The sequence below is a fragment of the Falco punctatus genome, assembly GCF_963210335.1.
Source record: "Falco punctatus genome assembly, chromosome: 5".
NCBI classification, from domain to species: domain Eukaryota; kingdom Metazoa; phylum Chordata; class Aves; order Falconiformes; family Falconidae; genus Falco; species Falco punctatus.
This window is the reverse complement of record NC_137584.1, coordinates 9,419,940-9,564,118: the sequence shown is the minus strand read 5'-3', so window position 1 is coordinate 9,564,118 and position 144,179 is coordinate 9,419,940. Positions and strand designations below refer to the sequence as shown.

The 144,179-nt window shown below is 41.7% G+C and overlaps 2 protein-coding genes across 3 annotated transcripts; one reads left to right on the top strand and one right to left on the bottom strand.

The window, feature by feature from the left end:
• Positions 1–33,943: 33,943 nt before the first annotated feature.
• Positions 33,944–70,284, bottom strand: LCA5 (lebercilin LCA5). 2 transcript variants are annotated; one of them, XM_080388128.1, is made up of 10 exons: positions 60,412–70,284; positions 59,519–59,728; positions 54,617–55,003; positions 51,607–52,136; positions 49,960–50,097; positions 48,585–48,681; positions 47,301–47,437; positions 45,310–45,448; positions 42,744–43,516; positions 33,944–34,259 (listed from the first exon to the last, which is right to left on the bottom strand). In XM_080388128.1, exons 3-10 carry the CDS (start codon positions 54,813–54,815, stop codon positions 34,068–34,070), a joined length of 2,205 nt encoding a protein of 734 aa, XP_080244254.1. In that variant the 5' UTR covers positions 54,816–55,003; positions 59,519–59,728; positions 60,412–70,284; the 3' UTR covers positions 33,944–34,067. The 2 variants fall into 2 exon arrangements, with proteins under 2 accessions (XP_080244254.1, XP_080244255.1); XM_080388129.1 differs by lacking the exons at positions 33,944–34,259; positions 60,412–70,284 and adding an exon at positions 59,827–60,252 and having other exon boundaries at positions 41,484–43,516.
• A 14,515-nt stretch (positions 70,285–84,799) lies between these two features.
• Positions 84,800–133,239, top strand: SH3BGRL2 (SH3 domain binding glutamate rich protein like 2). Its single transcript, XM_080388143.1, has 4 exons — positions 84,800–85,276; positions 108,840–109,025; positions 126,933–127,013; positions 128,153–133,239. Exons 1-4 carry the CDS (start codon positions 85,232–85,234, stop codon positions 128,165–128,167), a joined length of 327 nt encoding a protein of 108 aa, XP_080244269.1. The 5' UTR covers positions 84,800–85,231; the 3' UTR covers positions 128,168–133,239.
• Positions 133,240–144,179: the final 10,940 nt, after the last annotated feature.

Here is a 144,179-nt window from a genome sequence, read left to right as displayed (position 1 = left end):
TCCACCCAGCGGAAAAGAGGATGTGATCCCAGGCTTCTCAGCCTTAGGGCCTTTACCCACGAGGGGAGAGATCTATTTTTTTAGGTTTTGCTCCAAGAACTGTTAATGAATTTTCTTCACTGACTGTTTCTTATAAAATGCAGAGATTGTCAAAGCAGAGCTCAGATCCCAGATGTTCTTTTGAGGCCAACCAGGCTTCCTGAATATATTCCCTCTTTCTTCTCAGGGAGATAGAGGAATGTCATGGTTTTGCTACCTCAGGTGGTGCAGGTGTGAGGTAGCTGCTGAGGTGATTCACAAACACATTCAGAAGAAAGTTGAGAGATTTGTTCAGAATGTCCAGATATTTTCAGCTTGTAATTGATAATTTTTTTAATGTGCATATCAGTATTTGATTTGATGCCTATCAGCTGGATTTAGCCAATGTTGCAAAATAGGGGAGAGATGGCAGAGAACAGAAAAATGAGACAAACACCATCTCAGAGCTGAAAGCTGAAGTCAGCAAAACTTTTAATAGCAATAAGAATTAGCACGCTTACAGAGCAGGTAACTGGAGAGTGTCCTCCAGTTTCAAAATTAAGAACAGAAGTTTTGCCAGAAAGTATGTGTAGCCCAGTGCTAAATTACTGGGTTGGATCACAAGGACTGCAAGACGAATTCCCACAGCTCAGTGCTAATATTAATTTAGACTTTTATGGGGAGCGCCCTGCTGCAAATCTAAGACCTAGACACTTTTCTGAGGAGACGCAACTTGCTTATTCTGCCTGTGCCTGGAATTGTTTTTCTGGTCTCTTCTGTTTTTAACTGCGCAGTTGTGAGCCTTTACTCTGGATGGGCATGAGTCAGCTCCAAACCATAAACAGTGTAGCCATGGTTAGTAAGCCTGTGCTACTAAACCTTTGCTGATAGCGTGGGCACAAGTTGTGTCTGCTTGGAGCATAACCAAAGCAAGCTTACATCTGCTTGGGGGGGGGGGGGGGGGGGGGGGGGCGTGTAAACATACTCTCTGTTCTTTTCCTGCTTCCTCCCCCTGCCTTTCTACTCCCCTCTCACTTTTGCTTTTTCCCTGTCCCACCCACACACATCCACAAGAGCATTCACAGAAACCCCACCTATCTAAGCCCTCCGCCCAGATACTTGAAATTCCTGAGTGGGATCTCACAGGGCACACATTTGTTTGCAGTGGTAACAAGTGGCTGTGTTTTGGTATGAGGCCCCTCGTGCAGTTCCTTGCAATGAATTTGAACAAAGAGCAGTTGTTACGTTCATGTGTTTCAACAAGGTTTTACTCAACCTAAGAAGCGTTCATTTTTGCCTGCTACAGCTGACTGACCCCAGCAAATGGTAACAGAGATCATGGGTGGGAAGCCACTACGCTGAGCTCCAAACGCTTTGTGGGGAGTTCCCCGTTCCGAGGGGGCAGACTCACCATAAATTTCACTAAACCCAGTACGGCCGGGTGTCGGTGCCCTGCAGCTCACAGCACAGATGCTGGCTGCAGAAATATCAACAGCAGCCTTGCTTTGTTGTTGACAGTGGCAGCTGATGACATATGAATTTTGAGTGATTTTTCACGTGGCTGCAAGATCCAGGTTCCATGGGGTTTTCTCATGCACAGGATAAGAAACGGGTTATTCTTTCCCTAAATTTTCTTTTAATCTGTCTTTTCTTCTGCTAGCTAGACACTAATTACGTTGTATATCATCTTCTGCCATTTTTCTGGCTTGAGCAGCATGCTGGCACAAGTCAGTGGAAATTCAACAGTCATTAAGGTTAGACTGTTATTTCCTGTGCATCTCCTCTGTCATCCATCCGTACCCCACCCCACCCCCCAGATGATCACTTACAAGAATGAGACTAACAATTTCACTGCAGAAAGCTCTCCATTTTAGACAGCAAAGCTGCATCTTGACTATCATTGCCTCAATGCCTGACATTTAGTTTTTCTGAGATTTGGGAATTTTTACCGGTAGGTTTTGGAAATCATCAACCACCCTAGTCACCTACATGCTTGCACAAGGACTGTGTCCTCAAAGAAGCATTACTTTGACTGAACAGCTATGAAAAATTCTGAGAAGTAAAAGGATCATCACAGAACACATTCCTTTCTCTTTTTAAAATGTATAATCCTTACAGGAGATTACTGATGGATGAATATTAGAGTTGGTTTGCCTTTTACCTTGAAAGCTTGTTTCTGAGGGAAAGCTATTTTCTGGCAAATTAAAGGAAATGGAATTTCTTAGGATCCCATTTCCCCCTGCACAAGAGAAACTCATATAAAAGAAAGGAAGCTCACTTATTCCTGTGAATTCTTCCTCTGTGTGTGTATGTTTGTGTGTAATACTTTTATCCCAGTGGCAAAACCCAAATACCTCAGGAGCAGACCCTGGCATTTGCTTTTCTTATATTATCTACATCTCAAGGAAACATCAGGAAGCTAGAGAAATATGGCTGTCCCTCTGTCACTTGTGCTTGATACCTGCTGGATGCCACAGGACCTGCAGGTTCATCCACATGCTCTATACCTTGGTTAAATACGGGAGGAATATTAGCATCACTGTTCTAGTTGGAAGATGCTTACATAGTTCCACTATTATAGCGTAGTCATAAGCTTTAACATATATATCTTCCATAAATCCATTGCAATCAGAGTAGTACTGGTTTACCCACTTAAAAAAGGGAACAGAGAAAGAAAGTGTAAATGACTTGCCCAGCATTATATATATCCATGGTCACACAAAATCACATTTTTTCCCTGGCAGAGCAAGGCTTGATTTGTTTCACAAGTCAGAATAGTGCATTAATCTGTTTAACAAATTCAAAATAGTGCCTTAACCCTTTCATTTCTAGATTGGTACCTTGTTATGGTGGAATGAGGCATTGTATTGTACCTCAGACAGATTTCTCACATCTGCCAAGTATATACAGAATTTTCAAATTATTTGGGCTAAGTGGGACAGTCAGGGATAGCAGATGGAGTACAGAGCTCTGCACTTTCAAAACAGGTTTTGGGGCTTGGAAAGGCCGGTCAAAAAAACCATCAAGTCCCACGTGATCTTACCTGCTGGAGAAGGTGAGAATTCCATTCCTATATCTTCTGCAAGTTAATTTCCTGTTCCTGTGTGAGATCCTAAACTTTCACAGCCTGCTCTAGGGCTATGCTATGCTATGGGGAGGGAGAATCCAATTAATTATGTCCTACCTTGCATTTAGCTTTCAGCAAGCACTTACTAGACAAAACCTGGTTGAGGCCCTTATTTGATTTAGGAGGCTTGTGTGTCTTGGCATTCATCAGGATTTACTGATGTTGATAAATTGCTCTTCTCTGTCATGGCTCTAAATAGATATATATCAGGTTTGTCCAAGACTCGTTGCTGAGCCTTGATCTAAATGGTTTTTCATCTAAGAGTATGGAGCAGTTGTTCTTTTATCTGGAACTGCGATGTGGAAGTCAGAAGTAATGAAACTGGCATTTGTCTAATTACAAATTCCATTATTATTTTCTATCCTCAAACAGCTGGAGGTAAATCCACATGAGTCTGCTTCAGTAAAGCTTTCCTGAGCTAGCATGGTGAGATAAATTAAAAGTAGCCCGAGCCAACTATGTCCTAGGATATCTTTACAGGCAGTATCTAAGAGAGCCCAGGTTGCATTCTGCAGACACGCAGTTGCTAAATCCAGTGTGACAGAACTGGATGAAGACTCTGGGATGCTGCCTCCTTCCCCCATCCAGCACCTGTGTGTGTTAGCTGCTCTTTGAAGAGTGGCTGGAGGACTAAGATGCAGACAGATGAATATAAGGCAGTATGCATGGAGCTGCCTGGTGGTACAGCATGAACTAATTGTACTAAGTTTGGTTTAGTTAAATTTCAAGATAATCGATAGGGTGCTCAGAGCTCTGGGGCATTTCTACTATATTTTAAGCCAAAGGAAAACCACAGAAAGAGGAAAATAATGATAATAAAATAATTTATTTTTCCTTCCGCTCAGCCTCATGTGTTCTTAACCGGGAGCTCTGTAAAGTACTTTAACTTGTTTTTCAGATTAGTTCGTGAGATCAGAGCCTCAATGGGCAGGAGTCTGCTCTTTCTCACACATGTACTAAACTGGAATTACTTGGGGTTTTTTTCCTCCTAAATTCATTCTGAGTCCTTGTGAGTCACTATATTACTTGACAGCTGAATTTAATGCATCTGATTGTTAAGTTCCCTAGCTGCTAATGTTCAGAGATCACTTATTGGCAAATACCATGTAATGTCTGTAATAGAAATGCTGCATGTGTATGTTCAATAGCTTCTGAGTTTTGTTTATTAATGACAGGTAATTCAAGCTAGGATCCTTTTTCATATAACCAAATATAAAATCTAATCTGTTCCGACTACCTCCATCCTATGTAACAGAGTTTGTGCCAGTTTTACAGCAAAAGCTACAGAAAGGGACATTTATGAACTTTCAAATTCCAAAGGACTGCCTAGTACAACTGTGCTTGTTCCCCAACTCTCTTTTTTATGTAGTGGGCTTTAAATGCTCACCACGATCATTAGATTATTCCTCATTGATGTAGCTGTGTGTTTATGAAAAAAAGAAGTCTGTTTTTCTACAAATAGTATTTGCTATCCATTATTTACTACCTGTCTTAAAAGTTTGCTGTCTGATCAATAAGCAGAAAAGATGTGAAGAGTTATCCATCAGAAGTGAAAACCAGAGAACAGCTGCGTTTATAATATTGTGGAAAAACCGAGATACAGTTTTGATTAAAAAAAAATAATCAGTAAATATTTTAAAATAAGTACGCTCTGCAAATATTGCAACCTAAATACTGTCCTGAATATTGCTGAAATATTCACAAGGACAAAAAGGGCTTTCTACTGATGAAATGTGATTACCTGGAAAATGCCATGACTGTACAGCTCAATAGTCTGTGAGCAACTTTCCTGATGCAGAAATTCCTATTCCTGAAATGGCAGTGGTACTGTTTGCTTCCATCACCGCACACCTTCTAGGGGAAATTCACCTCCACCTCACCAGGCTATCACCTCAGCTGAGCTTGTGGAAATTAGGTAATCTTTTGGCACTGAGTATCTGTATATCACCTTAAGCTTTCCTATGTCAAAATGTCAGTAGTACTAGATAATTTTATACTGCTTAATATTGGTATTATTATTCTTTTATATGTCAGCCTGAAGTATAATGGTATCATAAAGTGGTCTAGATGTCAAGGTATTTCATTATTATATAATAGTGCACTTTGCTCTCCTTAAAGTAAAAGCTGACACATTTCTTTAGGAATCATTCATTACTTTACATATCTGATTAAAATAATAACAAAACAAGACATAGCTTTACAGAAAAGGTATGCTGGACCTAAAAATTAAATAACTAAACAAAAGTAAATACCTAATTGCATTATTTGCCGTTAGAATAATATTTTCAGTAGTAAATTTTTGTACGGACAACCAGAGGAAAAGCCATTCCTGTCTTGAAGGAAGACATGTTAAATTTCTAACCTTTTATTTACTGCTTAACTAAGAATATAGGAAAGCAAGACTAGTCAGGATGACTTAGTGTGAAGAAAACAATCGTGTGGGGGGTTTTTTAGGCCATGCAAATTTAAGCGAACGATACAATTTTTTACAAATACATGTATGTTTATTAGCACATCATTTTTGCAGTGTGTGACAACTGAGTAACTATCTTTAGCAGATAACCTTGCAGGAATGTACACCGGCTTACATGCCCCCACCCCACCACCAATGTAGAGGTCTCCAGAAACTATCATATTCTGTACAAAACCAAATATATAATTTAAGGCAGATATTCAGACCAGCACTTCATTTTGAGCAAGCATTGTCTTTTGTACTTACTATATACAAGACTATTGAGGGATAATACTAATTATTACCTAGCAAGTGAATCTCACTGTTATTAATTATCAGTGAACTAAAATCTAAGTGACATAATTATCTTGAAAAATGTCTGCAATAAGAACATGCCACACTGTATCGTATCAAATGTCCCAGTAACCCAGTATCCTGTCTCCAGCAGTGGTAATAGTGGAAAGGATCCACTATTAGCACTGAAACGGGTACAACAGTTTGTTTCAGAAAAAAACTGGTTAAAGCACAGCAGGAGTTTGATTCATCTCCTTTAACAGCAGTTATCTGCGGCGTAGATGCCTACATCTGAACTGTCTAGCTTCCCCATCCAAAATTAGTCACTGGAAGGACTAGAATTATTAATTTCTGATTTGCAACCTTAAAATGTCTGCTTCTTTTCAGGGACTCTGAGAGGAACCTGCAGTGACTATCTCAGACATACACATTTACGTGACTTCCTCCACAGGACCTGATATTTTAAAACACTCAAATGTTTATACACGCAGGTAGGACAGGAAAGACAGGGACACTGCATTCTTCTCCTCTGCAAACAAATGCAAGGGAGAGATGCCTCAGGTAAAACAGCTTCATTTGAACTCATTCATCTGGACATGTAAACCACAGCCAAAATTAACAGAGCTCATAATCTTTTGGACTAAGAGAATTCACCAAGGAGCTCGTTGTTGTCTGGCAAAGAATGGTGATGAAATGGAAGGATTAATACAAGTGATCTGTACCTGTGGTGAGTATTTTAAATGGGCAAACTTTGATGATCTGGGAAAACTATATAGTGAAGCAGACTGGACTGAAGTATTTAGGGAAAGGGATACTTGCACTGGATTTTTCTTAGTCAAAACTACAAAAAAGTAATATGGAATTTATATGCAAAAACTGGTATGAAAAGGTTCAGCACCAAGTGGGACAATTAACCACCTCGAAAAGATACTAGAAATAAGTAGACACCCTTAGTGAAATACAGAAAGAGACTGAACAGTTTCCTGAAGGGCAAAAAGTGTAGACCTAAATTAAGAATTGCTGAAAGTTAAGATTAATTAGATCTTGTAAAGGCTATTAAAATAGTAGATTTTCATTTTAGTTGTATAAAAAAAAAAGAAAACCAGAAAAGAAGGGGGTGTGTGTCTTAATATGCCAAAGCTGAGCTTGCTTTTTTGCCAGTATGTCTGGGATAAATGAAAGAAAATCTGTTTTGTGTTCACCAAAAGTAGATTATATGGTAACAACAGGTGTTTTTTTTTTAAGACAGTGTTGTGGTTTTAACCTCAGCTGGCAACTCAGTACCACTCAGCTGCTCCCTCAGTCCCCCCTTCCCACCCCAGTGGGATGGGGAGGAAGAACTGGAAAAAGGTAAAACCCATGAGTTGAGATAAGAACAGTTTAATAATTGAAATAAAGTGAAAATAATAACAAGAATAATAATTTTAATGAAAAGGAGAGGGAGAGAGAGGAATAGAATCCAAGGGGGGACGACCCACAAGCAGATAAACCCCAAGTGATGCACAATGCAACTGCTCACCACCCACGGACCGATGCCCAGCCAGTCCCCAAGCAGCAATCAGCAGCCCTCAGCCAAGTCCCCCCAGTTTGTATACTGAGCATGACGTTCTGTGGTATGGGACATCCCTTTGGCCAGTTTGGGTCAGCTGTCCTGGCTCTGCTCCCTCCTGGCTTCTTGTGTACCTGCTCACTGGCAGAGCATGGGAAACTTGAAAAGTCCTTGACTTAGAGCAAGCACTACTTAGCAACAACTAAAACATCGTGTGTTATCAACATTATTCTCATACTAAATCCAAAGCACAGTACTGTAGCCAGCTACTGAGAAGAAAATTAACCCTATCCCAGCCAAAACCAGGACAGATAAAAGTGTTTTCTCTGTGTTATCTTTCCCTTGAAATGCAATAGCTTTAATCAACTTGTACATTGCTGACTCACTTTCTGTTCCACAGAGAGAATCATCAGTCTATGAAGAAAAGAATATATATAAGAACTGAAAAGAGGATAGTTAGAACAGAGATGACAGGAATTTGTGCTGAAAACACAGTCATAATACTAGAAGGAAGTATGTAGCAAAAATCCTCCAGGAGCAGTTTTGATCTGTCTTGATCACTAATTTAATATTTTCATGTAGTATATATTGTCATGGGAAAATGTGCATACCCTAATGAAATCTGATGATGATGCAAAATTGAGAGGCAACAACAGAGAGAAAGATTTGAGTATCAAGGGTATAAAACAGAACCAGAGGGTATAAAACAGGATTGGGGAAAAGTTTGAGGATGGTATGGCATTTAACAACGCCAAGTGCAAAGCAATAGACATGGAGACAAAGAATGGGAATCTCTGCTATTACACAGGTTGTCATCAGAGGACCACAGGAGATCTACGTGGTCCCTAGGTGATATGACCACGGAAGAGGCAAACATGATTCCAGGACATGTCAGGAAGTGTCAGTACTATACACAAAGCTGTCCCTGGACACTTTTGAATAGACCACCATTCTCTGGTGCAGTTCTGGCTATAATTTTTCCCAGGGAAAATTTCTCTGCAGACAGAGGTGGCTTCTAGTTGCCAGGTTTTGCTTCCTTGGGCCTTCACATTCCTCCAATACTAGCCCAGAAGGCTTAAGACACCTTTAAACTCCACTGGGCTGATGGCAGGCCCCAGACTAAGCAACACATACTTTTACTGTCATGCTATAAAAACAGCACTCTGGTGGGCTCCATCCAGCACTGGCCTTACATTTACTTTGAACTGAAACTTCAACCCACCGCAGGCACACAGGCACAGAGTTGTTGTTGTTGCTATTATTATTCTTATTATTACGCTTTAGACACGCAAAGTCCCTGTGCTGCCCCCATGGAGACCCATGTCAAGCACTGTGCAGGTTGTACATGAGCAGTCTGTGCTTGAGGAGGTTTATTTTTGGTCAGTGTGGATGGTCTGCTACACTGGGTCTGAAGGTCATCTGGGAGGATGCCTGCAGACACATGCAGGGACACAAACTGCCTTGGATGTTCAGGACCAGCATCTACTACCTTGCTACAGTCTAGACAGCTTTTCTGCCTGTCACTGGAACACACTAATTCTTTTCCTGATTTTTGTGATGGAAACACTTAAAGCAGCTCTTGCAGCTACCATGGGTATACAATCTTTTTTCCTTTGGCTATCCTAGGAAAGGTGGGCGGTTGCTAAAATCCCAGTTTAATAATTCATTGCCCCTTGGCCAATCTACAGGAACGTCTTGCTAAATATGTCTTGCTACATGTGGGGCCAATGCCTCTTAGCCAGTTAACCTGATACCATACTTCAGTCAAAAGAAAGAGATAAAATATTAATTTCAAAAGTAAAGCAGATGTCACAATTGCAAAAGTTTATAGGAAAAAAAAAAGAAATTGCTTAATCTGCTGGTACCAAGATCAACATCTAGAAAAAAAGTAATCTCTTCTACAGTCAGTGTTTTGTAGAGACACTGGGTTCCTCTGCTCTGGTAAACACACAAGGCCAGGGAGTGGGTTTAGCATGAGACCCCATAGTTGTCCTATTAAAGGTTTTAAGAAAACTAAGCAGCTCTGGCATCAGGGGGAAGTGCCTGTATGGATATATATTTGTTTAATTGTCAGCTTACCCCTGGCTCTGCATTTGACCACTCTAACTTATTCCCTGCAAGATAAAAAGCAGATACAGTTTTGGGAGTAGCTCAATCCAGAAAGCAATCCTTGCAGACAGTTAGAAAGAGGTTGTGAGGTTCAACTCCCTACACAATCCTCCCGAAAAACCTCCTGATAGGTTTTGTACCATTTTTCTTCCTAGAGAACACAACGTAAACCCTCCATTGTCAGACTCCAATTATATGACAGTGATAGGCTGTCATGTAGTCCTGAAGTTATTCAGGAGTTGTGATTAAAAAAAAGACACATGATAATAATTATGTCTTAAGATCTTGGGGACAATACATAGGATCCAGAAAAGACTCTGCAGTGTAGACATGGTTGATTTCTCTAGAGGGGACTAGCCGTAAGCAGTGGGGACCTTTGCTAATCCATGCCATCTGGCCTCAGGGTCAAGCATTGTTCCCTGTCCTCTCTTATTTACCAGCATAGATGTACTCACCTCTTTGCTGATTCTGTCTCCTTGTCTGCCCTCCTCACGTATTGCGTCCCACAGCGGAAGCCACCTCCAAGTATAGCATCCTAACTCCACAGCCAATACTGTTTCTTGAGAGGTTTCCAGGGAATCCATTCAGATTCAGTCATCCTACCCCCAAAAATACTTGCACTTAGTTATTTGGGAGGTGATTCTCCTCCTGTTGGTTTAGGAATAGGCTCACCTTTTCAAGGATGGAAATGTCACACTGCCAGAGCAGAAGTCATCTGTACTTGGCTGACCTTGACTTGGCATGGAGTAAAACATCTTCTTTTGTTGTGACTCCATGTGAAGTGTCTCCATCTACTGAGCTTCTATTTTATATCAGCCTGTAACTAGGATAATGTACTTCTTAGAAATATTTACATGAGTTTAGTATAATAGATTCTTGACTGACACAGGAAGAGATGATAATCTACTTTGGATGAATTTGAGGTTCTCCTTTTTCATGAGAGGAGACAAAAAAAGTTTGGCTTGGGTAGCTTAGCAAAATGAAAATTGAGACGAACAGAACTGTAGGGTAATTCAAGTTGGAAGGGATCTCTGGAGGTCACACAGTTCCACCTCCTTCTCAAAGGCAGACCTAAAGTCAAAGTTAGATTAGGTTTTTGTCCAGTTGAATTTAGAGTCTCCAGGGACTGAGATTCCACAGTCACGCCAGGCAACCTGGTCCAGTGCTTGGCCATTCTCCTGTGATTTTTTTTTTTCTTCTTTATCGAGTCAGAATTTCTTTGCAGCAATTGTGCCTGTTGCCTCTCATCTTTATTTCTGACTACTTTGAAGAACACTGTGATTCTGTCCCTCAATGGTCCCCTAAGCCTTCCTTTCTGGCTTAACCAACCCACATCTCTCAGCCTGTCCTCATCTATCATGTGCTCCATGTTGAATTTGAAGATAGAGGATGTCCCTTTCTGTCCTCTGTTTTGACATTTGTAGAATCAACTTTAGCATTTTTGGCTAGGGCAAAATTTTCCAATACTATCTTAACTAGTTCCTGTCTGCAGTGACCCCGCCACTGTGGACAGGAGAGGTCTGAAAATTTAGGGAACTTTTGTGAAATCATTATTTGGAACAAGAATCATATACTTTAGCTGCAATTAACTCTAACCAAACACATGTAAAAGTTCCCCAATTTGTGGGAGACAATTTTTTTAAAAATAAATATTATGGCTTCTAAGACTTCTGGATGCATTCAGATTTTGCTTTCAAGACTTCTCTGTACAAACATGACTATAAGAAACGTATATTACAAAAAAAATTTAAACGACAATTGCGATATCTCAGTTCAGTTCTAGAAGCTGATGCCTCACAGAAAGTCTCCAGTTTTGGCAATGCTGTACACATAAACCTGAGAAGAGAGGAGAAAAGATTGCCGAGTGCTTCCTCCTGTCCCCTTGCAGAAATGAAGTGGTTTATTCTGTTTACTCCTAGGATCACTTTATTTTTTCACTGGTAATTATGAAAGGAAAAGAGAGAAATGAAACTGATGTGGGCCTCTAAGACCATGTATTATGCCTGGGCTCCAGAATGAGCCACGTGCAGCCCATCATTAGACAGACTGTGAGGAAAAAATACTACATTTCCTGCATTAATTCTATAGCCTGAAAAAATAGTATGTAAAATAGAGACCGAGAAATTAAAATTCAAAAGCTCTTGCTGAAGTGGTGACATACAGACAAAAAGAGTTCACTGGGATGGATTTCTAGCTGTCAGCTGTTGCTATCCTCCTTTCTTGGGGAGCTCAGCCTTTGCCAAGCAAAGAGTTAATGCAGTGCTCTGTGTTACTGTGTTGAACGTTCTCTAACAGCACATTTGGTTTGACATTAAAAGGAAAATAATTCAGCTAGTGAGCTGTAGAATGCTATTGCTTGCTCTAAAATTGTGGCTATGCTTACTGTGTTCTCCTGACATTAGTGATCAGATCATAGAGACTCTACTTTTGTTTACAAATAATTCTTTTTGAACTAACAGCATCAGTGGTACTAATGTTTTCTGTCTGACTGCAAATATAACCATGTCTCTTTTCCATGCCTAAGCTAATCAACTAGAAATGAACCTTGGTGATCAGGTCCTCTAAGGTGACCAGCACAATAGACCCCTGTCAGGAGCATGGATTTCAGGAGCATTTTTCATTCATATAACACTCTGTTCATATGGGTCAGGTTATACAGTTGTGGTCTATGATTTTTAGGGACTCAGACACTGTCAGTAGGAAAAAAGCATTGATCTTTTCAAGCAAAAAGAATTCTGCTGGCATGTTCTGAATAAAGCCCACCAAACAACCTTGTCAGCATCTCTTAATGACTTTCCTGCTTCTTTTGACTCTCACCACGAATACTTTTCTTCCTAAAGGAAAAATGAGTAGTATTATTTCACATCAGATACCTGCTTTACATTGGGAAGAGAAAGATTAATTACACAATAGAACCCCAGTATTTGAAAACCTGTGACCCAAACTTCTCCCTCTAGCAGGCTGCTACTTCCACTATTACCTTCTGCTTTTGTATTGATTTGCAATTAGCTGCAAATCCTTTATGTCACCCAACAGATTCAGACAACCAGGATTTCATTGCAAAGCAATGATGCCCTAGTAGTCTATAACATGTTAGAGTATTCTTTCTAGAGCTGCATTAACAAAAAACCCCATGAACTAGCATCTCTAGTTATGGCACTCTTATACGGTGCATACTCTTACGTTATATTGCATTAATTGACTTAGGAAAGTTAAGAAAAATACAACCTATGAACAAATTTGTGAAATAAATATTTAGAGTTATTCAGAAAGACAAGAAGAACTCACAAAACATAATTATATTTTCATAGCTTGTTCAGCTTAAGCAGCAATTTGTGTTTAGTGGGAGTTTAATTTATTCCTGAATTGTTTGCTCATCATTTGATATTAGATTGCCTAGTAATACATTATTCTCTACTGTTTTCAAAATGTGAGGTTAGAGCTGAATAGATACTGAATGAAAAGGCTCTATCAAATTGTATGTTCCCTTGTCACTAGGACCAGCAAAAAAAGGAAGACATCCACAACACAACTAATCATGCCAGGCAGTAAGACAGTAAATCATCTTCCCTCTGTTCTTGGGAGCAGTGCCTTTTTCCAGCACTGTACCTACATTTTAAATCCTGATAACTCTTTAATTCATTGTTTTCCTTCAAGTACCAGTTGCTGGCCTCTTCCTCATTGTTGTTTTGTATTCTTGACTTCTTGTCTTACAGGATTCCTGAAGACAAGGCAGGAATAGAAACACAGCATTTGAGTTCACCACTGGCTAAAGCAACCTGCTAGACACTCATTAATTAGAATAATTAAGGAAACCATTAAAGAAACATTTGTAAGACTCTTGCTTTTGTAAATGATGTACTACAGATTCATTGACAAATACAGGCAGATTATTTTGCCTATATTATTTCTCCTGTATTAGAGGAGAGGACTCTCCTCTATTTTCTATGTGCATATATTTCAGCTGTGAACTTGGACCAGCCTCCGTCCAGCATTTCACCCACTTAAACTGTTCTTTATTTTACAAAGAACTAACCAAAAAAATTACAAGTGTTATGTTGCCCATTGCTCAGGAGTGTCAGCCCTCTGGCCACACCCTTGATGCTGTGCATCCCTCCCAACAGCATTGTTGATATTTAGTAAGTATTACAGGATGATAGAGGATGCTCACCCACTCATTTTCATAATGCTTTTGGGAATAATGTGCTCCGCTTGACAGGGTATTCCTGCTGAATGAAGCCTGAAGGAAATAATGTCAGCTTATGCTTTTTGCCTTTGTTAACAGTCCCGTGTTTGCCCTTAACATTAGTTGTGTACAAAGCTCTATACTGAAAGATGGCTCTACACTGATTTTCCAGACTGGCAAGCAGAAAATTGGTGAAATATATATTACTAAGCGCATGCTAGACAGTGTTAAGCACTAGCAGTTTAAAAAATTGTAAAGACAAAGAGGCACATCCATCTTCAACCGATGGACTTTCAAAAGATGATCTATTGCTGAGGAGTCTCACTAGCACTCAGTGTCACCGTAGAAGAACCTGCTTTACACCAGCACCATCACGAGTCACTTCCAGCCCCGGCAGTCAGAATGTGGATGGGGAAAAAGTGCACTGAGCCTCTCACTTATGCGTATGTCAACATTACGGGTTTAATGAACTGCCTTGTCACAAATCCTGTGAGAATAGCAGCCTTGTGGGGATAGCTGTTTGCAGGGCTTATGTACAGAGCTTGGGATGTATGGAAAAGCCTTGTCAACAACAGGGCTGTCCCACAACCATTGGCAAAGACAAACCTCTTCATCAACCCTTGCCTCCCTCCCCTCCAGCAGCATCAGTGCTGTCTGTGCTTCCATCACACTTGGAATGAGAGGAAAGGAGATGGCCGTTCTGGAGTGGGAAATGGGACGAAACAGACAGTGAAAGGCTTAAAACCTTCTGTTCTTCCCTTTGCAGAGGCTGGAGATACTGCAAGAACACAGAACTCTTCAGTCTGGAGAGGAGAATTCTAAGGGGGATGTAAAAAAATCTTGCAGATGGTAGTTAAACTGAACTGTTATTCACTGAAACCTGCAACACTGGAGCTAGGAAAATTCACCGAAACAAGTCATAGAGCATTTTAAAGCACATATAAGAAAGTACTTCTTTATACAGTGGACAGTGAACATCTGGAATCTGTTACCGCAGGGGGCTGTGGGGGCAGATGATATCGGTAGCTTCAAAGGGGGCTGGGCAAATCCATGGCCGACTGGTTGATAGCCAGATACTAAAGAAAATGAGCAGGGAGGTATTCTGTGGTACGATGAGTGTGGCTTATGGTGATGTGTTAGGGAAAGAACTAAGAAGGTGGCAAGGCTGCTGTGTGCTCTCTAAACAACCTCTCCTGCTACTGCACTCAGCCACAGAGTACGGAGCTGGGTGGACCACTGCTGTGATCCATTTCTTGTGTTCATTCCTAGAAGGACAGTAGCAGTGGAAGAACCTGAAAGTCATGTCCCACACTAACAAAGTACTAGTATGAGATACAGTTTTCAGGATATATCTCACACCACATTGTTGAGGTTCAACAAGGCTCAGTGACGGGTCTTGGACTCGGGTCATAACAACCCCATGCAACGCCACAAGGAAGAGCAGCTGGAAAACTGCCCAGCCGACAATGACCTCGAGGTGCTGGTCAACAGTCAGCTGAACACGAGCCCAGGTGGCCAAGAAGGCCAACAGCATCCTGGCTTGTGTCAGACACAGTGTGGCCAGCAGGACCAGGGCAGTGACTGTCCCCCTGTACTGGGCACTGGTGAGGCCCCACCTCGAACCCTGGGTTCAGGTTTGGTCCCTCACTGCCAGACAGACACTGAGGTGCTGGAGCGTGTCCAGAGCAGGGCAACGGGGCTGGGGAAGGGTCTGGAGCACAAGTTCTATGGGGAGCAGCTGAGGGAACTGGGGGTGTTTAGTCTGGAGAAAAGGAGGCTCAGGGGAGACCTTATTGCTCTCTACAACTAGTTGGAAAGGAGGCTGTAGTGAGGTGGGTGTCGGTCTCTTCTCCCAAGTAACAAGCGATAGGACAAGAGGAAACAGCCTCAAGTTGTGCCGGGGAGGTTTAGATTGGATGTTAGGAAAAATTTCTTCTCCAGAAGGTTTGTCAAGTGTTAGAACAGGCTGCTCAGGGAAGTGGTTGAGTCGCCATCCCTGGAGGTACTTCAAACATGTGCAGACGTGGCGCTTAGGGTTTAGCGACAGTGGTGGGCTGGGCAGTGCTGGGTTAATGACTGGACTTGATGATCTGAAGGGTCTTTTCCAACCCAAATGATCCAATGGTATTGTAAGCAGTATTCTTTCAAGACCAGGAGTCAGAGATAACTTCTGCTTTCTGCTTGGCAGCCAAGCATGGCTGTGGCAGCAGCTGGATTGCAGTTTGGAAATGCGCCTGTGGGGACTGGCCCTACTCTCGTTAGATCGAGGAGACAAGTCTCTGTGCTTGATGAGGTTGCTTTAACAGCCGCACAAACAGCTACAAATTATTATGTTTACAAAGGCTGTGAAGGGAAGCTACAGCCAAGCCCTTGTCAGTCTGAGCATGGAGAACATCCTTGCTGAATGCTTCCCTTGGCTGCAAGAAAACTGTGAGTTAATGTGATACTTTAATACTGTACAGCTGCACTTTGTAAGATTGCTTTGAAGCAATTCTGATTTACAGCAAGTAATCACATAGCTAATGAATTTTTTTTAAATTAAGAGAATGAGCATAATCTAGCTATAACAACTTTAGAAGAGTGCGACCAGTTTTTACACTAAAGCCAAATGGGATGACCCAGCTTATTATAGTTCTGACAGCCTGGTATCAATCCTAGGCGAATTAATGGAATGACTGATACAGGACTTTATTCATCAAGAACTAAAATAACGGAATATAATTAACACCATCTAACAGGGGTTTACTGGAAATAGATTGAATCCTACTATATTTTTTATTTTTTAAAAAACTGAGATGTCATGTCTAAAGGTAATAGAATAAATAAAAAATACATTACCTGGTATGTCACAACACTTTGACTGAGGGATTGTGCACATCTAAAGTGTACCGAAATTACATGGTATGTAATTAAAGAAGGATAAACTGTTTAATTGTCAGTGTCCAAATGTGGTCATAAATTTGGAATCATCAATGAAGTGGTGCTTCTTGCAGGTGCCACAGGGTTCAGCCGGGGGGGCCAGACTCGCAACAAAATTTAGATGCTAATGATGTTTGAGGATCACACAAGAAGGTGTGAAAGCAATAAATACAAAGAGGCTAAGGCAGACAGCAGCATGGATTGTTCTTCAAGTGTGTTGAACGTGCGCTTCAGGACAGCCTGAGGGAAACTGTACACCTGTGGGACAAGAAAATGTTGGCAGCGGTTGAAAACAGGGTAAACTGTCCTGTTGGGCAGCGGCTGTGAAAAGAAGTGGTGGCTCGGAGTTGCAAAGGTGTGACTATGAAGTCTGACTGTGGCCTGTCATAACATGTGGTGCAAGCTGGTGAGAAAGCTCAAGTGGCACTGCTGTACTGCTTAATCTCCCTTTCTGGATTTCTTGATTTTGCTCTTCGATACTGTGCTTTCTTCTGCTTGCTCTCGGTGGGGTACCTCTCTTCTACCCTTCGCAGCCTCATCAGTGCTGGACCCCTTCTGGAGGACACAGCGCAAGTTTCCAGGGCAGATAAAACACATTCTGGAGGAGCCCATCTCTCTTCAACGAGAGAAGGTGAAATCTAGAAACGGGCTCAGACTAAGCCCTTTCCTTTTAGAGAGCTAAAATTTTACAAAATAGATCCTGCCTGATAACTAGAATTTTAGACGTACTTACAGACCACAAATCCATTTGAGTGTGGTTGGTGATCAGACTATCTGGCACTGAAGTTGATTAAGCTTTCTTTCTCGTCAAGATAAAATGACAATACCTGTTAAAATGGTTTGAAGTGGTTGCCTGTGTCCCCTGGAGCTTTCTATGGTCCTTCAGGCCAAGAGGACTTAACAATATTGAAATTAATATACTTTGTGCCACAAGCACCAGCCATGTGACATGAAGGGCGAAGATAATGTGTTACAGAAGCTAATACGCTGCAAATTATTATCAAGGGCTCAAGCGACTTCAGCAGCAGAAACAGGTAAATTAGAACATTTTTAGAAATGCTTTAAAGGAGTGTTGAATTGAGAAGCCAAGAGAACGTTTAGACAGAATTCAGTGAGACAAACATTGCTTACAATCAAAGCTACGTATTGTAAAAGATGAATTGCCAATACAATGCAAAAATCTGTGTGATCCTGTTTATTGTTCTAATTGGCTACATCTCGGTTAAATACTATGAAATGACTGATCTCTCATCACACAGATGCTTTGTGTGTTTCATTTTGGTGCATCATAAGCAATTTTAACAGCTGGGTATAGTTATTACAATTCACTAACTGAAACAGCAATTGTATTTAAATATTTCTGATTACATATATTAGCTTTATGCTTAGAGTATTGCTTTTCTTCAGATATATCACAGATGTTTAGACCATACAGTAAAAAAAACATCTTTCTTGCACTTTGAGTGAAATCCTGTCTCACTGAAGTTGATACATTATCTTCAGTGGAGGTGGTTTTTCATCCACTCTCTCTACTATTTCTGATTTTTATGAACATTGAATAATTACACTGAACACAGTAGTAATACTTGCCTGTGCTTGCAGGGTGGGACCTATGTGTAAAGAAACTGGAGATCTCTCACAAGGGAATATTTATAGAGCTTGCTCAGGGCTGTCAAAAACCCTGCGTTAGAACACTTTTAAAACTCTTTTAGCAGGAATAGTTTGACTGAACACTTTTAAAACTCTTTTAGCAGGAATAGTTTGACTTCCTACAGTTCCAAATGTACTGAGAGGATAGCTGAAATTTTAAATTCCATTCCTTCCTCCTGAATATTCATTAACTTCAGAAGAAAAATTCATAACAAGATTAATGCCATAACTTTAGGACATCCATAGCTTGGAATGACTGACTCGTAAAATGGCAAATCTTAACATACATACAGTGATAAATAATTGTGAATTTCTGCTCATTTTGGCCTCAAAGTTGGCTGAGTTAATGCACCCTCCATGTACTGGCTACACTACAATGATACTGATAAATGTCAAGTAACTACAGTGACATATATTTCAATGGTATCTTTAGATACAGCCTCCTGCCATTCAGGGATCAGAAAAGTAATGGCTAACTTAAAAAAATGTATACAATCAGAGTTCATTTAACATATTGAACTGCTTGCACCACGAAGTGAAGCGGCGAGTAAATTAATGGCAAATTTAGTAATAAAAGTGATCATTGGTAATAGGAAATACCTATGGCAATCTGAATTCAAAACAAATGTATACTGAAAAAAAAACCAAATCCCAGCAAGCAGAATGATGTGTTTATCAGGAGGCCTTCAGAATATGTTTGGAAAATTTTGTAGGCACAAGTAAAACTAGCCTATACCATCTTCCTTGGACACAAGATATGGAACTGAAGAGGACAGAGAATACTAAAGAAAACCTTTTTTTTTTCCCCCTAAAGAAGGTTGCTAGATGTAGAGATAAGAGGCCATGCAGCAGCATTTAGATTTTAAAATATTTTGTAAATAGTTGTATCAGTTTGTTGCCCTGTGATCAGCTTAAAGGATGTTGGACCGTTGAAGAACATGTATCTTGGATGTATGGAGGCAACGCTATTGGAAGACCGTGAGTCTGAGGCGGCTATAAATACAAATACGAGGAATGTCAATGCTGGTATGTGTGTCGAAAGCATGTTCAGGAGTATGTATCTTTTCATAGTTCATGAGAAGGAAGCAGGTGAGGATTTTTTTCTTCAAAATAAAGCGACATTGCATGCAAAATAAAAACTCCGAGTCTTTTCCGTATTTATCCCAGCTGGAGAAGAAACTAGTATGGGAAGTTCAGTTACACTGTGCGCCTCCATGAAAACAGCTGACTGAAACTTCTTGGTAGCATGGAAGGAAACTTGCTACAGCCATTCCTCCATGCTCCCATTCCTTAAAGTAATTCATCACATTTAATGTAATTAATTTGGAAGGAAGGAAGAGCAGTTTTCCCAATGGAATTTCATGACTGACAGCTGTTTTACATAATCAGTGCAGAAATAGTGCTGGTGGAGCATACTCCAGCTATTACCTCAAAATGGACATTTACTTTGCTTTACTACTGTTTTCCTCAGCAAGATAGCTAGGGAGACACAATTTAGATTCCTTCCCCTATACATTTAATTATTTAGCTAAGCACGTTTTATGTTACAGAACCTTTTGCTTTGGGGCAGCAATGAGCGCCCAGTGCCTGGTCAGTCTGCAGGTCACCCAGGTGTTCCCCAGAAATATCAGCCTCACAATCCCAGTTACCAGTTCAAAAATCCTCCTTTCCAATAAGAAAATGGCAACATCTTAGATACTATTAGCTTTGTGTAACTGTGAAGTAAAGAAAATGCAAGGATGCCAATCATGCTGTAAAATGATTTGTCGGTGCTTAATAAGGGTAACTATATTAATTTTTACAATTATTCAAGCCTATTTGACTGAATTTGTGAAAATAAATGGAAAAGCACTATAAAGAAAAAAGCAAATAATCATTTTCTGCAGCAAAATGTAGCGAAGAAGGGGTGGAGAGTAGTAAATATGTAATAAATCCAATACTTGATTCCTCCAGAATAATGTTTGCCTAATTTGTGGGAGGAAAAGAATCACATCTTTCCCTCCTGGCTCATATAATATACAGGTGTTTTGTGGAATGTGTCTCTGATTTTCCATGTTTATTTTAAATGAAAAGCTGTATATATTTCTCATGTACATTTGGAAAGAACCATCAACTTGGTAATTCCACCTGCACACTGTACATGTAGATGTTCAACAGTAGGTGGTGCTCCCAGGGTAGAAATGTACCTCGTCTAAAATGCAAATTAAACAAGGTTTGCTGAGGAAGGAGAGCTCTTTGGGGTTTTTAATATGGTAACTGAAGAGTATTTAAAGTGCAAAATCGCTGAAAAGATATTAAATATTATACTAACTGATTTTTAAATCCTGTGCAACTACATGACCACTCACACAAACATGGAAGATGCACATTTTTCAGTCTGCTCTTTTTCTTCCAAATCGTTCACTCAACTTGCACCCTGACTATGGAATTTCTGTCCATGTGCCATTCACATTTGCGGATAATGGAATTATCAAATCCAAATTACCTAGAAGTTTTTCTCAGTTGTTAAATGTTTAATCTGTTTTATTAGCAATTGTGCACTTTAAATATTCTTTTTGAATTACATCCTAGATATACAGTACATACCATGGGATTCTTAAAATCCTAGAATCTTTTCAAAGTTCTGAAAAGCAACAGAAGCTAACAGTTTCTGTTGGGTTTCTTTGCTGTAGGCATTCTTCATGCAATATATGTTTGCTTTTCAGTTTTGTTGCTTGAATTTTGTGATACAAATATGATCTCACACATTCTTTATGTGACCAGAGAGCATCACACGGGGGACATAACTCAGTACACTCAAATTCCAGCTTGAATGGCATTGGCAGAGTATCCTACAAATTCTTAATGAAATATAAAACTGAAGTTAAAATTACAGTTGAAAACAAACAAGTAACAAATGTCCCTAACAGCTTCCAAAGAGGGGAGTGTTGGTTTGGGTTTTTTTTTAGGGAATATTGGACTTCCTTTGCCTGTTTATACTTCTGTAGGAGTTCAACAACATTTGCACAAGATACTATTTGTTTATACACAATCTGACAAACCTGGTAATTTGCAAACAGTGTATTTTTAATTATAGTAGGTGCTTTGGCTATTTATGTATTTGAGCAGCTTGAGCTAAATTGAGAGTATAAAACCAACGAGGCAGGAAAGTCCAATTAAAAGTACATTAATCAAATGCCCCCCAAATGCCTTTTCTCTCTCATATGTATTGTTACACTTTATGTAGAGTGCCTGTTTGATGTCAATTGTCCTTCTGCATCTAATGCAGTATCTTGTTCAGTCAGTGTGTGTGGTAATAAATGTAATTGTCAAGTGCCTGGTTTTGGATACTGCGTTTTATATTTTTGTAGGTTTTATAGTTCATTTAAGTTTTAAGCCATTCTTCTTGTTAAGATTAATTATAACCAAGAAAAAAAAGGTAAATGGGAATTTGACCACCATGTTAGGAAATTGATGTTTAAAACACAGGCTGCTTTTGATCTACCATAGTTGCAGTAGACTATCTTCTCATCTTCACTGGAATGAGTATGAGTTAGACTCTGTTGGTTTTCACATAAAATTCAAAATGGAAAAGTGCTTCAACAGAACACTTAGAATTTGTACCCTTGATATCTGATGAACAATATTAGCTTGACTCAGCTTCTAGTATAATGCCACAAATCAAGAATAGGTCTGTGGGAGCTCATATGAAAAGTTTATTTTCCTGCACTGATGCACCTCTCAATACAGAAATGAGGACTTGCAGTTCTTCTGAAACACAGATTAGTAGCCACGAAGTCTGAGGGTTGGACACAGAATTCCACTTTGCTTCATTGCAGCATCTTTATATGGTGCCAGGCAAGACTTTTAGGACCAGACCTCAAAAAGGAAAGAAAAGGGCAATTAAAACAGGACTCACACAGAATTTAGGATCTGAATCTGTTCTGTCTAATCCTGGGAGTGCTTCAGTCCTGTTAGGCTTTTCATGTTCTTTACATGCCCCGCTGTGCTCACTATCAGAGCATAAAGCCTGCAGGAGGGTACTCAGGTGTTGCTATAGAGAAAGAAATAGAAGACTCTCAGAAAATTGTACATCAAGTTAAAATATTTCTTTCTCCATACAGGGCTGGAAGCTCCTGAGAGGAGTGATGGGAGTTTAAGTTGTCTCAAGCTGGAGAGAGATCTGGAACCAGTGCTTGGGTTAGGTTGCTCACTGTTAGGCAGATGTAAAAGGTGAGTGCCACAGCCTTCTCTTTGGGTGAGAAAGAGGGAGAGAGACGTCCTTTGAGTGAAAGGGGTGTAGGAGTCTGCCTGCAGAGGCTGAGCTGTGGGTGCCACCGTCTCTGTGAGGCTGGGAACCAGCGGAAGGGTGGGATTGCAGCCACACATGCTGTACTCATCACCTCCTGTGTGCTCCGCTGCCTGGTGCTGCACTGTAGGTGACAGCTTTAGACAGGTGCCTGAAAGCAGGTTCCACCAAGTTCATCCTTTGGATCCCTTCCTGAGCTACACCGCCGTGGACACATCTGCCTCCAGTTCCAGCTGAGCCAACCGGAGACACTTCACTCCCTAGCTAGCTTCTCCCACCCTCATTCCCCTTTGCACACCCCTTCAACACAGACATACCTCCCTTTCTCTCCCTTTCCCTCCCTCTTTGCACCAGAGGCTTCCATCCTCCCCAGCCTCCCAGCTGAGCTGCCTGTAAGACATTCCTGACAACAAGAGCCAAGTTAACGAAGGCCTAAATTAATTCCGCCCATGTCATCCCGGATAACTGCACTTACGACAACCTGAGGAGGGTTCATACGAGCAGGTCACATAGATGGCCCTGTAGGCAGCCCTGCCAGTGACGAAAAAGTCCTCATGGACAGAAGAAGGAACATTCAAATAAATTTTGGGATGAGACTTAAAGGTATTGCTTCACACAGGTGTCAAACCCAGGCTCGTCTTTAATGTTCTTCTAGCAATAACCATTTTGCTGCACAGGAGAAAAAGAAAAAGCAGTCTGTTCATTATTTCTATTCAAATGACTTACACAACTGTTTGCAAGAGCTGAGTATTCAATAGCATGCAATAATATTAACTACTGATTTTCCCTTCAGTGAGAGGATTTTCAGGAGGTAACTTCTGACTTCTGAATTAAGTTAAAGGGGCTTCATCATAAAATTTTATATAACTAGTGATGCAATTACCTTTGGTGGTTGCATTGCCATAGAATATTTATAACTGGAGAAATAGCATCCCATGTTAAGCTGAGCCTGCTGTGCAAGAAAGAGGGTTTACTGGAGTACGTGTTCAATATACATAATAGATACCATTTCACAGGATTAAAAATGTAGACTCCTCAACAGTAAATTTAAGCTTTCTGACTGGCTTTTCCTAGTTATCTTTAGCATCTTATAAGTAGTTCAGAGATCATGGTGTCTATGTTCCCTGGTTACAGAGCACGGAAACTGGACAAGTTTAAGGACAATAGCCCTGAATAACAAAGCTTGAATGGCACTGTCAATTCAAAAAGCCCTTAAAGCAATGACTACAAAAATCTGTGAAGAAATAACAAGGCAAGATCATTATCAAAGAACTTTCTTTCACTATAGGAAATTCTAAATCAAAAAGACAGGTCAATTGTGTCCTTAATGAAGAGTAAATAAAATATGTTCAGGTATATGATTGCCTTTTTCATTAGTAATGCTTCTGTACAATCTGATGTGTATTAAAAACAAGAAAAAAAAGAGCTTGATAGCACTTTATGCCTTGGGTTAATTTGTTTAAATTTGAAATATTGTACTGAACTAAAATTAAAAACATATGCTCTGTGCATATGTTATGCAGACATGAAATATTTTATACATGAAGTATGGCAGATAGATATTCTTCTTATAAGTAAATGAAGATGTTTTTAAAAATGTATATCTGATTTCTTTCTAGGGATATGCAGGCTAAGCAAATGTGCCTTGCCTTAGTGCTGCTTTAGAAGCAAGCTCATAGAGAACCTTGAATCAAATATTTCATAAAAACCTCTGACACTCAATAAGATATGTCAGAGTAGCTTTTAAGTTTATTTTCTTATTGCTATGTCTTGAAAAAATACCAAGAACACTGGCAAATGTTACACACACACACATATATATATAAACACATTCTGCCTCCTAGCAGAAAATAGAGTTTGTTGCGTATTTATAAAGCACTACATCCATTCCTCCAGCCTTCCAGCAAGGCAGTTTGATTTGTGTTTTGCAGAAAGGGAAGACTGAGGGACCAAGAAGTTAGGAGGACTTGCCCAAAGACACGGAGCGGGTAAAATAATAGAAGCAGAAAGAAAACAGAAAAAACCTGACTGCTTAACTCCCACAGCAAATGAATAATTCTCTCCAGTGCTATTATTGAATTATAACAGAGAGTCTTATATTCTCAATTTTCTTACCTCCAGTAGGATTCCCTTATTGTCCAGTGCTGTTTCACTGCTTAATTACCTCAACAGTAATTAGAGGCAGGAACCCATTCCTCAGCCTATAAAATCCTCCTGTCTTTAAATTGAAGTAAGAAAGAAACACTTAAATGAGAGAAAACCAAAAATCAAGATTTCTGTGACCAGGAAAATAAACACTGTATGAGGCAATTACTGAGCAACACGCGCCACACATGGCTGTAGGCTTCAGCTGAGGGTTGGTTTTCCTTGTCCAGACATAAAAAATGATACCTAAACCCAACATGAATTAAAGAAGTCAAAATAAAATTATCATCTCACAGAATAATTCACTTCCCACAGGATTTTCTGAACCTTGCACCGTAAATCAATGTTCTCAGTGTGCCTGGAAACTTTATTCTCTCAAGAGGCTCCTTGGCCATCACACTACTTTATTGAGCTTGGCTATCCTGGTAATAACATGCCCTCCCACAATACATGCACTGTTTTATTTGGCCTGTAGACCTGTGGGACTCATTCCTTTTCCAAAATCCTAAGTTATGGGGTCGTGTACTGATTATAGAGCATAGCCAAGGGTCTAAATACTAAATTTAGTGTTTAGATTAAATAAGAGGAACTAAAATTACAGTTTCTGAGAACATATCAATAGGATCTAATCCCGTTGCTTGGTTCTTGATTGCCAGGTGACTCCAGTCTATATTTAAAAACAAAACCCTAAAAGTTTCAAAGTGGACTAAGTGCAGTCTTCACGGTCAAGCCGGTCTTCAAACCTTGGCCTGTGCAGGGCTGTATGTCCATGTCGGGACCCTGGCTATCTCTGCCACTGGCTGTGTCCACCTTGTTCCTTGGCAGAACTTTCCTGGCAGCGTTTTGAGCTCCAGGCTATGACCCAGCACTAGGCATCCGTTCCTCTAGGCAGACTTGATTCAGCTGAAGCCCTAGATGCCTACTGCTGTGTCTGTTCCTGAGGCAAGCAATACGAGGACTTTTTAAAGGGGGTCCCACTCTTGTCTTCTCTCCCCATCTCAGGCCATGTTTTCTCCCCCTCTTCTGGACCACGGCGATTGGGACAGCTGGAAAAACTGTGGAGAAAGCTCTGCCTGATCACGTGGCAGACAACTGCTCACTGGAGAACATGAAACGTAAACACTATTGAGACTTCTTCTGGAAGTAACAAGCACACTGGGCGTTTCTGCAAGTAACTAATGTATTGTAGCTTTGACCACATCCTAGGAACTTCTGTGCAGCAGTGCGAGGGCAATCACTGACAACTAGAGGTCCATATGTTCTATCCCTACAGAAACGGGGATCTGATTTTTTAAAATCTTAATCAGGTCTTTAAAGACAAATATCTGCTCTGTAAATTAATGGGAAGTATGTTATTTTTGGCCTAAGCTTGCATTAACTCAAAAGTTGGGCAAAAATCGTTCTATTCTTTTTTTTTTGTTTGTTTCCCTATTCAAATTAGCAGATGCACTTCCCATCATTTGGTACTTTTTCTGTCAATAACACACAAATCCCATGGAAACATGCCAAATATTTTCTTAGCAACCAAGCCTCTTGCCTGATATACATGATTAACTACAACAGTCTGTTAAAAGCTTAAAATAAACCTGCCTTTTTTTATTTAGAATTTCATATAGTGAAAGAGGATTCACTGGTAATGAATTTAGCACAGCTTCAGAAGAATTTATTCATTTTTATGGAGGCTGAGCACTCAAGGGATGTCATGGTAAAAGCGAGAGTTGCTGTAAAGGTAAATCTGATGGGATCAGTCCAATGACTGGGAGTTCAGGTAAAGTAAAAGCACTCTCACCAGTTGATGGCATTGGCACCCCTGTCATTAAAATGTAAATTGATCCACGCCTCGTTAGTGCATAATACTGCTGCAGAAAGCATCCTTCTCCACCAAGAAGTAAATTCCATTATGAAAGACGGGATTTTGACAAGTTTTTTCTAGTTCCAAGAGGGTAAATATTTTGGAGAAGAGTATGCGAACTCTGGGCACTGCTTTCTAAGTCTCTGGAAGGTGAAGACTAATCACATTTTCAGAAAACAGAAGTTGTAGTTTTTATGTCTTTGCATTTGGGTAAAGTAAAGTAGAAAAACATATCACAAATTTTATCCTATTTCTAAAGAATCTTTTTCATCTTTGTTTAGAATAATCTCCATTGACTTTACAGTCTTTGAATTAGACCTGGGGTGCAGGCTGATGGTATATGGGAAATAATTATTTTTAGAAGCAGTGTACATAACTGCTCTGAAAAGAAATAAAACAACAGTATCTGAAGTAGACTGACACTCACTTGAACTCAGCTTCTTCAGGGCTCGTGTGGCATCCTAGTCACAAGCTAACCGTCCATTTGCGTGGCAGCCATCACAAACTTAGAGACCAGAGACCTTTAGGTACCTCTGTAGTTATTAGACAGAGCTAGTACTTAAATATCTTATTTCTCCAACGATTCTGAAAGTAGGTGTCCATGAACAGAAATTTTTCTGGCACTGGGAAAAAAATAACTGTTAAGTAGGAGAACAAGAAACAAAGGGAAAGAAAACACAGCATGAAGATTTACCAGCTGATGACCTTAAGTAGCCCTTTATTCAGGTCTTTTAAATAGTATATGGACAATGGCAGCTTTAGTGATCTCATAGGAAGAAAGATTTCTCCAGTAAACCTGTTGAAATTTAATGATATGCCTCCAAGTACAGTTCTCCTCATTTGTGCCTGCTGTTGGCAAGTACAATGCATCATAAACTTCTCTTCTTCTCTTCACAAGTGATCCACAAGATGTGACACAAACAGCTGCAGTATAGTAACATGGAATGATCTAAACGGCTGTGCTAAAGGTTGCAGCAAGTTAGACGTTCTTAAAGCTCTGCAAACTAATAAAGAAAAAATAAAAGAAAGATCAATCCTTGTTTTAGCAGCTTTTATAGCAAAAGGTTGTTGGAAAAGTAAATATCACATGTAACTTTGAAGACAAGGAATATTTCAGTTACCTGGAGCTGAGTGGCTTGAGCTGTGCCCCACTGCAATCATTAGGGACCTATGAAATCATACCGGTGCCCAGTGTCGGCATGGAGAATCATATTTGCTAGTGTTACGGCACGGTAACAAAATGCAATGAGCAGCACCAACCTCCTCTGTTACTCACTTCTCCTGCCAGGAGGTGGGAAAAGGGCTTCCACAGCCGCTTTGACAGACACACCGCTATGCCTCAGTGCACTGCGCTTTTGCCTGATGCCCTTTCGGACCTTCATACCTCTGTCACAGAGGAATAATATCACCTTGAAATAAGAGTCTTTTTTGTTAAGATTTGGTCTATGCATAAATTTCTGAAGTAGTATTGTAGAAAATGGTCTTGTAGGTAAGGAATGTATTTTCAGCTCCTAGTCTCCCAAAATAGAGATGTCCATCATTTCTTACAGATCTGATACATATAGAGGGAAACACTTCTGCAGGAATTGAGAAAAAAGTCTAACTTTTTACTCCATGTGATATTTCCTGGCTGTCTTTAATAAGACTAGTTTTGTGCAATGAAAACATTGTTCGAGGTAGAAAAAGAAGATAATTCAAACTGAGCCATGCCACCCCTGGAGCCAACTGCTTTTAAGGCTGGGGAGGAAGACTCTTCTTTTATGCACAGTGCAGTAGTTCAGTTCTCATTAATATCAATTAGAAGTTGATGAAGTTCTTTGGTTTATTACGCTGTCATTTGCACTACATTTTCAAATTGCAGCAAGACATCAAATATTCTCACAGGCGGTAACAACTCACAGGGGATTTTATGCAGTGCAAGACACTTAATGAAACCCAAGACATTATTATTATTAATTATTTGTATTAATTTCTTCCTTAGGAGTTGTAGTCATGGATCAAGTCATCATTGCACGATGTACAAAGTCAGAACAAAAAGGCCGTTACTACCTTAACAGTTACAGATCTGAGGTCATGAGTGGCATTGCTTGGCTTGAGAGCCTGAATTTGAATTTTCACCTTTCCAATTTCCACCTGGGCAATGCTACCTGATGAGTCAGTTGGTTTGTTTGATAAGTGTTCGAACTGCCCTAGCATCACCTGTTAGGAATCAGTGCTGTCTGAGCAGCCATCCTCCTTCGCTGACCTCAGTGGGAATCCTCAGGCTGAGGAAGTCCCATTACTTCCAGCAGTGTCAGTCTCCTGGTGCTCCTCTGCCTGGCCCCTACAGCTTCGACAGTCCTGAAGAGCAATGAGCATCTCCCAGCCCTGCCTGGTCCATGCTAGTTCCTCACACAGAACTGGCACTAAGATTTTTTTCTAGGAGGGAAGAAAATGCCAAGATACCTTGTATCTAACAGCCTCAGGAAGCAAGGGCAGTCACACGTGGCATCTGCTTGTGACTTCTCTCCCAGCCTCACCGTGAAGGGTCTGAGACCTCTTCATATGAGGTGGCTTCCCTGGGACAAAAGGACGCTACTGGCCCTCTGTGGTCTGGAGCAGATGCTAGGAAGCAGGATTACTAGAAAAGCCGCTCGCCAAGTAGCATTGCTAGGGCACAGCTAATTTGAGGCCAGAGAAAAGGATGCTGCAGGGGTCAGCATGAGCCTGGGCAGGAGTTCTGGGTAACTCGTAGGTAGAAAACCTGCATCTCCTAGAAGAGTTAAGCCACAAAGTCGTCTCATTTTTGTGCTGCAGCTGCTAAATCAGCTCCCCGGTATTTGTGCCTGACCCCAGTATACAGCTCTCCCTTTTCCCAGTGGATCGGGAGGGGTGCTGGTTTGTCCTTGTCCTTATTGGAGTGGCTCTGCCAGCAGAGCACGTTCCAGATGGTAACTGCCCTTGGGACAAAGCATATATGGAACAGGGTCAGGGAAGAACGAAACAGTGGGGAAAAAATCAACTAATTTCAATACAGAGGTTATGCCCTTAGGCTATATATAGATAGAATACTTCTTAAATGAGAGGGGGGAAAAAAGGTGTGCAGAAAACAGTAGCCAAAACCACAGTACCTTGCTGTTAGCCACCCGCAACCCAAAGGAGAATATCTTCCTGGAGTCATTTTAACAAGCAGCGTGTGTGCACAAAAGACGTGCATACTTCTGTTAGAAACACTGACCAACAGCTCCTAAATTACTCGTTTCCTAAGGCTACCAATTACTCTGGATACTGGGTGACCTGGACCACGTGCAATCTTCCAAGTCCCTGTATTAAAGAGGAACCTGAGCAGCGGGCCTCAGAAAAGACACGGAATTCTGAAAACGTTCCCCGTTAATAGAATCGGGAGTTAAGCAGTTTTCTGAGCTGAGACCTCTCAGAACTATTTCTGCAAGTGGAAACTCCAGATTTTCTGGGGTATAGATGTAGGAAGACGGTGAATTTATTCAACCCTCAAAACAAGGGAAACAAAGCTGTCGTGATGGTTAACGGAGAACTGTAGCCAAGTACTAATACTGACAGGACTTGCACTGGGGCAGGTGGATATCTAAGAGTAGCGTATTTGGGCTGATAGCTTCCTAGACAATTTTATCCAGAGCTTGTCATCCTTGACAGCGAGGAAGCGGAGGGTAAAAGGAAAAAAAAAAACCAAAAAAAAAGGATGTACCCTAACCTGCAGCACCAAGGTAATTTTGGATTCTAGGAACCTCAAAAGTGCAGTAGTTTCAACAGGGGATGAAGAATCATGCTGAACTTGAGGAATCACCCAGAAATCACCGCTTAATTAATACAGATTCACAACAGCTAAGTCAGGACATCACCACATAGGGAATCTGAGATCATTTGAATGTTCCATCAATCCAAGCAAAGGAGTTGCATTCCCTCCGTGCCTATTAGAAAAAAAACAAAACAAAAAAAAAAAAAAAAAAAAGGCTTGGGTAAGAAGTGATGTCAGGAGAAGAGGTTTTGTGGTTTTGCTCATTTCACAGTGGAATTAAGCCAGAGAAAAAAGCCAACAGTTCTATGGATGATAATACATAAAGTGGGGTTTTGGAAGTACAGACACCTCCAGAACTGCATCTTAAGTGGAGACAGAAAACAGGGAAAGGCTTCAAATGAGCCGTTTTGCTCTCTGCAAAGGTGCCGGCCACGGGGAGCCTTCCTCGGCCCCTCGGCAGCCCGCCCGTGTGCCGCGGCAGCCTCGCCTGGCGCATCCTCCGCTGGCCGCATGTGCTGCTTCCCCGGAGAGGCGACGCGCTGCCCGGCGGGAGAGCTCACCCCTCCCTCAGACCCCTGGGCCAGCTGCAGGGAGACGGCCTGGAAGGGCCGCGGCTCAGCCGTTGCCCCAGAGGGAGCGCTGCCAGCGCGGGCAGGCGGAGAAGGCAAGCCCAGCTCCCCGGCCTCGCGTGCCACGAAGGCAGGTCGGTGGCCGGGAGGAAACTGGACCCTCAGCACTGCTCCGAGCATGAACTGTGGTCCAGCTGCGTTGATTAAGAACGTCAGGGCTATGTTTAGATCACGAATTTTCCGTGGGGATTTTTGTTGGAAGGCGTCAGCTATCAAAGATTTGGTGTTAAGTTTTTTTTTCAGAAATATTCTAGTTTTAATGACAATTTTGTCCTGAAGTTCTTCTCAAAAATCAGCAATGTCTCTGCTAATATTCAACAGCTTTCAGGGTGCAGGATTTGCTCAGTCTGATCCTTCTTCTTCCACACTCTAAACCAGGGGTCCTCAAACTACGGCCCCCCAGGGTCCTCAATCCGGCCCCCGGTATTTACAGACCCCCCCGCCGGGGGTTGGGGGGGAACCAAGCAGCCGCAGACGGCCTGCTGCCACTTCATTCGCGCCGGCCCCCTGGTTAAAGAAGTTTAAGGACCCCCGGTCTAAACAATTCTCCTCAGCTGTCCATGCTGTTCCACATCGTATAAATGACGTGCCTACCAGCCAGAGAAAGAAACACGTTCTTGGCTTGGGAGGTAACGGGTTCAGGTCAGAGTCCCAGCACAACGCCGCCTGGGGCTGTTTGTTTAACGCAAGGGCTACACAGGGCTGGTAGACGGGACACGGGAGGTACGAGAGATGTGCGGCCTTGCAAAGCTGGGTGGCTGGGCAGGCAACACACGGCATTTCAAAGCCCCGTGTATAGGTGACGGTATCAAGCACCCGATTAACACAGTTCAGCTGACTTGGCATGAGGCACCTACCTCAGGGTGAGTTGAACTGGCTCCTTTGATATCCATCAACTGAAGAAGTTCAGACACCTGATGTGTTACTATCACCTACAGCCAGACAGCTAAACTTAGGTTTCTTAACCTGTACCTGTCCTCTGCTCCTTCTCCACGGGGCTGCCACATAGGCATTGCAGAGGACTGAACAAATTCCCATCCTGGATGAGGGTCGCAGTCTGAATACATGCCATACATTGAACAACCTCCAGCTCTCTCAGCCTGTGCGTGAACATAAAATACCTGGGAAAATCTTAGGGTTGCCCCAGAACATGATACGAAAGCTTTTGAGATCTGAAATAATTTTGCAGCAAGGGGAAAATTTCCTGTTGTCCTGGTTTCAGCTGGGATAGAGTTCATTTTCTTCTTAGTAGCTGGTGCAGCGCTGTGTTGTGGATTTGCTGTGACTGCAATGCTGACAGCACACGGATGGGTTTGGCTGTTGCAGGGTCACGTTTATACTAAGTCAAGGGCTTTTCAGTTTCTCAGGCCCTGCCAGTGAGAGCACTGGAGGGGCACAGGAATCTGGGAGGGGACACAGCCAGGACAGGTGACCCAAGCTAGCCCAAGGGATAATCCATACCGTGGGACGTCACGCTCAGTATATAAACTAGGTGGGGTTGGCCAGGGCCAGCTGATCACTGCTCAGGACCTGGCTGGGCATCAGTCAGCAGGTGATGAGCAACTGTATTGTGCATCACTTGTTTTCTTTTCTCCCTTCCCTTTGGATTTCATTCCTGCCCCCTTCTCCCTCCTTTTCATTATAATTGTTGTGTTTTTTTAAAATTATTTTATTTCAATTATTAAATTGTTCTTATCTGAACCCTCGAGTTTTACATTCCTTTCTGATCCTCCTCCCCATCCCTCTGGGTGAGGGGAGAGGGAGCGAGCGGCTGCATGGCGCTTGGTTACTGGCTGGGTTAAACCACGACACTACCCATCCCTAGCTCCAGTCTTATCAGGTGTCTGAGACATTTATACATGAAAGGAAAAACCTCACTATGGGTTGATGAGAAAAGCAACAGACCCCAGCCGTTTTCTCAGATAAACAAATGAGGTTTTGTCAGGATTAACAAAGAGAGTCTCAAGAGGGCAAACCGACCTTCCTACTCTGTAAATATCAGCAAAGGATGCTGAGAACAGAGACAAGAGCAGGAGACACCTGAAATTAACGAAGAAAGAAGAGTATGTCACAGTGGAGAAGCATCAGTGTAAAAGCACAGCATCAGTGATCGTACCCACAAGATGAAAAGAAGCAAAGGGAATTAACTGAGTATAAGGTTTGAGGACAGTACAGGGGCTACAGAAGGTGTTTGCAGAAGAGATAAGGGGAACCTGACTTGTTTAGCATCACAAAGCAAAGCAAGAGTAGCTGCTTTCAGAAATACCTTAGAGCCAGTGGACAACCAGAAAAGTACCGTCAGCTACTCATTCTCCTCCTGCAAGACAGAGATACTGATAATATATATTTAATTGGATTGGACTTAATTGGATAATTCCCCTCTTATTTAGGAAGAATAAAGATTTGAGTGTAATGGCACAAACCAGGCTGAATGTCATGGTCATCTTAATGGAGACTTGGAAGAACAGTTTTTCTGAGCAAATCTAAAATCATGAACTGTTGCCTTCTGTCATGAAAATGAAGATACTTAAAAAGAGAAAGCACAAGATGAAATATGCATTTGGAAGTTCTATTAGTTTATCATGTACTTTTATTTCTTAGATGCACTTTCTTCGAGGAGTCTGGCTTCCATCTTTCAAGGATTTCTCCACAACCATAGGAAAAAAAGTTTGGTTTTTTTTTTTTTTTTAAATCAAAGCTAAAAACCTTATGGGATTTTCAGAGCCTCAGCAGTCCTGAAACGAAATGCAATTCCCTGAGGTTTAGGATCACAGAGATGTAAACATGCCTGCCATAGAAGACTCCCCAAACAAAGCAGTTTGGTAGAATTAAATTTTCTTCCAACTTGCTTCTGCTGACTTAACTAGGGGAAAAAAGACCTAACATTCTAGAAGAGATTTCACATTTTCAGTGTGTTTCAGGAGTGAGGTTGCAAAGCTTTTGGGGATCAAGGCTTATCAGTGAGTCCCTACGCACATCTGCTGGGCTGCTTTCCAGTGATTGCTGCTGCCCTATGGGTGCTTCATGGTGCTTGCAAAAACCCTTTGCAAGCCATGAAAGGATGGATTTTCCACCCTCATCTGAGCTTTTCTTCTTCAACCCGGTCTTCCCACTCTGTGCCAGTCAGCCTGCTCCCACCGTAGGCTACAGGTACCGTTTAAGCCAATGAAGAAGGTAACATCATGAGCATGATCAAAGATTTGGCTCAGAGGTTGCCAATATGCTGAACAGTCCCCGGTCACCTGCAATGTTAGAGATGGGCTTGCTGCAGCTCTGCAGTTCATTAACTGCAGAAGTATAAAATACAAATGCACGTTATTAGGACCGCATTGATACAATTGCACAGAAGAGTGTATAAGCAATCATAACAACGAGGGAGAGATAAGGTAAGCATCTGAAAGACCATTTTGTTGGATGTTCCTTCATCTCCATGAAATTACAATAATTATCTGGACAAATCAGATACATCCTTTTGAGGGTTCAATTCCAAAATCAAGCTCATTTTTTGTTGCAGAGAAGACATTTATTTACACAATTATCCTGCTTACATCATTGTGGACTTCCCTTGAACTGTGCATTGCCTCAAGCCGGGAGACTACAGTAGGCACTTTCTATACTTCCCTGATCTCTGTGCTTCTTCATTAAAAAATTAAATAGGTTAAGAAATCTAAAATCAACTTTCTTCATTCTAGAAAGTAACTCTTATCACCCACTGACCTCCTAAAGCTGCACCCTTTTGGCATCACTTTATCAAGCAAGATGACCACAGAGCTGCATTCTGCCCAGCCTGCATACAGCACACAAAAAAAGAAAGTGAGAGGCAGAGAGAGATGGAGTGATGCATCTGGCTGCAGAGACATCACTTCTGCTGGAAAAGAGGTAAAGTCGTAGGGAAGGAGGATCCAGTAAATCTGTAGGTTCAGTGACCAGTCACACAGGATGGAAGAACCTGTACCTCTAAGACCACACAGTGGGCGTGAAGGCTCACTTGTTGCTGGCCTCTATGGCTTGAAGCTGAGACTTCCAGTTCTCCTAAACCTTTATTAGGAGACACAGTTCAGCATCCTGGAGTGTATGTTCCTTCCAGCATTTTGCTTGCCGACTAAGAAAAGCATCATAGCCAAGGCCTACGAAGTCTAATGCAAGGTGTATTTTATGTCAACTATTTGCGTACAGTAGATAACGTGCACTAGCCCACAGCATTCAAAACATTTAGAGCAAAAAATACTCCGATGGACCTCAGCTGTCCAGATGTGGGTAACAAGCCTCATGACCAGCAGGTACAGACAGCACTGACTTCAGGGAAGTCAATGGTGCCCTCTAAGGGAAACACGATACACAGGAGCTCCTGGCAGCTGCTGCACCCACCGCCCGTACAGCCACTGACTAATCCATGAACTGTTTCTGAGTAATAACTTAAATAATCAATAAACTGACAAAATACAGAGTCCTTAATATCTCTTCTCAACTTGGGAAAGACAGCCTGTGCAAAGTTCATCTTTTTTCAAACATTTATTGCCTAGGGTAAGAGGGCATTCTTGTCCCAAAACGCGGGTAAATTTTTTGGGAGCAAGACCTCAGATCACGGCTCAGAAAAGAAAGCTACATCGCACTAGCAGGACCGTCTGCACAAGTGAAAGTGGGCCATGATGCATTTCATGAAACTTTATTCTGAGCTAAATAACACCAAACAGCAGCAGGTACATGGAGGGCAATTACAAGAGGTACTCAGGAATGAAGTGTGTGAATGAACAAGCACCAGAGAGGATCCACAGCTCTGTAAGCAGTTTTGCCTCGGCCTTAGCCAACAGGAGTCTGCAATTACTCTGCAATTTACTTATAAAATTAAACATATTCTCTTTCAAGAAATATGAAGTACCTTGAACAATAACACATGCTTTTTTTTTTCCCCAAACTTCCAGGTGAGGTCTGGCTGATAGCACCAGCCAAAGAACATCATTTGGCCAAATCAGGAAGAGCCTGACTGACCTCCAATGTACTGATGTGCAGATCTAATGTATGGGTATACATTATTTCAGGACAACAGCCTGTTACCCAGGAAGATTAATCTTGCATTGAATTTCACGGGCACTGCAATGCTTTGCTGCTCAGAGAGTCAGGACAATTATTCCCAGGTTTTGTGATCACCACTCATTAAAATGAGGATTTCCTTGATTAGGTTTTAGAGGAACTCTAGATCTCAGAGTGTAATTTATTACTGAGAAGAACACAAAAATATTAATACCGCTTAGAGTTAAATATTCCTAGTGAGTGTTTTAAGTGTTGCTCATGCTTTAACTGTGCTTTTTTCTCTGGACTGCAGGTATAGTATGAGGATACTGTGATTTATCAATTAAAGCAAAGTTACATCCTTTGTTTACAAAAGTTACATCCATGTGCCAGCATATGTGGTGTATTTACTAGAAACAAACAAACAAAAATCAGAAACACAGGATTTTCAGAAGAATTCAGAATATCCTTGGCAACATTTTCATCCTAGACTTACGCATTTCTTCAACAGAAGAAATTATACACTACAGCTCATTCCATGACTGATGATGGGTTGAATATGTCTTTTTCATTAGAATACCTGAGATGTGGATAAAGGATGCCTACACACACATGAAAATGGGGGTGGTGCCTTTTAATTTCTACGCTAGCTTCCACCACTGACCAGTGTGACTTGGAGAAGGCCTTTTGTACCTCTCATTTCCTCGGGGTTTCCACATGGGTGGTGTGAGGCCAACAGGTTTAGATAGCACGTTCAAACAAGAATGTCTCTGCAGCCTAAGTGCTGGTGCTGTTACTCTGGATGATGGTTTATGAGGCAAGGAAAACCATGGACCATGCAAACCAATACTTGCTAGTTAAATGGGAATCATTCCCCAGGGCTCGGGTGCTTGGTTCACACAGGCATTTTAAAGCTTAGTTTTGAGCTTGTTTCAACTAAGAATTCAAAACCAGAGCTAGTTTTACAGCAAGAGGAAGGTCAGGATGGGAGTTCAGTTTGTGCCCTTTGCCAACCCAAACACGATTTCTTCACGCCGAGTACTAGCAATTAACCGATCTCTAGCGAGTTACAGCACCTGGGTTATCCATTCTTGCTACCACAAGGATTATTAAGCAGCAAACTGTGAAGCTAACAGCTTGTTAGCTGCTTTGCAAAACAGCAGCACATGGCAATGTGCAGCTTCTCAGGTTGCTCGGGATAGGGCTGCCCTATACGCAGGCTAAAACAAAGACTTAAGCCACTGCCAGGAGATGGTGGGAAGATGAAGAACAGGCTGGAGCCCTTGGCAGCTCAGAGGAGGTGACAAAGGACAGTGAGAAAATCCTAATGGCTCACAGAGGCGGGACAGGACAGATACAAAAATCATGGGCAGCTCCCAAAGGCCACAAAGGGCACTTCCAAAGCCACCTTCCCCAGCCAAAGCAGCTGACCAGGAGATATGAAGAGGACTTCAGAGCAGGTAAACCTTGTTCTCCGGTTGCTGTAAGGACCCCTGTCCAGGTCAACTGTGCCAAAGCATCTTGGTGCCTGGCCACTGGACAGACAGCTTGAGTACATCCACCTTGGTGCTCGTGTGTGTGTGAGTACAAGCAAAATCAGTTTCAAAACACAATCACTCCCCTTCCTACAAGGCCTTTCCTATCTTCTTACAACATTACTTCCACCCACAGGTGAGAAGAAACACATCACAACATAGCTGGCAGGGAGCTCCAGCGTGAGGAGAGAAGATAAAGGGAACTTCGGGAGAAGACAACTGTGTTGCTTAGGGGACTGGAAAAAGCAGGAGACTGGTCAGACAGAATGAATGAATGATGGTCCATCAAGAGGAAAGAGTTGAAGCAGCAAGAGGAGTTTATGAAAGTTAGAGGGAAAGAGAAGAGGGTTGTGGGTCTAAGGGAGATTCACAGAAACAACAGCAAAAGGTCCTGAAGACAAAGTTTGAACAAAATATTTCCTGAAACAGGAAGATGCAGAAAAATGGGTATCGGAATGATGAACCTGAAAAGCTGCTATTGTGGAGAGAGAGTTGAGTTAGGATTTGCATCTTGAATACAATGGTGTCATATTCAAGACCAGATGGACACACAGGAGGTATCTGAGACAATTTTGTGCAAATAGCACGAAGGAGCTTTGTGCAAAGGATTTCTGCTGGAAGGCAGCATTAATACTAGTGGGACGTGGCAAGTATGGCAGAATCATCGAACAGCTTTGGCTGGGACCTTGGCAAGTCATCTGGTCCAACCCCTGCTCAGAGCAAAAAAATGAAAGGAATACTCAGGAGACAAAAAATTCCTTGCATCTTCACAGACATAAAGTTAAGTCTCAGCTATAGACCAGAAATGTATATCCAGCGTCAAACCTTCCCTTGGTTCTCTGTGGTTGATGTTCCCTTCTGGAAGCAATGCTCATTTTACAGATCACTGGAGTCACTACTGTAATTGCTCTGGATTCTCTGCAACAGAGCACAGAGGATTTTTGCATATCAAAAGCAGGGAAAAGACACACATGGCAACCTGTAACTTGCTCTGAACACACATGCACATCTGATGCACAGTTGATGACTGCACAAAACAAAGACAGGAAAAATATTTCTCATGCAAACTGGGTTGGTGGCTAATCAAGTGAATCATACCTTTTAGAGAGGTATCCTAGCAACTCCCCAGCAGCCACAAGTCCCAGCTGACAGTGCACACTGATGCAATTGTTCTCCTCCTGCAGACATCAAAACTTTGCAGCTAATCAAAGAGATAATTCAAAATAGGAGACCATGTTAAATTTGATCCAACAAAAGGGAATTCTATAAATGAGCGATTTCACCGGGGCATCTCTTATGCTTAAAGCTGTCATCTCACAACGAGAGTAGGTCAGGCTTAGCAAAACCATGCAACTCTGGGAACAAAACCTCCCTTCCTGCAATTGGCAGGCACTTGCTTCTGCCGTGTTGATTTTTACTGGTCTCCGCTTTGGAGCACTGTGCGGAATTTATTACTATGTTCCTGAACAGCAAATGCTCACCCAACCTAGCGTACAATTATCAGCAAAAGCCCTGCTGATCCTCTTGTAGCCATTCGCCCCAAGATGTTTCCCTGAACAAATTCCTGCTCCCAACATGCCAGATTAGATATTCTTTCACATCTCCTGACAGTGCAAATAGGCTCTGGGCTGGCTAGATTGGACCCCCTGTCTCAGGATCAGCAATGAACCTGAGGCTACCAAGTAGCCTAAGCACATCCCTCTCCAAGCATCTCCATTTTGAAAGCATTATAGATTTGCAATTCACCTCTTTAGGCATGTATGCAACAGGTGAAGCAGAATCAGCAGCACAGGATTTATTAGAGTTCTGAAAAATCTTTTTTTTTTTTTCTTTTTACTCTTTAGCCAGCCCAAAGATGCCACAGATCAGAGAAAAATACTCAACATGTCTAAGCAGTTCCCAGTTCACTTTTCTTCCGACTGTAGTATTCTTTAGGCTTCAATTCAGAGTTGTGATGGGCATCCAAGTTCTCCTCCTACAAGCTTACATCTATCTCTTCTCCTGTATTACAGATGATTTACTATACTTCCCTATTCCTCCCCCCCCATCTTTCATCTCCTCTCTCAAAGGGAAAAACCTTTATTCTTAACACTTCCTGTTTTCTGTCAGGTGAGCCCTGACACCTGACCACCTTCATCAGATGCTCCTCAGATACTTTTGTTTCATGACCACTCTCCTGGGGATCAGAACTGGAAGACCAGTTTTCCCAGGGCAGTAACAATGTCCCTGAATATTCCACTGAAATAGCTCATCAAACTTTAATGATCTTTTCTGGTTGGAATGGAGGAATTTCTCCCATCGCCTTTGGTGGTTCAGAAGAAAAGCAAAACACAACAGATGTAACAGCCATATAGTCTGAACATCTAAAAAACAGAATCTACGGCTGGACATAAACATCAAACCATACAAAAACCATCAAGCCATTTGTGACCTATGTTTTACCACAAAATGGGGACTCTCTTAAAGTCAATCAAGTGTTATTAAACACTGCCACCACTAAAAGCAACATGCAGACTATCCAGATACAGCAGTTGAGACCAGGGGTCAAGAGGACTACAGAGCACCAACATGCCCAACCGTGAGGGCCATAGACCCTTTTAAGACCTTGCAAAAGTTGCTTCCAGTCAGTAGAAAACTGTTAGTCCACAGTAGAAACAGTGCTTACAGAAGTTAGAAGGACCCAAAGGTTTCCCCCCACCCTAAAAAGAAGATGCCCTCTCAAACTGCTGGCTTTACACATTTTAACTGCAATGTTGCTTGCATATAAGTAAGTAAAACCACGAAGTGCAGCAAGAAAACAGAATAAGCTGCAGAGACAGACAACAATGAGGGGAAAATGGAAACTATACCTGTGATACTGTTCCCAGAACAGAAGATTAATTTATTTTTGTCCTCCTAACACAGATCCACCTTTTTTTTTTTGTGTGTGTGTGTGCGCAAGTCACTGCAGTGTTTGCTTTAGAAAGAGTCTGGTTACAGGATGTGAACATTTGTCAACTTAAGAAGGGGCTGATAATATGAAAAACAGCTTAGAAATTATACATTTGTAATTGAAACAGCAGGGCACATCAGTTCAGCACAATAGTTAGAATTTGCCAGATGCTAATGGCTTGACTTGCAAAGAAACAAAACACAACCCTCTATATGCTACATGATCCTTAATAACTGCAGCAGCTACATCATTGTTTTACGCCTTAGAATCCTCAACCACAGGAAAGAAAAATAAACAACCCACCCCAGCAGTATCTTCAGGAGCAATGTGCCTTCTTCTAGTCTCCCACAAATAGGACAAGAAAGTTAAGACAAATAACTAACCCCTCACTAACACCTGCAGACTTCTCCTACCTCTTACACCACAGTATTCCCCCAAAGAAGTCATTGCGGAAGAGTAATGCCAACAGTTTTACTCACAGATAGTTACCATTGTTGCTGGTCAGAATCGTCCTGACATTCTGACCATCTGCAAGCAAAATGAACCAGTTAATTCTGTAATACTGTTATGAATATCATCAGGATTGTAAGCGAGCAGGTGAACACGAACTGCTCTTCATTACAGGGTGCGTAGTGAGAACAGTCCCGTGCACTGGGTCTGGATCTGTGACTAATTTTCTTTCTGAAAGGGGAGCAAACAAAGTTATTGCATGATGCAGACACCAGCCTTTCTTTCCAGAAGAGCCATTGTATTCAGAGAAATCCTGACTCTAAGCATTCTGAAATCATAAGAATTCTTTTCTGTATTTTAGCATGTTTTGAATCGGGCTCAGGGGACCATACCAGAGGGGCATTTCAAAATCTGCTGTCCTACTAAGGAATGACCTTCAACTTATTTTCTGGAATGCCTCTGCTAAATCCTCCATTGGTTACCTTTTTAATGTGTGTACATGACACCATCCAGTGAGTAGCATCACTAGCAATGTTGCTACCAACTCCCCCCCAGTATCAATAACATATATAAAAAGCCAGAACTTTGTGTTAAAGATGATCTAGACACAAAAATTGTACTCATTTAATAAAACCATTTTGTTAAAAAATTTACTTAGTAATGACTGTAATTTTACATAGATGTTACCAAAAATGGCATTATATAATAAATATAATCAATATATGAGAAGAGTTAGACAAATTTGTTAGTAATGTCTACAGAAAACCTATGCAGAAGAGAGATCAGCTGTTCCTGAGTTAATTGTTCTTCTGTTGATGTTCTTCTGAGATAACACGATGGCAGTGTAGAATATTTTCTCTCTACTTGACCCTTTGTGCTAGGTACATCTCTATCCTTTTCATGACACTGATGTTTCAATGCCTTCTCCTGACACAGTTAAGAGGCTCTCCAAATGCCTGAAAAAGAAGATGTCTGAGGCCCAGAAGTACTCCAAATGAAAGAGAGTTTACTGTGAGCAGCCAACAGGTTAAAACACCACACTTCCTATGCTGGCTAGCCAGAGATGCCCATCTAGTAGCTGCGCCGAGTGCCAGGGCTGCCACATAAAAGCTTGCTTCCTTTCTTAGGCAACTCATTCTATAATAAAAAATAATGCTCCCCTGTGAGAAGTATAATTTTACTTAACATACCATTACACATCATTAAGTCACAAAAATTAAGAGCTACGGCAAGAGAAGGCAGAAAGCAAGCAAAGGGCAAAAGTGAGAGGAGGGGGAAAGAGAGCAAGCACACAGGGGACCAAGAGCCAGAGGGAGCCATGAAGGCTGCGAGAGAGAGTGTGAGCAAAGGATTCAGCTGAGCGTAAGCCTTTGCAAGTCCTTCCATTCCTATGGCATCCCTACCAGCTCTGCGCTACCAAGCCTCTGGGAGCTCAAGACACCGCAGCACGAGTCAGATGGTGCTACATGCCAACGTCAACAGTTTGTCTGGAGCCCAAACTGGGGCAAGTGTCTTCTCGGATTGACTGAAGCAGCCAGCCAGCACCTACCTCATCTACCAAAGTCCCTTAGGACACCTTCCCTATCATTCTGCCAAGAAACTCACTGCCACACCTCCAAGGTCTGTATTTGGGTATTATATTTTAGAAGAAACATCCTGCATATAAGTTAGGCTGTTCTATCAAAGTGCATCTTTCCTCTACACATATACCCATTTATGTAAATTACTCCTTCATAAGGCTTTACAGTATATCTGAAATGTTTCAAATCTAATAAATATTACATGAAAATATTTTCCAGTATTTACATATGAAACATATAAAAATATGATTATTGTAAGATTACTTCTTCAATTTCGTCTTCTAAAGAACCGAGGGTCTTAACTCCCAGCTTGCTTGTAGTGTGTTGCAAACGGTGTCTGTTTAGGTTTCTTCCTTTGCCAAAAAGCTCATTGTCTTCTTTTACCTTCACTTTACTGTTTTTATTGACTGGAGGAGTATTACCAAAGTTCCAATCTACGTCAAAAGGTGTTGTAACGTCATTTTTAGAAAGGTCGGTAGTGCTTCCAAAGAGTTGTTCCATTAAATTGGACTTCTTTATCTTCTTAGTATTGAAATCTGCATTTTCTTTAACATTTTCTTCTAAGTTGTCATTTTTTTGAGTAAGCCAACTCGGTCTCCCTGATCCTTTCCCAAAGGAAGGTACGTAACTACCAAATGTTAACTCACCGCGTAAATCTACAGTCCTTAGATTTCGTTGCTTCTGCCCTTGTGCTCCTGTGGCATCATCCTGGCTGCCACCTACAGGAAATCCATTATTAACCTTCCCAGGAATCTCAAAGAATTGGTTTGGTTTTTCTTTTTTCTCCAGGGAATCAAGTTTTCTTGCTGTATTTATGAGTGATGCTTGGGAATCAGGTTTCACGTTTTGTGTTTCTCTATCAATTTCTTGCATTTTAGCAAGTAGGAACTCTCTTTTTTGCCGCTCTTCCAGCATTTCAGTGCTTTCTCTCTCTACTTTAGGTTTGTGGTTTTCTGATTCCAGCTTTGTTTTCTCTCCTTCATCCAATAAGAAGCTGCTTTCTTTTTTCATTTTGTCATATTCTTCCCTTTCCCACTCTGCATAAAATGTTTAAACATTATTTAAAATGTTTTAGTTTTAAAATACCTTTAGAAGATTATTTTGAAAATAATGCAAGCAAAAACCACTGAGTTTCCAATATGGTCTTCTATGCATAACATGGTTTTCCTACTGCAACAATAAATTCTTCAGAACTTACAACTACATTCACACCAGGTTCTCTGCTTAGATATAGAAGTTTACTGTCACCTTCCAAAGGGATTAGGACATGATCCACATTTTAGAATTTTCAGAGGAATTTCATTTCTGCCAATTGCCTTTCCATTTCCTGGGTTTGAACAAAAATGATACAACATCACTGATTTTAATAGCTCTGACTTGCACAGTACTGTATTTTTCTTGTCAGCACCACTGACATTAGGACAGTTCTGGGATGTATGTTTGGGGTTTTTTTTTTCCATAAAGGGAACTACTCCTGTGAAGTTACCAGGCCAAAGCCATAGGAGTCATTACTGGTTGCAAGAAGTGAATGATTTAAAATATACTGCAACTGCTGCATACAGAAAACACCTTTACACGAGTGTCTGTGCATCACCACATGAACTCAATGAGAGCATGTGTCTGTGCAAATGCAAATGCCAGTTTCCAGCGCTATAAAGCAACACCAAAGGTGCAAAATAGTAAGAACTTGCAGATAGAACCTGCAAATGTTTATTCATACAAGAAAAAGGAAGCTTCTCAAATATTTATCTCTTCAAAATATTTTTCTATCACGACAACAGACGTGCATTTGGCCAAAAGTTGAATATGACTACTTGGCACTTCCAACATACTGGCATTGCACTGTGAACACTTCATTGAAATTACTGACTGACGTTTCACAAAGTTCCATGTTATCTATTGTACTTCAGATCAAGCTTACAGAAATAACTGCAACAGTTCAGTTAATATATTTAAAAAAATTTTTTGTAGCATATCATTATAAGTAAGGAGCTACCTTTCTATACATAAGGTGGGGAAAATACCAGCTTATACTGTAAGATGGGTAAGGTGGTCAAATCATCTTATTTAAAGGACATAAGCCAAGAATCTGCTCTGTTATGTGAGTTATGCACTGATGCCAGTGAAGGTAGAGGATTTACTGCTGAAAGCAGCTATAGATTTTTTAGAATTCTTCCTTGTCATCTATAATAAGTGTTACTGTTCATTAACTATAATCACTGAAAGAGTATTTTATCACGACAAGATGCAGTCCATCTTTAAGAGACTTAAAATTCAGGTCATTAAGATATTGTGAAAACCAAATGAATAAAAATACAGTATTAGAATATAACAATAGAAACTGACATTTCTCAAATAGCCACACCAAATAATTCAGATAACCACAAGTGAAAGGAGAAACTACAATTTCAAATGATGCAAGTGAGGTAGATATGCACTGAAAACCCAGGCCATATTAAGGAATGCAGATTTGTTCTGCAGTAATAAAAATCTACTGCCTACCTCAGTAACACCTAGCAAGTCAGAAATAACATCAGCATTTACCTGCTATGTCATCCTTGCTTTGTAAAGCAAAATCTCTCAGGCTTCAATAATTTTTCATGGACAGCATTTTTTGCTGCTGCATACTTAATCACAGCTGAGTACAGGGCATAGATTATTCTAGATTCCGTATTTTTTTCTGATTTTCTTTGCATAATATAACTGAAAATCATTTTCCACTGTAGTGATCTCTGTAAAATCATTTTGCCCTTCTCATAAGAAACTAGCAATCTCACTTAATTAGTATTCTGTGGTGTATTTTTCAGCCTTCAGCTGCCTAGTTCCTTACCACCATGAAGTTTTTGAGCCTTCTCCTCTACAGCCTGTATTTCTTGAAAATGTTTCAGTTTCTCTTCCCTTTCCATGTCTTGGTCTTGTCTTAGGAGGTCTGCTTGCTCTTTCCATCCTTTATCTTGAGTTTCTTTTTCCTGAAATAAATTAATACAAAACTGAAACTCATGGGGGAAAACAGTTAGTAAAATAAATAAATAATAATAAAAAAAAATACAAACAAACTTCCTATGTCATTGTCAAATTCCATTCTTACTGCTAAACAAAAACCGGAGCAAGTCATCTGAACCAAACCAGCTTTGACAACCCAGGGGTCTGGCCCTAAAAATGTTATCTCTAGCACAGTTTTATGCAGCTGAAACAAATAATAGACAATCAACCCTATTCTGTATTACATGTTTCAGGAAAGTTGCAGGCCCGATGTTGTAAGGCAAAATTATCACTGTGTTAGGATAGCTCTCTCCTGAAGTCAGAAGTTGTCTTTTTCAAGGACATTAATGGAAGACCAGACCCCATCACCTTATTTTCTTCTTACTCAAGATTATAATCTTCTTACTCAAGTGAATGGGTTGTAGATTCAGATTGTTTCATGGTGGTACTTAAATTTATGGAGTATTAAGTAACAAACAATGAAAAAGAAAAGTTTAATCCTGGCTGAAAAATTCAGGTAGTGACTATACATAAACATTTAAAAGGAAAGAACCTGCAGAAAAGATATTAATGTCAGCATTAAAAAAATCACTAATACAGAAAAGTAGTGGAAGAGAAAGCCAGCATAATCCAACATGTGGATGCTAACTTTGTAGTATTCCTTTAGAACAAAATAAGTTTCTAGATTAATAAACACTTCTAAGAAAAATAAGAGAAACAGATACTACTAAGAAAGAGAAAATATGACTATCAGCCAAAACAGCTTCAAGTATTCTCCCTTCATGTACATGATTATCATTATTATATTTTTTAAAAAATTAACTTCATAAAGAGATGGTGGTCAAGTATTTCAAATGCTTGACTTAGAAAAATGATGAAAGCACAGGCTACCCAAATTTCATGTATGTTACTTACAGCAATAGCCATACATGAACTAGAGAGGTTTATAAGAGACATTAGTTGGACCCCATGAGCTGCACTTGTACCAGCTGCATGGTTCTATAACTCACACCCCAAAAGTATACACTGGAAGAATGCATACATTAAATTACATCCACACCTACAGAACAGATTTTGGAAGAGAGAACATATGAATGAAACAGCCACAAAAAAGCTTTAGTCCTACTTCCTGGAGGAAGCCAGTCAAGACCATCCTCAGAGCATTATTTCTGACAAATAGTCCTAGCCTTATGTAATCGGAATTTGTACAATTTTTGCCAGAATCTGTGTCGCTCTGCTTTGTAATACCACCTTACAAATCTCTTTGATTTTAGCTTGAGGTCACAGAAGCATTAGTAATACTTGTAATGGTACTACTTGATAATAAAAAGGGAAATTGAAAAAGAAAAATATGCAACCATATTCACGAAGCTGGAAAAACGACAGAAGAAATACCAGCACTATAACAATAAGAAGTGTTAGATTTATGCATTGTGAAATAAATCTGCAAAGTAAAAGAAACCATCATTAAGACCAAAGCAAAAAGAGAGACAAGGCAGCCAGCACTGTTACAACAGATTGTTCAAATAAGTGTTAGAAATAAAAGGGGAGAAAACCAAAATGAAGTCTTAAAAACTTCAAAGAAATTACAATGGCAGAAAAATAAATAGAGGTAATCGTTATCAGTAAGACATAGAATGTGATAAACTAAGTGTCACAAAAATGGAGTACAGTATTTCTGGACAGGAAGATTCTCCTAGAGATCAGAATGTTTTCTAAGTCAAATTTTCTAAATATTTGTATATTTACACATATTTTCTAAAATACAAGCTCTGCATTTAAAATTCAGCCCAATAGGTGAGTTATATGGAGCAAGTCTCAGATTTTTATAGAACTCACTATTTTAGGAAGAGTCCCTTCTTTCTTGTCACCACAGGCAAGTTCTGATTCTGGAAGAAATTCTACTGGTGAGAAGTATCCACTGGTCTGTACACCTTTTGTGAGCTGTGCTCCTTTTTTAATATTTTGGTTGCTGGCTGTAGAAAATGCAAACTAATTAAATCATGTTTTCACCTGAAAATATCCCACTATATACCTACCTCTCATTTTTAATGATTTGTAGCAAACATAAAAGACAGTAATCAGAGCCAATGGGAGTGGAAAGTATTGACAAGTTTTACATACTTGTTTTCAGCATCTGTAAACGCTAATTTAAAAAAATGGCATGCAAAACATCTGCTGAAAAAATAATTAAAAATACCACCTTAAAGCTACTTATAAAGTCATTACAGCGTACTGGGTGTCTGTTAAAAAATCCCCACTCGTCTTACTGCTTGTCACAGAAGCTACATGTAGCAAAGCAAACACATAAAATTAAAATTCACGTGTTTGCATCTTTGAAACATATATACTTATCCCTATGGAATGACATTTCGAAATATTTGAACCTAAAATAGAGTAATTAAATAAAGAATCTATAATAAAATGAGCAGCAGACAAACTGTTTGAAATGCTGGCATTAAATATTTAAAACAGTCCCATAAATTCCTGCTTCTTCTGACAAGTAGATTTTACTGATCCAGTGAAAACAGTCTGAGTATACACACAGAGACACACATACATACAACATATTTATGTGGATGGCAGAAGGCTTGAGGCTGCCTTGTCACACCAGAAGAAATCACTGCACTGATACTTTTAGAATTATGCTTTGGGACATATGTACTCTGATGAAAAAACAAGAGTGCAGCTCATCTGACAGACACTAAATCTGAATTAGTAAAAAATAAATAAAAAACATCCCCAAAATATTCACAGCAATCAAGTTACATATTTTAAAGCCTCTGTAATTTATTGTCATGTAGACATGATCTATGATCTGTTAGAGAATTTACTAAACAATATTCCCCTCCTCCTACACCCATGAACATCTGATATGAAAGGAATTCAGAAGGCTGTTTGATGAAGTTCTGGGGTTTGGTTCTGCTGCACATACAGGACAGTCAAACAAATAATGCACCCTTCTTTGTAACCAGTGCTGTGCCGAAAGCTGTGCAAAAAAGTAAACATTCTTGAACAAGCAGTGGCAGGGTCAAACACTGAATGGCTTGAACGACATAACCTAGCAGAGTAATTTAAAAGTGTCACTATTAATTTTTCTGCTTTTATTGCTTTATACGTTACCTCTTTTTCTCTGTATAACATCCATGTCTTTTCTTGGTGACAGTTTCAACATACGATTAGCATATATATTTTTTGCTTCAAGTTCTCGTTCTTTTTCCTGTGAATGAGACAGGCAAGTATAACAATGAGTTACTAAATTTCATTTACTAGTCATTAACTCAAGATGCAAATTGACTTCAAAATATATGTTGTAAATAGCAACAAAGTAATCTAATCAATAGTTACACACACTGGTTTAAGGAAAAAAATCACATTCCTAACTTTGTTTATGCTATAAGAAAGCACATAGAGCCTTCCCCCAAAAAAACTCACTAGCAAACTGTTTGGTAAGGGGAGGCGGGGAAGCATCTCTGCAGTGAAAATAAAACTAAATGCCAATGCTTCCATATACATGAATAAGACTTACAGTGTATGTATAGATCGCACAACTGAATTTTCAGAATTGTAAATAGTTAAACATTTCAATGCCAGCGATGCTACTTGTCATAACGCATGTCAGTACCATGGAGCAGAGGCCCACTGCATCATGAGGTAGAGACTTACTCTTCTTTCACAACATTTATTGAATAAATAATAAATAAATTTTAAAAAAAGAGCAGTGAGTTGTCAGAAATCATCTAATAATGAAAATATTTTCAAAATATTAAAATCTTCACTAACAAATGAGGCTTAAAACACTGTAAACAAGTAAGTTTTAGAGTTAATGCTACTGCTACTTGCTGATAGCTAGTAAGGTGGTAAACTGGTGCACCTCCATTATAGAAGTATGTTTGAGACTTGGGGTTTTGAAGGAAATTCACCTAGAAATTAAGTGTTTTAGCTCAAGTCTTATATAATTTTTTTTCCTAAAGATAAACTGACTAGGCAGAACAAAATATTTTCAGTCCTCAAATGAACAAATCTAGGCAATGATGGGGTGGTGGGATGCAGAGAAACCTTTGCTCAAATTTAGCAACAGGCATCGATATCACAAATACATGAAATTAATCTTTACATAAACCTACTGTAATTCAAGTACATCAGTAACATAAAGCACTGTATATACCTGCAGATTTTATTTTAAATTCAAGCCTTCCAAACCTAATTTTCCAATAGATCTTGTGGCTTAATTTCAACGCTTGGCTATGTACTTGACCTTGTTTTCTTAACTAGTCTAACAATAATGATTAACATAGAGACATTCCTGTTATAAACACTGTAGGGTCAGAGCACAGAACATTTTAATTTAAAGCAGGAAAAGAACTTAGATGTGGTATGTAATTAAGTACATATCAGAGAGTGCGGTCACTGGTAAACTACTCAAACCTCATTACAGATACTTCCAAAGATAAAATGCCAGAACACAGCTAGTAACCCGTATTGCTTCACATTTTACCTTCAGCTTCTGATTTAGTTGCTGAAGCTCTTCTTGGAGCGCTCTGTTTTCTTCTTGAGCCTCAAACATCTTTTTTTTCTTTGACTGTAACTCTCGCTGAAAACTGCTACCAGTTAATTCAAGATTTTTTTCCAGATCCTTCAATTAAAACAAAACAATTTTTTTTAACAACTGAAGTAATTTTTTTATAGTCAAATTACTTAAATAAAATTACAGAAAACCAGCATCTTTGATTCAGATATTGGCTCCAGCATTGCTGTAACACTGAATACATTTAAACCCTTAATCTTAACTTTGAGGGGGCAGACAGAGCACCTGCAGATGCTGCAGCTCATCCTTCCGGAGTATCGAGAGGTGATTTGAGGACGTAATAGGAACACACACAACTTTCTGCAAGGCTTTTGGCACAGTGGAACTCCAGATCTCAAGACAAATCTCAAACTGATGCTTAAGAAACAGAATACCTCCCTGGAAGTGGTGCAGGATTAGAAGGAAGAAGACAAGAAATACTTTTTAACCGTTCTACTAGAAACAAATCTGTGATTGTGGTTTCATTTACATACCCTCATCTTGCAATAGCTGTTTTAAGTGAAGCTATAATGATGAGAGAAGACAAAAGTAGAAGAAAATCCCTTATTTTTTAGAGCACGATTCATTTTAACATTATCCCGTACTACGGATGCCGAAATACCTGATTGTAAAACTACAAATGCCAGATGGTAACACTACAGGGTGAGGTGATTTGGGTAACTCAGCTGTTTATACCTTGGTATCTTGGGATTTATTTTATGAAAGCTTAGTTTCCAGTTTAATCCTTTGGATTTCCAGATCTATTATGTCTATAAAGTAATTTAGGTTTAATTACTAATATAGAGACCACACTTTCACACCATTTTAATGATGAACATAATTCCAGCTAAAAAGGGTATTGCATACAACTACCAACAGCTTAATAGTGCTAACGCAGTTATTTTAAAGTTATTTTTTAGATATGTTTACAATGGAGACATGTTTAGACGTTTTTACAAAAATTTAAAGATTTTTTCTGAACAAAATTAAAATACATTGCACAAAATCTCTAATATGGATACCCATAAAATGTTCTGAAGCTCATTTTGGTATTAAAAAAATTGCTGTAATTTTTTTTAGTTCAACCCTCAGATGTGCAGAATAGCAGACAATCAAACGCTGTATGAATGCAGTTCACAAAACTGAAAAAGAGCTGATATGTATGTTTTTTAGAATTTTAATATACAGTTCCCTAAATACCCAGGAAATATTCAACAATTGCTTCCCCTCCAAGAGGATAAATTAGATAGCATAAGGTTGTACTATAGCTGCATGCATTTCTGAAGTGTTAAGTGTTCTTATAACTAAATAAAAGAACAAATCTACAGTATATATTCTGACGAAATATACTTAATCTGTAACCAGATATCTGAAAGCACAACTACTGTAATGTAACTATATAATCACCTTGGAAATAATTTACTTGATGCTACTTATGTGTAAAAAAAAAAAATAAAAATAAAAGGAATCTATTTGCTCCACAACTGTGAAAAAAATACAATTCATGAAACTCATTATGGTAAAAAACAGCTGTACCAGAATTTCTTACCAAAAAAAAAAAAAAAAAAGTCATCTCACCTTAATTCTTTTTTCACTGTCCTCTAGCCTACTCTCTGCATAGGCTAGTTTCTTTGCCAGGTCATCTCTTTCCACAAGGTGCTTCTCTGCAGACAGCTTTTTCAGTTTCTGCAAGACAGTTTTTGTTCTGTACAGTTCATCTTCCGATTCTTTCAGCCGTCTCTCATTTGCACGCTCTCTCTCTTGAGATTTTCGTAGGCGCTCCCTTAATATTCTAATCTCATTGTTGTGCCGAGCAAGGAGCTGAGAGATTTCATTTTCCGTATCTTCAAACTTATTCAAGGCTTTCTCCTGCCTGTGCTGAAGCCTCTTCAGCACCCTGTTTTCCTTCTGCAGCTCATCTAGTTTGATGTGGAGTTCAGTCAGTTCATTTCGGAGCTCATTGATTTTCAGCAGCCTAGCAGCAAGAACTCTTTTTGTAACAAGATCTATATCTTTTGCAGGAGAATCCCTAGTGAGGCTCTGAGAACGGAAACCCAACTGTGTCCCTCTTTTTGTTGGTGCATATTTGGAACCCAATTTCTTCGTGGCTATGAGAGGAAAAATAAAAAAGCATGTTTACTCTAAGACAATGCAGTTTGCCTATTCAGACATCCTTCCTGGAATAAAGCTCTGCCTGAAACAAATTTACAATACTTAGTAGAGACTGCAGCCTTCAAACCAGACAATAATAGGCATATATACAATAGACTTATGCTCCTTTTGATAGATTAAAATAGATAGATTAAAAAAAATAATGGAGATTTATGTCTGTGATCTACCGTAAAAATGCAGCCATCAATATAGGACCATTGTAAAGTAATCATCTGCAAATCATATCAGAAATAGTCTTATTTTGTTAATATTTGATATCATTTATTAAAATGTTTTAGAAATACTATACTCTTATGCACATATTACCAAATGCTTTTAAAATGGCAACAATTAGCTGAGCGCTAGCTAGTTATGTATTATGCAAGATGTAATTCTCTCAGACAAATGCAGTAGTATTTTCAAATCCAGCTGCCATGCTTACAGACAAAACACCAGATTTCAAAGGCTCAATGCAAAAAGCCTCCAAAGCAAAATTATAAATCCCATGAAAATTCAGTCCTCCCCTGAATAATTTTTTCTTGTATCACAAGTTATTTTCCACACAGCATTATTTGATTACTAGTATGCATCACCCGTGTTCCTATTCGATATTATTTTATCATCCCCACAGATAAAAGCTAAACATTTTGTTTCTATCTTATTTGCCTCTCAAGCCACACTCAAAGAACGAAGCATATAATCCACCAAAATATCTCTTAAAACAACTGAATATATAGAGAGCGCATAATTCATTAAGATATACCAGTGTTTGGAAGAAACATACTGAGCAGCAGCTTATAATACAGGCTTGAAAGCCAGGATACAGCAACTGCAGTTACCTATGCACAGACTGTGAGCGTGTGTGAAAGCAAATTCTTCCTCCCCTTTGGCGCTCACCATGTTTCTGTCCTACAGAGAATATTTTACAGCAAAAATAAAAGCTTTAAAACATCTTCCTGTAATTTCCTCTAAACATTTTGCACAAATACTCATTCATTTTCTGCTTGATGCTCATTTTTTCCACAGCTCCGGCAAACAACAGAGGGTGTTTTTTTCCTTTAAAAAGAACACTTATGTCACATTCAGGTGTGAAAAGATTATCTAATACATGCACTGCAGGAATGATGCCATTCCTATCACCAGCTAAGGGAATTCCCATTAACCCTAGATTTCCAGCTCCTTCAAGAATTTCTCCGGATTTAGAGCAGAACAGAAAATTCCAACACGAATTTTGAACTTTGACCATACAGTTAAACTGGGGAACACCATCTTTCAAGAACAACATGATATTCACACTACCTTCATGTAATAATTATGTTCCATTCTGGCTATGTAACCAAAGAACTAGTCATTCACTTGCTCCCTCCAAATTAACACAGTGGAACTGCAGGTTTTGTTTCCCAGACAGCTAACGCATGACCGCTATGGCCAAGATGCCGCTTGTGAACACAGAGAAGCTTAGCAAAACACCAGCTGCACTAGGACACCAACACTGTCAAGGACCTGAAGGGTTACATTCCCTGGGCAAACTCATTATCTAAGGTCACACTTTCTGGCATACTCTAGATCATAATGTTGACCAAATTATACATACCAAGCACTTACAAATGAAATTGTGCACTTGCCCAGGAAAGGCAGGATATGCTCTGACTTCACCAGAAAATGTGTGCCATCATTTAGAACAAGCTCTCAAAGCATGGCAGAAATACTTCACATCTCTACTACAGCCCAGGACCTGTATAACCGTTCTCTCCCTTTTCGCAGGGATATTCACTTCCCCACAGTCTCAATCAAGAAAGCAGCTTATGTAGGTGAAGTGTGTGTGAGGGAGCTCAAAGGGGAGCTATTTCATCTCAAACTGGAGATATTTTACCCTTAGAGAATGACCTGAAAAAACTATTTTGAATTTCCACATGAACCTAACTTTCAGCAAACACATTTTCTCCCTCTTGCCACATTGGTGGTCTTTTTTTTGTTTGGCAAAAGCACACAGTATTACACTGTAAAGCTTAGTCAACTAGATTTCCACAAGAGAGTTATCTTTAGGGTATTTTGTCAGAGAAATGTTAACAACTGTCTCTCCTACAGGCTGCATAGTAAAGACTTGCCTTGGGTCCTTGGCCTTGAGGTTTTTATCAAAGGCAAAAAGAGAAGCATGATTCAACAAGAGGCTAGTATATGAGCCATGTGAATTTATTAAGAAAAATATGAATAATTCTCAAAATCACCAAAAATCCTCCTTATGCAGGAACAGATTAATTTCAGCCTTCAACTGACTAGTTTCAGTCTACCTGACTATGCTACTACCTGCAGCATAATTCACATGAACCTTATTTGTAGATTCTCGTAACACTAGTTCCCCACTTTTATTTCAGCTTTCAAAGATAATTAACTCTTTGGAGCAGTTACAAAGCAGCCATTTCTGCTTTCTGCCTACCTTGGTAGTGCACAAGGCTGTTTGAAGTTTGTGGTTTGTAATCTCTTTTTTCTTGGCGTGTAGATGGATAGCTTACTGTTGGCGACTGGTCAGATGAATGAGAAGCATTACCTTCATCTGAATAATAGGAGTCACTGTTTTTATCCCCATTTGATTTCTTGTCGTGTTCAGAATCTGGGCTTCTTATCCTTTCTCCCATTTTTCAGATTTAATGGTTTTCCAGATTCTTCTCAAAAACTGTTCATTTTGACACAAAGGTCTTTCAGTTGTCACAATGGCAGCAGCTGGATTATTTCCTTGGGTTTATCATCTTCATCTCCAAAGCATGAGATCTTTGTGGTTCAGTTTAGCAAACAGTAGTTATTCTATCATTCAGAATCTATTTTTCTGTAACAATTTAGAGAGAGAGAAAAAGCAACAATGGTTTTGCTGTTTAGTTAAGAAAGAAAGGTAAAAACCCTGTAAAATTACTTAGGATTCCTATAACCTTATGCCACATGCCGTGCTACATTAGCCTTATTACTTATATTAAATGTGACAGACATCACTCTACGAATGCTACTAGTGCCTCAAACTACTGAGTGTAATACTTCACCCCCAAAAGAGAAATCATAAAATTAATGCAGCTAAATCTAGAACAGTAAGTTACTCCCAGGTTAGAGAGGGGGAAAGCACTGGATAACAAAACAAGCAAAAGTTTGATACAATTCAGGAAGCTAAATGTATTTCGAACTAAATGAATTAACAGCTTACTCATGCGACTGGAATTAAGATTATTTGTAGAACTTGACTAAATCTTCCATATCTCAATTTCCGACACTCCAGTGATGTTAAATAATGGGCTTGAAAATCAGTTGTCCCATTGGTCTGGAGGACAGTCTGCCCCTAACCCCGAATGAGACTGTACCTACGTATCACAGTCTTTGTCCTGGAAAATACCCCACAACATCTAGTGTTTCATGCCTTCAAGAACAGTCAGGAGCATACACATTTGTGTCACATGCTTTATAGGAAAAGGCAAATATAGGCTTTTGGGGTTTTTTATATCTGGCGAGATCACACTGCTGGTACATGGTAAACATTACATCAGCAGCAGGTATAAAACAAGAAGGGCTACTCCTGCAGCCTGTCTTTTGATGTAAACTGAAAAATCCCCTAACCTCAAGGTAAAATAATCTTATTTTGCATTTCTGGAGACAGTTCCTGAAAATACAATGGAGCAAATACTTCCTAAACTGATGAGAAAATTCTTTTGACTGAGAAAGTGAGGAAACTTTTTAATGTATTTTATTGACTATGCTCAGCCTCCTATGTCTTTTGTTTCTCACCACTCCTCACAGCTCTCAAGTTTATTTCACCATCTAACTCCCTTCAAACCAACTTCAAGACATTAAGCCTCTAATGGGTGAATAAACAGGACTTGGATCAGAGCCCATCAGTTCTGACTGTTGAACAACATAAGCTCCTAGCCCATTTCTAAGTAGCAAAGCAAACTACACATAAAAATTGAGCATCTTTCAATCAAAATTCCCCTATGCTGCAGGGCATACAACAAACCTGTAAACGAGCTGTCAATTCTTCACTATGTTATTTCCCAATAAAATAAATTTAGCATGCTTCTCTACCTTCTATTCCACTGTCAATACATACAGAATTGCATAGCCAAGCAGAACAGAAACGTCAGCTGCCAAGACAGTTTTCATTACAAATTCAAGCTTTCTGGCCCAGTTCATTGTTAGCACAACTCTGTCTCCAGTGACTGATACACAGGCAGAGTTTTGGGGACAGACTGTTCTCTTACCAGGTGCACAGGCAGGACTGCATCAGCTCTGTCTACACAGGACAGATTCCCAGGGAATGCAAGAAACATAAAATAAAATATAAACTAATATACTTATATGAAAATACTAAAACAATATAAAAGTAGTACTCTGGAGGGCTGTAACACAGTCCTCATATTATTACAGTCATCGTGTCTGAAAAAAAAAGTTAAAAAACAGTTGTTGTGTCTGTAACCCACACAAAGTATGGTGTCATTGCTGAAGCCACAGGCTTCGTTTCCAGCTAACAACATAGGCCACAAAATTCGTCAGACTTTGTCTGAACTCATCTTGGGTGCCTGGAGCTTTGCTACAGCTCATTTAGCTGCAACAAAATTAGTTAACAACCAGGGAACTTACCTATATCGGTTTTAGCTTTTTGCTCAGCTTTGTACAATTGTCTAGCATCTACTGTTACATTCATGTGTATAACTAACAGACAGCAATAACAAGCAGTTATACTGTGCAGACTGAACTATCTACAACGCTTGCAAAAATGCAGCATTAGTAAGTAGTACAGGCATGGGTTGACTACAGGGGCCTAAAAGAACAAACACAGGACAACATCGGGCCCCTAAGCTGTAACATCTCACTCACACTCAATTAGTGGCATCAACAGGATGCAGTCTTGTGTTATTGGTAAAACCAGTTTTATAGGTAACATATAGAACAAAGAATGAGTTGTACGTAAAACACATCACACGTAGTAAATTGAGATGTGGAACCATGAATCAATCAATAGAACAGAATAAAAAGCAAAGTGCATAGTGTGTTAACAACTATATAAAAATGATCCCAAAAGGACCCAAGGCAAAGAGGAAGAAGCCATCCCCCATTCTCCTCCCACCATGGAAGGATCTGGGATGCTGATGACTTGCTGTAAAGTCTTCCCTCTATCAGTTGAAGCCAGTTAAGTCCCGGAGAGAGAGTGAGTGGGTGAAGACAGCACCAAAGAAAGGGTTTGGTACTAGAGTTTGTGCCTGTATCACTGTAACCATATATGGCTTGACCTGTGTAATACTAAGTCTTTTATTAGACCGTTAAGATTTTTATTAGACTAACGATCATTGTTGGCTCTGCAATGAAGATGTGCTCCTTGTTTTACTTATAACAACATATGTATGTTGTTTTACATGTAACAACATGAATAAAAAAATCTGTCAGGAATTCAAGCAACCTAGACTATTACTTGGATCCAAGACTGTCCCAGGACCACAGGGGCACATGTGGCATCCAGAGTCCTGGACTTGTAGGGTGGGCACATCAGTGTTAGTGGCACCATCACATCTAGAGGTGTTAATCTAGCCCCGTGTGGAGGCAGGGATTACTCTATGGGGCAAATATCTTTCAACAATGTAAATATAGCCAAGATACACCCAAATTTTATCCGCCTTCAGGACACAGAAGGACAGAAATAAATTATCATGCACAGACTTTTTCTTGAGATGAAAACAAGTATGAATAAAGACTACGTTTAGGGAAAACATAAATGCCTACAGTTCAATCATCAAGATGTCTAATTATATATATATAAAACAAGAACATTTGCTTTCACTTAGTGACTTAAAGCTGATCAGATATATAGTCCCACAAGTGTTCACTGAAGAGGCAACAATCTTTTTGAAGAATGCTTTTGATAACTCAGTATATTTAAAACACACAAATTATAAGAAATGGAGGATTAGAATTATCCATTACTTCTGTACTGGATATTCCCTACTTTTAAGAATATTTTGCCAAGTATCATTTTGACATACAGAAACATAAACCAACAGTAATTTTTGATGCATTCTGGAAGTACTTTGAAAAGCAATGGACTGAAAAGAAATTAAGAAAGGTGAACCAATAAAAGCTCCCTTGAGGAATCACCAAAAACATTTTCTGAATCTTCAAATGGTTTTGAGTTTTATACATTGGTAATATTACGGTATTTTCCACACAACACAGGAAACCTTAGTCTGTCAAGTCTTGCCAAATTCAGTTTTCCACCAGTTTATAATGTAATTTGATTTACCCAAAGAATGTAAGTTTATCTTGAGAAAAATTAATCACTAGGATATCTGAGTTTTACTTGAGTTAGCCTAAGGACCACCTAATTAAGAAACACTTTGGTTCACTTGACTTTTCAATTGTTACCAGCTAGTCTCAGTTGATTATAAAACAAGTTCAACTCATGTAAGTAGGATCCTCAAAGACATCTATTTTCCCCTCGTACATTTAATAAGTTTGTGAGGAATGAAACCTCATGGGTTAGCAGTGGGTCTACTAAGCTTCATGACTACCACCAAAACCCCAACCCTCTCCCCTGCCAAAAGGCCCATGCATACTTTTCGAAGCCTAATGCAACAAGATCAGATTAGTAAAGGATGGCTGAAGTAAAGCTGAGATTTGTGCAAACTTTGGAAACAGTTTTGTTTCCAGAATTTCAAACTCCTTCACTTCAGCAATTTCTATCTGCTATTTACATATTTTATACTGAAAACATGCTCGTTAATACAAAAACCAGTCAAGCTCCAGGTCGCTGCAAAGGACATAACAGAGAAAATAGAGAACACAAAACAACTGCAGTGATGACAGAATACTGTCCCTCTGTAACTTCCAAGTAAATCACAGAAACGGAAACTGAAGTACTCTATTACAGGTATTACACAATAAAGAGAAAGGAAAGTTACTCAGTAATTCTTTTCTCACAGTACACCCTGAGCTTAGTTCTGTAATGCAAGACTCATAAAACTTTTAAAGTCCTTTTCAATCTTAATACCTTTCTAAGACCAGGGGAAGCTAGATGCTTTTACTCGGCACCACACAACCCCCGAGTACAAATGCTGACCTCTAACGGTCCACTCTGTTTCTCCACCTATTCGGAGAGAGGAGCAGAGCAAGAAAGAACCAGCTTCAGACAAGTACAAAAGCATCAATCCAAATTACTACAGTTCTGAACTTACGAACAAAGAATAACTTAAAACGAAATTAACCTCCCTCCTCCTTCTTCCAATCATCTTTCTTACATCCAAATACTGTCGTTTTTCCAGAAAAGAGACGAGCAAAAGAATTTACTTGTATCATATCAAAACGTACTTACCGATAAGGCTTCACTGAGGAGCAAATATTTTATTAGGGAAGCTTTCTGCAGTTGCTGGCTTAACTGAATGCATTTCTTCTTGGCTTACCAGCTTTTGCAGTAATACTTAGTGTTACTTTGATCAGCTGATCTCAAAATGAAAAAGTTGCTGAAAGTCCCAGGCAAGAGATGAGAAAGCGGTAGTCCCAATAGGCAACGCACAGGCCAGTCCTACAACCAGGAAAAGAGATTATGTTTTCTAAATCCCCCACCCAGGAGGAGATTCATGGTTCCCGTTCCCACCTCCACCCCGGGGTGTGCAGACTTACCTAGCTCAGTTTAGCCCCGAAAGCAGCTCTCCAGCTCCCAAAGCTTAAGTAACTTTTCCATCACTGGGCACAAGTTCCTAAAGAACGTAGCAAATATTATCTTTAATTAACACTTTTTAAAACAAGGAACGATTACACGCGAGAGCACGTTTCCAGTGCAATCATTTAACCTACAACAAATGACTTCTGAGGAAAGGGGCTCAGCACGCACGGCCCGTACGCCGCTTTTGGTTAGAGCCGCTGCCTGACACCCGCCGGGCCCGGCACACGGCCCCCCCCGTGGCCGAGCTGCGCCGCGGAAGCCCCAGGGCCCAGCCGCCGGCCCCGCTGCCTGCCCTGCCCCGGGACCGAGCCGGTCAGCCCGGCCCACACCGCCCGTCGGCAGCAAGATCCGCAGCCGCGGACCCGAGCACACCCCCCCCCGCCCCCGGGGGCTAACCCTCGGCCTAGGCCCCGCTCCCAACCCCCACAGCCCCCGTGCACATTCCCCCGGCGCTGCCCTGTCCTGCCCCCCAGCTCCTCCCTCCGCCCGGCGATACCCCCACCGGCCCCGGCCCGGCCCCGCCCCGCACCAGCGGTACTTGCCTCCGGCTCGGCGGACGCGCCGGCGGTTGGCCACGCTACGCTTAAAGGGGCCGCCGCGGCGCGCGCGGGGCTAGTGTCAACTGCTGCCGAGCAACGGGGCGGCGGAGGGGGCAGGCTCTCGTCGTCACCCATTGGCTGCCCGCCCTGCCAGTTCGATGGCGCGCGGCGGGTACCAGCGGCTGATTGGTACGAGAGGCTGGCGGCGCCGAGGTGGAACCGCTCTTCCCATTGGCGGGACGCTACATCCTGGCTGCCGATTGGTTGGGTGCTGCGCGGGGGACGTGGGGGGGGGCTCAACCCGCGGGCGCTGCCACCGTCCGGCGATGCCGCGGCGGCGGCTCCAGGTGGCGGCGGAGGCCGGGCCGGGCTGGGCCGGGCGCGGCGGGGAGCTGCTGGCGGGGGTGGTCTCCCCGAGGCCGACAGGCTCCGAGGCCCTGTCCTGCCGCCACCATCTTGGTTTTGTAGGGAGCTCTGTGTGTGTAATCGAGGGAGGCGTTAGGTGCGGCCTGGGAGCGGGGCCTGGGAGCGGAGCCCGGGAGGGCGGGTGGGGGCGCGGCCCGCCCGTGTGCCAGCGCCCGGCATCGGCAGTGAGCCACCCCCCTCATAACCCCTCCGAGGAGTGGGAGCGAGGGAGACCCTGGGTGGGCTCGGGCACTCACTGACACTTAGGGTTTGAAAATGAGGCTTTGGGTCAGAGCAACATCTGGGAGTAATGACTGATCAGAGATGAGAGCAAATGCGGGGGGAAAAGTAGTCTTAGGTGTAAGTAAGGCGGGAAGCTAGGTGACTAGCCAATATATGACAGGTTTTATGCATATATACAGAGAGCTGCATGTGCAGTCTGATGTAATTTGAAAGAAAAACTTTAAACCAGGAGGAAAGAAGGGGCATAGTAGTAGTATAAAATACCTCAGAACTTAAAGCAAAATGGATTTTACTGACAAGAGGGTAAAAGTACTGCCTAAAGCTAGCAAATAAGCTTGAATTCAAAGGGAGGCCCAATTTAACAGGGCTGTAGTGTTTCATTCCACAGAGTAAGAGGGTTTCTAAACCTCGGCTTTTATTACTCCCAAGTTACTGTGTTGGGTTTTTTTTTTTTCCTTTTAACTAATGCTAACCTTCAAATGTAGTGAACCAAACTTCTTTCTGTAGAGATAAAGGGTAAAAAAAATAGCAGATCTGGCTTGCTTCACTTAACTTACTGATTGAATATGTTATGATAGCACAGTGATGAAAATGACATAAGAATTTGGGCAAAGTAGGCTAAAGCAAGACGTTTTATACAAAAGTTATAATCTGCCAGTGTGGGAAGGCATAAATGGGCCATTCTTGAGAGGGAGACACATTGGCATTTGACAGAACCATCTCTCCACAGTTCCAAATGTTCAAAATTAACGCTCAGTGACTCTGAAGTGAAAATTAAAAAACTGGAGAAAATGGGACAGGCTACCAGTTTTGTTAACCAAGGTAATGTTTTCAGGCAAAAGCCCCTCACGTTCTTCATGATAAAATGTAAGGAAATACGTGAGGAAAATACAGTTTTGATGCACTTGAAATTAAAAGATTGTCATCCCCCAGAATATAAATTTTAGGAGGAAAAACGGTATTCATTTCAATGGAAAAATAAAAAAAAATTAGTGATTCTGAAAGTCAGAATTGAGAGATTCTCAAAACTGATTTACTCATTGTGCACTGAATATGAACTCTGAATATGCTTAGCTAAATTTCTTGAAAATTTAATGCAATCATAAACACATCCAGCATAAACTCCTGTAAAAGAAGAGTTTTAGATGGTAACAGGTTTTTCAAAAGCACAAAAGCATCTGGGAGACATAGACCTGACACGGAGTCTCCCAAGCTGAAAGGAGCTTTTAATTTTTTGATCCTAAAATCCCGGAAAATAGGCATGAAGCATACAAAAACCCCAACAACCAGTTTGTGAATTTCCCAGTTTTGATTGTCTCCTTAATTGCACTTAATAGTTTTGCTATATTTGCATTACTGTTATGGAATTGGTTTAAAAAAACAATAAAAACTCCTGGATCATTTTTTAAATTAATTCTCCTGTGGCTTTGTATAGCTCATCCTTGTGCTAAACAGCTAAAGCATATCATCCATCACAGCAATGCTGGCAGAGAATCATTGATGTCCTTCAAAAAGATCCAGGGAAATGCAGAATGACAAAGACGGAATAATTTTATTGCTTGCAACTGGAGGAAATGTATTGCTTGTATCTGGCAGCAGGCCAAACCAGAATCTGAAATGCTTTTGCTGCTGTAAATAGGATGAAGGGGATTCGTAATCCATCTTCATGCCCACTGTAGCCAGGAAAATTATGAGCAGAAAAAGCAATTAGAAAAACCAACAACAACAAGAGAAAGCATTAAAAAATGTGGAAGAGACTTTTTTTTGTGCTGGTAATTTATAGACTATTTGTCATGACTAACCATTTGGGGCTTGGTTAGCAGCTAACTAATTGTTAGTTACTGAATATAGGTAATACACATATTTAATTTAGGCAGTATGTATATTTAATACAGGTATTGAATACAGGTTTTGAATTACTCTGAATACAGGCCTCTTGTTCAGAGCAAATGATACCTCATCAGACTTCTCAATTAACTGCTCTATCCAGAATAATGATAACATATTGAATCAGCTGCTGAACTAAGTAAATTCAGATACTGTGCAATATCAGCATAGGGATTAATCAATGGAAGTTTGTTAATCTGAAACCTACAAATAATGTATTTAAGATATTGTCCTGTATGTAACAGTTGATACAGTGCAGATAAATGGTGTGGTGTTTCAGATTCCTTTGGACAGGACAAATACATGAATCACCTGAGCAAGAAATTTATGTTCTGCAGTTTTCTTCTCTGTGTAAAGCAAATCTGATGTCTTAACTGCTTGCTTGGGTGGGAAGGCTGTTCAAACAGAGCATTTCATTCAAGAGCTGGAGGGAGAAGTAGAAGGCGTGAAAGGAATAGCCCTAGCCTCAGAGGGGAGGGCTGCTTCAGAATTGAGGGTGGAAACCTTCAAAAACTAAATCAGGTCATGGTGTCATGCAGTTTGATATTCCCAGAGGTATCAACAGGGATAAAGCCCCCAGGCTTATTCAGATGAGTGGAACCCGTGCTCGTTTAATTGTACACATAAATATCGATGGGAAATCCCTGATGCATAGGAAAAATGCTATTGATTTCCACTGCACCGTAGCAATGTTGTGGCATATGGGGTGGGAACTATTACAATGACTGTATCTAATGTGATGGATAAAACAGTTTCCCTGAATTGCCATAAAAAAGATGGCGTTCGCATTTGGAAAGGGAAAATCTTCATAGTATTACATTCAATACCATAATTTCTTCAAGAAGTGGGGACTTAAAGAACACATGGTGATACAAATGAGGGAGTCAAAGCAACACATTCCTTGCTTTAACCAGGAGTACGGCACGATGTGAAACTTCACGGTGAGATTCATGCTTAGATGCTCAATTTCTGCAAAAAATCAAAGGTTGGTGAAAACCATCAGGTTAAGTATGAAATATAAAAAAATAACAAAGAAGGTCCTTTTTGGTTCCTTCAGCCTTCACATTTTCTGATGCTTTCCCTCAGAAGAGGCTATTGCACATTGAAACAGAAGCATGAGTATTTATACGCGTCTCTGCGTATACACCAGAGCATCTGCACTTGGAGAAAAGCTTTGGTCAAAATCCAGGATACAGAGATTTTGGCTCAAAGCAGTTCCACAGATCTGGGTGGCCAAGGGTGCCAGTTCAGGCTGCTGTTTCCAGTAGCAAGGTAGATACTTGTTCCCTCTCTCCACTGTTACAAAGGTAACCTACGATGTAACTAAGATCTCTGTATTAGAGCATGAGCATGGATGTCACTAGGGTCCAGCTGAAGTTTTTTCCTTAACATGTGTTGGAATATTCGACTGCATATGAGATAACGTTGTGTATGAGCGCATACATCCCTTTGCTCTAAATTACCTGCAATCATACCATCAACATATTTTAAATTCCAATGCAAATAAAATTAAATGTCAGTATGTTTTAATGCTGTAAATATTCATGGTCTCCTTGTACTTTTTAATGCATTTGTGAAAATAAGCTGTGGTTCTGTTGGAGGCCGGCTGCTTTTCTTACAGCATGCTCACGTACCTTGAGACACGAGAAGGTCAAGATCGTGTTCAAAGCTTGTCTCCCATGCCCTAGATTCTGGAGTGACTTGAAATCTTTTCCCTGTTCCTTTTCTCAAGTGCTTCTGAGTCATCTGCTGAAAAGTGACCACTCACCTTTTACAATTTAGTGTTATAATTCTTTGAAAGAATGTCTGTTCGTGTCACTTCTCATACTTTGACTAGCTGCAACCCCCTCAAGAGGATTTTCTTGAACGTTCTTTGACTGTGGTGGCATTGGAGCCGCTACGGGGTTACTGACACCCCTTTTTGTGTCCCTGACAGGCAATGGAGAATGGGCTTCCGTGAACTCAGCTGAACCTGAAGATGTATAAAAGAAGCACCTTGGGCACTGTTCATGGGGAATGGTTTTTAACAATGCCATTTTCCAAGGCTGTGAAATACTGAAATATTAAAAGGAAAAATATAGTGTAATGAAAGAAACATTTATGTATACTTTACACCACTAGTTGATTTCAGAGATTTTACAAATTTGTCAGAATTCTTTGTGTTAGTATACCTGCTGGGATTTTGAGCTCTCAGCTGCCTTGTGGAGAAACACTAGATGAATAACAGAAGTGATTGCTGGTGAATCACAGGAATATAATTCACAATGTGATGAATTAACACTTCCACATAATAAAATAAGGTGCTGTGTTACGACGATATAAAGCGTTAACGGCTTGTGTTGTGGATATAGGTGTGTTTTAACAAGGTTCCTAATTAAAACAAGGTAATTATTGCTTATGGGCTAGCAACAAGTTATTTTATAAGCAATTTAAATAACAAAAAAGCCCAGTAAACTGGGAAGTTGGAGAAGATGCTGAGGAAACAAGTGTTTAATGTTAGATTAGAAAAAATTATTATTTGAAGGAGTTTTTCAGTTTATATTTCAGTTAAGGACATCTTTCTCCAGAAAAGATGTGCTACTGGGAGGAAAATTTCACACAGATTGTTCAGGATCTGGCAGTTTTATGTTGAATACTACATTTGTTCTTGGAAGGTTTTGGTAACATTTTTCCAGAAAAACACTTTTTGATGGACAAGCATCATATTTGTGGACTTGTTTCTGCTGCTTTTGCATAACCTACAATCTCATATTCACAATATGTGTATTAGTCTTTGACACAAAAAAAAAAAAAAAAAGCGATGACCAAATAATTTTGACATATTCTTTAATCAAAAACAACGTGTTACTTCTGAACATCCACCTCTTTCGGCTTTAAAATTAATTTCTATTGCTAGGATAGCAAAGGAATTTAGTTCTGTCTTTGTAGAGGTTAGTGATATAAATTATGTTGTCAAGAAATAAGGTCAAATTTATCTTTGAAACCAGTAAAGAGAATGGAAGTTATATCAAAATAAATTTGGCTTCAGTGTTGAATGCGACTGTTTTGAAAACATTTTTATTGTCCCAGTTACAGCAGCGTCACGTAGGGATGAAGAAAAATCTTCCCTTTAAAAAAATTTTTCATTCAAAATATAAACACATCTTAATTATTAGTGTTAGACTCAGAAAGACATCTAGGCAACTCACACCACTTCCAGGCACCTGATTGTGTCATCAAATTAATTTTACTTTTTCTTAGTGCAAAATGGAGTGCTTCCGGGTGTGTGTGTGTGTGTGTGGGGAAGTGCCAACATCTCAGCTCACAGTTGTATGTATCACCAACTTTGGGCAAGTAGCAGGTAGGGATTTGTGCCCACTTGGTTAGAGGAGGGAGTTGAAACCTGTGTCCTCAGATGTCTGGGTGCACCTCCCAAGTCAAGCTTGTCAAGGGAGCATAGGCAGACTGGTTACCTGTGAGATATGTCCCGAGCTGCCCGTCACTGCGAAGGATGAGATGCCGCTGAGCAGAACATACGCCTTGGGAACATTGGGCACCACTCATTAGGACAGCAACTTGGAGACACCATTCTCAACTTAATTACCTTAATTTGTTAAAATCCTATTTAGGTAAAGTCTGAGCCTTTACAGCTTGAAGTGTATAAACTCTTGCTGTGTATGCATCAGCATACTGGAATTCTCTTTATTGGAATTGAATAACAAACCAACATCCTTTTCATCTTCTCAGGATTTGCAGTAATTCAACTTCATTTTGGCAATAAAAAAAGCTAGAATATTCTATTACTCATGTTGTGCCTCCATACTGTGCATCAAAGATACTTTGATTGATGAAGACTGTTTTCTAGATATTTTTTCTCTTTCTGTTTTTGTAACTGAAACTGTCAGTTCTCTCCTAAGACCTGGTAAATAATGAGATCTGTCACTGTGTAGTGGGCGGAAAAGTGGGGACAGTGACTGAACTAGCCCTGGACTGCAGGTGAACAAACAGGGGAGGGATATTTCAGATAGTTAAAGAAAAATCCTGGGCCTGCTCAGACAGGTTGAAGGACTGCCTGAGGGACGTTTACAAAGGCTAATGTTAGCCTCGAGGGGCCAGTCCCCTGGGCAACCCACATCAGTAAAAAGGGAGAGACGCCCATCCGGACAAAGGGGGTGACGTAGGCTTTACTCTCTGCTTTGTCTCTTTCTGGTCACCACACAGGGAACCTTCTGGTAGGGCTGCCTCCCTGCTGGATGCACTGTCTGGAATGTGGTGGGCCAGCCACAGGAGAATGGGAGGGGGAAGTGGTGGGACACGCTTCCTCGAGAAAGGATTGGATCTGAGGCAGCAGGTTTCATGTGTACACAGAGCAGATTCTGATCCTTTCTTTCTGACCTGCACCTTTCAGGCTCACAAGTTTACTGCAGTTCTAGAACTGCAGAGTGAGTCAGTTTCTAACTTAAATCCATTTTGTTAAAGTATTAAAAAAATAGTATGAGGTATTGATTGTTGGGGGGTTAGTACAATTTATTCCGTGGCTACTACCAGGAAATTACCAGTTTGGAGAGGAAAGTGGCATCACATCTTCCTGGGCCACAAATGAAGCCTGTCAGCTGAAATAAGGTAGGCAGTTCTGGTGTCCACACTTGAAGGTAGGTGTTGAAAAACTAAAAAGGCTTCACAAACAGATTTCAAGAATCACTGGGGGTTCCATAAGACTCAGCGTTACAGGGAGAGACACCCAAGAGAAGATTCAATTCAGAAAGTTTGAGACGTCATTTGATAGCATGTTCTGTTGCTCCTCATGGTAGATGGCTTTTAGCCTAGCAATAAACAGGTGTGATGAACCTTAGCTGTTAGAAGTTGGAGCTAATTCCGAGCAAGAAAGTGCACATTTTTAGCAGTGACAGCAAGTGCTTTTACCCAGATAAACTGAGTGGAACAGACGTGGGAGTGGGAGTTTTAAGTTGTGAGTGCCCCCATCTATCTGCTCGGCCCTGCTGCTGCAGATGGCTGCTCTTACAAAGCCTACAGCAGGAGGTGAGAGGCTGTATCTCAGGTACTCCAGAGTAAATCCGGTATTTTTAGTCAAACCCATCTTCAACTGGTGACTGAAGCTGCCCTGCCGGGGAAGGGGGAATTGTATCATGCTAAATTACCACAGCAGCGTCTACCAGAGCTGGTGGGTTGTGTCCTCATTACACTCTAAGAACAACCTGCAAGGCTTGGTTGACTATGACTACCTGTCACTTGGTGAAGTATTTGTGCCAAAGCAGGGCGGAGCAGTTCCCAAAAGCAGGATGCTCAAATTAGCTAACCTCGTGGTTTTAACTGGATCCTAGCTCCAAGGTCATTTCCAGTCTGGACCAGCCTCTGTGTGACAAGGATAGCCGGGTATCTGTGCCAAGGAGATCATTAGGTATGATCGCGTGAACACACCAGGTACCCAAGGGTGCGCTCAGGCAGTCTGGTGTGGTGTATGAGCACTAACATGAACCAGCAACGCACCGCTGCAGCAGAGGCAGCTGGTGGCACCCGGCATGGGGGTCCTGCCAGCTGGTGACAGGTGTGACCCTTCCCCTCGTCTTAGCACTGCTGGGGCACGTCAGGAGTGCCTGGGACCGGTTCTGGGCTCCCCAGTACAAGAGAGGCATGGACATGCTGGAGTGGGTCCAGTGAAGGGCCATGAAAGTGATGAAGGGGCTGAGACATCTGACGCAGGAGAGGCTGAGCAGGCAGGGACTGTGGCCTGAGGAAGAGAAGGCTCAGGAGGGTCCCATCAATGCCTACAAATACCTGATGGAGAAAGTAAAGGAAGAAGAACCAGGCTTTTCTCAGTGGTGCCCAGAGACAGGACAAGAAGCAGTGGGTACACTTTGAAACATAGGAAATTCCATGTAAACATAAGAAAACACTTTTTACTGTGCAGGTGAGCAAAGACAAGTTTGCCCAGGGACTTTGTGGAGTTTCTGTCCTTGGAAATACTCAAAACCTGACTAGACATGGTCCTGGACAACCTACTCTTGCTGAGCCTGCTAGAGCAGGTGGGGGTTGGACCAGACGTTCTACAGATGGAGACCCCACGACCTCAGCTGTTCTTTGATACTGTGATACCAGAATGGGTATTATGTCCCAGGAGTGCTGGGGCTGACAACACTGGTCCTAATAAGATAGATTATCATTTGAATTCTTATGTATGCAATGTTTAGATTAGGACTTTCCACTGTGGCATCAGCACCCAATTGCTGTTGATTAACCCCTCTTCTTCTGATAGGGTTCTTTCTCCATGTCCTATTGCATTTTAGGTCTCAGCCCCAGATCTAGAAATGTGATGATGTTTTTTGGTTCTTAGGTGCATGAGCTTGCATTTGGGTCCACATCTGCATTAACAAAACTGGACATTTTTTAATCTCAACAAATGCTCAGTCAGTCTGTATAACAGAACCATTGCCTTTGCTGTTTTCCAAAAGATAGCAATTTGTGTGTCATATTGCAAATTTTACGTGCAATAATGCTACGTTTTCATCAAGGGCATTGATAAATGTATTGAAAAAATCCACGCCAAAACAGATCCCTCTTTAAACTCACAAAATATGCAATCCCTTGGAATGAAAACTCTTCAACTATAGTATATTTCTATGACCTGGTTGTTAACCAGTTTTAAAAATTAGAATTTAGTATGTGTTACACTGATTTTGTTTATAGAGTTATTTTTTAATGCGAGATTATAGTGTCGTATGTTTGGTAAAAAGACTATTTCAATCACAATCTTCATTATCAGTCTAATGCTTAATCTCATTAAAACAGTATATCAAATTTGTTTGACAGTCTGAGTTCCTGGGAAACCGTGCCACTGACATTAGTAAATCCATAATCCGTTAATTCTTTCATTAGTATCCCATATCAGCATTTCTATGTTTGCTTGATGACACTTGCTAGCTAAAGCTGCCTGTAGTTACCCAAGCGATTATACTCATGGTCTGAAAATACTGGTTCTACGTTAACCTTTTCTATGCAAAGCCTGAAATGCAAATTCCGCGAAGGACCGTTGCCTGACAGCAGAAGCACAGCACTGCCCTGCAGCCCAGTTTGTCTCCGGTATCTTAACCCTTTGCACCTCCTTCACGGCGGTGGCCGGTGGTGCCGCCCCCCGCCCGCAGCGCGGCGGTGGCCGGTCGCGGCGGTGGCCGGTCTCGGCGATGGCCGGTCTCGGCGATGGCCGGTCGCGGCGATGGCCGGTCGCGGCGGTGGTCGGTCGCGGCGATGGTCGGTCTCGGCGATGGCCGGTCGCGGCGGTGGCCGGTCGCGGCGAGGCGGCCGCAGTAGCGCGGCGATGCTCTAGGTGGGGCTTGAGCACCGGCGGAGTAGCAGCCGCCCGCCAGCCCGCCCCGGCCCCAGCCAGCCCCTAACAGCCGTGCTGGGACTGAGACGGCTTTGTCCCGTCTTTCAATGCCTCCTTGTGCCTTTGAGCTACCTGCCTCTCCACACGGGCAGCTTCCTTTCACAGTACTTCACGAGAAAACCTTTTTGCCTGATCTGGTTTATCTTCCCTTAAAATTTGTACGTACGGCAACCAGTGAAGGAGGTTGGCGTGGCAGTGCAAGGATGTAGCCTTGTTAGTGGAAAATACATCCACAAGTCCTCTGAACTCTTTGTAACATCTCAGCATCCCATCTTACCCCGCTAGTGCGCGAATGGCATGACCTTGGTCCTTGGTCTCTGCAGGCACAGCCGGCCCAGGGTGCGATTCGGGGTCTGTGCCACAGCTGGGACCCTGCATGGGCAGCAGTGAACCCAGCCGCGCTGTGAGCCTCTCGGTGGCACGGCTGTGGGCTGCCCAGTTCTGTGCCTTTAACTTTCTTGGCCCCCATGGGACACTTAAAGACAGAGGCTCAATAAGGTAGCTGAAAACGGCTAGGCTCGTAAGCTTGTGATCAACAGTAAGGAGTCTGGCTGGCTGCTGGTGACTAGAGGCATCCCTCAGGGATGGGTACTGGACCCAGTATTGTTTAATGTCTTTGTTATTGAGCTGGACAAGGGGATGGAGTTTGTTAGGGCTTTGGGTATATACACCCACTCCTGGGGTTCGGCTGCTGGGCTTGGGGCTAGCTCTGGGAATGGGGGGCAGCTCTCAAATGTGCTGTGGAGGGTGTCACGGTCCACTCACTGGACTCGTGACAGTTCATTTACTATGATCTCGAAGCGCAAAAATCAAGGCGACCACGCCAAGGGGTTATGCTTCAATTAAACAGCACAATCTTATTGTTTGCCCGTAAAGCAGCATGCAATAGGTAAAAAGACAGAAAGTGAAGGAAAAGATAAAGTAAAAAGAAAAAGGAAAGAGGATTATAGCTACCGCCACGGGTCCAAGGCGTCCCTATGGTCCCAGGTCCAGGCAGCATCACGCCGGTCCTTCCAATCGTCGTGGTCCTTGGTGGTGGAGATCTCCTAAAATTCGGTTGCTAAAGAGTCCTCTTTTACGCCGAGCAATACATGTTGCTCCTCCTCTGGCCCATGGATTGTTGTCAGTCTCTGCCTTCCTGAGCAAGATTATCACGCATGTTCTGGTTCGTTGTTACAACAACAGTTGTTGTGCGACCTTATCGTAGTGATTCCTTCCAGGGCTGGGTATCAGGGAGCGGCATAGTACTCCTCGTACCGTGCAGTTCTCCTTCAGGGTCTTGGCGTCTCAGTGTCCATGAGGAGCACATTCCATCTCCAGGTCTCTGTTAGCAATGTTGAGACAATATCGTTCTCTTTAGACCGACTCTTACAGAGGGGTTGCAGCCAAGGCCAGCCCTTGCCATTGGGAGATGCTTTCAGCTGCATGTCTTGTGCCAAGGGCACTGACCTGCAGGTGGGACCTCTCAGCTCATCCATAGGCAGCCCCGTGGATGTGGACCAGCCTGGCAACTGCACAGCCTGGGCTGACCCCACCACCGCCCCAGCCCAGCCCTGCTGGCTTTGCAGGCGCTGTGGGGCTGGCCCCAGCCAGTGAGACCCTGCAGGCCCCACGCATGGAGTAAACACATAAGGTAGTGCACACTGGGCAAGTGTGGGCCAGGAAGTAGCTCTCCAGAAAAAGCCCCGGGATCCTGGTTGACAACAGGTTGAACATGAGTTAGTGATGTTCCCTGGGATCCCCAGTTCAAGAAAAAAAATATAAAACCTGGAGCAAGTCCTGTAGAGGACCCCCAAGCTAGTGAGGGGCTGGAGCACAGGATGTTTGAGGAGAGGCTGAGGCCGCTGGGTTTCCTCAGCCTGGAGAAGAGATGCTTCAGGGAGAACTTGCTGCTGTCTACAGTTACCTACTGGGAGGGTGTGGAGATTGATCCAGACTCTTGCCCGGTGGAAGGACAAGAGGCAGCTGGATGCACGTTGCAACATGGGGAATTCTGACCAGATGTTAGGAAAAAGTTGTTCACTACAAGGATGGTCAAGCACTGGAGCAGGTGGCTCAGAGAGGTCACGGAGTCTCCGTCCTTGGCGATACTCAAAACCTGACTGGACACAACCGCAAGGAACCCAATCTAGCTGCCCCTACTTTGAGCTGATTGTCCGACTGATGACCTCCAGAAGTCTCTTCCAAACTATATTAATCCGTGAGTATGTGATTCCAAAATTGTGTAGCTGTATCCAAACTGGCAGTGCACCCTGGCCTGTGCTGCCTCCCAGACTGTGCACGGGGATGGCTGGGGAGAGTGCTGGCTGGCTAATGGGAAAGCCATGGCTCTGGCCACAGTCACAGTATAAAAGTGAAGGAGACAGCATTCCAGTGCCTGGAATGGTTTAAGTAAGTAAAGAGTTTCCAAAAATAGAAATATAAACCATAAATATGGAAAATAAACCCATTGCTTTATTTTCATGCAAATGCTGCTAGCCTGTTCATTCTGTTAATTTCATTTATGGCAATAGCTTCAAACGTGAAATCCTGATCCTTCTCAGGCTGCATACTGGGCAGGTATCACTGAAGGCTTGTGCACACCATTACAACTATATGCACATAACTTTTCATTAGCAGTGATATTTCAATTGCACTTTTGTAGACTGAAAACCCTTTTTGAAACTGAAAACTGAAATTTCAGAACCAAACTAAAGAGTTTTTAATGTTTGATCAATTTTCTGTAATAATACATACATCAAATTATTAATTCCGTATTCCTGGTTAAGATCCATTCATATCAAGATTTATAAAACATGGTGACTTTTAGGCTTGCTCGATTTTTTTCATACAGAAGACAGTATTTACTTTATACATATTTTTAAGCAGGTTTTCTGGAAAAACAGGAAGCTGAGAATCTTTCCTGTGCCTTCCAAGTTCACAGTGTCATTCCTAGGAGAGGAATATAATCCAAAGCAACTGAAAATGCCCTCCCATCAGCCTTCTCCTGTCTAATCTATTAGCCACTCAGCTGTATAATGTATTATCTGACACACAGTGATAAGCAGCTTAGCTGTCCGAGATCATATTAAATATGTTAGGTTTAGCCTAATTCTGCAGCACTGCATGAGGAGACACCCTGATGTCCATCTGGAGGCGTTTTGAAATCGGTGCAGCCCTGCACAGGGATGCGGACCCTCCTGCATGGCTCGTGGCCTTGGAGGAGAATATACTTTCCAATTGTCTGGTTCTTCCTTCTTTTCTAAAACCCTTGCTTCAGCTCCTGTTCATGCACTTAAGAAATGAAACATTTAAGTGAGCCCATGGCCTAGAAAACAAAAATATCCCTACAGCAGAACATGCAGAAGTTTATAGGTTAGAATGGAACTGCCTCAGTCTCTTGTTTAATGAGTTCTGCTGGAGAACCACATTTCAAAAAGAACGCCTACCCTGGCATTTTTCATACTTTAAAAATACATCTTTTTAGTATTTTGTTAATAGTTCGTTGGAAGATTAACAATCACATTTGCTCCTTATATTCTCTCTTTAATTACTTGTAAAATTCATGTCACCTTGAAAAAAACCTCTGAATAACCAAGTTTCTCTCGAGTCTGCTGAAAGCCCTGACACTAATGCCCGGGTGAGGTAGCAGTCTTTGCCTCTTTTTGACACCTCTCTGAGGCTGAAGGTATAAAGACTCTGTAACAACAGATCCCCTCAGCCCCCTCTCCACTGTGGCTCCAGCTGCTCCTGGCATGGATGTGTCGACTCCTTTTGCTGTCTGGGGAGCTGCATCTGCAGCTCAGTGATCACAAGCTGAATTTTAACCAATAGACATAAGTAGATTTGATGGAGATGGTGAACGTGGTAGTCATCCCTAGACTGTCGCTTCCAAGAAAACAGCAATATTCTTTAAAAAAAAATTAAATCCAAAATGTTTGGCTTTTGCGGGGGGGGATGGGGACACATTGATGCGGAAGGAAGCAGTTGAGGCAACTATAGAACTTCAGTAGTATTAACTGACGTTAACATTGGTTAAATATAATAAATACAGCACTGGCTGAAATGCAGGTCTACCAGTATTGGTGGGTAAGTAAGAATTGGTGAATACTGCTTGTGGTAGTAAAAGGAGAACAAGCACAAGTTTCTGCTTTTTTTTGCTTGACTTTCTATTCATTCTTTGCATATTTTTAAACAGAATCACAGCCCTCAGATCATCAGCTTAAAAAAAATAATAAAATCTGCTCAGGCTTTTCTCTTTATAAATTCTAAAATGCCTATTTTAATGGGATTGCTTGTACTCTTTTTGGTGGGAAATTACATTTGACATTGGAGTTAAAGGTCATATAACCTCAAACAAGATGGGTGCAAGTGCTGAGAAAACTGAACACAGAGGTACAATTTCCACAGGATTTAAAATTAACCTCATTGCATGATTGGCTTACATTTCTAATCCGATATATCAGGCTAAATATAGACTTCGAAGACAATTTCTTTCCATGCAAATAACCACTGCAGGCTAAAAATGAATAAAAATGTGAATTGAGGAAGAAAAATGTTAAATTAAATTATAGACAAACTGTCATCTTGCTAGAATTTTGACCTGAAACTGCATGTATGGAAGACATGTGCAAGAGATAGAAAGCAAAAGGGAAAAAATAAATAGAGAAATTAGTATGTTTGAATATATATTTATAGAGGGAGATTTTCTGATGCTGTCAGCAATTTCTGTAAAAGATCAGAGGCATCACTGCATGTTGACTTTCAAACATCTCATGTTTTATTACTGCATTTTAATAATTAACTATGAATGGTGTCCCTGGATGATCTGCAGGACCTATGAATCATTCATTACAACTAAAACAAACTCTTTTTTTTTCTTTTTTCTTCATTAAACAAATGCAAAATAGTTTCAAAAAATCAGGACAGCAAAACCTTTAGAAAAGAACTAATATTTTAGGAAATGCTACTAATCAATACTACAAAAAACTCCAAGGTCAGAGAAGCAACCAGAGAGTAGGGAGCTAAGATTAAAACTGTGTACAGGGTTTTTTTTGTTTCCTCCTCTAGTCATCTAAATCCCTAAAGAATGTAAATATCATTAAATTTATTATGTAGGCAGGTGCAATTCCAATTTAATAAGTCCATACTAATATTTTGTAGGTAAGAGAGCTGCTTCTGTGCAAGAACTAGCTTTGTGGCACTAAACCCATTTGGGAACAGTCTTTTATTTCCCATATTAGAGCAAGACATGAATTTCCATGTGACAGACAGAAAACATTTGCTTTACTGACAAAGGTTCCTACCTCTGTTGGAATTCAGCAAGCTCCAAACATAGGAGAAATATAACCCAGTTCACTTGGTTTTATTTATTTGTTACTGTAACTTGTACCAAGAAGTATAAATAGCCCTTAGTTCCTGGGGAAGTTCACAGTGCTGTTTTTGATCAGCCTCACAAGAAATTTGCTCTGAATCCCTGAGGGTTTTATTCTTACTACATGAATTCTAGCCTGTGAGAGAAACTACATCTTCAACAGTGATCTTCATTATATCCAAGTCCCATAAAAATCAGTCTCACTGGTTCAACACCTGGATGCAGCTTTCAGATAAAGAGGTGAGACAAACCAGGCTTGGAAGTGATGGCCACACAGAGACAGTGTGAAGATACCACAGACGTAAAGCTGAATCTGAGCAAAATGGAGATGTCTGTACGGATGAAAACCATAACTAACAATTATCTACTCCTTGTCATGCTTAATGGCTGCATCCCAGTGGGTGACAAAATGGAAACATCCTAAAAGAAACATTGAAAAAGACTGTCTCTCAGAAATTGCTTTAAAGAAGATATACCTGCTACACACTAGCTCGGCTGTAAAACTCAGAACCCAGCCAGGTTTCTCAGCCTGTAGGCCGGTGTCTCACCACTGGGTCCTGCTATGGAAGGTTTGTAAGGCCCCCCACCAGTCATATCCTGAAAGGAAGACTGCTGCTGGAGTTCATGTTGATTCACAGTTGCTATCTCACAGCCTGAACCTGCAACCCGCTTTGCCAAGTATCGTTCATTCACACAGACAGTCCCATTTATTTCACTGAATGCTACTTCTCTGAGTGAGGTCTACTCAGTGGGGATAAGGACTGCAGCTGTGGGCTTCAGTGACTAGATGGGGAGGCAGGCAAGTGAATTGAAATGAAGACGCTGAATTGGGTCTGTGGGAATATGAAACAGTATTTTTCCATTCTGTGAAGCCTTCCATGAGTTCTTTGCTGGACCCTTGCTAATCTTTGACCCACTGATGATGTGAGGGATTTCAGGAGGAACCCCTCACACTGACCTCCAGTGCAGCCTATTCTGTTGTGAAAAACTCTGAGAAAGGGCCTGTTGTATGTCCTATTATCTAGATTCCATTAAGAAATGTTGCATCCAGTTATGATACCAAAGTATCCCTTGTGCTGAGTTCAGTATTTCTCAGACTTTCCTAGACTGCAATCATCAACATTAAAAAGTTAATACTGAGTCAAAGTTATGTCCTGTTATTTTAAATAGAACTGTGTTTTTAAGTGTAGAAAGTAGAACGGGCATCACAGATATTTAGCCACTTGGGGTCTGATACAGCTGCAGTATCATATTTGTCCATTTGTGGTCAAAAAACAACTTTCCTTATACAAGTAAGGAAATAAAAAAAGAGAGTTTTAAAATGTGTAGCTTCCTTTTCAGGAGTTATCTAAGAGCAGCCTATGCTGACCATTTCGTGGCTAAAATAAGTTATGACTGAGACAGGTATGCTGTCCAAAATAGGCTAGTTTGGATGCACTGCTCTTGTTAACCTTAAGATTTGAGGTGTATTTCTACTTGCAAAACAACCTCCTTAATAATCTTTTCTTCTAAAATTTAGTCCAATTTTAGCATTTTTACATAGCCCAGGGTCATATTCTGCGCCCAAATACATCCCCAAAAGCATCTGAAAGCAAAAAGTTGCTGTTAGGTTTAGCAATATAGTTGCTTGGGCATATTTTCATTAGTTATTTTATACCTCGTGTTCTGAAGGTAATTCTACTTCAGTCCAGCTGCATTTAGTAAAAATCAATAGCAGCTTTGACACACTTACCCTTGCCATGCCATTAGTACAACAGCAGACTTGACCCCACTGGCTGCAAGATATGTCTGTTGCTTAGTGGAACAGAGAGTATATATCTTGAGAAGATGATCTTGATGAATTGAACAAATAATATTTCATGCAAGAAGACTGATTTTGTTAACTTCTCATAACTTCTCATTTGGCTTGCCATGTTTGTTTTACAGATTTCTGATGAAGGCCAGTTGTGTGTCTTTCACCATCCTTTTTCCAATTAATTAAAAAAACCTAGTTGAATTAGTTTTTTGTTCTTACTATCCAAGTCATGCTCTGAATAGTCTGGAAACTGTCCTAAGCTGTGCCTTCACTGACAAAAGTAATACATACTTATTGTGTCAACAAGCAGTTCTTCCAATGGAAAAACACAGACAAAGAATGTTATTTTTTCTGCAAAGAGCTGGTAAGGTCAAATGCCACCAGGGGTAACAGTACTGAGTTTCATAGCTAACTTTTGGCAAGTGCTAAAAATGCCACTTAGCATTTTCACCACTTTACATTTTAGAACTGAACAACAGTTATAGGTTAATTAGTCCTCTATGGAAAAGATTACTTGCCAGTTGCTGCCTCCCCAGTACCTTTAGAACAGTGGAAAATAAATAGCTCTGAGACAGAGTAACAGCTGCACTGAAGATCTGATCTGGGAAGCCATGATGCAAAAAACAGACCATGGAAATGCAAAATATAACCAACTTTATGCTACAAATCTGATAGGAATAAATAAATGTTAGCAAATTTTGCAGGGTTACTTTACTAAAGAATACAAGTGGATCTGCTTTGACAGGCAGGTCCGTGCTTAGCACAAAAGAGCCTGGGCTGAGACTACCAAGATGATGCGCGGAAGGGCAATGATTTGTCTACCCATCACTTGAGACATTGTAAGCATATGTATATTCTCATTTGTTTAGCTGCCGTTTAGTCTGGCTTACATTACCTCCTACATGCTCCTTTGCTGTGTATTGGTTGCACGGGTTGTATCTACACTGACTGGATGGTGCCAGGCCAGGCAGCTAGTTTCCATCCAGTGTGCTACTGCTTTGAATCCACATCTCTTCCACTTCTGTCCAGGCAGGAGAGGGTCCTCTCTGTTCAAAGCAGCTCATGAAATTGCAATCAGTTCCCATGTAGGTCAATACAGCACATCCCTAATTACTGCTGCTACTTTTTCTGCCTTCTCCCTTCACCAGCTTTGCCTCCCATTTGCTAGTCCCCTCTCCTTTGGGAAATAGAACCTGTGTGCTTTCTGCACTCCTTAATTCTCCTTGGCCCCTACCCATGAAGCCTGCAATGCTGCCAGGGCAGCACTCCCCTGATCTAGAAGGATGCCAACAGGCTGGCTGCAGCCATCAGCACTGCTTTTATGAATTTAAATTTATGCCATTTATGGACCCTGTCTGCGGGGAAGGGCTCTGCCAGTCACAGGCATCATCTCTAGAAAGATGGGATACACTTGCAACAGGACAGGGGCCAGCACAACATGCCTGGGCCAACCACGCTGCACATGGGGGCACCTTTGGCTGTGAGCTGAGGATTAGTGCGGGCCAAGGACTCTTTCCTTCTGGTTCCTAAATGTCACCTCAAACCTGTGCCTGAGTACAGTCTTGTGTCCCCACAATGTGAATGGGACCTCCATTTGTGGGCCTGAGCCTATGCTTGAAATGCAATGCACGCATAATCTTTACTCTCAAATCCACATCATCTTTCCAAGTTTGAGGTTTTTTTCCCCCTCTCTGTTCTGTGAAACACCTGAAAAACTCCTAAGTACTATAAAAATAATGACTATTCCTAGTTGATTTGGTGCATACACTTTAGGAAAGTTGCCAGTATTCATGTACTCAGATGCTTCTTATTCTCTACAAGATTACTTGCTCTTGTATACATAAATATTATCGCTGACCCACTTCTCCTGCATCCTGCAAGAAATTAATCTTCTAAAGTGCTTTGTCAGAGTGGAACTGGGCAGACATGGAAATCGAGCTGGAAAATGGCCAAAATGAATGTCGTGGTATGTGGTATGCTTTTTTACCAAGGGTTTGGTAAAGGTCCCCCAGAAAAGGGCTGGCAGGAATGTAATGCTCTATGACTGCTCCCTGAGTGCATTTTGCATCTCGAGTGGTTGCTGATTTAAGTTTCGTTGGAACTGCAGATGGGGAAATGAGATTTGTGGGGGCTTTCATCCCTCTGCATGTAGATGTATGTCGTATGCAGATTACTAAAGGCTGTTCAAATCTGTTCAAATCAGCAGAAATAAGGATGAATCCTTTCCCTACACTGAAAAAAAAAAAAGGGGGGTGGGGGTGGGGGGAGAAAGTTGCTCAGAAATTTGGTTTCACCAGGAAATGCAAGCCTACCAGGCTTGACATTGTTAAGCCCGATTTGTTTGCATTACCTTGAGCTGAAAGAGCAGGTGGGGTAGAAGTCTGGGCACTGACTGAAACCTGCCTGGATTCCTGCTCCTCAGTCACAGCCACCAGCTTCAGCAACAGTGGGATCTTTAAAAACACGAGTAGAAAATTAACTCTGGCATTTCTTACACAAGGTAGCTGTAAGTTTGAGGAAAGATGACTGATTTAATATAAAGCATGAAAGATGTTTTTATCTTTTTATCTCCAGTTATTGAAAATCAGATGACTGAGCTACATCAGATGATTAATTTCCCAGGAAAATGTTTTTGTTTTCAAAGGTTCTTAATATTAGGAATTCACGGAGGGAATCAAAGCAGCTACAGATACTCACAACTAGTCATGCTTCAACTATAGGGCAGCAGATTGTGACTTCAACTAAAGGGCAGCAGCTGAGAAGAATGGACTCTTATATAGCTTTGGAATTATCTAGGTATATTTATATTTAAATGGCATGAAAGAAGGTTTCCTCAGCTCTCTGCATTTTTTTTTTCTTCTGTCAGTTATGAAGAGGTGCTACAGAAATAATTCTGAATCAAGAACAGCTGTACCTTTCTTCTTTCCTCAACATGCCACAAATTTGTGAATGCAAGAATCAAAACCTTTCTCAAAATTGTTCCAGCTCTCTTCCCAAAAGCTTGCTTTAACACCTGTGCTTTGTAGTAGCTTCAGAGTAATTAAAGTCAAAAGAGAAAAAGCTTTATCTTGGAATGTTATCTCTAAAATCTGATTGTGGGGAAAGCTGTGAAATGCTCTGAATGTAAACCTCTGGCCACAGTCAAGGTTCTGGAAAGAACGGAGTCCTTCATGAAACTTGAGTTTGTTATTGGGAGACTTCGGTGTGATTTACAAAACCTCTGACACCATTTTTGCAAGGGGTAGGGTGATCTTGTCTAGGAGCTGCTTGACCTGTTGTGCATGTAGAGGAGGAGTCATAACAGTACGCACAACCCACAACTGCAGGCATTAATGCACAAGGCATTAATGCACAGCTGAGAGTGTACCCTGGAGGTTCCTTCTGTGATTAAATTGATACCTTAAAAATACAGTGGCTTCTAGGCCATATGTGAGGAATCAGGTTCCTAACAGCATTATCTCATGCTTTGAAGATGTGTCTAGCCAAGATATTTATAGGTTATCAGCCACCACAATTAGTGCCATTACTCAACAAGTGGAACAATCCTGTACTTGCATCCCATTACTTTGGCCATTTTGTATGTTTTAGAGCCTTCAAGTCATCTACTTTGTCTTGGGATCTGCAGTGGGATATCAGCTGATGATACTCTGTTGTTCTGTTGAAGTTGGAGCATTCTGTTTCCTCTACCTTTTATCTTCTTTTGCTGCTCTGTAGCATGACTGTCACATTTCTACCAAGGAAGACTGCTCAGGACTGTCAGAGCTTTTAATGACACTCTAAACCAGCAATTTTCAACATGTTTTGATAATCAGAATTTTTAAAAAGTGCTAAAGACCCCTTTGGAAATTTCAAGTATGTGGATTGTTGCAGTCTATGTGAATTTACTGCTTCTTAGCAATGTTTCACAGAACCCAAAGAAATAACTGATGGATACCAACAACCCACAGACCAGAAAACGTCTACAATGCCTCAGACAGACTGTTCCTTTCAGGTGAGAGATTAAGCCATTTTAACCATTTTTTCAGTCCTGAACATAATACTCGATTTCTCCAGGATTGTTCTCCTATGCCTGTTGCACCTTGCTATAAAAATAATTTTTATCATAATTAGAATCTTCTTTGTCCAAGGTTGTACTTTTATACTTCTGTTTTCACATGTTTGCAAGCCTTGGTTTTGTGTGTTCTGTTACCTTAGCAGCAGTAAATTTCTGTTTAATCTGCCATGAAGATCTGGCACAACAGTGAATCATTCCTACCATGAAGTCTATAGAAACTACCCTCTGCCCCCCATAAATTCACATTTTCAACTCCAGTCTTAGAATTCAGTGTTTCTGTACCTCCTGTAAACATGGAAAACTGTTCATAAATAATTTTAATGAAGTTTTTAACTTATTACATTTCTTCTACTTAACTAAATGTTTGTACCATTTGGTCTTCAAGCCTCTAGAGCTGTACTATAGAAATGGAGTTAAAGGTATGGCCTCAGGATATTTACCAGCAGTGGCTGCAGGACAGAGGGTGAGGCCAGTGTTAACCTGTACAGCACCTGAAATGCAAAATGTCATGTGGCAGCGTCCAATAGGTTTTACCCTCCACTGAGTAACAGCTGTTTGCTTAGGAGCCATGTAAAGTAAGAGGCTGCCCTACAAGCTTTGAAATCTTCAACTTCTCAGTGTAATATTTCTTTTTCTTAACTTTCTGAATTACTTCCATAACAGAAGTAGCTTTTTTGTGCATATAGAAACATTAGCAAAAGAAAGAAATGAAAAAGCTGTCTGGATTCTCGATGCCCATGCTACATCAAAGTTGATACTGAGAAGTTATAGGTGCAAGATTTTTAGCCCCAAATATTATAAATTTACATATAAAAGCTGACAATTACAAGAAAATTCATTGAAATACAGCTTGAGAATGTTCAAAATCTGTTTCAAAGGGTGTTTGAAAGGACATTTTCATGAAGTTGCTGCATTCGTCGCAGCATAGTTGAACGCAGGCTGGAAGCCACCTGCTCTGTCTTTGACGGTGTCTCTAAATATGTGTGGAATATGGATTCTGAAGCATTGGCTAGAAGTTGTGACAAGTGTGATGGATGGAAGATCTCCATGAACTCTGGCACTTTATCTCAGTTTGGGTCTATCAGCTCTGGCCATGATTTTGACTGCTCAGGCTCTGTGTTGAAGTTCAAGCTGTAGGAACCTACTGACCCAAGAACAAAATGGGAAACTAAAAACAATGAAAAGAAAAATGTACATTGGCTTGGCTGGCTGGGATTAGTTTGGGGCATTTGAAATGGAATAATGGGTTTGAAATTCTTCTAATGGGTGCTGTTTTCACCTGGTTTTACTCTTCCTACCACCTTTTTTCCCCATAGTTTTTGAGAATTTATGCAGCTCAGTAACACTTCGAAGTGAACTGAAATGAAAGTTGTTTGTTTTCCAGATGGGAATGGAGAGTAGATTTGTGGGGTTTTGGAGCTGAAAAAGTAAAGGACTCTTAGAAGGAAAGGAAACAACTTCAAAAATATCTTAGTAACAGTTTTTACAGTCCCATTAGAATTTCTTAATTTTCTTATTTACATCTCATGCTTTTTCCAGTTAGTGCCATTGCCACATGGTTTCTCTAGGTTTTTGGTTATGTGTCAAGGCTGTCTCTGAGAGGTAGGAGCATCCTCTTCTTCTGTGTAGTGAGAGTTAAAGATGTGCAGCATCCTTCAGGATCAGACTGCAATCTTTCTTTCTGTTCTGCTGTATTTAAGAAATATAGCAGAAGGAAGGAATTATTCATATTATAACGTTATGCTATATATTAATGCTGTGAGGAAATCAAATACAACCAGCTGCAGTGAGTTGCCCTGATTCTATTTGTTTCATATAATAACAGTATGGCCAAACTAGAATATTAAAAATAGTATTTTCTAGTAGGCAGTAAATAGGGAAGTAAATGGGAAGTAAACATCTCCATCTTTATAAAGAAAATGTCAGAAATAATCCTGCAGTGTGAAGGAAATTGACTCCGTAAGGTAATAGGGATTTTCCAGCAAATTCCTATAATTACTCACTGTCTCAGAATTTTAATGAGTTGTTTGGAGTTACATTACAAACCTTAGAAAAAGTTTACCTCCTTTGCCTCTTTTGCTGGTAGTTCAGCTGCAATCAGCCAATAAACACTTGTTGATCACTGGTTTGTGGTTCCCACAGTAAGAGTTGTGCTCAAATTAAGGCAGGAGCACTGAAGCCAGAAAATCTTAACCTTTGTACCTACGTTTACTCTGATGAAGTTTACTCTTTTCAATGAGCACACTCACGAAAGCAAAGTAATGCATAGTTATAAATCTTTGCAAGATTGGTACCTGAATTCCCATTACAGGATTGGACTTTATATCACTGATATTGAGCTCCACTCCAGAGGACAGTGAAGTCAGTGGAAAGCCTCCCTATGACTTCCACAAGCTATAAACCAAGCTTAAAGCACTGAGTATCCTGATTCTTTTTTAGGGTTCTTGCTAGGTACCTTCCATGAGACCTGCAGGATTTCAAAATAAATGATCAATACTCAAACGTGAAGAAAGCTCTAAGGACATATTTGGCAGCAAGTTGAGGTCTGTGCTTGGTCTGGACAGTGGAAGTTCACCGAGGGTGGAGGCAATGTGAAGGTGTGAAGGAAGCCGATGCCATGGCCTTCGCCATCAGGGTGAAACACTGGGGAGAGTTCAGTCAGAGGCAGCGCGCATTTCTCGCTGCATGTAGGGAAGTAAGAGGATGAGGGTTATGACTGTAATAACACATATAAGGCTGCCAGCTATGCGGTTCTGAGTCTTTAAATAAAGACAGGCCGTGTCCTCACGGACCCAGAAGCTGATGAGGGCTGTAGGGATTCCCCTCAGTCACTTGCAGATGACCTGACTGATGGAGGGGTTATTTGGGGTTATCTGCTTATCCTGTTGATTAATAACATCTGTTCCACAGCTGACAATACTGAGAACTCTACATCTATACCAGGGAGTGGAAATAGGCAGCATGGTTTAACTCCTTTGAGATGTGTGGTGTAGGACAGCCCTCTTGCCCACTGGCCTGCCTCCCTTGAGTTGTCCCTTTTGCCTGCCCTGACAGGAATGTGGCTGAGTGGCCTGTCGGGAATGGCACCATTTTCCACCCCTTCATTGCTGTAAATGGCAGCCACTGGGGCCAGACCCGGGCCCGGGTGGCTCTGCATTCGGCGAGAGGCCCAGCAGCAGCCCAGCGGGCCAAGCTGTCAGGGAAGAACAGCCCTGAACGGCGAAGGCGCTGAATTTAAGTGCGTTGGTCATCAAGCTCTGAGGCCACCCCGACCTGCGGGCAGCGCACCTGGAGGGCGGCACAAGCCCCTTCCCAGCCCCTCGGAGGCGCACCCGGCGGGCGCTGGGGGCACGGCGGGCTGCCCGCTACCCCGAGCCTTGCCGGTGCGGGGCGGCCGGCAGCGCGGTCCCCCGCCCGGGGAGAACTACAGCGCCCGTCGGCCCCTGCGCGCCGCCCCCACCTTTCCCGCCTCTCGCCGTTCTCGCCTGCCTCCTGTCAGCGGGGAGCCGGACCGGCGCGCCCCGGAGGGGCTGCCGCCGCGGGGGAGGGGCGCGGCGAGCGGCGGCCGCCCGCGGGGGGCAGTGGCGGCGTGGAACGGGGCGACCTCGTCCCCGTGCCCGTCCCGCGTGGGGGAGCGGCGACCCCGCAGCCTCACTGCCCCGTCCCGTCCGGTCCCGCCGCCGCGGCGCGGCTCATGAGGTGAAGATGGTGATCCGCGTCTTCGTCGCCTCCTCCTCGGGCTCGGTGGCGGTGAGTGGGAGCGCGAGAGGAGGGGAGCGGGGCCGCCGCGGCCGGGACTCAGCCGCTGGGGCCGGGGACAGCGCGGGGCGAGGCTGCCCGGTGCTTGTCAGCCGCCGCCCGCCGTCCCCGCGGTTGGCGGGGCTGCCCCGCACGCCGGCAGGGAGCGCAGGGCCGGCAGGGCGCGTGAGGCGCGGGTCCGCCGTGCCGGGTCCTGTGTGCGGGGTGTGTGTGTGTGACAACTGCTGCCCCTTACCCCCCGCCTCGGGGGGCTGCCAAAGCTTAACTTGATCGTAAATTGCCTTTGGCAAACCAACCCCCCCCCCCCCCCCCCCCCCGAAACTTCTTTGTAGGGGACAAACATTGGGCGTGTTGAAAGGGTCCTCAAGGTGATTAAACAGGGCTAAAGTTGCCCGCTTGGGAGGGGGGTTCAGCGCCGCGGTGCAGGGGAGACCGCCCGGAGGCGTGCGGAACCGTCAGGTGCAGTGCCTCGGTGCCTGCCAGCTACTGCAGGCTTAAAAAATAAATAAAAGGGGAGCCTAGAGACAAACTTCAGGCCGCTGGCACCTCTCTGTGTTAAGAAATACTTTGGAAAAGGTACAACTCCTTTCAAACTCGGTTTTGAAAGGCATCGCTGCATCCTCTGCTTAATTAAAGCTCTTATAGCTTTCTCTTGTTGAATTAATTATGCATGTGACCTATGAATTTCCATATTTTCAAATAAAGTGACAACTTTTATTTCCGTTAAGGCAATCTGAGCATAAGCGTTCTACTGAATTTGTTCTTTAATGAGAGACTTCAGAAGGGTTTAGATGTAACTGCTCTTCTTTATGCTTCAGCAGTAAAGGCAGCAGCATTTTTGCATTGTGGAAGGATGTAGCGCTGTATTTTGCCATCTGAAGGGTTACCGTGTGTTCGCTTCCTTCAGCCTTTTACTGTGTGATACTAGTTTTCAGTTCAGTGGCATGGTGACAGGTATGTGTTCTGATATGTTTTGGCATTAAGTGTTGAAAATGCTTAGAGGCTGCATTACAGCTAATAAAAACTAATTATCCATTTCAGTAGCCAACTGAGTAAACATGGAGCATCTTCAGAATTCTATAATCCATGTTTATCAAGCATCCATAATATAAACATCTTCCCTGCACGGGCAGTTGGGCAACGCTGTGGTAGTGCAATATTGCTAGGTTTAGTTTCTGTTTCATGCCTGGTAGCTTGAAAAATAATGCATAGTTTTATTATTTGTGTTGTTGATAGGAGGGGAAAAGGGCTACATAATTAACTCACCCGTATCTCCAGTCTGTAAATAGGTTATTGATGGGAGTTTTTGATTTTTTTGTTTCTGCCCTTTCCTTCCCCTGTCTCTGCCTGCAAGGTACATATCCTGTTAACAGCAGCAATGTAACCCTCTTCCCTATCTGTTAACCCAGCAAACCAAATCTGAGGCTGACAAGCAATTTAGTTTGCACATGAGTTCACTTGCTGACTTTTTCCTGGCTTGGACAAAAAGAAGATGATGTATAACACAGATAACAGTTTGCATACTGGTGATAGTCAGCTTTCTTCATCTAGACAGCAGTACATCCAAGTACAGCCTAGCCAGAGAATAGATAATGTAGTTATTGAAGATACTGTTACACAGGACCAGAACTGTAACAACTCTCTTCTGTCAGTTTTTCTTCATCTGTGTTGTCACAGCATTTAGGAACCTTCATTATGGGGTAGGTTCCCGCTGTTCTCAGCGTCACATCACTGAGGCTTTTTTTTGTGGGCTTTGCAGGGGGTGTCCACAATCAGGGCTAAGTGATTGAGGAAAATGATAAAGAAAAAAGTATTATCAGCTGGTTATGTGTGAATCCACGTCTTAAGAAAAAGGTGATTACTGTATTGCACATCTTTAAACAGGGGAGTCTTAAACTTATTTTAATCCTCCCAGAACTAAACATTAGTGAAAAGAAAAAGTGTTTGGGTGATGTAATTCCTTGTTGTGTCTTCCAGCCTTCAGCACAGCTACATCAGCTACTGTGCAGTGCAGGAGACAGGATGATTTCTCTGTCTAGAGAAATGAGTACCCCTTACAGATCCTAATCTATCTCCTGCTAAAAACAATGTCAGAATCCATGGTTTGATTTCTACCTGTAGGTCAGCTTGAATCAAATTGTAGGCTAGCTGCTTGTAGAGTAGATGTGGCTGAGATTAGTATCTGATCTGTTGTAATTGATGAAAAACTTCTATATGTAATATTTGCTGATAAACTAAAATCAATGTCATACTGACATGATTCACTTTACTAATCTCACAAGAGGTACCTTGTTAAATTACTGTATTTTAAAATGAAAAGTCTATCTAGTCTCTAGAGTAAGGTTTTAGTTTGGCGGAAATAATGAGCTAAACTCTCTGTGTATGATTCCTTCTGAAATCTTCAGAATACCTGAGTTTAATGACGGGCATTTGGCTGAAACATTCCTGAGAAATACAGTGGTTGTGTGGTCAGCAAAGGCTTCAGTTTGCATAAATATAACTTCTCCTGGAAACTTTAAAAATATTTATTGATCCTGATACTTGTTATAATTTATTTTGTGCTAAAGAAGATAAAAATGTGTAATAGTCATACATAATTCTAAGAGTTCAGTGCATAAAATGTTTTGGGGGTCATTCTGAAAAATGACAAAAATATTTGGAGTGGATGAGAAGGAACCAATAGCAACATGAGCCTTCACTTCATTTGGTCTTGGACTTCTTCCTACAGCATCTTCCTCACATCTGACAGTTCTTAGAACCCTGAGACGTTAACGGTAGTAACTAGTTTTTGTTGTGTTTTTTTTTTTTTTTTTTAAATAAAATGTGTGAATATAGATGCCTCGTGGGCTTGAAAGAGCTGACAGATACCAAAACCTAGTTGTTGCTTGAGTGGCAACATTCGTCTTCAGTGTTTAGGGAAGCTGGACTGTGGGTTTACCCTGCAGGGATGCTGTAGGCAAGTTACCGAGACCTCCTTGTGGGACAGGAGGAGAGAGGCATTGTGTGTATGTGTACATTTCTAAATAACCTCCTGTTGTTTTAAGCATGCATTAGGCAGATCCAATTGAATCATAATTGGAAGCCTCTGAATAGGCAGGCAGGCATGTTTCTACAAGCCTTACCCTTTTTTACTTTTTCTGACCTGAGTTTCTACTTGCCGTTGGTAAGCTATCTCGAATTCCAAGCACCACTTTGTAGGAATGGGGAGGCAGGCTTTGCCACTCCTCCCAGATAAGGACAATCAGTATTCTTTTGTGCATAGGAGAAGGGCTACTTTAAAATTAGCATTTACTTTTTCTCCCTCAGCTGTGCTTCACCGTTTTCAGGAAATAGTTTTTGCCCTCGTTTTTCACCAAGTAATTCCCGGGTGACTGTAATTTAATCTGTTTCACATTTTCGGGTCTATCAATAAAAAAATACACTTGTGTTACTGTCCTATGTATTGAGTCAGTTAAGTGGTTTTCAGTGTTTTGAAGCAGCCCTAGGTTTAACAAAAAGCTGGTAGTACGAACTAAGTAACTCTATGCCTCAATTCCTACAGTTATCTCAGGATACCAAGCTAGGGGAGACTTCAGTCCTCTGACTGCAAGAGGACTGAAGATCTAGTAAGGGGAATGTCATTGAAGAGCCTTCAAATAATGGAGAAACGTCAAACAACTGTCTTACTTGCACTTTCTCACCTGTGGTAATAATTTATTGTCTTCGAGCTTCATCTGTTAAGCTGAACAGATAATATAGGGGAGTTAGTTACTGAAATAATGGAACAGTGGGTGGAATCTACTCTGACTAATAAGAGATGTGAAACACCCATTTGAATTTTTGTGTGTTCACGAGATGTGACAAATACATCACTGAAATTAATTCTGTTAATGTACAAGGGCAAGTGCTGCTCAGCCACATTCTCCATGAGAACATGGGTTGGGGAGGAACAGCACCAACCCCAAAATAACAGACTTTTTTAAATGACCAAAACTTGGACTTTGACTCTTGCTATTGAAGAGAATGACAGATTTTTGTTTACTGGGAGGCTTGATGAAATAGGTGCGCTTATAATTAATTTTTTCTATGGGAAATACTGGTTTTATGAGACTAAAATTCTGCTTTTGTTTAAACATATTATGGAGGCCAAACGAGGTTGGAATTTTTGTTTCCTGGAATGACTTTAAATCACAGTATAAAAACATTAGAATGTCAGAATAATTAGTCATGTATGTTTGGTTCACGTGTTGTTGGATAATGTAGTGAAGACGAATACAATGCTAGCATTCTTGAGGCTAATCTTGTGTCCTAGCGATAATGATAAATTTCAGCTCCACCTTTGTTTATACAAAGTCATAGTAATTCAACATTTCTCATAGCACTTCTCAGGAAGAATGTGCTTCTTGTTGAGAGGTGTGGAACAAATAAACTTAGAATGTCACTTCTAGAATATTCACCATCAAACATGTTTTTTTGCTTTTCTGCACCCCAAAAGCACAACAGTTAAAACTGAAAGTGATTTGATTGAGTGATACAAGTGCCTTTTGTGAAAACTGTATTATTTATGGTGGTCATTTGGAGGGATTTACAACTTGTTGCATGTGATTTATGGAAATTCAACTGCCTAGGATATAAAATATTAAGCTTTGCAAATTATAAACATTAACATGATTTTTTAATATTAGAAGTTTGTAAAATCAGATCAGAGTAGCAGGTAAGTTAGCTTTTCAGAAATGGGACAATAATCTTTACAATTAGAAGTGATCCTGCAATATTTGTATGGGAAAGAGCAGTATTTTAAATGCATAACCCAGTACTGTCTAACATCTGTCAGCATGCTGAGTGTACACCTGTTGAATTGGATCCTCAAAGCCTGATTTATGAATCTCACATGAACATATTGTGTCACTTTACCAAGTAAAGCTGGTGGTGCTTTTGGTTGTGCACCTACAAGAGTAGTGCTGTAGCAACAGCAGCAATACTGGGAGAAAAAACTTGGATCCTTGCTCAGTCACAGATCATGTTGTGTGTATCCATGTCCTGAACATTAGCAATTGCATCATGCCCACAAGAGAGATCTGGGGACTTCCTGGATCTAGTCCATTTGACTGACAGAATTAGTTCCCTCATCCTTTTTCAGATTTCATATTGTCAGATCAGATGGCTCATCTTCGTCTCTGCTGGCTTCTATTCTGTTTTGCAAGGTTCATGTGGCAGAGGGAGCCTGAGACCCTCGCTCATGACTGAATTCTGTGAGGCAAGAAGGTGAGTGCTGAGGGCTTTAGCTGTTTTTTCACCCTAAGGACCCTCTGTGGATCTAGCTCTCAAGTTTATATTCCAAAGAAGGCTAAATTCTGATTGCATCCTCCTGTCCATATGGAGAGAACGAAGAGCCTCTGAACAGTGATTCAGGTAGCTTAAGGAACATGTTCAGGAGGGAGCTGGGTGAGCACCCTAGCCACAAGGATACAGGTAGAATTTAGACCATATGTGTATGGTATTCAGTACCCAAGTGTACCGCTCTTGTGTGCTCTAGTGCTTTTCAAATATTTACATTTCTTGTTGGCAGATAGATTATGTCAGAAATAATGCTACCGTGAGGAATATGCTTTAGACATGCATAGTGTCATGAGCAGTATCCCTATTACTGATCTTTGATTACAATTGTAGCTGTAGTAAAACTTCAGAGGAGGTATTGTTCTGACTGGGTTTCTGAAGACTGGAGTGTGTATGTTGACTCCAGGTACTGACCTGCTTTGTACAGGTATATGGTTCAATGTCTTGTAACAACTATATAGTGACATTTTCATTAAAGATTAACCCTTTATTTTGAATGTATGCACATGGGTTGGAAAGAATAAAATAAGTAATAAAAGGCAACTTGTTCACTTTGAGAAGGTTTTTCCCCTCTGGTTTTCTACAGAGTACAGCAGTGGCAAAGTGCAAGTCCCTGAATGGACATACTTCACTGGTGGTGACCTATTCTCTTTCATCTTCCACCCATACCAAGCCTAGAAATTCTTTTTCCTAACCTTGGTCATAGTGTCAGCCATCACAAGAGGTCACATATAACTGAATTTGATTACATTAATGCAAAAAAATATTGAAGTAATAACTAACTTGCATGCAATTTATTAGTACAGATTACTTTTGGATTACTTATATTTGCCACATTGTTTTGTGAAATGAAAATTAATTTGGGCACGTAACTCACCTGCCTGTTTTCTAGAGGGTATAGCACAGGAGGAAAGGCAGGGAATGAAGCATATGGCATTCTTTGGTTGTCCCCACTTTGTTGTCTGGCACTAGTACAGCAACATATAAACTGCCACATTTACAGTTGCCATCGTCACATTATTCTCTGCCAACATTGCTCCTGCAGAGAGAAACTCCAGCAGAGGGGCAAGGCAGGCAGCTCTTACGGTGTAACTCATTGGGTCGCTGCAACTGCTGCCTTCAGTGCTGCTGAACTGGAGATCTTGGTGCCAGCAACTTTAACCTGGTGAATTCACATTGAAAGCAGCATGTTTTCCATATGCAGAGTACTGCAGGCTCAGTGTCTGGTTTCTTGTCACTACAAAGGTTGCTCAGCCAGGGGACAATGAACTGAATTCCATTATGTTTGGAAATCACAGAACTGCTTTCCTAAAATTTGGCTGTTGTTCTGTAAACCTAGGCCAGATACTCACTTCCTCTCTAGATTTTTATTTTCCCAAGAAGTCTGATTTGGGCAAAATATGTTAAGCACCAGAGTGTCGGTATTTTATTTTTTTTCTTTTGAAGCCAAGTATCTTTGTAGAAAGATATTAAAAGAAGTTGTTGAATTAAGGTCACTGCTGGACTAATGTAAATCCTGTGATCTGCAGTCATTTACTGGGATGTGGTGTCTAGTATAGTAAATTCATGTAAGATGTCATCCAAAGCTTGTTGAAATTGGTGAAAACATCTTCATTCACTGACTTTCATCCAAGCCAGGTGGCTTTCATGCTTATCATTAAACCTAAATGGTGGTGTGAAAAGTTCAGGACTTATAATAATGTGTATTGTGCTAAATGTTTTTGTTCATGCATTTAAACAATACAATGCTGCTGGCTCCAACTTGAAATTACTTGAGTTCTGTCTGCAAACGTAAGATGTCCTCATTAGCAGAAAGGAGAAATAGACCTCAGAATATAATCTTTTACCTAAAATGAAAGAACTAGAGATTGTTGGTAGAAGGGTTGTGTTGGACTTCTAAGCCTCTGTCTTCGGGCAAACCATAGCAAGTAAGTACCAGTTGCATGACTTACAGGCCACATTCTAGGCAAGAGAGCTGAATTTCCTGAATTGCCATCATTCTGGTGGACAGTAAGGCTAGAAACAAATAACTAGCTCTGCAGAGTTATGCCTCTCTTTTATTCCTGAATACTTAGCATTTTTTAAATTTAAAGACCTATAAATACAATTCAAGGAACAGTGAAGACATACCAGTAAATGTGAAAGTGTACTAATCAAAGTTACCTAATAGTACCAAAGCCCAGCAAAGATTGCCAATGTAAAGGGACAACATTTATTTGGAGTAAATGACCTTTCTTAGTTCTTAAAATACAGGATTTTTTTTAAGCTCTTATAACTGGTATATTGAATGGCTCTGGTTCTAATAGTCCTGTCAAAGGTGAAGTATACTGCTGAATAAGTCCATTTCATTTGCTGTATAAATGCTATTGATTTTAATTAAAATCAAGTCTATAATGCACCATGTTTCAGTTCACCTCTGTTAGATTCTCTCTGGTAGTCTTCCGTACAATCCATCTTCCAATTTAATTATTTCAGACTGTTTATCTTTCTGTTTATCCAAAGAGGGAAATGCAGAAGAAAATAGGATTTGTGAAAAAATAGTCAGCATTTAAGGAAGTTATTTATTGTATAAAATCAGAATTACTTTTGTCTTTAGCAGTCTGAGTGCAACTTGGAGATAAAGGATTGTCACTAAGCTGGTAACTCGGAGTGTATCATTTCACTAGCAAATACACTGAGGGCAACAGTTTCCTCACCTGCAGCCTCAAGTGCTGGCCTCCTAAGGGAGACTCACCAGAAGGAAATACTGCAATCTTTGTTTTGCTTGCAGTGTTAAAGCTTGATAAGAAGAGTAATGAACACAGAAATGCTGTAGTCCTTGCAGCCTATTCTTAGTTGAAATTTACTGTATCCAAAACCATGGGCATGGTCCAGTATGTCGGTGCTTTTTGCCAGCTTAATATTAAGTTTTACAGAAGATAGTTAACATTTTGCAAGTCCCTTAATTTGGTGGATTTCCTTGTTGGGGAGATGAGGGGAAACGTAGAGGGCCATGGTAGTGTTTCTTACCTGCAACTGTCAGTGGAAACAGTCTGCAGTTAGCTGCAAAAGCTCGAAAGAGCTTCTCAGTTCCTCAGTAACCCATCAGATTGTTTCCTTAATCTTCTCTCCTGGGGTTGGTATGTTGTTTAGTCAGCACCCGTTGGATGGAGAGATGGAGTCAATTCAGAAACCGAAGTCACTGTTGACTCATTTCTAAAAACAAACATCAGATTCATTTTAGTGGGACTCATGTAAGTGAGCAAAGTGTGACCTGATCTTTCAAGGAATAACTCAGAGTTGTTGGTGAACTTAAGATGCTTTGACTGGGAGGAAGGGGTGTGAGATACAAACATTGTGCAGGCAACTCATTCAGCATAGCCTGTCTCATAGCAAGAAAGCATGGATAGAAAACCTGCTTTCTTGTCTTTCTTGGGTGTTAGGCCTCCAGCTGTGAAGTATTTTGGGGTGAAAACTTTTGGCATGAAGGAAGGAGAGTAACTGTCTTACTAGCTGATTAATAAAGAGATGCTCTTAGGAGATGCAGGTTATTCAGTGACTCATGTTAATCATCAATATCAGTGTGCTTTTCTGTTGTTGCCCACCTCCCTTGAGTAGGTTAGAGCTTGTCTTGACAGTTAAGACTTCCAGGTTTTGTTGTTGTTGGTTTTGTTCTTTTACCTCTGAATAACTAGCCCGGGAGGTGGTGGAATCACCATCCCTAGATGAATTCAAAAAATGAGTAGATGTGGTGCTTAGAGGGGTGGTTCAGTGGTGGACTTGGCAGTCCTTGGTTAACAGTAGGACTTGATGGTCTTAAAGGTCTTTTCTAATCTAAATGATTCTATGAACTAACCCTTACCATTCCTAGTAAGATGAGGTGGAAAACTGCAAGGTGTTTCTCATTTTACTGTAAGGAATAAATTTGCAGAAGTTAATGCCTGGGAGTGACCTTTGCATATGTATCAACCTGCCTGTTTTTTTTAAATATAGATACATAGATGTGCATTTTTGCATACACACATATCTTTATATATAGTGTGTGTATGTTATGTCTGATTATATCTGTGCATATGTGCATGTGTATGTTTCTCAACCTTGGAATCACTGGTAGATGTTAATTATCACTGGTAAAAATAAACCACTGATTTTTTGCAACCCCAGAAAACAAATAAAGATAACGTCCTGGTGCCTCACCTTGGTTGCTCAAGAAATGTCAGCATCTGCTGGGGTCCTGTCAAAAATGACTGCTACTTTGAGTGGCTAGACCTTACAGAATTGTAACCATGGATGTCTCTCTTCTGTGTAAGCTAGAGTGCTAAAATCATGGTGCTTGCTCAGCTGTCTCTCTTATTCCATGTGTCTCGCCTACACTTCACATTTTTCCTTCTGTAAGTTATTTCAAATAATGAGGTGCTTACAAAACATCTTAATAGTTATACCAGTCTTAAGATATCCACCAATGTAATTGGCTGATGGGGACTTAAGAGTGGCATAAATATTTCCCTTCCTACCTAGGAAACGGGTAACATCAGTGTAAACAATGTTATGAAGATTTTTATCTTAGAGCTGTGACAGGGCTAGCTGTGATGGTTGAAGACCTCACTGCTGATAACTTCAAAATTGCTCTTCTGCCTGTTGCAGGGCTTCAGGATAGAATGTGTGCCTGCATCCTGGCCTCTTTGGTTGCAGCCTTGTGTGTTTGCCTTCATGGGTGCTCCTGGTTGTCTACTAAATACGTTGGACTGTGAAACTGGCCATCTGCAGCACTAGGACATGTCCAGTTTTGCCACTGTTGCAGGAGTGATGATACTTTTGGCAAGCGTTTGCTTGTGACAAAGTGTTAAATAGCCAGTTTGTGGCTCTGTGAACTTAGCGTTTCATGGGATTGCTCTGCAGCAAACTGCCAGCAGGGTTACCCTCAGAGCTTCTGTTTGTAGGCAGAGCCCTGAAACCATGAACTTGTATTCCATATTAAATGCAAATCAAAATGTGATTGTCTATGTTCCTTTCACACATGCTGATAAGTGTTTCCTCTTGGTTTTTGGCTTTTTATGCTTTTACAATAAGACAGAACTTTGTTTACTTTCACATGCTAGGAGATGCGGCCTGTTATGATCCTTTTCACCAATCTGCTATCTAACACAAGTCCTTTGAATTCATTGGATAGATCCCAGTTGAAGCAAGAGAATGTGGCTCAGAAAACAAATTCATCAGAATTTAATGGTGGAAGTTCCATTACAGCTTTCACAAATTTGTTTTGCTTCCTGACATTTCCATGCGCTGCAGAGAATGATACCAGGTATAATCTGTGCTATTAAAACCTTTATGTGTGATTATTTAGAACAATTTAATAGTAACATTAAAAATCAATTAAAGACTGATTTCTTAATCATGGAATTTGGGTCTGTGTTTTTCAGAGAAAAGCAAGTTAAGTTTTGTGTGTCTTCATTTGAAAGAAAGCTTCCTTTGATCTGATGAACAATAGAGCATCAGCAAATGAAACCTGTCATTACATTGCTGCAGGGTTAGTGAAATTATCAACCCTGTCTAACTTAAAGAAACACAATTCAATTATGCATTAAACCTTTGATCTGGCTCTACATCTCCTAGGGTCAGACAATTTTCCTGAAGCATCTCTAAATGAGTGATCTGATATGTTTATATAGAAGCAGAGACAGGTGTGGTATCACATTCTTCAGTAGGAACCTGCTAGGAAGCTAAAATTAGTTAAAAGGAGATACAAAACTAGTCGTTGATCAGAGAAGACAGCTTCCACAAAGTCCCTGATGTGCAAACAGTCCCTTCCTACTTGGTGAAACTGGCTTGCCTGCAGCAAGGTCTGTTTTCTAGGTTCTCAGCACCAGGCCCCAGGGGAGACTGAAAATCTATGGGTTTATTCAGTATGGTATTCAGTGATACCTTTGGCTATGTGGAGGTGACTCTTGTTGACCTTGCAGGAGATGTATCTGAAATTTATGGGATAATAATCAAATGGCTGCTGTGTTTGGGGATGCAGCTAGTCACTAAGAAAGGGGGCTGCAGATGTATAGAAGAAAAGGCAATTTGCAGATACAGAGCTGCAAGAATACACAAGCTACACAGCTATAGTTGCATTTGTTGAAAGAGAAATAACATTGACATTTGTTAATAAAGTTAGAAGCCTCGTTCTGCTCTCAGTTGAGTCAAAGTAATTTTGTTATTGATCTGAATAACAGCAGTGGCAGTCAGCCCTGGTTTAGAGAATGGTACCAACAAAATCCATCATCCTAGCCTTACAAAAACATACTGATAGAACTTGGCAGTAATATAGTCCAATTTTATCTGAAACATGACATTTGTCTAGAGCCACAAATGCATTTTTATGTTGCTGTTTCATATACTGCTGGGAAAACCTGTAAATACCTGTAAAAACTTGGCACAACAAATTCGGAATGACTTGCACTGCTGTTATGCAGTTAAAGTGCATTATCAGGGGTGTGTATATCTGTAGTTGGCAGAATGACACATCTGTGCTGTGTGGATAGTAGCTGTCAGGAGAAAAGAGTGAAAGTATTGACAACTTTATTTCACAAACTTGTTTTTCAAGATTTTTGGAGTATTTTGGAATCGGAGTATCTCTGATACTTGAGAATGAGAAAAGAAATAAATGCAAGCATAGTCCTTTAGGGAAAGGCTGGATGTTTTTTCCAAGTATCCAAGGGATCTTATAATTCTCTCAAATTCATGGAGAGGGATTAGTAGCTGCGTGTGAGAAATATGGATTTGCCCGTTTGGTTATGTGGGAACAAGGTTCTCCATGAAACCCAGCATGCTACTGCTAGACTAGGCAGTACTGCAGTCTTGGAGCTTGCTTTAATGTCACTTAAAAACTCTACCACACTTTCAGGAGACAAAAGGGCATCTTGTGGCTCCACATTCTTGTTCAACTAATTCTTATTTCAGAAATAGCTGGAGCTGCAGTTGGGTGTATCTGGTTGTTGGGCTGTGGGTTCCAAGTGACACAGTACAGAGGGTGAAGCCTCACCGGTAAGGTAGGAAATGGCCAGAGGGACTTACATCTTGAGCTAACAGAACTGAGACTCCATCCAGACAAAATAAGGCTAATTATTTATTACATTTCATGGGCTTCTAGGTGGTTTTTTTTTTTCCATTCTAATAGATAAATATTCCTATGCCACTGGGTTTTGATGTTTAAAGCTAATGAGAAGGGAGAAACATGACCTATTTTTTCTTAGTGCCAAGAAATTTGCTTTTATATCTCATTTGCAGTAAGTACAGAAAATACAGCTGGGGTTGCTTTATTCATTGTGACAAAACAATGTGACTGATAAATACATAGAACTAGTTCACAACATTTTCAGTGCTCTGCTGACTCACCATGTGACAAAAAAAAGACAATTGTGTGTTTTCATCTTAAAAGTTTAGGTGATAAACATGTTACATAACAGGAAATGTGTGTGAATTTCTTAGTAGGGGAATTATTTTTTTGTTGGTTTTAAACTTTCATTTTTCTTCATGGAATTTAGAATATTTCAGTTGGAAGGGACCTACAATGATTACCTAGTCCAACTCCCTGACCACTAAAGGGCTGACCAAAAGTTAAAGCATGGTATTAATGGCATTGTCCAAATACTTCAAATACTGACAGGCTTGGGCCATCAGCCACCTCTCTAGGAAGCCTGTTGCAGTGTGTGAACACCCTGTAGAGAAATGTTTCCTAAGGTCAAGTTTGAACTTCCCCTGACACACCTATCATGCATCCTATCAGGGGATCCCAGGGAGAAGAGATGAGCACCTCCCTCTCTGCTTCCCCTCCTCAGGTAGCCGTGGACAGCAATCAGGCCACCCCTCAGCCTGCTTTTCTGCTAACTAGACAAACCCAGAGTCCTCAGCCACCCCTCACAGATCATTCCTTCCAGCCCTTTCACCAGCTCTCTTGCCCTCCTCTGGACGCATTCAAGAATTCCCTTAGATCGCGGGGCCCAGAGCTGTGCACTGTAGTCAAGGTGAGGCCATAGGGATGCTGAATGCAGCAGGTCAAACACCTCTTTGGACTGGCGGGTTACGCTGTGTTGGATGCACCCCAGGGTCCAGGCTGCCCTCCTGGCTGCCAGGGCACGCTGCTGACTCATACGGGTATTGTGTAGCTTAGGTGAGTGCACAGTGGGGTGGACTGAGGACTGGCTGGCTGGCCGAGCTCACAGGGTTGTGGTCGGTGGTGCAGAGTCCAGCTGGAGGCCTGTAGCCAGTGGTGTGCCCCAGGGGTCAGAGCTGGGTCCAGTTCTGTTCAACTTAGTCATCCATGACCTGGATGGACAGAGTGCACCCTCAGCAGGTTTGCTGATGGTACAAAGCTGGGAGGAGTGGCTGACACACCAGGAGGCTGCGCTGCCATTCAGTGACACCTGGGCAGGCTGGAGAGCTGGGAGGAGAGGAACCTAATGAAGCTCACCAAAGGCAAGTGTAAGGTCCTGCACCTGGGGAGGGACAACCCCATGCACCAGCACAGGCCAGGGGTGACCTGCTGGAAGGCAGCTCTGCGGAGAAGGGCCTGGGGGTTCTGGGGGACAGTGAGTTGACCAGCAGTGTGTCCTGGTGGCCAAGAAGGCCAGTGGCACCCTGGGGTGCATTAGGAGCAGCGTGGCCAGCAGGTCAAGGGTGGTTGTCCCCCACCTCTGCTCTGCCCTGGTGAGGCCGCACCTGGAGCCCTGTGTCCAGTTCTGGGCTCCCCAGTTCAAGGGAGACAGGGAACTGCTGGAGAGGGCCCAGCGGGGGGCTATGAAGATGGTGAGGGGACTGGAGCATCTCCCTTGTGAGGAAAGGCTGAGAGAGCCGGGGCTGTGTAGCCTGGAGAGGAGAAGAGTGAGGGGGGATCTGGTCAATGTTTACAAATATCTTAAGGGTGAATTCAAGAGGACGGGGCCAGGCTCCTTTCAGTGGTGCCCAGTGACAGGGCAACAGGCAATGGGCACAAACTGCAACACAAGAAGTTCCACCTGAACATGAGGAAGAACTTCTTTACCTTGATGTTGACAGAGCGCTGGAACAGGCTGCCCAGAGAGGCTGTGGAGTCTCCTTCTCCGCAGACATTCAAAACCTGCCTGGACGTGATTCTGTGCCACCTGCTCTAGGAGAACCTGCTTTAGCAGGGGGCTGGACTAGATGATCTGCAGAGGTCCCTTCCAACCCTGCCCCTGCTGTGATTCTGTGATGACAGCAAGATGGAAGGAATATTTTTTCCCAAAACCTGCTGATAAAACCATTCTCTTCATAAAATCCTATTTAAAGAATTACCAAATATTTAACACACTTTAAGGAAATAAACAAAACATAGTTATCATGTTCTTCTTCCTGCCACAAAATCATAGTTCTACCAAGCAAGCTTGATGCACATTAACAAAGTGCTATCTGTGTAACCCTGCAGCTTTTCAGCTATAGCAGTATGGGACATCCACATGCAAGACACAAAACAATTCCCTGCTCTCCTAACTTTGAAGGAGGAATTGTGAGATTCAAAGATCAACTTTCTGTTCATCTCTGCAGGACTGAGTACTGAGTTTCCAATAGCTCAGAACCCGACAGTTCTCAACTACCTTGCTGAACTGGGGATTTAATGGGTAACAAAGGATATTCTTCAGAGTCAAATAACTTAGAGAAATAAAAAATACATATGAAAAAATGTAATACAGAATACAGATCAGAGAAAGACTTGCATTTAATTAGGAGGTACTAAAGAGTAGCTGAATTAATAAGGGTTGCAGTTATCATACTTGTGGTTTTTTGTGTAGTGTATATTTTGAAAAGGAAGATAGATTTTGCTTGTTGAAAGGGTGTCTTCCACAATGCAGAATGCTTGCTATAAATATGCCAGTTTGACAAAAGAGAGTAGTACGAGGAAGAGTTAAATGTAGAATGCTAAACAGGAGATTTAAATTATTCTCTGGCATCTTTGAGAGATTTCTGTTAGCAAAATGCATGAAAATAACACCTTTTTAGCTCTCTTGAATCACTGAAACATATGGTGAATTACAAACAAAAACATCTATCTATTGAAAGAAGCTAGCTGCCAGCTAGGTTTTGAATTCTTAGTCTTTTGAAATGAATTATTCTAGTCCTGCAGGATGGTTCCATCAGGAGAAGTTTTTGATAGTTGAGGATATTTTTTATGAATCCCTGAGGTCTTCCAAACTGCTCAAAGTTTCTCTTGTCTTTTGTGCAAGCCCTGATCTTGTTTGGGGGAAAAAAAAATCCTAGCACAAAATTCTAATAATTTTGTAACTTCTTGTCTTGCTGTTGGCTGAGATGTTTTTAAAAAAAGACCAAGTTACCAGCATGTTCTGGTAATCTGCCTGCTGGTTTGGCTAGAGGCCCAGCTGAAGAACCAGTATGTCTTCCCAGTGTCCTCATAAGAAAATACCTATCACTAGGAAAGATCCTGTATCTGTTGTGCAAATATTGTTCAAAGTCTGCATTCTGTCAAAGAGAAATGTACAAGTTTTCAGGAGAGTGTAATTCCACAGAATGGAGTTCTTCCTGTAGGTTATGATCCAAACTGGCAAGTTTTGCAAGCTTCCCTACTAGAACCACCAACAGTGCATCCTGACCTTCAATCTGGCAGTCACCTGCTGCTTGCCAGGCTAGGCTGGGAGTCCTCTCGCTACATTTTTCAGTCTGCTTGCAGTCCTCTGGCTGTTAGTCTGCCAAGGTCTCTCTGATTTGGAGCTGCCTGCCTGGACACTCAGTGGGACTTCCATGTTCTGGTTCAGTTCCTGTTGCAAAGTCTTCCGGGTTTCATTTTGTTTTAGCCATTTTTTATTTCCACAAGCAATTCTGTTGTTTTGGTTTCACATTGGTGCAACGGAATACACATTCACATCATTAATTGGAAGATAGATCCAGCTTCAATTGTATTCTTACTCTTTTGATGGGAAGTAATAAACCAAGATTTGGGTCTCATAGTTTCCTCCAGTCCATCAGAGACTCGCACCTAAGTGGATTTTTGATGCTGTAGGAACACATTGTTCCTGCTGCAAGAAGAAAATGATGATAGAATCACTTTATTTGTGTACAGCATTGGCAAGTCTTGTTTCCTGAAATACAGAAGAAATCAAAAGAACTAGATTGGGGAGTGACTTTAGAGGCTTTCTCAGCTGCATGCAGCTTGAAGGCAGCCGGCATGTCACTGCCTATAGGTGATATTTCCATAGAACCTTCTCTTTTTCCTTTCTTGGTCTTTCCCTTTTTTCTGTTTGTTTTATTTCTGTCTCTCCTTTTCCCTTTAAGCTTACTTGAAATAATACCAAGTAGCCTGAGCAAACTCTTACCATCTCTTGTTTTGTGCAGGTAGATGTATTTGTACTTGCTAAAAACTCCTTCGTGTTTCTGAGTGGTTACCTTCTTACTTGCACAGAGAACAATGGTTTCTTTCAAACTATCCTAAAAAAGAAACTTTTCCCTTCAGCTTGTAATAGACATACATATACAGAAACAGATTTAAATGCATTTTATTATAACGTAACATCTGACAAGGAAAATACGAGGTTAGCAGGCATTGGGCATTGAACAGTTTACTGTCTTCTGTAGCTTTATAAAAAATGAAAAGAATTTTTTCCTTTGCTGACTGCTTGTGATTAGCAGTCTTTTAAAAAACAAACCTGGCTCAAATTTTAATTGCATTTCTTAAATACTGGACTCTTTCAAAGGTACAATACATGTATTGCAGAGGTAAAGGTGTGCAGATTGCCAGGCTAAGAGGTGTCTCAGCAGCTCCCAGGGACCTGCAAATTTACTTTGCATAAAGCTGAACAGATTGCCCTCCCAGTTCAATAGAGTATTTCATATGGTGTGTCCTTAATTATGTCTCTGTATGCAAGAAGAAGATTGCTTCTAGCAGGAGACCAGGGCAGTACAAGCCGCATGTGGCTGCTGTTCAGGGACTGTTCTACTTCTTTTCAGATTGAAAAGTTCCGTGGTCAGTTTTTAGGATAATGAAAAAATTTCTTGAGGATGAAGCATAGAAGGTGGTTTTAGCTATTTGGAGGTCTGTTCTGAAAAGATTGTATTTTCCTTCTCTCACATGTAATGCAGTATTTGCTACAGCAGGTAGCCACTTTACCTTTGGGAATAGTTATGCAATGCTGATTTTTTTTAAATTTTTATTTTAAAAATTTCTTCATTATTACCCTCCTTCACCTTACTACAGCTTCTCATCTCCTTTTTCCCTATGTACATAGCTGAATTGTATTTTCCTGTGCCAAGAACAATGAATTAATTACATGCACCTTTGTAAAAGTCTGTCACAGCACTGCCATCTCTCTGCAATAAAAATTGCTAGAGGTCAGTTGTGATCTCCCTTCCTAAGTCACACAAAGAAGGAGAAATTTGGCAGAAAGTCTGTGTTGCTACAGGTTGCAAATGTAACAGGACCATGAGGATTTTCATGTCAGCCTTGGGAATGTGTGAGATTGTTTCTTTGTTTCCGTATGAAAGCAGAAACAGTGGAAATAGAAGAAAAGAATGCAGATGTTGCTTAGTGTGTTTATAAGAGGCATTGCCTCCTCTGTGTTTTTCTGAGGAAGGTATGTGTAGGTTTGCAGTTCACACTTTTTAGAGTTCTGTTCATTTGATGTAGTTAGGGCTTGCATTTCTTTGCTAGAGCGTAGTGTCTCCTTATTATCTGGGAGTATGTGTTAAGCCTCATCTGTATGAGAAGCGAAGATTAGTAATCTTCCGCAGTAACTGTATTACATCTGCATTTTAAACTGCAACAGTCCCTTTGGTTATGTTTGCATGACTTGTAAAGGCAGAGGCTCCCGTTTGATATTTTCAGCTGTGGGAGTGAGCTGGAGCTTGTGTTTATGTAACACAAATGCTGTTTATGCAGTTCATATTTCAAATAATGTGTAGCTGATCATGGTTCAGTTTCTGCTGAGCCATTTTCTTAGAGTGTGGTTTTGCTATTGATTTAAACTGGTGAGGTTGTGGTGCTGACATTATTGATGTTCCTCTTGTTCCGTTGGTTCCTGCATTATGCTTGTGCAAGGAGGGCTGCAGGAGCTGCTTGGCAGGAGGGTGGAACGGTGTCATAGCTGTATTGTCAAACTGCACCCTAAAGGTGCCCCTGCCAAATGCAGTACATTCAGTTTTCAGCTGAGTCAGCTAGTGGATAACGTGGCTGCTGCAGTTCTGGAGTAAGGGCAGGCATCAGGAAAGATTAACTAGATGGAAAGGGAAGGAAGGAAACCAGCAGGACCACCTCCCTCTTTAGAGGCACAGGTCTAGGTAGACATATGCCAGTCTGCGAAACAAATCTTTGAGGTGGACTTAGGTATGCATTCTGGTTTGGTTTTTGAAATACTGACTTCCAAAATGTGTGTGTGGTCTGACAAGCCAGATCAGAAGATACTAATCATAAGGCCTTTTTCTCACCATGAGTGTCTGAGTATTTTTGGGTGGATTTTGTGTTAGAAAGCAGGCTGTTTGTTCTCACGATCTGTCTGGAATGAGCAGACAGTTCAGGTTAGGCTTTCGGTCCCTTCAGTTCCAGGATGAAGAAGCTGTAGGACAGTCAGTGCTGTACATCTCACTCACCAGATGATGCAGTGAATGGTACCTGCTGTCATTCCCTCCACTTGCAGGTAGGGCTGAAACCCAGGGAATTCCTTATCTCTAGAAGGTGGGGGTTAGGGTCCAGAGCAGATCACCAGTCCAGGCACCAGACACACAGCAACATGCCTGCTGACACTGTGAAAAGACTTGAAACTGGGAATGCTTCTGCTTTGTCCCATTTCTATTAACTGGGCTAATGAAATAAGACAGAGAAGTTCTCTTTAATCATGGTTATTTCACAGTTCCTATTAATACTGCTACTTGAGTCATCTTGCCTATGTTCATTTACCTTATCTGGGTTAGATAAATCCTGACTAGTGAGATTTTTGTAACGTATTGAATATCTTGGTTAAAATAATATAGAATAATGAAATGCTGTTGCAATTTAGTAATGGAGACGCCACATGGTATGCTCCTCTGGGTCAACAGCTTTCAGTAGGCAAGCCATTCTAGTACAGAAAATCTTCTGAAACAGGAAGCATAGAGAGGGGAAAAAGGAAGGAAATTGTGACCTGGCACGGGAAGGCATGAGAGGCTTCCAGGGAATTCGAGCTACATGATGTGATCTGATTTTGCTAAACTTCTGCTCCAGTCTGGACATGATTTATGACCATAACATCCTCATTTTGTCATTCTGCTGTTAAACAAGCAATAGTATTTCTCTTGTTACTGGAGATCGGTGTTCAGGTTAGCTGGGAGATCTGTTTCTTCACTATATTAGTTGTATCAGAAACAGAAATCTTGTAACAGAACCATTTTCAGTGTAGCCAAAAATATAACAGTTAAGTGGCTGAAAGCTGGAAGTGAGGCGAATTCTGAACAGATGCAAGCAAGTATTTTAAGTCAAGGCAGTTAATTAACTGTGGGAACAATTTACAAAGACTAGCAGAGTCTCTGTTATTATCAGTTCAGGAATGGAGTTTATGGGGAAAAAAACCCTAAAGAAACTCTTTACTCCTAAGAGGAATTAATTCAGGGATGCTAAAGGTCAGAACAGATAATCCCGGTGGTCCCACCTGGCCAGGCCTGAGTATGTCTTGGAAGTATTTCTCCAAAGCAGTCCGAAAGTGTATCCTCCTGTTACCTGTTGCAAATCAGTATAAAGAAATGAAAACTAGGGCACAAAGACAAGATACTTTAGCTATGATAGACTTTATAAATCAGGCTACTGAATAATTGATTAACTCGTTTTAGCATTTTGTATATTAAAGTGGACATCCTATTTTTGCTGCTTTTTAATCCTAATAAGGCGACCAGCTCTAAATAGCAGGATGAAATGGAGATGTTTCTGGGGATTTTTTCCTGTCTTCCTTTTGTGAATAGAAGTACAGATTAACAGTAAAACCAAACCCAGAGAAATGATGTTCAGAAAATAATCACCCAGCTAAAGATATGGGAGACAAGCATCAGATTATAGTAGTAGATTATTAGCTCTATCAGTTTTTTCTTCACCTCGTTAAAGATAGATTGCAATCATATTATGTAAAGATTTTCCTCTGACACTTCACAATGTATATATATTTTGATGGTGTATCTTGCAGTGTCTTCCAATGTGCTGAAATGTATTAAAACCAAAATATTTTGTTGCTGAAGCAGTCTGTCCTGTAAGAATATGGATGCTTACCCACAAAATACGTATGAGTAGCAACACACCAAGTTTTTCTGAACATGGTACCTCTGATTATGTAACTACTCTTTTCAGGTTTCTTTCAGTTGTGCCACACTCTGGAAACCTCAGAAGTAGCAAGATACAAGGCCAAGTTTCACAAAGAGGTCTGAAGTATCCACCTGCATAGTCTGTCAAATAAGGATTATTTTTCTCCAATGAGCTCTTGACAGGAGCTCAGATCCTCTGCATAGGCTAGTGAGGAAGGGAGAACTGACACTGCTCTTTGACCCATGCTATCTTTGCTCAGTGTTTCATTTGGTTGAATACTGGAAGTTTTTAGAGCTCAGGGTAACCACAGATGAGAGCTGCCGGCAGGATTGTGAGGCTGACGCACTCCTGCGACACAGATCCAGTTGTAGAGGAAGACAAAGGTCCTGTGGTTTTCTTGGGGAGTAATCAGCTGGCTTCTGTTGTGGCAGATGCTCTGAACATCCATCTTAAACAACAAGGCATAATTTAATAGGATTTCAAATGTAACTAATGCTCTAGTTTCAGTTTGCAGGCTTGAACAAAACCACTTGGGGGAGGTGAAGATGCTACATTTTTGGCTAAAAATTTTCAGGGCATTTTGTTTAAATTTATGCAGCTGGCACATCCACAGCTGTTAATTCATGCAGATGTCATGTGGAGAATTGCAAGGCTTCTGACTAAAAAAAAACCCACCACAATTTATTTCTCTTCAACATCTTAATTAGTTTTATAAAAATAAAAAGGAGACATTAGGAAATGTGAGTTTGTGGGAGAATTCTCATGGCGTGAACAGTAAAATATTAGGGATCTGATTAAATCTAAGTTGCAGTTAAACTTGTGTCCATTGTACAGACTTCTGGAAGGCAGCAGATGAAAATGGGTACACGTGGATACATGTGTATGTGGCCTGGGCCTGAGCAACGGAGCGCTCTGGTACTATGAAACTGATAGTAGAATGGTACCAGCACAGACAGCTTTGGCCAAGGCTAACTTACAGTCTCACAACAATTTGTGGCCATGATTTAGGTGTTGCAGCATGCCATGGATCGTTCCCAATGTACAGTTTCTATGCATCCAGTCTCAGAGGCTGCAGGTTTAATAGACCTGGCCAAATTATGCCCTTTGGCCTCTGGGCCGAGCAGGCTGGCCCAGGCACTCTGTGGTTTGCTGGTTGCTCTGACCAGTGCAGGAGGGAATTCATGTTGGTTTTAGCAATACTCCACTATAATGAAATAATCCATCCCACACATCATTTGAGATGTCTCATTTCTGTTTGAACAAATACTATTCATGTTAAGAAAATTTCAATCTGTCTCTTTTGGGCCTCTCTTGTAGCTTTTTTTAGTGAAAGATAGAGGAAAGTATTTTCATCTTTCACTTCTACACTGACAATAGAATTGTCTTTGCAGTTTTTAGGGGGATAGTAAAAGGCACATTGTCTTTGGTACCAGCAGTGATGATGATGTGGTAATTTTGCTGATGTTGGTAATGTGTTATTTGCACACAATTTTAGGAGCTGCCTTCTGTATGAAAAAGTGATCCTTTCACATATGCCTAAAAATCCCCACCAGTGTATGTAAGAAAAGGAAAAAGAGTTAAGCACTGAAACACAAGCTTATTATGCAGCCCACTTCTTAAGAGAGACAGTAATCATTTAAAAGCTTTACCTTTGTTGTTTCCTGGGATAGCTACCTACTTATTTCAAGAAAACAATGATTCCATCAGTCTTACCTCCAACAGTTATGTACTTTTGTGGTGCATTTAGATAGACAGACTGTGCTGTGCGACAAGAACAACTAGCACATGCACTTTAAAAATCCTGAGATTTCCAAATAGTATCTAGGTCATATGATACCCACAGGCATGATTCATCCACCTGGGCTTTATGCCAGTCAGCAACTGCATGGATTTGACACTTCAGGAATACTGTAAAATTATTAAAGCTGTAATTTTTTTGTTCAAATAACACTGTTGATGATAGCTGTAAAAAATACAGCATATAATTTATAGTTCCTTTCTGAAAGAATTAATTTCATTAAGTAGATGTAAAAAGCACAGTATGGACTGAAGAGAATGCAGAGCAGGCCTAGTTGAATGAGCCCAGATAGCTTTCCTTGGCCCTACAGACTTTCATTTCAGAGGTTGCTGTCTTGATGTAAAGCCCTATTCGAGGCAGAAGTAGTCTTCACCTGAGTGTATCTGGTTGAAGCCCAGATAGCTGTTAAGGGTTGATCTTAGCTACAATGAGCTAAAACCTGCCAGTGTTCTGCCTGTGTTAGGCTTTTGTATACAGATGATAATCTCTTTGAGGGGCAGAAACCCCATACATTTAGTACAAACATCGTGCATTTTTTTTTTCTTTGCAATGAAGTTAATTTTCAAGAGATGAGATCATGTTTATTTTTAGGAACGTCTATTATGCAGACAGACACTTAATTAAAGATTCCACAAGCCTTGCTCAGGGAACTTTGAGCTGCATTTGAAAAATGTGTAGGTGCCTAGGAAAACAGAAATGTGTGTAGCTGGGGTGGTTTCTTTCAGATGTACTGACATGTTTATCTCAATGAACACTTACAGGAGTAGATGCTTCTGAGAGTTGCCACGTTGCTTACCTTGCATTTCTAGGTGCCTGTGTACTTAAAAAATGCAGACCCTAATGACTTTGAAAACCAGCTGCCTCTTTTAACTTGAGCTTCTGAAGAGTCCCAAGCAGGTTATTTTTTTTTTAAAGCATCTTTAGAGGGTAAAGGCTGAAATTCCCATAATTGAATTTAAGAGGCAGCTTGGTGGAAAGGAGATGAAGAAGTATAACCTTTGCCAACTTGTAAAGAAACAGCAGTATTTAATTTTTATGAACTTAAACCTGAAAAAAATATTTTATCCTTTGTCCTTCTGAGTTTGTGACTTCCCATCCCATGAAAGTGGAATGTTTTCAGGTTTGTAAGCATGTCTGGGTTATGGTAGACTTGCTCTGAGTATTGGTGGTTTTTTTTTCTTTCTTTCATCTAGATAAAGAAGAGGCAACAAGATGTGGTGAGGTTTCTGGAAGCCAATCGCATAGAGTTTGAAGAAGTGGATATCACAATGTCAGAGGAGAAAAGACAATGGATGTATAAAAATATTCCTGAGGATAGGCAGCCTGCACAAGGCAATCCACTGCCACCACAGATATTCAGTGATGATCAGTACTGTGGAGTAAGTAGCTGTTACAGTTGTCAACGGATGATATATTAATATACCCTGTTGGCCATTTAAAAAGCTGGGACTTGCTGTTGAGCTTTCTCTAGTAGAATCTGAATTAATGGTGACAGTTTGGGATGATAGGATCAGGTAATGAGCATACAGTGAAAATTCAGATTGTTCATCTGTAAATCCTAAGGTTGTCTTCAGCTAGTGGTCTCCCTCCACAAATGTAGGAATTTGTAATGTTACATGCTTCATGTACAACCTCTTCATGGTAAAGTCCCTTGTGAGACCACTGTAAGCTGGGGATTTATGGTTTTCTTGCTACTTGGGTCTAGTCTATGCATAAAGATTCAGAAAGAAATCTTTGGCACAGTAAATGAGAACATTGGCTAGATTGAGTTACATTGTCATTTGTAATTAAGCTCCTCTGCTGCTGTCGTCGTGTAAGTTTCATTTATGCTTAGAGAGCCTTTATGCGATCAGACTCTCTGGGATAAATGAAAACTGTTTTCTCTTTGAATTGTAGAATAGTTTTATTTTTCCCCAAAGTAAAGCAGCTTGAGACTTGTCTCTGCCAGCCTCAACAGTGCTGTAATGAAGGTAAATCTGGCTGATGGATCATTTCAGATCTGCTGAGAACCTGTGAAATGAGTGTGATTTTTAGCTTACGGTAGGATCCTCTGCAACAAACAGACTGGGTATGATGCAGCAGCTAACTAGCTTCCTAAAGTGAGGTGTTTAACACCCCTCCCCTATGCTTTGTATTGGCCTTACTTGTTTACCTCAGCACTTTCACTCGTATCTGCCTACTTCCAGATAAGAAATGTCAAAGAAATACATGTGGGACTTGGAAGGGATTTTGACCGTCACTTGTGAAGTAGCCCCTCACTTACAAATAACATTTACATTGTTCTGTGTGATTTTAGTTTGCCTGGGAAATAGAGTGTTGGAAGCAGTTGTTTCTTACCCTTTCAGCTTGTCTTTATAGCATGTTTTAATCTAGTCTTAGAAATTTCTGTTTGGAATTAGCAAGGAAGAGGATGTCATGCAACATGTGAGATGATCTCATTAATCTGTCTGCTCATCTGATAGCTGTTTTGGCTGAGCAGAGTTAATCCTATTACTAGGCCTCACTGTCTGCATGAACATCTTTAAAGAGCAAACATGCTTTGAAAGAAGCTATTTTCCAGGTTGAAGGAAGAAGCATGTGCAGGATCTCCAACATTCATCAGTTAGCCTGCTGTATTGGTTGGTGAAGTTCTTAGGTAATAGAGTGGGTCAAAAGAATAGGCAGGAGACGGGGTCAGTGCTGGAAAGGGGGTTAAAATATCACAGTTAGATGAAGTCAGCAGACATTGCAGATCTTGTTTCTCATTGTCATTTCCACATTGTTTTCGTAAGTTTATCTTGATACAAATAACTTAAAAAAAAAAAAAAAAAAGCTTTTAAATAACTTAAATGATACCCACCAAGTTTTCTGTGAATTAATTGGTGAAAATCGTAGCTTATCATTCCTGATTTGTGTCCAGGCAATTTCTAATCCTATTTGCTCTATTAAAAAACACTGGTATTTTGCCTGCCAGTTCTAGTCTCACCAGGAAAACTGCCTATGTACTTATTCTGGCTTATACGTTGTTACTGACAATATAGATTTACTTACTTAAAATACGAACTGGTCAGATTCATTGCTTTTCCTCTAAACCTATGAGGGCTAGACAAGACAAAGCAAAATAGATACACTTTGTATTTTGTTCATGTTATTTCTGTAGAGGTACACAAGCATATGGTGTACAAGCCATGATGAAATGTCATATTCATAGCCATGCTGGTTTTTCTCCGTTAGTAAAGCATTAATAGTTGGTTTTTTTTTCTTCCCCGCCCATTTTCTCTTTAGTAGAAAACCATAGCAATGCATACAAGGGTATTATCTCAAAACAGATTTTTCTGGCTAGGACATTACCATTTGAAATAATCACTTTTCAGAATGTAACTGCAATATAGAAGAAGTTTGTCTTCAGTATTTTCAGTAAGTATCCAAAATGGATTGCCGTCAGCCATTTTAACATGATAGCTGGTGTAAGGGGGGAGAAAGGTACAAAAAGGTGGTCAGTGCTTACTGGTTCACAAAACATCTTGTACCAGAGGGGGAAGGATCCTTGTGCTACCAACAGACAAACTCCGTGTTTCAAAGTGTGAGCAAGACCTTGTAATTTTTGAGTCGATGTAGTCACAAATATGATCATTAATCTATCTTCTCCTTTTCTCAGTCTTCTGAGATGCATTACCTAGTTTTTCAGTAACAAGTTCTGCCGATGGATTTTGAAATAAAGTACTCAGCAAGAAACATTTTTATTTCCTGCAAACAAGATAGAGCTGTGAGCACACAAGAACACAAATCATTTTACTCATAATCCAGTGCTATGTCATAGCACTGACGCTATGATAATTTACATATTTTTATGACTTTACAATGTTGTTTCATCTTAGTGACATTGCTATAACATTGCAAGTGTGTAAGAAGAGAGTCTACATTTCAGACAAATCAGACACATGAACCTGCTCTTCTAATGTACAGTAGTGTAAATCTGAAATTATTACAGTTATCTTGCTCTAGTTAGTGCTATGCAAGAGTAAGGAAATCTTCATGCTTAGTGAATGTTCCAAGAGGGAGCTCATGCACTTGGCATAAAGAAAACTAAAGTGGAGGTAATTTGGAAAAGATCAAAAACAAAAAAAAGGACAAGTAGAACCTTAATAGGAGGTGTTGTGTTGTGTTGTTGGGCATTGAAACCAGTTGTGTCTTGCTCGGTTCCGTATAAGGCTCATCCTCAGTTAGTTTTAGTGGCTCCTGCTGTGCTATGACATACAACTCAAATAATGGATTATTTTCCCCCAAGGGTAAGTCTCCTTCAGGGACACACTGGGTTTCCTCATCCTCCTGCATTACCCACCAAGTGCACCCTCACCCTTGAGCAAAAGGAACCCCACAAACAGGTTTGCCGTTTCCTGGGGGAGGAGCAACCCACACTGTCTTTCCCAGCCACTGTTCCCCACAGCAGAGAAGCTTTACCCACTTGACTTGTTTGATCGTGGCTCATGTTTCACATATAGGGATAACCTGTTCAGTGGCTTCAGTGGTCAGGTACCCCATTGATCACAAGCCCGTCTATACATTGCATCTCTTCCTAGGTGTCCTGATGTGTCATAGCTCACCGTTAGGTTTTCAGTCCAGGTCCACCTTTGCCATTTCAGTTCTGGCAGCCTGGTCTGTCTGCTCCTTGTTTCCGTTTTCTTTGGTGGCATAACTCTTGGGCATGTGAATATCTAAGTAACATACTTTTACAGCAAGGTTCTCTACCTATGCAACAATGTTTTGCCATAACACAGCAGCCACAGCAGCCCAGGTGGGCTTATCTCTGTGCTGCCAGTATGTCAGCTTCAGTTGCTGTAGGAACCCCCCCCAGGGCATGTGCCACCATACATGAGTCAGTATAAAGATAGGATACTGGCCACTTTTCTCTTTCGGCAACGTCTAGGGCCAGCTGGATGGCTTTCACATCTGTAAACTGACTCGATTTGCCTTTGCCTGTGACGGTTTCTGTGACTTGTCTTGTGAAACTCCACACAGCAGCTTTCCACTTCCAATGTTTTCCCATGATATGACAGGACCCATCAGCAAGTAGAGCATATTGTTTTTCATTTTCTAGTAGTTTATTATACAGCGGGGCCTCTTTGGCATGGGTCACCTCCCTGGGTGATGCTTCAAAATGTCTGCCTTTTGGCCAGTCCATGATGTCTTCTTCCTGCTCTCCCTCAAGAGGAGCTTCTTTCTCCTTTACTAACTGGGTCAACCTATGCTCCCATGGTTTCTTCTTGACTGCAGGAACAACAGTTGCAGTTGGGGGTTGGGCTTCTGATTTATGCACAGTGTCTGTGTGCGTGTTCAAAGACCCTCACAGTATCTATTTTTATGTCCTCAGATCCAGAGACCCTCACAGTGTCTCTTTGTGTGTCATGAGATCCAGAGACCCTCTTCTTCCTTTGAGCATAGGCATAGGTCTACCCCTGGCCCCAGCACAGCGCTGGAAGTTGTGGCTTTGTGGTATATGCAAGGCATCCTTCCCTCAAGTGCTCTGCTAATTCAACAGGATGTTCACGAGAGAAGTCCCAAGCCATCGGAGGTGAAAACTGCTCTAGGCACCTGCTCAAATTCTCCCACACACCTTGCCACCCAGGAAACTGTTGCCTCAGGGCACATTCCTGTGTGGCATTCCCAACTGATCAGTTAACATTAGGAAAAGCCAAAATCAGTGTCACTGCACACACCAGTACAACATTCTGGTTACATTAGAAGGTTCAAGAAACTGAAGGGCCATTGGAACAAGGGTGGAAGCCTCTGTCCTGGAGTAGAAGATGCCCTTCTTCATTTTCCCTACAGAATGGCTCCTGGAGAGCATTGTCTCCACGAGATGGTTCCCAGAGTACTGGGATGGCAACGGTGCAGGGGCCAAAGAGCAAATTAGGCTTGAGGCCGGTGCTTTTATCATGGCTCTCCCAGGCAAAGCAAAATAAAGTGATAAACAACAGGGCAAACAATAAAAGCTGAAAACAGCCATTTACAAGCTCTTGAGTTTGATGTACAGGAAGGAAGGGAGCAAGCAACAGAGCAACTGAGGAAAAAGACAAAAGGAGATCAAGAACAGGCAAGTCAACATTGTGACCAGCAACACAAAGTAACAGCCTGCAAAGTAACAGCTAAACAGGTAAACCAGCTGTAAATTCAGTCTAGTACACTCTGATCACATCTGTCATTATCTTGAACCTTTTTGAGTCCCTGTTCAGGAGCCAAAAAGAACTGTTGTAGGTTGACCTCAGACAGCAATCACACAGCTGCTTGCTCCCCCCTACTCACCTAGCAGGAAGGTGAAGAAAATAGGAAGAGAAAAAGCAAGTGAACTCATGAGTTGAGATAAAGACAGTTTAGTAAGTGAAGGAAAGGGAAAAAATCCCAAGCGATGCAAACACAGTCACTCACCATCTCCCAAAAGCAGACCTAGGCCCACTCAGTCTCCCAGCGATGGGTACCTTGGAAGACAAACACTCCCCAGTTTTATATGAGCATGAAGTTATATGGTGTGGAACATCCCTTTGGCTAATTGGAATCTCTGTCCCTCTTGCCCTTTCAGCCTACTCTCTGGGGGCAGCAGGGAGGAACAGAATGAGAAACAGAGAAGACCCTGATGCTGTGCAAGCAACCAAATCATTGCTGTGTTGTCAAGGCTGTTCTAGTCACATATCCAAAACGCAGCACCATAGGGGTTGCTGTGAAGGAAGTCAGCTCCATCACAGCTGGACCCAGTACAAACATGAAGATGAAAACTGCAGTTTGTTTTCTAAGTTTTCACTAACTAAATCCTTTGCTTTCAAGCTTACAGAAAAATTTCTAAATCCTCTGCCTCCCATTGTGAATTTATTTTACACAGCCAGATCAGTGATGTTGCATGTAAGTTAGATTTTTCTAAAGTACTGCTGGTAGGGACCAACATAGTACTAACTGTTAAGTATCCTGCAGGTTAAAAACACTGTTAAAAGAATGAACAAATAATTACTTATCCTTGCATACTTATTACTTACTGTTACCCTTTTTGCACAGACTATAGAAGATCCAAACAGAGAGAGATCACTGCAGGTTGGTGCATTAGGACCAGATTCACAAAGGGACTACAGCATGATGCCAAGCACCTAAATTTTAGGCATGTGGCTTCTAGAGTGGAATTTGAAGCCACCAGCTAGGGCTCTAACTTCTTCACATGGCCGGTGAGGAGCCATAGGTACATGTATCCAAACAGGATCTGCCATGTTCTGGCTACTGCATGGAGACATGGAAAGCTTTTAAAATAGAAAGCAAGAAATGCTGGAAAAGTGGTGTCTGAAATTATGCCAGTGCCTCACCACTTCCCTCTTCTGCTTTCTCTGAAATCTCCACAATTTAATGTGTGACTCTTCTTAGACTAGAAGTGACTCCTGGATCTTTCAGAAGATTGGAAGTCTCCACTTCTCAGTGAGTGCACTCTTACTTTAACCTTACAAAGCACAAGTTAGCACTTTGAAACAGTGACAGTTTTATATGTGGAAATCTGCCACTGATGTGAGACAGCCTGAAATTTAGGCCAACCAAAATTAAAAAGGAAATCTGTTTTCAGGTGGGAGTTTGAGCTGAAGAGAAAATATTTACATATCAAGCTGACTTTTTTTTTTCTTTTCTTTTGAAGCTGCTCATATGGTTTAGTGTTAGAGTAAGTCCTGATAGAGTGCCTAGTGGGCAGCAGCAGAGACACAGATACGTGATATTTATTGTCCTTCCCTGAAATTTAATATATGGGTGTCAGCTCCATCAAAACAGTGAAGGCCTACAGACAAGAAAGAAATAAAATAAGCCACTGAAAGAGGTGCAGTGTTCTCCAGAAACTATTCAGCGCACAGGCCATTACTGTGGCACTGATTTCTTTGCACTGTTAAGTATCAGTCTGTTCTGTTTTTTTAAAGATCCTGGAAAGAGTCACACACATTTCTTTTTCTTCCTTTTTTATATGTGTAAAATGACAAATCAGTAACTATATCGGTGGCTTTTCAGTCACGGATAAGAGAAAGAATAGGAAAGAAGATTTAAGAAAACTGGCTAGAGGCCACCTCAGAGTTTCTGCCCTGGCCTGTCACTGGGGAGTTTGTCATTGTTCTTGTGCCTACAGATACAGAGAGCTTGAGCTCTGTCTCTAGATCCTCAAGCAACGTGGCACAATTCACCTTAGCACGCCTGCTATAGTGTGTTTACTTCAGGACCTAGGGCAGTTGTGAGGCTATTTGGTGTTCATCAAATCTACATTTGGTTCCCTGCACCCTTGGAGGTGTCTTACCCGACTCAGTGTCTTGGTGGTCCAGGTCTGTTTTTAGAAGAATGATAATCTTGCTAGATAGAGGTTAGTGTGTATTTGCTCAGAGTTCATATAACAGCTGTTAATGATTGACGATGCTGAAACTTTCTTGATTAATTATTTTTCCCATCAGAGGTAGAGTTTCCTGTATGGCCAATTCAAGCTGTTTGTTTGAAATCATTCTTAATTACCTTTTGCAGTTGTATTGGAGTAGTTTGTGGCTCACCACAGACCCCAGGCTGTATGTGAGTGACTTGAGGTCAGTGATACAGCACTGTTTTATCTTCCTGATTAGGCCCTTTTCTCAAGCAAGGAATATAGAAGGCAGGGCTAGTGCTGGAAGGCAACCCCTGCCCATGTGTCTTTTTCCATGTTGACAAGATACTGTTTGGACCATTCACAAGCTCTGTACGGTTATAACTTAGAGGCTATGCCTGTGCTTTTGCCATCCACTTCTCCACTGCTTTTCTGTGTCCTGAGGCAAAGAGCTCTAGTTCCATGTGATATATGCTTGATACAGAGGAGTGTGGTACCAGAGGCAAAAGTGTGGAGTAGCCAGCCTGTCCAGTGGTAGGGCTTGAAAAATAGAAGCTCAGCAACTGACTAAAAATAAAATAATCCAATAATTTTATCCTCAGAACGGTTAGAACTGGTACCAGTAATGTATTATAATGCTGCTGTTTGCCCTGTAGTGGAGAGAGTACATTCCTGTTGAGCACCACAGTTTTTATTTGAACTCTTTCCTCTCTGAGTTCTAAACTTTATCAATAGCTCTTTCAAAGTGAAGTAGCAGATACTTTGTGAACTATCTCACCACGTAAAGATGATAGCTGTCCAAGATTTGATACAACTCTGGAGATATTTTACTCTGTGTGCAGACTCTATTTCCTAAATATAATAATAATATATGTGTTTATATATTTATGGATATGCATGTATATGTATATACGTATGTGTTACGTATAATATGTGTTTAGGTATTTTAATACACTTAAAGATGACTGGTATAAAATTAAAATTGTCACCTTTACAGGATATAGTAGAAAATATTGCAAAGTTTTTTCTTTTTAGTTTTAATATTTACATTGATGTTCTGCAGCACTCATTGATAATCAGTAAGCGTCACATAATTACTAACAATTTTGGGATCCTAATTCTCCTTTGCATGGAATGGAAACTTCCTATTGTGCTACACTTTCTTGAAGAAAAGGGGTTTATTCTTGAAGCTGTCATGACTGCTTTGGTTAAAGTCTTTTCTAAAGGGCCCGTTCTACTTAAGTATAGCCTACATGATGTATGAGATATATGAGGAAAGGATAAGAAAGCTTACTAAGTGGCAGTGATACTTTGAGGGCACAGATTATGCATGTAGCAGTGTATTGGAACAGTATCTAAGAGAAGGCCATGGCTGTTGTCAGTGAAGAACCAGGATGAAATAGCTAATTCTGTGCACCGCTGCTCCGCTTGTAATCATGCTACTAAGATTATCTTCTGAGAAACACTTTGAAGATACAGCAAAGTTATAATAAATTTTTAAGTAAGAATGCTGTTGATACCTTGCAGTGCCACTACAATTAGTGTGGCTTTCTTTCTTAGTAGCTTTCTGATTTTGTTCTTCTCTGAAGGAACTGCAGAAAAGAAAGAATGTGTTGAAGGATGATTCTGACAGTGTCCAATTACTAAAATGAAGGGGAAAATCTATATTTTATTTAGTGTTCTGAGATGTCACCTAATATTGGTATGAGTAAAACGCTCTAAGAGGAAAACCAACCGACACGTGGTTGTAATGTCCCATGTAAAGTTACAGCTACCTTAAAACATGTCCAAGTTAAAATATGTGCATGCAGAGCTTCTGTGCAGCACAGTCAATATATGTCTTTTGGCCACGATCTCATGTAAAAGGATGACTACCATAGTTAACTCCCTGACGTTTCCATCCCTCCCTCTTCTCAAATTCCTGTTACGGTCTGATTTGATAATATTCTTATCCGAACCATTAGTAAAATAACATGATGAGCTAGAAGGTGCACAGAAGGGGGAGGTGGCACCTGATCATCCATAGTCTTACTGATACTGCCACTGAGTCCCTTGAATATTCCCCTGCCCCAGGTGGGTGCTGTGCCAGTTTGAGCTCTTCAGTGCTTGGCTGGGGGAAGCCTTTCTGCACTTGGACTCCCTGTCTTAGAGGTGAGGAGTATCGGTTCTTACGTTGTTGATGTATGTGTCCCTGTCGCTGTTACTGAATGGACAGCAAACATCATACTGGCCTGAGTTTGTCCCATACTGTCCCAACAATAGAGCTGTAGCTGACATCTGCTCCCTTTTAATTTAAAGCCTTTGTTTCTGGAAGCCTACAACTAAAGAGATTACTGAAATAAACATCTGGCCATTAGGAGAAGAGTAACAGGTTGCTTTGTAGAGTCAATTGAATAAGTTCTTTAAAAATCCTGTGCAGAGATCTTATCAGAAGGTTAGGTAATTGAAAACTGTCATGTTTAGATTGTCCTGTGTTGTGGGGACAAGATTCTTATTTTTGTGTATTTATATAATATTTAAAAAGCCTCACACATGCACACACACTCATTCTCCAAGGAGAGCTGTGCTGAGTAAGAGTTTTCCATTGTAATCCTAATCAGATCAGTAAATGAATGTCATCTGTTCTAGAGAACTGAAGTGCCCTTTTCAGGAAGGATGCTAACAGCTCTTTCTCAATGGCATACAGTATTAACTCAGTCAGTAGTAAAGTGCTGATTCAGTGCATTTAAATGAAGTTCTCACTCTTGTAAGGGCAAATTACATTGCCCCTTTTGTAAGAATGGAGAGATCATAATCATATATTAAAAAAATATTGACAAAGATAAGCAAAGTCAAGCAGCATGCCAGTCTTGAAGTGCTGTCCAATAATCAGTGCATTTAAAAAAAATCTGTCTGAAAATCAGTGCAGGCTATATTTGGGCATGTTCCTTATTTTTCTGCTTTTTGGTGTGGTAAGGATTGGTTTTCTGTCTCTTGGTGTGGTAAGCAGTAAGGGTTTGTCTGAGATGTTTAGCAAGCTTGCTCTTTCTCTTGCAGCAAACTAAAAGCAAACAGCAACAAAGCCAACTTGCTCAACTGGAAGGACTTCTATTCACAGTTACTGTCTTTGAAACTTCATTAGAAATAAAGTTCTCCTAATCTCAGTTGCAGTAATGGATAGACAGTGTCTGTGTAATTGCTAATTGTAAGTTAAATCTACTTCGTGTTAATGTTTTACTTTGACCCAATGCCGTCATGCTTGTGTTATGTTTCTTGAAGCGCAAATAATTATTTATGCTGATCTGCAGTACTGCCAGTTTTAACATTGGTGTGCAGTAGATAGTTTCTCCCAGCAGCAACAGTGTTTATTTAAACAAGCTTCAGTGTACCTGCTTAACAAAATGCTGAGCCAAATTAATTATGGCAGTGTCTGTAATCACATCACTACAGTGATCTGGTTTCCTAGCATGCTTAAAATCTCCGCAACGCAGTTGGGATACTGCTGTAGTCAAGTTGAGCTTTGTGAACTTGGCAGTTGCTGTTGAGAGAAGCAGCAGCTACTCTGGAAGTGGGATCTAAAGAGGAAACAATTCCCAAGGACCAGCAGTTCTTGTACTGGAGTAGATTGGCATAAAACATTTGTGTCATAAAGAAGAGTTAAATCCAGATTTCCTGAATGCTTGTCCACTCTTTCAAAGACTAAGCTACTCTTAGTTCACTGTCGCATTTGGGCAGTGCATGGCTGTTGGGATTTCTGCATAATCTAGACATTAAGAGAGTTCTCCTGTCTTTGATTAATCTGGTTTTAAAGAGGTGCAGAGCAACCACAACACCATTTTAGTTTCAGGATAAACTGGAAGGATATTTAAGTGTGAAGCTTTAGGGTTTTTTTTTTTTCCTTTTACCAGCATACTAAGTGGACAATATCACTTTGCTTTGCTGATTATTTTAAAACTTGTGTTAAGATGCATCTGATATAAGTGACCTTAAATGTGTGAGACTGAAGGTCCATCTAGCCCAGTTTTGTCCTAGCAATGGCCATAAGCATATGCCTAGGAAAGACTACAAGCAAGTCAAGCATTTAAAATACATATAAAATACTTAAGTTGAGTATTTTCCCTGTCTCTAGTTTTTCTTCTGAAACAAATATCACTTTATTGTATTTAGTAATTCTTATTATATTTCTCTTTCATGAACTTCAGCCTTCTGGTGAAGCCATGTAAACATGATCTTCTTTAGTGTGCTCTGGCAATGTGCTCATGGGTCTGCTGAGCTCTAGATCTATTACCAACCATCCTGCCGCCACAGTGAGCCTCAACTCCTTCCTCCTGTTACCACCTGGGCTAACTTAGCTCCTAAAGACCTTTGCAGCCGTGGCCTGCCTCTCTATCTGAGTCACAGCATGGTCAGGGTTGGAAGGGACCTCTGGAGATCATCTAGTCCAGCCCCCTGCTAAAGCAGGTTCTCCTAGAGCAGGTGGCACAGAATCACGTCCAGGCAGGTTTTGAATGTCTGCGGAGAAGGAGACTCCACAGCCTCTCTGGGCAGCCTGTTCCAGCGCTCTGTCAACATCAAGGTAAAGAAGTTCTTCCTCATGTTCAGGTGGAACTTCTTGTGTTGCAGTTTGTGCCCATTGCCTGTTGCCCTGTCACTGGGCACCACTGAAAGGAGCCTGGCCCCGTCCTCTTGAATTCACCCTTAAGATATTTGTAAACATTGACCAGATCCCCCCTCACTCTTCTCCTCTCCAGGCTATGCAGCCCCGGCTCTCTCAGCCTTTCCTCACAAGGGAGATGCTCCAGTCCCCTCACCATCTTCATAGCCCCCCGCTGGGCCCTCTCCAGCAGTTCCCTGTCTCCCTTGAACTGGGGAGCCCAGAACTGGACATGGGCTCCAGGTGCGGCCTCACCAGGGCAGAGCAGAGGTGGGGGACAACCACCCTTGACCTGCTGGCCACGCTGCTCCTAATGCACCCCAGGGTGCCACTGGCCTTCTTGGCCACCAGGACACACTGCTGGTCAACTCACTGTCCCCCAGAACCCCCAGGCCCTTCTCCGCAGAGCTGCCTTCCAGCAGGTCACCCCTGGCCTGTGCTGGTGCATGGGGTTGTCCCTCCCCAGGTGCAGGACCTTACACTTGCCTTTGGTGAGCTTCATTAGGTTCCTCTCCTCCCAGCTCTCCAGCCTGCCCAGGTGTCACTGAATGGCAGCGCAGCCTCCTGGTGTGTCAGCCACTCCTCCCAGCTTTGTACCATCAGCAAACCTGCTGAGGGTGTGCTCTGTCCATCCAGGTCATGGATGAGTAAATTGAAACTATCCTGGTTTAGAGGCACTCAGCAGGTGCAGGGAAAGCAAAGCTTTATGCTGTGCAAGACCAGCAAGATTTTGCTTGTCTGTAGGTGAGCTGCTGAAACTTCAGTACAGTTAGCTTTGTTTATTTTCAACAAAGCAAGAGCTTTGGTCAGCTGATTTCAGTAGCTCTTAGAACATCTTTGATGCTGTAACTGTTCTGTTCTTGTGGTAAAACAGAAGGGCTGTATCTTGCTTAGACTACTTGGTGGGTGACCAAGCTGCCATTGACTTTAAGGATGAGGAGCCAGGCCTAAAGCACTCGGCTGTTACCGTGTTAAGAAGCCTTTTCTGATTTGAAATAGCTCTTTACTTACCTTATTTATACTCCTGTCACTTCTCTATGCCCTCAAACCATCCTGAGATATATTTTATTCTCCTGGCATTTGTCATTCTTGGTAACCTTTCATACCCTCATCTTTGTGATTTATCACCTGTGGTTTTGGCTTTTCAACTTTTCCAGACGGATTTAACATCTCTGCATCACTGATGATTGACGTACACCATCTCTATGTCCCCTTAGTTTTAGTAACCTTAATCAGCTATTGATTTTGCCAGAATTTTATGCATATATGTGTAATTAGCTGCTCTGGAAAGCACCGAGGATTGTAATTTAAAGTGATACAGTCAAAATTCTGGTTGTGCACATAGTTGCCTTTTGAAGTGGGGCAGTGGGTGGCAGTTTGTCATACTCATATATTTTTAGGTTAACAGCTGCTCTTGGAATGCCTCCAGGGCGTCAGTGGGAGCCACTTCCTTGCAGAGGGGCCAGATAGCACTGCTCAGCTGACCCCAGCAAAGCTGCAGCACTTGCAGGTTTGATAGAGCTGCCTGGGACAGTGACAGGGGGATTGTAGTAACTTGCTACCAGTGGTGAAGCCTAGTGCAGAAACAGGGAACCACTGCCTTGCCAAAACCAGCTGATGGTGGTGTCTTTCCTCTGTGGGAAGGCAGAGTGTCCCAGTTTTCCAAGTGGAACCCATTGGCTTGCAAGTAAGTTGGGCTCTTGCCTGTGCATGAAGCTCTCCACTTCCACTGAACTTGGCACCATTTTCCTTCTTCAGCCTCTGCATCTGCTGCTGGTAGCACTGGGATGTTCTTTATCTGAGACAAGAATTTTCATGTCCTCACCCATGGATTTAGTGTCTTTACATGTGGCCCAAATCTGCACAGACTTTCTCTACTTGTAAAGATAAGATCAAAGGGAGGATGTTTTTGAACAGCTGTTATCTTGCCTGTGTTACAGGGGAAGCCAGGGATGCCCACTTTGAACTCCTACCACATGCCAAAGCACAACCGACAGGTCCTTGAGATTGTGTTCCTTCAGATCATGTTCCTTGAGATCATACTTCTCAAAAATCTCTCAAGGAACTACCATACTAAAGTGATTTCTTCCAACTTTTATAGGACTATTATGCATTTCTGTGACTTCTTTTTCACATTTGATTGTTTTGGGACCATATGTTTTCATTGCTGGGATCAGTAGGAAAATACTCCTATAAAAATTTTACTGCTGCTTTATCTAAAAGCGTGATGCTTCTTCCCCCCATCCCCCATAAAAGCAAGGAACTGTCAATAGCATTTTAATACGTTTCGCAATGCAGATATTTCAAAACATCAGGGAGATTGCTTCTGTGGATAATCTCCTGTGCTTATTAAATATTCTGCTCCTTTTAAAATTAATCAATCCACTGGGTTTTGTGCTCTTTCAAACATGCAGTTACTCAGTTTAGCTCATTGTTTAACCTTCAGGATTTTTTCAGTAAGTGATTCCAGGTTTGATAATCTGTAAATATGTGGAAAAAACAAACTAAATCAGCCCTGGATGCTTCTGGAAGTAATAAGTGATAACTAGTACTTGCAGAAAGCTTTTTATGAGTAAGACTTAAATTACTTTACAGAGGTTAAGTTAAATAGATTTTCACAGATATTGGTGGATTAGCTGAGTTGCAACGTCGTTGTCAGAGCCAGGAATACAGTCTTATTTCTTATGGCATTATTTTCAGGCCGTGAACCCTTCCCTGCCGTTTTTCTTTCCAGTTTATTAACAAACAGTGACAAAACCATGGTGTTAGAGTAGTGATAGTTTTAGCGCTAATTGAAGTACTGGTATTAACACACTTCAGGAGAACCCCAGAACTTGGAAACAGTGGTGGGAGATGATGACTCACCCAAACAAACAAGAGAGCCTTCCTTAGACAGACTGTTGAGACAAAGAGGTGTCTGGGGGTTCGTGAAAACTGCTTGTGTGCTTAGGAGGAAAGGGTGCTCCTGGTGGGGAGTGAAAACGATGCCTGTCTTGAGCCATGTTACTGCAGAAATGCTTGCAATGGCTACTTGCCTGCAGGTTGGCTGCTTATGGTTTACAGGGCTGTAATGAGCAGCTTAAGGCAATTTAAACTTACCCTGATAGCAGAGGGAGGGTGCCCTTGCTCTTCTCCCTGTGGGTTGTACTCATCCACTGCTCCCCTACTTGCAGCGATAGTGTGACTCACTTGTAGATGAACCCAGTGGAGAAAATAAAGGTTATTTCTCCAATCATGTGCTGTCTTCACAGGTGGTTGCTTATATAGCTTGTGTCCCACATGGCTTTTCATCTATTTTAGCAGAGTCAGGCTGGTTCTGTTTCAAGTTTAACAGCATCCATGCAGTTTTTCAAGTCTCGTTCGTAGAGGTCAAGGGCTTAATCAAACATCCTTCTGCAGAGCTTCAGCATTAGTTGTTATTCCTATAGGTATCCACTGATTACATTGTCCCTTTTTAATCCATGGCATTGTTGGGGTTGCTTTCAGTACTGTTTCAGCTTATGCCATGGCTTAGTTGTGAGATCTGTCTATTTTATTTTGATTTACTTTCTGGATATTAATTGTAAATTTATGTTAATTCAGATTTTAGCATCTATCCATCACCTTTAATGATTTTTTAGATTGATGTAAAAGTGCCAATTCCTTTGTTGAATTCTGTGTTTAATTGCAAAGTTAGGTAGAACAGACCATACCTAAAATTAATAGTGAGGGAACTTAAAACTGTCTAATAACTTCATATATTAGCATTTTAAACAGTAATGGTAGTAGTTCTGTGCCCGTAATGATAAGCAGCATCTGTCTGCAAAGTCTATTTTCCAGTCTACGATGCCAATCGTTGCAGGAGATTCTACCTTCTTTTGCTCCTGAACTGCTTTATTCCTTGAGGTGTTTCATTCCCCTGTCAGGGAAAGCAAATAAAGTTGCCTCTTCCCATAGAGCGAAGTGAGTAGATGGTATTCATTGGAAATTAGGTATCACACATAGAGAACCATGGAACTGAAAACCAGATAGAAGAAATGAGTGTACTCTTTATGTATATACATAGATAGACGTGTGTATGAAAGCTGAAACGATGTAGACATAAAGCTTAGGACTGGAATACTGACTTACTGCCCTAGGCTACAGCATAGCAATATGCCATGTTTTAAGATGACGATGACAAAAAGCCATCTTAAGAAGGTTTACTCTTTCTTCTTACGTCAGCTAATATGTCTGAGGCCTGGTGACGACCATACACTCCTGCTGACCTCTCTGTGTCTTTCAGGGCCAATGCTTTTAGTATAGAGGGTGAAGCTGGGAAACTATCAGTGCAGCTATGTGTTTGTCTGGGCTGAGGTTATTCAATGATTATGCAAAGTAACACTTTGCTAGGACAGTTGTTCACGTTAGAATAGCAGTATATCGTTATGGAAATGCTAGTAAAGCATCTTTGTCTGATGCACCATAAAGGTTTTAAGAGAAATTCTGCACATCTGCAGGATGATTAGGTGTCTCGTGGGATGTGTATTATCCTTGCTGTGGTGACTGTGTATTTTCTGTCCAAACAGTCTTTTATTTTACATTAGTGGAGAGAAAAAAAAGAACAAAGAGAAGTCAAGTCTTTATCTACAAGTACACACTTTCCTTATAAAGTTATTTCACAACTTACTTCTGCAAGGATATAATTCGGTATATCTTGTAATTGCATCTGGCAGGTGGGATGAAGGGGTTATTCAGGGATTCACACTGCATTGTGAAAACCCAGAGAAATACTGGGAAGCAGAATGTTTGCTTGCCCAGACCATTTTTGCTTCCTGCTTCGGAACTGAGAAGCCAAAATGTAATCACAAGTGGGTATTGACTAGGCGTGTAAACTCTGGTTGGAAGAGAAAAGAAGGTTCCTAATCTTTGCATAACCTATGACAACCTTCCCAGAACAGCCAGGTCAGAGAAAGATTTCTGCTTTATAATTAGAACTTCTGTTTATTTTACATGGTCCCCTGTGGTTGTGCGGTGGTTTGTGAGGTTACAGGTTCAAGAGAAGACAGGAGTGGAAGGAGACAAGGGAACAAAGCAGCTGCTGCTGAGCAATATTGAAGTGCAATTTCAGGGAAAGCACCCGAAACTGTAATAATGAGAGATGAGCCCTCAAAAGTAATGAGTTTAGAGGTTCGGAACCAAAGAAGTGCTAACTTTGGGGATCAGGTGCATTGGGAATGACTGTTACCAAGTGGGAAGCGTGTGGAGGCACGGAGGCTGCCTGTTACTGCTCTGTATTGAAAGCATGTATGTGCATACTCAATATTTAAAGGGATTTCTCTTGTTGAGTGCTTTCAAGTTAAGTGTAACTACAATTCTTAAATATTTAGAGATAATTGCTATGTAGTGATGGGCACATACCTGAAGTTTTTGACATTTAAAAGAATTTTACTTTACTAACAGAAGTGGTTAAGTAAGGACTAATGTTTCCATTTTGCAGTTATATGGTAGAGGGAAAGAGTCTGAACTGGGTGCTTTATTGTTTGCTGGTGATCATAGAGGAAATCTTTCCAAAACATGGATAGAACCTGAAACTTCTTGGCTTCTTGCCATATGCGAAATCCATTCATTAAACTGCGCTGCATTTTTTCCCTTGAAAACTGAGTATTGTCCGCTCATCAGATGAGAGAGGAGTAGCAGGTGTCAATGCAGTAAACAGATCAGTAAAAGCAGTAGTAACACTTTGAGATCAAACCCTGGTCTTAATCAGCTGAAATCTAAAAGGGACTTAATCATGATAATGAGGGTTGGTTTTTATCTTTCTATACCAGTTTATTTAAGGTAACATTTTGTATTTAACTATGTGGGTTGTCCATGGCTGAGATGCAATTGCTTGTTTCAAAGTATACAACGATGACAAAGTCTCTGTTCCACCACAGAATAAGCAGTTCAGCTGCCTTAGAACTTCTTGGAGATTTCCATGTTAGGAAGCATTTTGTTTGCTAAAATGCAAATCAGAAACCCGGTCAGAAACATATTTGCATTGTTAGGCAGTTAAATACTTTTAAAAAATTCCTACAATAGATTTCTTTTTAATGAAAGTCCATGTTCATATTTTTCTGTGTTATAGTTAGAGAATTTATGTGTTTTTCCCCGTCGTTGTAGTTATCAAGATCATTGCAGTTTAGAATAGCTTTTAGGTTTGCATAGGAGAATATGGATGAGTATCCATATTTTCCTGAGCGTTATTATATATCACCCATTAGTCTAATACATGGTGTGGTAAGATCAATCAGGAAAACATGAATACAAATGTTGACTCATCTTTTTTTTTCTTCTTTTTTTTCCTCTCTCTAGGATTATGACAGCTTTTTTGAATCAAAGGAGAGCAATACTGTCTTCTCCTTTCTTGGATTGAAACCTACTTTGGCATCAAAGGTCAGTGTACTATTGCGGACTTTTCAGGGCATTCTTGACACACTGGGTTTGAATTTTCTTTGAACTGAAAGAACTCTTGTGTGTTTGGATGCACCACCGTGCTGATCCATACCTTGTCCATATCAGCTTCAGGCTAATGAGGTAATTGAAACAGTTGCCATGAAAAGCAAGGCATGTTAAATGGAATCAAGTGTATACATGGGACTTAATTTGAGACAGCAGATACATAAAGTTTAAAGAATACATTCTCCTTGACATTGAAAGCAACTGACTTCATTGTAACAGGAGAAAGAAGTAGAATCTTAATCAATGGAATATCTGCAGTTTATGTCACCAAAACATCTTACTGGGCCAGCCTGGCATAATGGCTCAACCAGGACAGCATATATTTGTTAGGCATTAATATATATTTTTTTTTTTAATGCTGAAATGCTGGAGCAGTCAGGAGTTTTATCAACTTTTTGGATAAGAATTAGGTTTTAACAAATACATATATACAGGTCAGAACACAAAGCCAGATAATATCTTTCTGTTGAGGGCAGTTTAATAGAGGAGATATTATTCCCATATGAAAGCCTGGACACTTGTTCAAAGAGACTGTATGGTGCACCTTTTGGCAGTGGATCAGACACACAGGGGAGGATTTTTCTTCCCTTGACTACTGTAGGTATAGCTGTGTTTGGTAGTAGCACTGTTTCAGGCCTGGATGGCATCTGTCGGATATCTGTAGGGTTCTTCTTGTGCCAGGAATTCATTTATTTCTGGACCCCATGAGGGACAGGAGTGGGAGGAAACCTCAGCAGGGAGCTGTTAAAGCAGGTTATTTTGGCAGCCTGCCTTGCTTTGTAGCCTGAAGAACTAAGTCCTAGGAAAAAGATGACGTCCTACTGCAATCAGAAATAGCAGCTTCTGTGCAGCTGTCTTCCTAGGAAATAACTGGTTTTAGTCCTGGAGAAGTGTCTCTGTGAGCTTGGCCGGGTCAGTGCTTCGGGCTGGTAGTGCTTCAGAGTGATGCGTCCTCAGCTGGCGTGTGGACCAGGGTTAAGGGCACCTTACATGTGAAGGTCACAGGCACAGGAGGTGAGAATACATTCATAGCATTAATAATCTTTTTTTTTTTCCTCTTTTCTCTTAAATAGGAGTCAGAACCCTAGAAATCCTATCTAAAGTATCAACAAGCACATCTGGATGAATGACCCTGTTCTTCAGCACACAACAGCTTCCCTAATGGATCACTGTGATAGAGCAAACATGCATCATTAATTGTAGCCTGCTTGCCATGAGACGGTGCTCTCCAATAATGTGGGGTTAATAACACGTATATGAAAAAGTTTAAGGCCAGGCTGCTCATCTTCCTTTTTAAATACTCATTGTTGATGTTTCACTTCTGTCTTTGGATTGCTTTTGCAACTGGCACTGATACTCTAACAGACATATGTTTGAGAATAAGGAGTAGAAGTGTAGGGCTTCTATCATTCATGGATATACTTATGTAGTCAGATTCCTTACCTTTTTAAATTCTTCCAACTACTGTAGTTGAAATCAGCTCATCATGGTAGTTGAAGTGCTGGTGGTTATTAGGGTATTTGTGTTGGCTATGATCCAGAAGGTAAAAATTGTCAATCTTAAGATCTCAGTCTAAGCCAAGAACTGCTGTATTTTTGCTCTACATTTATTTATTGTGATGTTTATGCTAGATCATGTTCATTCTAAAAAACATGGGCTGCTAACCTTGTTCATGAAAACTTGATTTGTCTAATGATGCAACTGACTTTAAAAACAGTTTTATCATGGAGGAGGTGCCAAAGTGAAGTATTCTGACATGGTTCCTGTCCCAAATGCAAGTAAAGTGTGCAGGAAAACACTTCATGGGAAATACTGGGTAGTTCAGGAGAAGAGATGTCATAGTTAATGATAATATTATCTCTTAAACGAGAAAGGCTTAACACCCAAAGTTGGAGCTCTATAGTTGGACTTCCTTAAAATGAAGTTTTGCCAAAACGTTGAGTTTACCTTCTGTAACACACATCTCCACCATTAGCCACATGAGAGTCAGGGGGATACTTTGAGAGTCAGGGCTTAGTCCCATGGGTGGTTAAACACTACAGTCATCCAAGAGCGCACCTAACTCGCCCAGCTGTTGTCCTGGTTATATCCCCAGGTGTGGAAATGAGGAGGTGCTGCAAAGGCAGAAAGCTGAGTGTGTGCTTTGCTGGATGAGGGCACAATGGTCAGCTCAGCCGATGGACTGGAGCCAAGTAAAGGAAGTGGAGATTATTCCAGTGGGACCGCCTTGATGCACATAGAACTTGGGCGTGTGACTTGCCAATAACCATTACAAAATGCATTCTAGACAGAAGTCGAATTGCATTATGCATTTTGAATCAAGTCTGGCTATGAAAATAACAGCTATGCTGTAATGTAGCTTTTTAGTCAAGTGATTTCATAGTGACGGGGCAGTGCCATTCCGATAAATGTCCTTATGTCTTTGGGTAAATGAAAGACAACCATTATGCGGCAAAGCTTTGCAGTCACAACATCTCTCAGACTGTGTGGCTTGAAGGAAGCCAAACTTGTGAAAAGTGTCAGAAAGCAACACTGTGTGTGCCACGAATCACGTTCTGTTAAAATCAGTAACTGTGGCATCTGAGAAATATTAATTGGAAGGGATGACTGGAGGTCATCTGGTCTAGCACTGTCAGAATCAAGGCTAACATCAGCACTAGCTCAGATCATATACGGGTTTGTCTAGCAAAGTGTTAAAAATATCCAAAGATGAAGATCTCATAACCCTCTAGGTAACCTGTGACAGCTCTGCAGTACTCTCCTAGTGAAAACTTTCTTTTAATGTCCAGCTGCAACTCCTAGGCTGTGATTTGTGGCCGTTGCCTTTGCTGTCTTCTGGCACTCACAGGAAGAGATTGGCACCAACCTTTTTTGTAACTGTCCTCGAGATAATTTCAGGCTACCATTAGAGCACCTTCTAGCCGCCTTCTTACCAGACTAAACAAACCTGGCTTCCTCAGCCTCCCTGCAGGCTGTGTGCTTTAGGCCCCTGACTGCTTTGCTTTGTTGGAGGGCTACTCTCCAGTTTCTTCAAATCCCTCTTGAATTTGAAGGTCCCAAACCAGTATTTTTGATGTGGCCTTACCAGGGTTGAGTAGAGATGGGTAATAACTTTCCTCAGCCTGCAGGCCGTGCTTCTCCTGAAGTGGTGCACTGCATGCTTTCCCCTGTTTGCAGTGAGTACATTGCTGGCTTACAATATGCTTGGCGTTCACTAAAATCCCAAGGTCCCTTCAGCAGGGGTATTACTCTGTCAGTCACTTCCCAGCCCATACTGATGCTTTGCCACCCCCAAGGGCAGAACTTTCTACTTGTCCTTGTTAAACTTCATGAGGTTTCTGTTAGCCCAGTCCTCAAGGTTGTTGAGATGCTGCTGGACTGAAGCTCTGCCAGCTGTTACCAACCAGTGAATCAGGTTCAGGTGTCGTTCATAGATACTTTGAGGGTGCATGCTAGGTCATCATCCAAGTCCCTGCTGAAGCTGCTGAACAACAGGAGAATTGTAGCCTCTCAGATCTTGGCCATTGGCTTACTCATGGCTACACAGGTATGACACGAACGATGTTCATGACTACCAGTTGCTGGAGTAAAGAACAGGTTGCCTTCCTGTCGTGTCATCTCAGCTGCCAACTGCTTACAGCTGTGTGGCTTTTCCCTCTAGTACAAAGGCAAGAAAGCTTTAAAAAAGGAGATGTTAAAGGAGTCCATCCGTAAATAAGTTCTTCTTTGGATTCGTGGTGCCCCCTCAGCCTGGTTAAAGGGCTAGATGGAGCAAGAGCACACACATGTTTCAAGTCCATGGTTGTATCTACTGGCCAAAATCTTACCTACAGCACCTTTTCTAGAAGAATCCTGAAAGGGAGTTGGTAGCATGCATATACATGTATGTACGTGCATTTTTAAGGGTTATGTTGTCTGTGGTAAGTTATTGTGACATTCTTGTCACCAATTCCGTATTTTCATGAGACTTGAACCTTGCTGTAGGAAGTGAATGCGACATGAGATAGAGCTGTACATTGTTAACTTCACCGAGTTCAATATAGCTATTCCCAAAAAAACCCAAACTTAAAGAAAAATATTTAACTTTGCAGATGAATACAGATATAAATTTATATAATTATGCAGTTGATTACAGAGAAGCCATCCTGGATTTGTCATGTACTTGATATATTGTAAACTTTGAGAACTCCCTGAAGTCCCAGTTTTGAAAAACTTACCGAAGTATGTAAGTATATACACGAGTAATCCTGGGTGAAATCCCAGGCTTACTGAGGTCAAAGGCAAAACTAGACTGATTTCTACAGGGATGAAATTAGTTTCACAAAACTCCTCTTGAATTTTGATAATTGTAAAATAGAAATCTCCCATTCAGTGGAGAGCTAGTCCTGTTACAGCAGTTAGGTAAACATAGCTTGTTTCAGAGCACACATGTGAACGTAATAAATTCTATGGAGGACAACACTAGCTCCAAAGATATCCTGCTTGCTTAGGTGGATTGGCAGTGTAAGTCCCTTAGAATACGTGCTTTTGAATTGTAAGTGGCTAGTTTAAAAAAAAAAAAAGAAAGAGGTATATATATGTTGCTTGAATATGAATTTGATTTGTTATGTGACAGCCTTATTTTTGTAATTAAAGCAAGCAGAGTTCTAGTTTGTTACTCTAGTTTGTTAAGATGATCTGGAATTTTTTAAACTAGTTTTTTAATAATGAAATGTAACTATCGGGTAACTGAAAAGGTCTGTGGAATCTGGAGCTATTTATTGAAAGAAACAGCAAATTTTTGATTCTGTTTAAAATACTTGCATATAAAGGTATGCTTAAGAACCAAATGATCCCAATTTTTAGCTAATACTTGTAGCTACCCCACTTTTTAAGAGGGAGAGCCATGTGAATTAAGCTGTAAATCTTTGTACCTAGCTGAAGTTGCTGTGTGGGCCGATGTGCACGTGCACATTCACTGCATCAGTGGCTTTGATAGATGTGTTTTTGTTTGTGCCACACACTACTGGATAGTGCCTTGCCAGAAGAGGACTGCTTCTGTAGGGTCTTCTTAGATGTGCGTACACTTTGAACTGAGAAAGGGGTAGTTTCTATATTGCTATTTTTTTAATGATGCAGTAAACTGATTTTGAGGCCTGAGTCAAGACGCACGCTTTGTAAGGTTAAATCAGTTTTTGATGATGAGTCTTCTGAACTCTTGATTTTTCATAGTGTGGCTTTCTCTTCTTTTTTTTTTCTTCACCTTTCTGTTGACTGTCTAGAATCAAACCTTCCAAGGGAAGTGGACCTGGAGTAAAGCCCCTAAATCCATGTTTGCACTTCAAAATAACCGATTCAAGTGTTGAGCAGCCCAAGTGCTGTCACTGAAGTGAAAAGGAGCTGCCAGGCTCTCAGTGGATCTCTTGGTTATCCCTCCCTGCCCTGTCCCCCCCTCAGGCCATTTATTTAGGGAGTCCAATTCTGGGAATACCATGGTTCAGAAGCAGGACCCTGAGATTTTAGGCAGTGCCTTGTGGCCCTTCATAGGAGTGCAAGAGTGGAGTCATCACCAGGAAAGTGCCAAATACCATTAGTCTTCAGGGACTTGTCCACCGATTTCACTAAATCTTGGCACGAGCGGCGGGGGGAGGAGGGAGCCCCTCATATTCGCCCTGCACAGAGGGCGGGAGTGGAAGACACGGTGCAGAGTGGCCCACAGCTTGTTGACGGCACCCTCACCTTGTTGAGCAGCAGTTCTCACGGGGGCCCTTGGCTGGCAGTGCCGTGTGTGAAACCACGCGGTGCTGCTCTCCACGGAACTCCGGCTGCAGCACAGCCTATTCTTCACCCTCTTGCTCCCCAAGGAATTTGGGAGGGGAATTGGAGAACAGCTTCTTTAAAGCAGTTCTTCAGCCAGGTCAGATCCAGCTTTTACTCCCTTGTTCCTTTACCTCTTCCTAATGTGCTCCATCCCGTCCTGCATAGACCTACGTGTGTGCAAAGCTTCCACTCCTGGCCATCTGCTAACATCCCTGCAAGGTCGCAAATGCAGAGCTGATGTTCACCTTCACGGCGTCAGTGTTTTGTAACTTGGTGGGGGAGGGAGCACATTGTATCCTAGGCCATGTACACGTTATATATTAAAACTGTGTTCATCTAATAAAAAATGTAATTCACAAAAGACATTTGGACCGTGTTCTTTGTGCCAAAGGAAACAATGAGAAAATACGTGTCTATTCTTGCCGCAGCTCCCTGGTGACACCATGGTGCTTTGGCTTGGGCAGCCCCTGCGGATGGAAGCACTGCAGAACTCCTCACCTGGGATGGGTGAGCCTGATTCTGTAAGATGCTAAGTGGCTTTGATCCCTGGTGGCTCAGTGGGAATTGCAATGTGCAGAATACCTGCTGGGTTAGCGTCTAGGTCCTCCCAGGTAAATAGTAGTAAAGAAAAAAAGAAAAAAGAAAAAAAAAGGATTATATGACCCGGTGGCAGTGTGTGTTTGCAGCCCAGAAAGCCAACTGTATCCTGGGCTGCATCAAAAGAAGTGTGATCAGCAAGTCAGGGGAGGAGGTTCTCTCCTCTACTCCACTCTTGTGAGACCCCACCTGGAGTGCCGCACTCAGCTCTGGGGCCCCCAACGTAAGAAGGACATGGACCTGTTGGACTGACTCCAGAGGAGGGCCACAAGATGATCAGAGGGCTGGAGCACCTCTCCTGTGAAGACAGGCTGAGAGAGTTGGGGTTGTTTGGCCTGGAGAAGAGAAGGCTCCAGAGAGACCTTATAGCAGCTGTCCAGTACCTCACGGGCGCCTACAAGGAACCTGGAGAGGGACTTTTTACAGGGGCATGTAGTGATAGGACAAGGGGGAAAGGCTTTCAACTCAAAGAGGGTAGACTTAGATTAGATATTAAGAAGAAATTGTTTACTGTGAGGGTGCTGAGGCACTGGCACAGGCTGCCCAGAGCAGCTGTGGATGCCCCATCCCTGGGAGTGCTCAGGGCCAGGCTGGATGGGGCTTGGAGCAACCTGGTCTGGTGGAAGGTGTCCCTGCCCATGGCAGGGGGTTGGAGCTGGGTGATCTTTAGGGTGCCTTCCATTCTATGATTCTGTAGTTTATTGTCTCCGTATTTGTGCTTTGGTTAGCTGATAAATACCATGGGAAAAAAAGCACAAATCCTTCAGGGTGGCTTGGACAGTGGGGCTAGGAAGTTTTCTTGTGGTGAAGGTTTGCTCCCAGGGCTAAAATCTGGAGGAGTGCTGCTTTTTCTCATCTGAAAGGAATGTGAGTTCCTGGTTTGCCTATCCGCCTTGCCAATCTGTAGAAGGTATTTAATATGTTTTACCCAGTAAGTGGCTAACCAAAGGTACGGGTTTGCATGAATACAGTATTCCCTTGATTCTCAGTCTAGTATGTAATTTTTAATACTTTATTGTTCCTGTCTAAAACTTGCCCGTTTTCTCTTGTGTGAGCCCTGCTATGAAAACTACCCATTTGTGGCTGCTTCTGCACCCTGGAGGAGGTTCAGTGCTACCTGCCGTAAGACAGGATGAGTAAAAGAGAGATGGATGGGGAAGGCGAGCCTGAAATGCGATCTTCAGCTGATGTGGGATCGGTAGCAGCTGTCTGAAGTGAGCTGAGCTGTGGCAGCTCAGCTGTTGTGTCATGGTGAGTGGAAGCAGCAGTTGCGGGCAGAAACTTCTTCATTTGCAGAGAGGAAGATACAAGAGATGCTCTGTATCACTTTGCTCATGCAGCATGGTGCCTGCGCTCTGTGTGTAGACCCGTGGCACTGCCATTCCTTCTACATGGCTGCCAGAGAATACACTGAGGGCAGTCAGTGGGGAGAGGTCGCACGGTGCAGGATGCTTTGCCACTAGCTCTCGTCCTCCCGTGCATCCCAGCTCTGCGCGCGCTCCCTGTGCTAGCGGAGCATCCGTGGGCAAAAGTGCTCGAAAGTCATCGCTGTGTCTGCGTGCACGCATGCATGTGTCTGCCAGTCTGTCTACATCTCTTACCCTGGAGCAGTCAGTCTGGGCCGTGAGAAAGTTCTCCTGAACCGGCCCTTTCGCTTGATTTGCTTTTTAAGTGCCAGAAGGACTTGCCTTGTTCGTGCCATAGGCTTCAACCAAGCTGTCACTGAAGGTGCCCTCCTGTTGTCATCTGAAGTAACTTCCCTTAGGCTGCACGATGCGTCACAGGCAAATGTGGTTCTGGGTACAAGTCCTCCATACATTGATGACTTCAAAGGTGACCATTACGCGTAATCCAATCCCCTGATGAATTTGGGACATTAGAAAATTACAGGATTAAGGAATTAGCGCCCTAAAGAAAAGATCGACTGCAGCCTTGAAAAATTGTGTTTAGAAGGCAAGAAAGAAATACGTAGATTCTGACATGGAAAAAGGGAGTTCAGAAGCAGAGTCCTTGAGAAATATGCGCCAGTCTCCAGCTGCTTGGTTGCCCCATCCATTTTAGCTGTCCACAGCACATATAGCTACAGTGGGGAGAGGAACCTTACTCTCCAGAGAAAGCTTACGCTTCTGGCTGTGACTCATTTCATCCCAGGGCAATATGCAGAAGCCAAATGATTTGTCTCTTAAAAATAATGCCACTTCTCCCCTCCAGAAGAGCTCAGATGCAAAGCCAATGTAGGTAGGCACAGTAGGAAAAAATCCTTCCTTCATGTCTGGGGAAGCAGGCAGACCCCAAACACCCCATCCCTCTCCCCCCACCCTCCAGGATGGCCGCAATGGTGTCACCCTGTAAGGGAAGGAGCCCTTATGTGGTGGTGCTCCTGCCATCCTCTGCAGACATGGCACGCAGCAGCCCTGCATCCACCTGGGAATGCTCCCTGCTGCTTGGGAGAGAAGGTATTTTTCACATAATGGGAATAAACTGCACACTGATTTGGCACCTCTCAAGTCCCCAAAATCATATGCCTCTTCCAAGTCCAGGTGCCATTTCCCTTGATTGTGCCGGACAGCAAACTGTGCTTACTTTTTCTTTGCACCTCTTTGGCCATCAAGAGCAATTCCAGTGAAATCGATGAACATCAAGATGTGTAAAGTAAGAGCTGAGCCTACATGTCTCTGCATTGCAGCACCTTTCATAAATTTGGCAAATTAATTCTGCTGAGAACAAAAAAAAAAAATAAAAAAAATAAATCAGGAGCTTGGTTTTTTGCCTCGTTTCTTTGGGTGAGGCACTTCGAGGATCAGCAAGATTTTGCAAACGCCTCACTGTGAAGTGCCAGAGCTGAGACCACAGCAGGACTTCCAGCCCCAGCCACCAAACAAAAGCCACGACTGCTTTTCCCTCTGCCTCCCAAAGGGATCGGATCGGGCTGCACCTACACATGAGGGATTTGTTTCACTGATGTGTGACCAAAGCAGTGAGACGCCTGTCATCCCCGGCGGGAGGGGAACCCGCAGGGGGTGACCAGGTGCCTGCGGACAAAGCCAGGCAAGGCATGCAGGGCTCTAGTGGGAGACATCTGCTGAAGGTAACAACTCGCATCTCCCCCAGCCTGCTTCTCTGACCGCTGCTAGCCCATCCCTCCTCTTTGTTAAACGCTTCCAGCTCACACCTTCCTCACAGGAAAAGGGTAATTTTGGATTTGATGGCTTTTGCATGCATTTCCAAGATAACTTCAGCCAATTTTCTTTCTTCCCTGCCAATTTGTGTGCCAGCTTCTCTTTTGAAGGACAAAGCTGCAGGGACAGCACACACAGCACTAGAGCCACAGGGCTCCTAGTCTCACAGCATGCAAGCGCCGGTCCATGCTTCTCCCTCCATTTGCAAAATCCATCCCATAGAGCCTGCAGCCAGGGATGAAGTGGTGTTAACAGGTCTTCTTTTTTTCTTTGGCATCTCTAAATTTCATGGGGTTATGTTCTTCATGCAGGGAGGTGGGAAGAAGGTAAGCGTGAAGAGGCAGAGACGGATGATGTACTGACCAACCTTTCATATGTGAGAACTAAGAAGGCTGAATCACTCTTAAGCATGATATGAGCAGCATACTAATGTGTTCACATGCATAAGTTTTATAATTTAATTATAAAATGTCTAATTAAAGCTATATCTGGATAAAAGTTCAGGTCTTTCTGCCTCAGCTTCCTTTACCAATATACCCATATTGTCCTCTTTTAGCTATTGCTTATTGACTGTCTCTGCTGGGAATGGCTCTTGCAGAGCTCTTCGGTGATGTCACCTGTCTGCAGTGGTGACACGGCCCTATGTCATCTCCAAAAGATAGGAAAGCTGCTTGCTGAGCTGGCTGTAGCCCCCCGAGCACTGACCCTGGCTGATGCTGTGACCCATGGGGGCTAGGCGTCCTGCTGCTGTCCCGCCGTGCTGTGCCCTGTAATGGCTGATGGTGGCTTTCGCTGCTGACCCCCAAGCTAATGGCCTTCCTTCTGTCAGACTTTTATAATTGTTGGCACCACTGGTATGATTTTCCTTCAACGCATTTTCTTCTCTGGGTTTTCACAGCTTTACGTTCTTCCATTTTCATTTCTAGTGTTGCTGGATATGCTTTTTCTCTTAGATGTCTTCTGTGAGTGGCATAAATTTGAGCTTAAGCCATGAGAGGGCTATTAGGTCGGGACAGCTATACAGCATTGCTGTGAAATACCCTCTTCAGTCATTAAGGTAAATTGCTGTAACATCAGCACTACTCCGGCCAGGCTATAATACTTAAGCCCTAAGTGGCTATTTCATGTCCTTTGGAGCATTCTCGCTCCAGGCAAAGTGTGGGTATCCATCAAACCCACTTAGACCTATAGAAACCTACAGAGGTGATGGCATTTCAGTGCAACAAATTTTCATGGTCTGCATTAAATAGTCAACCTAGAAGGAGATGTCTTGGGTTACAAAGCCAGCTCCTCTGCTGCTTCTGTCGTCACAGATCCTGTTTCATAAAACTACCCAGCTCCAGCTAAAAGCGCCAAACTGGGTCTGGGTTGATGTTTCTTTCCTGTGGCTTTTTGGCTCTGCTATGCCACTTGGCAGATTGTGTCAAAACCCCGCTTCTCTTGCACCAAAAAATAAACCTTCTTCCAAATTCCAGCTGAAGTTTATTTGCGGCCAGCTTATCTCCATTGCCTTCGTCATCCTTTCATTTAAGCAAGTCTCCCTTGCAGGAATTACCTGCCACATGCAGCTCCATGCTGGTTTCCTCCACTGCCTTCGTTATGCTTTTTGCCAGGTGGAAGAAGTGGCTGAGCCAGTCCAGTGTCTGGTTCTGCTGCCGGTGCCACTGATGTCCAGGGACAACTGAGATCTTGGGATGAGGAGATCTTCTCTATACAGTAGCATGAGGTAACTCCATGAAGCAAGTCCAGAGCTCTTTAATTACTTCAGCTAGAAGAATTAATAATTTAGAGATGATCCTGATACTTGCCTTCAGCACCTTGGCAGAAGTGTTGCCGTTTAACAGTTTCTCATTTTAGTCCTGACTAAGCTATTGCTCCAACCTCGCATATGTCCTGGGCATATTGTGTGGGCAGATGAAAGAACTGCGCTTGCTAAATACATGAATTAAACATTCTCTTGCAGACTTTAACCTTCGGTTAATTCAAAGGTGTCAGAAAAATCGATATCCGCGGATGTGCTCCTTGAACTTACTTGAACCAGCTGCAGGAGTGAAATACAGATCTTGGAAAGACCGTTGAGTAGCCAGCCATATTTTTAAAATTTATTTCAGTTTAATACATGCATACATATATATATTAAAAAAAGTAGGTAAAGGTAGATTTCAATTCCCCGCTAATCTGAACAAGGAACGTGAGCCTCCATGGCAGACAGCAGTTACTGGGGCATAAAAACCTGCACGTGAGGGGCCCGATTCTGCTGCGGTCACGGCTGTATTTGCGTGTGCTGTGCGGGACGGGATATGGGCAACAGCCACTTTCCCTGAGCGTGGGCCCAGTCTCTCTGCTGCCTTTCAGCAGCCGAACGCTGCCTGCTGTTGCAGCACGGGGCTCAGGCTCTCCCCCTTCGCTCCTCTGCTGGCACTTGCTGCTGCCTCCCCTTCAGCGGGCACAATCCTGCTGCCGGGCTTTCCCGCACAGCGAGCCAAGATCGCTGCGTTGGCCCCAGAAAACTCGCTTGTGGTGTTGGCTCCAACCTGCTCCCTGCACGCATCCCTCAGCAGGCTCCCACAGACGAATCCTCCCTGCCTTGTTGTACCATCCTACCTGGACTTCCAGCACATTTATCAGTCTATTTTCCACCCTTCTCTCCTTGCTTTACACCTCGTCGTGTCTTCAGATGCAACCTCCGTGCCGGCGGCCTCTTCCCTTTGCCACCCTTCCCAACTTCACATCTGTCTCCCAGCCTTGCATCACCAGCTGAGACATTATGAAGGTATGTGAGATATTATGGAATATTTGATAAGGGGAAATGTAACAAACATCTGGATAATTTTCTTCCCAGGATAATCCATTGCCATTACAAAGCACCTCCCATCAGAAAACGCCTCTCACTGTATTGGCTGAGACCCCGCGGAGCAGACACATCGGTGCCCCAGGGGGTGCGATGGAGTTTATGCTCTCCAGACCCCAATGGGACAGATGTTCTTCTGGTTAGTAATAGTAAGAAAAACAGTCTTGCATATGTCCTAACCCCCCTGAGAATAAAATTTGAAATGGTGACTACTTCAGCAGTTTTTCCCAGCTAAAGGCTGGTGCGAGTTTTGATCACTGTAACTTTACAGGAGCTTCTTTACCGTTAAAGTAACGGTAAGAGGCTTGTCACCCTCTCAGGCTTACATACGACCCAAAGTTTAAATTAATCTGCCTTCAGGGATGGTGGTGGTTGGAAACTAGAAATACATTCCAGGTTTTCTTAGCTTCCTCTATCCCACATCACAAGATCCGTCTTGTCCATCACAAGATCTGTTTCTTAGCAATGTTTCTTAGCGGGGTGTCGGCAGGAGGCTGTGGGGTGCTGCCGGGCACCACATAGTGCAGGTCCTGCTGCAAGGTACCTCTGCTGCCCTGCTGGGCTGGGGCTGGGGGCTGGACGGAGTCCCTCTGGTTGGAGGAACGGTCAGGAGTACTACAAGATCCTGGCGTCATCCATGGATATTATGAATATTTGGCACCTGCCTATAAAGAATGTGTTGTTCAAGCTCCTGTTAATGCAAGGTAAGCCAAATTTTTAAATTAAAGAAAGTAAGTAGGGAGGCTTCTGGGAAATGAGTTTTAACTTTAAAGACGTATTTTCACAGTAGGCTCCTCTTCCTGGCAAAGCTAAAGAGAACGAAGAGGAAAGTTGTCATAGATAAGCCACCTTCTCTGTGTCTTTCTGCTGGCACCAAGCTTCTGCAGATGTAGAAAACAACTGCAGAGACTGAAACAGCAATTCACACTATTTCCAGAAAGCTGTAGTGGGATTATTTTTTTAACTGTTTGGAGCTCTTTGGGCTGGGCTGGTTTCTTTTGCCGCAGGAGGTGGTCAGTAATTGCATCAAGCCAAGGAGCTGCTGCTTCTGCACCAGTGAGGGCATCACCACCAGAGATAAAGAGGTCATTATCCCACTCTGTTCAGCTCTTGTCAGGCCGCACCTGGAATACTGTCCTCAGGTTTGGTCCCTGCTGTACAAAAAAGATGTGGACAGTCTGGAGAGGGTCCAGAGAAGGGCCACAAAGATGATCTATGGACTGAGAAGCCTGCTGGATGAGGAAAGGTGGAGAGAACTGGGTTTGTTCAGCCTTGAGAAAAGAAGGCTTAGGGGAGACCTGACCAACATGTTCCAGTAGTTAAAGGGTGGCTACAGAGAAGATAGAGACTCCCTTTTTACAAGGAGCCACATGGAAAAGACGAGGGGTAATGTCTACAAGTTACTCCTGGGGAGATTCCGACTGGACACAAGAGGAAAATTTTTCACAATCAGAACAACCGGCTGCTGGAATAATCCCCTCAGGGAAGTGGTGGATTCCCCAGCACTGGGCGCTTTTAAGATTCAGCTGGACAGGGTGCTGGGCATCTTGCCTAGACCATGCTTTTTCCAAGAAACGTTGGACCAGATGATCCTTGAGGTCCCTTCCAACCTGGTACGCTATGATTCCATGATTCCTTTCATGCTGGCTGAGCGTGTGCACAGCAGCTCATTGCCCTGCTTTAGACCATACCAAACTGGCACTTAATGGGGCAGTTTCCCAGGATCAATGGATTATCCCACACCTTGGTTTTCCAGCACTCCTGAACAGGCTGTCCTCATAAAGAGACTGTAAGCAGGATAGTAAAAGGATGAGTAAACTTTTGCACAAAGTTAATAAAAAGTTTTAGAGGGATTTTAATGGAGTGCTGCATTTAATGAGCTTTTCCCATGCTTTTGGCTTTGTCCTCTGGATTTAAAGGGCTGAGGTCAGTGAGGGCAGGTAATGCAGTAGGTGTAGCCCATGCCACCGCCTCCCAGCCGCTCTCCATGTCGGCTGCGCAGCTTTGCAGCTGGGACAGCTCCTACCCATTTGCTTTTTCAAGCAGCAGACCCCAGTGGCTGGCATTTCCAGGAGCTTATTTGATTTTGTTGTATTGATAAAGCGTCTCCAGTAGAAAGAGGTCATCAGTGAGCATGGTCCCCATAGCTGTGGTGTTAGAGATGGCCTTTCTGCTGCCCCTGGACACCATGCCAGGAACAGCATGGAAAGAAAGCGGGAAAGCCTGTTCATCTGCAATGAAAGTGTGTTACACGTGGAAAATAAATTGGGCAGTAGGCACTTGATGGTGTTTCAGTAGAGCTGGATGACACAGGGGTTGACTTCTTGACAAAGCTTTAAGACTGCGAAGTTTCTTCCATTTGTGCCCTGGAGCAGAACCCCCAAATCATGGCTGTTTCACCTTACAAACCAGTCGGTAGCTGCTATCCTTAGACCAAGGGAAAATTTGTCAGTGGATGGAAAGAGAAAGGATGCTTTATTCCTCCTCCCTACTCCTCCAAACTGAGGGGCTGTCAGGTACAGTTTCAGCGTGGGCCTTGGCGAAGGAGATATACAGACGAGGCAGAAATGCCCCCAGCTCAGGGGACAGCACTGCCCTAGTACAGGAGCCACCTCTCTGGAGTGCTCCCGTGTGAGGACGATGGCTGTGGAAGCTGTTTTGCACCACCTGAGGCAGCTGGCATGGAGGATGATACCTGCACGCCCAGGGGGAGGCTGATGGAGGCAGGTCTGGGGGGCTCAGCTCAGTGCCACGCAGGGCTGCCCCGGCACTTAAGCCGGTTGCTAAAGGAAATACATTTTAAAAGCAGATGATTTAAATAGAGTGCCAGGGTCCTTTGTCGTAATGCTGTGTTTCTAGATATTTTTACTGTTTTATTAACAAGTCTTGCGTACTTTTTTCTTTCCTGTTACTTGACAGATGCTTTCATTTATATAAAGTCCTATTTTCATACCTACTTTGCCTAGAAATAGATTAAAGAAAACCTGAAATACAGATTAATAATGATATGCAGAGCAAAATATTTGCTGCATTCATTTTAAAAATAAAAAGTGCAATTTTAAACCAGTTGTACAAGAGCTGATGCTCTGCAGCGGTATCTGCATACGTAGGAGTGGTTTCTCCAGGGAAGCAGCTGTTTCACCGAGGCTGAAAGGAGCTCTGTGCTGCTGGGGGAGAGCTGGAGCGAAATGCCTTGCACAGGCATACAGAAATGGGGAAAAAGCCCCTCAGAGAATTTCAGCGCTGCTGTTGTCAGACAGCAAATTAGGCTGAGATTAGACAGACGTGTTGCTTCTGCTAGACGCTTTTCCGAGCAGTCAGGCAGAAATTATGCAGTGTGACACAAGTTCACCAAAATTCATGGGGTAAAATTAGCCCTCCTTACTGCTGGGTTGAAAGCAGCACTCACAGAAAGCAGAAGCTTGCTGGCAGTGGTGTCCCTGCACACTCACTTGGCTGGACAAAGTGACCAACAAATGTTACAGGTATACTTTGAAAGCAGCCGTGTGCTTTCCTGCAACCCAAGCCACCTAAAGTACAAGTTCTGTTACAGCGAACCATGGCCACAGCAGCCACAAGACCTGAGTAGCACCATTTTCAATTGTTGAAATATAGGTTAGAATCCTTCAACATTAACGATGTCATCAAGATCACTGCAAGTCTACAAATACCTTCCCAGCACCCCTACCTCATCAGCTGGCTTTATCATTAAATAAATAGGTCATCATTCTGTTGACATTAAGTACAGTCCAACAACTGAACTCATCCTCTGGCTTTGTGTTATTTTACCCAGTTTAGAAGACATATGAACAGCGGGATGTGATTTAGCTCCATTTCAGATATCTAAATGGATGTTCTTGTGTGAGCAAGATATCAGAGTTCCCATTACTCCAAATGGACATCTAGGGAAGGCTCAGTTCATCTACCTGAATGCAGGCATTTGGGTATCTAAGTCTGGACTCAAAACCTGTCTTCTGTGGAAAAGATAACTGATCTCCATATTTTATTCCATGCCCATCTCCGATGCACCAGCTGTCACAGCCCTCAGACCTCCAGGGATGCATTTTCTTCCCACTTGCCCTACAACAGTTGCCCACAACTTTAATACAGTCACTATAGGCAAGATTTGGGGATGGAGGGAAATGAGAAAACGTCTGCTTGAGGTCATTTAGCAGTAGTTATCTTTTGGAGAAAAAACTTATCTCAGCATAAAATGAGAGGCTCATCACAGTCAAATTTGGTCTTAAAAGAACTTTGGATGTTTCAGCTGTACTCAAGAAGATTTTCTCCAAACCTGTATGTTTACATTACATTGATGACAATAAATGTAAGTTCAGAAAATATGGTATTTTAAAAAATATTTTTTAACTGGCATACCTATATCTCAAAGATGGTTCATAAACAGCCCCTGTGTATCATTATCTTCTTCAAAGAAGCATCTTAAAAAACAAAGGTTGTCTAAGGAAGGGCATTTGGTAGCAAAATTGGCTCTTGCCAGACGTAGAATTATCTCATCATAGTACCTGGAACCACAGATTCTCACCGTGCAGTGACTGACTCTGGCTTTCATCTTGCCGTCTTAACACTAGAGCAAGCAATGCGTGAGCACGTGCAAAACATGGGCCATGGTGTCACCTGCGGGCAGCAGAGGTCCTGCCTTCTGAGCGCTAATAT

What these genes read in the sequence shown, in the direction of transcription:
- LCA5 (XM_080388128.1), bottom strand. Translation starts at nt 54,815, where the DNA reads ATGGGAGAAAGGATAAGAAGCCCAGATTCTGAACACGACAAGAAATCA. An exon ending in AACTAAATCAGAAGCTGAAG is followed by an intron (nt 48,682 to 49,959) that starts GTAAAATGTGAA and finishes TCTCATTCACAG; the next exon opens with GAAAAAGAACGAGAACTTGA. An exon ending in TGTTATACAGAGAAAAAGAG is followed by an intron (nt 47,438 to 48,584) that starts GTAACGTATAAA and finishes CATTTTCTACAG; the next exon opens with CCAGCAACCAAAATATTAAA.
- SH3BGRL2 (XM_080388143.1), top strand. Translation starts at nt 85,232, where the DNA reads ATGGTGATCCGCGTCTTCGTCGCCTCCTCCTCGGGCTCGGTGGCG. An exon ending in CCTCCTCGGGCTCGGTGGCG is followed by an intron (nt 85,277 to 108,839) that starts GTGAGTGGGAGC and finishes TCTTTCATCTAG; the next exon opens with ATAAAGAAGAGGCAACAAGA. An exon ending in GTGATGATCAGTACTGTGGA is followed by an intron (nt 109,026 to 126,932) that starts GTAAGTAGCTGT and finishes TCCTCTCTCTAG; the next exon opens with GATTATGACAGCTTTTTTGA.